Source organism: Mustela nivalis, assembly GCF_964662115.1.
Source record: "Mustela nivalis genome assembly, chromosome: 7".
Classification (NCBI taxonomy): domain Eukaryota; kingdom Metazoa; phylum Chordata; class Mammalia; order Carnivora; family Mustelidae; genus Mustela; species Mustela nivalis.
This window is the reverse complement of record NC_139026.1, coordinates 53,682,561-53,826,739: the sequence shown is the minus strand read 5'-3', so window position 1 is coordinate 53,826,739 and position 144,179 is coordinate 53,682,561. Positions and strand designations below refer to the sequence as shown.

Here is a 144,179-nt window from a genome sequence, read left to right as displayed (position 1 = left end):
ACAAAATTCCAGACTTCCAGAAGGAAAGTAGGTGTTCATCATAAATAGTGTGACAAACAGTTTAGGAATAGTGAACCATTCTTGTCAATAACCGTGGTGGGAACCATCTTGAAATATAGGTTTCTAGATGCCAAAGGCCAACCTTACAAACAGACCTTTCAAAGGATGGTAGTCAGGTCCCCTATGCTAACTCATTTCTGCACATTCTTTTAAGTGTTTTTTTTTTTTTTTCTCCCTTTGCATTCAGCCTAAAAGTTTATAGTAATTCACACATTGGATAGTATTAGAAATTTGGGGATATTTTAAGAGCAATAACAAGTGGAAAATAATGGTGTTAATCTTTTAAACAATAGAAGCTCACAATATCTCTGATTATCACTTACTCTGTTTCTTAGCTCCCTCTTTTTCCTTTACTCTGCAAGGAATCGTTCCTGTGATCGTGGGAATCTTCACCCTGCTGCTCTTGATGTTGTGTGGGTTCTTTGGATATCAGTGTAAGTCTGATTAATTAGGGGAAAACTTTTCTCAGGTTATGTTTCTTTAAATCATCTTCAGATAATAGCTTTTGGTAAACGTTTTGTGGCCTTGAAAAAAGAACGGGCAAAAAATGATAAGAAATTAGGTGTGCCTGGGTGGCTCAGTGAGTTGAGCCTCTGCCTTCGTCTTAGGTCATGATCTCAGGGTCCTGGGATTGGGTCCTGAATTGGGCTTTCTGCTCAGCAGGGAGCCTGCTTCCCTCCATACCCTGCTGCTCTGCCTATGTGAACTCTTTCTCTCTCTCAAATAAATAAGTAAAATCTTTTAAAAAAATGACATGAAATTATCACAACATTTTTAGTATATGGAGGAATTTTACTTTGTAAGCTCTCAGTAACTACAGTATTTTTCTAGGGAAGCAATATTATTACAATTACTGTAGAGATTTTGATAATAACAATTATTATTATTACTATTTGAAAATTACAATTTGCTTAGAAATAAGGTCAATGAATTTACAACTGTATTTATTTAGAACTCAGAAAGTAACTTCTTTTATAACTTGTTTGAATTTTCAGTATCTCCAGCAGCCTAAATTAGATCAATAGAATGTTTTCATTATTACTAAAATTATTCCCAACTGGTGATTTAAAAGTAAATGTTCCTCTTTCATTGATAACACTAGTTTGATACTGAAAACACTATAATTTTGATCAGGGAATGAAATTCTGCACATTAAATCAACACATTAAATCATGACGCCAAAAGGTTTATTCAAAATCATGTTTGCCATTTTTGTCTGTCTCAATTGAATTGGACCATTTTTCTATTAATAGAAACATGTATTCAAACTCATAAGGAAATCATGGTGATATTTTAGATTTAGATGTGGACTTTAGAAATAATAGTGGATAAATGAGAGAGTATTTGGCCAAATAACTTTTTACAACTTTTAAAAACATTTATGGAGACCTTCAGTAGGTAGGAAACTTAAAAAATATATTCTTTATAATTGAATACACTGCTGTTTCATAATTAAGCATGTGGCTTACATATATTGCGAATTCTTGTTCTTAGACTTTCACACTGTTGAGGCATCAGCAACCAAGATGAAGATCTTGAACGAATGGATTGAGTCTTTACAAAACAAAACTGAAAATTTTCTAAAGATCCAAAAAGTTCTTGACCGAAACAAAGGTAATGTGAGAGCTAGAAAAAACTCTCTTTACAGGACGCAAGTTGGTTCTTACTACAGCCCTGAAATGGCTGATTGTGAAACTTAAGAGGAGCTCTCTGACTCAGCAGCATGACAGTTTGGACAGTTTCTTGCTTCTTTTTCCCATCATCCTCTGAAACTGAGTCACACATTTTGAGACAGAGCCTCCTATTTTAATTAGCTTATTCACTCATTTATTCATTCACATTTGTTCAATGCACATTAAATGCCAGCCACCAGGCTGTGATCTGCATGATCCCTGCCCTTAGGAGGCTCAGGAGAAATAGTATAAACTGAAAATAAATCAAAGTGTCTAGGTGTGAAACAGAGGTACATGTAAGATATTTGGGGAGCATGGGGAATGGGAGAACTTAAATATCTGAAAAATCATAGTATTTTCATAGTTTCTAAATGTCTCCTAAGGAGAAAAGTTTGAAATACTGGAGTCATCATAAAGCTTCTTTTATGCTAATTAATTATAATATAAAATAGTCTGTTTACCATAAATAAATATTTTGCAAAAGCTTCGTATTACCATATTTGTTTCCTGCAAAGTATCAAATCTATACTGAATGACTGAATCAATCATTTGAGAGTCCTTTCATGATAGGTTCTGTTAAAGACAGATTTCCTTCTTCTTTTTTCTTATTTTATTGAGATATGCTTTACAATGTAACATTTTGTAAGTTTGAGGTGTGTGGCATGCTGGTTTAATGCATTTATATATTACAGTATGATTGCTACCATCATATATCATGTCACATATTTATCAATTTTTTATTGAGAACAGTTAAGATCTAGTCTCTTAGCAACTTTGAATTTATAATACAACACTGCTGACTATGAACACTATGTTCTGCATTTTAAAAGGCTGGTTTCTAAGCAATCAATTATTTCAGCTAGAGATGAAACTAATTCAGAAGAGAAGGAAACTAAACCAGAATTATTTGTGTATTTGCCACTTGAGAATTTCATTATTATGACGCTTAAGATAGTAAAAACAATAATGTCATATAATGTGTATTTTCATCTATTAAGTCTTACTGTTCTATGCAGAAACCCTAGAGTGGCTCCAGAGCCAGAAGGATTATCTCATTGAGGCTTTACACAAACTAAAGGAAAAACAAGGTAATTTGGGAGAAACCGAGAAAATTCTGAGTAGGTAATTCTTTTTTTTAAAAATAATAATTCTTAATAACAATTTTATATATCTTAAAAGGGAAAGGTCTGAAGAAATAAGGCTTTGTTTGTGGGCTTTGAGGGTCTGTGGACTCTGAGCTATAATTATCTTCTTTCCTAGGAGTCGAGTGTGGACATCTTCTGAAGCACTGGGTTCAGTACAAAGACCACTGCTACCATCAAACCATGGAAATGGTTTCTTGGTTAAACTGTTCTGATCTGTGTGTCTCTTTGAATGCTACATTTTTTAAGACAGAAGGGGGTAGATTGGAGGTGAGATTGTATTTTATTCTTTGATTCTGAGATATGAATATGTGATAGGTACCAGTTAAAGTAACTGTTCACCTGCACCTCTAAAACCAGAGAAAGCAACACCCATGCTTTGTTTTTCACTCATCTTTTCCTGGTATGCTCCACTTCAGAACACCTTTTCTTTCCCAACATACCAGGCATACTTTTCCTGTAGAAACCTTGCATGTGCTGTTCCCTCTGCATGTTCTTCTCTCCTATAACCATGACTAACTACTTCACCTTCTTCAAGTAAGCATTCATTCTGTTTCCATTTTCTCAATGAGACCCACCCTGACAACCCCCATTTAAAACTGCAACTTGTGCATCAGTGCCCACCTTTTCTTCTACCCCTCCACAGAGGCCTTCCTTTGTATGCCTAGTCCTTCTGACCCTGCTCTAATTTTTATTCTTTTCCTTGCCTGATCTTTAATTTCTTTTATTATTTTAGTTGCAGTATAATTAATATACAGTGCTATAGTAGTTTCAGGTGTATGACACAGTGATTCAACAATTCTATATATTGCTCAGTGTACATCATAAGTGCACCTTTTTTTTTCTCAAAATTAACTCATTCTATTTAATTCAGTGACAGAAATAATGACATCATTATGTTTTGATAAGAGTGATATTTAATCCTTACCATCGAATTGACTCATCCCTCCTCCTCCTCAATGGTAACCAACAGTTTGTTCTCCATAGTTAAGAGTAGGTTTTTGGTTTGTCTCTTTTTTTCTCTTTGTTCATTTGTTTTGTTTCTTAACTTCCACATATGTGTGAAATCATATGGTATTTGTCTTTCTTGGACTGGTGTATTTTATTAAGCATTATACCCTGTAGCTCCGTTCATGTTGCAAATGACTAGATTTTATTTTTTTTATGGCTGAGTAAAATTCCACTGGAGATATATATGCCACATCTTCTTTATCCATTTATCTATTGATGGACACCTTGGGCCGCTCCCATATCTTGGCTATTCTAAATAATGTGGCAATAGAAATAGGGATACATATATTTTTTCAAATTAATGTTTCAGTATTCTTTAGGTAAATATCCAGTCGTGCAGTCACTGGGTCATAGGGTAGTTCTATTTTTTACATTTTTTGAGGAACCTCCATACTGGTTTCCACAGGGGATGCACAGTTGGATTCCCACCAACAGTGCAAAACGGTGGTTCGTTTTCTCCACATCCTTACCAACAAGTGTTGATTTTAGCCATTCTCACCAGTGTGAGGTGATACCACATTGTGATTTCTTGCTCTAATTTCTTTGATAGAATGTGTCACCTTCTTACATATCATTTGTGTATATGATGTTTACTTTTATCTGGACCCAATCCCACCAAATTGGGAGTTTTCTCCTTTTTGTTCAATGATATATTTTAATCTAGAAGAATAGTCACAGAGTTTAATAAGTGCTAAAATGAGTTAAAATATTATTTTTAGTGTGCAATGTCCTGCTGATTATACAGTTTTCTATTAGCTATCTTTTCTTTTTCTTCATATTTATTCCTGGTTTGAGAAAAGCACAGACACTACAGAACTAAGTAACTTTTTGATGTTTCCTTTATTAGTGGACTGGACATATATAGACTGCAGTATTTTTATTTTTATGATTCCTTACTTCTTGCCTGACACAAATTACATATTTTCATCTCTGATGTGCTTTTATTATTAATGCTTTTGTATCTGTTGGTTCCATCCAGAATATCATGAAATTAATTACAGTAGATCATACTTGGCTTGGCCTGTCTTACAAGGAGGAGGACAATAAATGGAAGTGGGAGGATGGCTCCTCTCCTTCTCCTGAGCTGTAAGTTTCTAATATATAACCCAATTCTTTATTCCTTTCCTAATGTCTTTTGCTTAAAGAGCTTGAGGAAATAGAGAAGATTACCTGGGACAGAATCTGGACATTTTTATTTCTTGCTTCTGTTATTTCATATTATACTGTCAGCAATTTTATAAATCATAAAGTTATTCAGATATATTTAAATTAGTGTAAATATGCTTCTATTATTAGATGATCTGATTAATTACAATTTTAGATAAGAAATGTCATGTGGGGATGCCTGGGTGACTCAGCTGGTTAAGCATCTGCCTTCAGGTCAAGTCATGATCCCATGGTCCTGGGATCTAGTCCTACATGTGGCTCCTTGCTCAGCGGGGAACCTGCTTTGGCCTCTTCCTGCTGTTCTCCCTGCGTGTGCTCGTTCTCTTATTCTCTCTCTCTCTCTGGCAAAAATATAAAATCTTAAAAAAAAGAAAGGAATGTAATGTAAAGAAGAATATGATTATATATAAACTTTGGGACATCTTTGTTGTTCTTAGAAGTATAAAATTTCACTCTTTGGCTACAGAGTTTGTGTTCTTTTCATGGTTTTAAGTACATATTGGTCAACTGTGATCCAGAAACATTGCATTAGACAATTACGGCAAGTGTGTGGGTGTGTGTGTGTTTCTGTATCTATCTATCTATGTATACATCTGTTTCATCACTGTGTGACAAACTTAGAATTTCAAAGTTTTGATAATTTTGATAGCTGATTATTTTTATTTTGTTCTTTAAGGTTATATTCTTCTGATGTTTAGTGAAACGATTTTTCCTATAACCTATAATAATGTTTTTGACCATTTTATCCTTTTTACTTTTTTATTTTTTGCTATAGCTTCTTATATATTAAGTTTCTAAACACTCTTTTAGACATTCTTACCAGTATTTTCCTTTAGTGATTTGCTGTTTAAGTTTATTTGCTTTTATTAAGTGAGCAAAGAGTTAACGTTCAGGTATACTGAGATTGTCTTTACACATTTAAAATTTGTTTTGACATAAGATGGGGAAAGTTGAAGCATATACATGTGTATTCACGTTAGTTATAATTTTGTCTAACCCCAATATGTATATTTCAATTAGGAAGTCAATTGTTAGAATACTGTTTAAATGATTATTTTTTTTTTTTTTTTTTGAGATGGTAAGTGATATTTTATTTATTTATTTTTTTTTATTTTTTATTTTCAGCATAACAGTATTCATTATTTTTCACCACACCCAGTGCTCCATGCAATTCGTGCCCTTTATAATACCCACCACCTAGTACCCCAACCTCCCACCCCCCACCCCTTCAAAACCCTCAGATTGTTTTTCAGAGTCCATAGTCTCTCATGGTTCACCTCCCCTTCCAATTTCCCCCAACTCCCTTCTCCTCTCTAACTCCCCATGTCCTCCATGCTATTTGTTATGCTCCACAAATAAGTGAAACCATATGATAATTGACTCTCTCTGCTTGACTTATTTCACTCAGCATAATAATCTCTTCCAGTCCCGTCCATGTTGCTACAAAAGTTGGGTATTGGTCCTTTCTTTTTTTTTTTTTTTTTTTTTTTTTTTTTTAATAAACATATATTTTTATCCCCAGGGGTACAGGTCTGTGAATCATTATTTTTAATCACTGAATTTAATGTCATATTTATCATATATTAAAATTTTAATATTTAAATACCCTAACTCATTTCACATGTCATTTAAATATTTCATGGTTTGTGTAAATATTTCAACATGTGAACAACCTTGAATATTTTTCTGGACTTAACCTATACCATTGTGTTAAATTCTGAGTCTGCTTATTTCCATGGTTGATAGTTTTATTTATTACTTTTTCTGGTTTTTTTTTTTTTTTTTACTTTTTCTGGTTTTAATAATGAATTTTATTCTTCTTCCTTTGCCAAATGAAATATCATATTGGCTTTGAAATCACATCCTTTCATTTTAAATTATAGAGAAAGGCAAGATATATCTTTGGCATATTTTCATTATAAGTGCCCAAATAAATTTATCTTACAAGAATATCATTTTCATTTGATGGCTGCATAGTATTCCATTGTGTATATATACCACATCTTCTTGATCCATTCATCTGTTGATGGATGGGTACGAGAAGAATAAATGAAAGAAGATGGGATTGGGAGGGAGACAAACCATAAGTGACTCTTAATCTCACAAAACAAACTGAGGGTTGCTGGGGGGAGGGGGTTTGGGAGAAGGGGGTGGTATTATGGACATTGGGGAGGGTATGTGTTTTGGTGAGTGCTGTGAAGTGTGTAAACCTGGTGATTCACAGACCTGTACCCCTGGGGATAAAAATATATGTTTATAAAAAATAAAAAAATTATATTAAAAAAAAAAGAATATCATTTTCAAATTAACAATTATAAAAGATAAAGGGATTTAATATTTCCATCTCAAAATTCGTTTAAGTATACAATGTTTTTTAAATGGAGGTTATGGTATCATTATATGTTTTCCTTTTTTAAAAAGATTTTATTTATTTATTTTGGGAGAAAGTGAGAGAATGAGAGAGGCAGCATGAATGGGATGGGCAGTGGGAGACAGAAGCAGTGTCCTTAGCAGGAAGCCTGACATGGGGTTCGATCCTGGGACCCTGGGATCATGACCAGAGCCAAAGGCAGACACTCAACCAACTAAGCCACCTAGGTACCCCTTTATCAGGTTTCTTATGTGATCATGGTATATCTCTTCATATAGGGTAATCACATTCCCACAAAAACAGTAAGTTTCATCAATCTTCTAGGGAAGGAAGAATGTCATAAACATTATGACAATAAAAACATTTCTTAATAATTTTAGTAATCAGGGGCGCCTGGGTGGCTCAGTGGGTTAAGCCTCTGACTTCGGCTCAGGTCATGATCTCAGGGTCCTGGGATCAAGCCCCATATTGAGCTCTCTGCTCAGTGGGAAGCCTGCTTCCCCCTCTCTCTCTGCCTACTTGTGATCCTCTTTCTGTCAAATAAAAAAAATAATTTTAGTAATCAGATTCAGGATGACATTAGATGACATGGTTGATCATTTATTTATTAGAATTTTGTAACTTGAATATTCTCTGCTTCAAACCCTGTACAATGTTTGCTACACAGAATACTCAATAAGTATGTGGAATTAATGAATAGAAGAATGTATAAAATATTTTGACAATTTATTTTTCCTATGCAGTTCAGATTTTTTTCTAATTTCTTTGACATTTTGAAAAAGAATGTATTATGCATTTAATAATTGAGTAGATAAGCTTTACTTTTTCCAGGCAATACTAGACAACTAATTTTGCTGTAGAGTTGATGAAAGGTAGTTTTACTGACAGTACCTAAAATGCTCTAGATCTTTAGTCAAGGACTAAATTCAACCAGAGTATTTGATAGCATCTGCTGTATGTCATTTATGTCAGTGATGACTTTGTAAACTGAAGAACTCATCAGAGCACAGGGAAAGGTCCTGACATATTACACAGACACAGATATACACAGACACCAAAACACACATGTGTATGTACGCATATACTAAATTTCATTACTAATATTGAGTATCTAATGTAATGTTTTTATAAGCAAAGTATCCCTCCTTCAACTGCAGCTGTGCATGCATAATTGAATGGCTTCTATTATGCCAATCTGTACTTAAAACATAATTTTATATCCCAGGTCATATGTCCTGTCATGCTATTGCCATAATTTTCCAGCCAGATCATTCTCTTTCTCTCTATACTGGTGTATATTTTCCCACTTGTATATAATTATCACATTTTGTGAAACTTATTTACTGTGTCTATATTCATCTCTTCTATAAATGCATGAGTTCTTTATGCAAAAGAGGGAGAGTGTCTTTACAGCCTTGAGTTCTTGACAGCATTAGGCATAATGAATTTCACATAGTGGTTTTTAAATAATATCATTTAGTATGAACATGGTGAGTATGGCCAATGACTTGTGTTTTTTAATTTCTCAGGGGTTTGCCAGAGCCAAGTCTGGATTTCCAGGGAAAATGTGTATATGTAAATTCACACACTGTTGGTACTGATAACTGCACTAAGTACTCCTCATGCTTGTGTGAGAAGAGTGTCCTCTAAAAATCAGAAGAAGAAAGTTAAGAGAAAAGTTATGAAGCTCACACCTCAATAATATTACAGACTCAAGATCTGCCGGTCTTTATTTTATTGTTTTTTCATGTTATTTGTAACTTTTTTTTTCATGGCAGAAAATGATAAATGACTTTGTGATAGAAGGCAAGATCTTAAGTTGTAGCAGAAATCTCCAAGTAATACAGAAAGTTTAGAAATCCAGAAACTGTTTGATTCTGTGAGAATTATATAAATGAACCAATAAACATATCACTTATTATTACTACTTAATCTTTCTGGGCCTCTTTTATATATATGTATATATATTTTAAAGATTTTATTTATTTATTTGACACAGAGAGAGATCCTAAGAAGGCAGAGGCAGGCAGAAAGAGAGAGAAGGGGAAGAATGTTCCCTGGTGAGCAGAGAGCCCGATGCGGGGCTCAATCCCAGGACCCTGAGATCTTGACCTGAGCTGAAGGCAGTGGCTTAACCCACTGAGAAACCCAGGTGCCCCTGGACCTCTTTTATATTTTAAAGTCTATTCATTTATAGTTATGACCCTATGGAAATAAGCCTTTAGAACAAATACAGTGGGAAATAAAAGTAAATGATTTAACACATAACATACAAGAATGTAAAAAAATACAGGATTATCAACAGTAACAAAATCACACAAAAAAAGAAAAAATAAATCAAATCTCTGAAATCATCTATTTCCAAAGTTGCTCACAGAAGTCTTCCTACCAGATTTTAAATATATCAGTTTCACTTATATCTTTAATTCCTTGCTTCCCCTTTTAGTGGAAAAGGCTACTTTTGAATAGACACTGGATTAGCTCCCCACAACTTCCCCTATTCAAGTTTTATGCCATTAATCTCCCCATACATGCAACCAGTTCCCCTTAGAATACCTAACTTCCAAGACAGAAACTATGCATCTGCACCTATCTGGTTCTACTCATGTCCCCTTCAATTAGCCCCTTATTTAGGCTTCTTTCCAAAGTAAATGTACTTGAGGGAAGAATCTACACAAATTATGTATTTTCTCACTTTCAAATAATTACTCAGAACACTGTTATTTGTATCTTCTTTTTCTCCTCTTTATTGAGACTGTTTTTGTTTAAAATACTAATGGTCTGTTTGGTAGTCATTCATTTGTTCATTCTCTTTGAATTTTTTCATATGTCTTTTTATGTTTTTTTATACATGTTAGGAAGTATGTTAAACTCAAAGATCCAATATATTTCAATGCTTGTGATGTTTGCTCTATCTACAGAATTTTACTGGATTACTTATTTCATTTTTCTTGGCACTTTGTCATCATCATCATTGTTTTTGGATACAGTATTATTTTATTTTGAGCAGTTCTGCTCCATCTTGGTTTTCTTTCTTCCACTCTGCTCCTATAGTTTTAGTCTCCTTTACAGATCTTTTTAAAATTGCTCCCTAGTGTTTTGCAGTTGAAGTTTTCATTAGGGAACAGTCTTTTCATTTAGGATGATGTTCAGTTTATTGACACAGATAAATTAATTGTCGTTTATAAAAAATAAAAAATTATATAAAAAAATTAATTGTCGTTACTATTTTCCTGTCCTTTTACCTGTTCTATAAGTCAGGTTGACTTCATTAATTACAAGTAACAGAAGCAGGATTCAGGGGCATCTGGGTGGCTCAGTGGGTTAAGCTTCTGCCTTCGGCCCAGGTCATGATCTCAGGGTCATAGGATCAAGCCCCTCATCAGGCTCTTTGCTCAGCAGGGATCCTGCTTCTCTCTGCCTGCCTCTCTGCCTACTTGTGACCTCTGTCTGTCAAATAAATAAATAAATAAACCTTAAAAAAAAAAGAAACAGGATTCAATCTAGCTTGAACAAAATGGGAAACCTTTGGAAATGTACTTGGTTCTTATGTCTAATGGAAGAAAAGTTTGAATGAACAAACCATAGGAAGGCAACAATAGAGCTTAGCCACAGGGAAAATAAGCCAGAAACATCAATTTTACCACCCACCAGTGATGTTTTCTCTGCCTTTCTCTTTCCATGTCAGTTTTATTTATTTTTTTCATAATGATGGTAATTCCATGTAATTGGAAACATAGATAACAACCACTCTCAGGCATCTGTCTTATAGCTTTTATGATGAGAAAGTTTCCTATTTAATTTTACTAGAAAAAAAAATGTCACGGTAAGGGTGAGCTAAGCCATCAATATATGGCACCTTAGGTATAGGCTTATGTATGGAAGGGGAAGAAGTTCTCAGAAGAATGTGTATAGTCTGACTGACAATAGCATGAATGCTCCCACAAACATGCACTGATTTTTCCTGTGCAATTAAAAGGTGCCAGAAACCAAATATGTTCCTCAAGAAAGCCTAGAGATTTTAAGAAAAATAAAATAAAATAATAGCAAGCATACATTTAGAATTTACTCTGTCAAGTGCAATTACAAGTGACTTATATATATATATTAACCAAATTTATTCTCAAACAAATAAGGTAGATTGTAATATTTGACAGAAGAAAGAAGTGATTACTTGAAGCTTTCCAAGGTTATAGAACTTGTTCGTGGCAGAGCTGGAATTTGAACTCTGATATCTTAATGTAAAAATTCAGGCCCTGAAACACACTAGCATATGTATTTTCTCATATACCTATTCAAAGAGGCACCTAACATAAACATAATAAACCACTTAATGACAGGTAAGATTATACTAGAAGCCTTGGAAAATAGTGAATAAAAAAATTTAATGACTCCATATTTGATACAAAATAATGGGGAATTCAGAAGACTATACAAGCTTCTACAGTTTTGCAGTAGAATTGCAGTGACACTTAAAGAGCGTATTCTTTGGGGAGTACATGTAAGGGACACAACTCAGATTTAAGGCTGAACCGGGAGAGGAATCCTATGGGATTTCTATAACTATATCTTGATATGTAGCAGAAGCTTCAAATTGTCCTTTGAATACATTGCGAGTCAGTTTCCAAGCAAAATGGTATCTGAGACAAAAGTTATTGAATCAAAAATGCTCTTGTGACCTGAAGTTTATAGGAAAGAAGGACAATATTGGACAGAACGAGCTGCAAGGAACTCACAACCAGCTTAGAACTTCAGCCAACTTCATGGGAATTCCTGAAGCTGGGAAGGTCCATCAGAATAATCCCAAACTGAAGTGAGGGCCAGGCCTTTATCTCTTTTGTATTAACCAGACATGGGATGTAGGTGTCCAGTAGGATGGGTAGTGATCCTGAGTGAATTAGATGTCTTTAGCTGAGGGCAATGCCTCTGGGCTGAGATCTCCGAGCTGTCATGCATCAGCATCCCTGGCATCTGTGGGAACTTATCTTATAGTCCTGTAGGGGGAATCCGGGCACAGCACAGCAGCAGTGATGGAATAAAGAACTTAAACCTGAAGGAGAAAGTGAGAATTGGTCAGAGGTCAATGTGAAGCACAAGACCTTTTCTACAGAGAAAATGGCACAGAGAAAGGTATACTCTGCGACCACTCAACTTCTGACTGAAAGGAGATGAAATAAAGAGAGGTTCTTCTTTACTCATTTGAATCAGTTGTTTAGGATCATGGATTAAGTCCAGTGATATCATTGGACATCTAGTTGGCTGATGGCTCTGCTCAGTGGGGAACACAGGAGAAAGGGTTTCCGGAGGTCCAGAATTGTAAGTTTTAGGTATAATAAGTTTGTTATATCTGTGAAACATCCACTGATCGCATGCTCTAAAACCACAGCCTAGTTGGTTTAATGAGACTAGAATGCTCAGAACCTCCTAGTTTATAAATTTCATTTTAACTTATACATATGCAATTAACAATAGAGCAAACTGTAGGTAAAAAAAAAATTCTCAGAAAATTAGTTCTGCATTTAACCTTTACATTTATTGGTAAAAAATAGATTTTAAAAAATGTTCCCAAATGAAAAACACTTTTGAAAAGTCCTCTCCTTCAAATTCAGAATCACTTTGTCCTTGATGCCTCTCAGCCTGTCACAGAGGACACAGAGAAAGTCAATAAACACACACGCAGCAAATAGTGTGGAAGTAAAAGAACACTCAGTAGTGTAGTTCTTCTTGTGACCTGCCAAAGGGTTTCATTGTTCTACCTGTGACTTGCCAAGGGGTTTCATTGTTCCAGAAATGTCTGTGAAAAATGTAGAAAAAAGAAAGTTGGGGGATTGTGAGGAACTTAAACCGACTCACATACTGTTAGCTGTAAATCAAGACATTTTCTCTTCTGCATTTCATTTCTCCAGTCACAGCCAGTTATATTAAAACTTCTGGTAAAGAGAATTTTAATCGAGGGTTTCCTGAGTGGTGCAGTTAGTTGAGCATTTGACTCCTGATTTCAGCTCAAGTTATGACCTCAGGTTCATGAGGTCCAGCCCTGTGTTGGGCTTCATGCTCAGAGTCTGCTTGGGACTCTGTCCCTCTTGCCTTCTGCCCCTCCCCCAACCCACATGTGCAATATTTCTAAAATAAATAAATAAATCTTTTAAAAAAGAGAAAATTATAATCTATTCCCCTTAGCACAGTAAAAAAAATCCCACATTTAACAACGGTTTACTGAAAACAGGAAACAACAAGTGGAAGAGAGTAGACTCGAACATTTTGTGAGCATAGAAACATTTTGACTATATTTACATAGTTTGCACGTTTGGAAAGGACTGAAAAAAATCATGTTTTAATCAGCTGGAGACCAAAATAAATGCCACTGTAACTGCAATATGTTCCTTTTATTTCTTTATGACAAGATGTCAAGTTCATACCTGGCTATCTACGTTTACAGCTAACAGATAACTATTTTGCTGACATGGTGTAGAGGTATAATACAATTTATATAAAACACAAAAATACAAAGTTAGTAATATATAGCTGATAATCACCTTTTATTAATAAATATTAGTAAAGCAGGATCATGATGGAGAAGGAGATCTAGCACCATATGTGAATGTGTATTGAAATGATGTCAAATGGAGCCAAAGGAGAATGTATTATTACATTGTCCTGTAAAAGAAAAGAATGCAGAAAAATTAATACTTTAGAAACTTTTGAGTATTTCAAGAATAATGAAGTGATAGGTTTAGCTACAGAGATGTTATCATTTGTGATCTTGGTTTTCGTAACTTTAATGGGATAGTAGAAGAACTAAAGTTAGGTCCATCCATGTTTTTGCAAATGGCACGATCTCATCTTTTTAATGCGTGCTATGGGTTGTAAATCAGACTGAAGAAGATAAGTACCATATGATTTCATTCATATGTGGAATCTAAAGAAGAGCAACAACAACAACAAAAAAACCAAAAACCAAAACAAAACAAAAAGCAATGAATAAAAAAAAGCCAGAAACAGACTTGTAAATACGGAGAACAAACTGATGGTTGACAGAGGGAGGGACTATGGAAGGATGAGCAAAATGCAGAAAAGGGAGATACAGGCCTCCAGTTATGGAGTTAATAAGTCATAGGGATGAAGGGCACAGAATAGGGAATAGAGTCAGAGATGTGATATGATACTATCATAACCTGTTTATCATAACACCACGGCTGCTGGCACTACGTGCGGTGAGCATAGCATACTGTATAGACTTGTGGGATCATTCCCTTGTACACCTGGAATGAATGCAGCATTGTGTATCAACTCGACTCAGATATTTTTCCCCTAAACATATTTATTTTTTATTTTTTATTTTTTTATTTATTTTTATTTTTTATAAACATATATTTTTATCCCCAGGGGTACAGGTCTGTGAATCACCAGGTTTACAACATATTTTTGTTACATAAAATATGATGAGTAATACTCTTAGGAAAAGTTAAATAAATACACAGTGATGTGTTATAAGAAATTATGCCACAGTGCCAGTAATTGCATGCTTTTGGTTAAGATTTGCAACATCAACCAAGCTTCCAATTCTTCAATGACTTAATGTGTGAAAAAAGAAAAAAAGGATTCTGCTAATTTAGGTCAAAGAGTCCATCAATGACAGACTATAAAATAACTACATGTGTTGAATTTCTGTCCCAGTACCAACTGGGAAATTGTGTTCCTGCACCTCAGTCCTTAATTTGCAGGCATCTTCAAACTGTTGCCAAGTGATCTGGGCTTTAGTCCGTTTATAGATAGCAAATTATTGCCTAGAAAATATGGCTTTTTTTTTTTTTTTAATGAGAACAAAACCGGTTGCAGTGGTTAATGAAATGGAGAAAGGAAGTTTAGATTTTTTTTTCAAGGTATTTAATTAAGGAGAGGTTGGGCAGTAACTGGAGAAGGTGATGAGCTGAGGGAAGGTTGACTTTTTGGTTACCCAACATCCTCTCTAGTACGCAGATCTTCTAAACCAGTATGGTCACAGTGGTGTCTTTATTTTTCTATCGTGAAGTAGTCACGGACTTAGTTTTAACGCTTTTGCAAAGAGATAATATCACTGATGTGGTAAAGTACGTGAACAAAAGCAGCTATTTTAAGTGGAATTACAGTTGGTATGTCAGTATGACTGAGTAAATGTTTTAACTGAAAAACATTTACAACATTGAGTAGTTTGTTTCCCCTTGGGAATTTAGAGAAAGAAATAGAGTAACAGAAAGGTCACATTAATAAAAAAATTCTGCACTTGTACTTGCTTTGGTTAATTGAAAAATATTAAATGAATGTGTTTGACACCTTGGTTTAACTCAGTGCCTGTAATGATATCTTGTAGATGATTCAAACCGTCTTATTTACTCCTACGTTATTAAGCCAAATATACAGCTCCCATTTCTGCTTCTTGTTTTTCTTTTACAGCAAAGATCATAGCTGCAATACATACAGTAAAATTATTTCTCAATTGTATATGAAAGAGAAGCAAAAAAAATTAAATTTATTATGTGCCAAGAAATTAAGACATAATCAAATTGCCCAAGGGATTTTTTTTTTTTAAGATTTTATTTATTTGTCAGAGAGAGCGAGCACAGGCAGACAGAATGGCAGGCAGAGACAGAGGGAGAAGCAGGTTCCCTGCTGAGCAAGGAGCCTGATGTGAGACTTGATCCCAGGACGCTGGGATCATAACCTGAGCCGAAAGCAGCTGTTTAACCAACTGAGCCACCCAGGCATCCCTCCCAAGGATTTTTTAATACTGGTCTAGTTATATGCAGATAAATTACAGGAAGAATTTTATAACCCATATTATATATTTGGCCTCTGCTTTTAAGCATCTATGAATATATTTAAGTGAATGTTTTATCTTCTCTATGTATTTTAATTATGTAGAAGGTGTTAGGGTCCGTGATCAAAGGAGCGAGACTGATACAAAGTGAAGGTCAAGCAAAGCTTTATTTTGCACCAAGTATCGAGAATCAAACTGACCGGTCAGTGCTGTCTCTTGCAAAGAGGTGACCCCTCCCAGCCTCACAGACTAACTTTTATAGAGGTAGTTTAGCCGGGCTATACACAGGTGGCCCATGAGATTGCAATACACAGAGAAAATGCACAGTCATGCTAGGTCTGCAACACAGAGAAAACTGCTAGGTTACACATGGGTGGCCAATTGAATTTCAAATTACCCGAGTAGATATATGTGCGCTTCACTGATTGGATGTCTTTACCTGACCTGACCTGCCCTTGTATCTAGGCTTTGCAAGTAATTTCCTCTGGGAGACGCAGGGTCAATCTAAGTTCACTGCGTAAACACAAAATGACTCCCTCTGGCTAAGCAGGCCCTTACAGAAGGTAAACTCATGGAAGCTAGAAAATTTTCATTTTAAAATGAAGGACCAAGTCAGCAAGTAGATCTTCTCAGTCTCCATTTTGCTTACCTTCGTTTTATAAGGAAATATGGAGGATGTGTCTGGAAACTGAGGCTATCAGACTGAACTAGCTGATGGTCACAATAAGTAAGAAAACTTCAGAGATCTTCTCAGTTACTTCTGCTTCCTCAGTAATATGGATTGAGGACTCTCAGTCAGGAAGAAGGGAGTGGAAAAAGTCTAGTGCTGAAAGGAGTAAACACACACTTGAAAAACAAACAAACAAACAAACAAACAAACAAAAAATCTCACTTTTATGGACATACAAAATTCTTCAAAAATGGCCAATCTTAGTGTGAAATTGAAGTTAAAATGGTAGCAGTGGGCTCTGTGGAACAGTAAAAGTCTCAGTATTTCAGCATACCATTTGCCAAGGAAAACTCATACCATTCAAACTATTTATCATCTATCTATCAATCATCATCATCTATCTATCATCTATCATCTATCTACTTACCCACCTATCATCCATGTATCTACTTATCTATCATTTATCATGTATTCAGCATTATTATCAGCTAAGGACTCCAAACATGTCTGGCATTAAATGATTAGTAAATGGAGGCTAAAATTAAATTTACTACCTCCTACATTATTATGCTTTCCCTACTATATTCCTTATATTTAACAACTTATTCTAAGGTAAGCATAAGAACTATACTTAATACTTTAACTGCATATAAGTGACAAAAGAATTTGTACCTAGATGATTTCCTCTTTGTTTTGAACAGATTGAAGATGTCTCGATGATGCTGAACTCTTTACTTTTTTAAACAATTATTTTATTTCATTTTTCTAAACCCAGAACATTCATATAAGTTCTGTACTAACAGATAAAAAATAATAAGATACAAGTGAATGTTTCATATGAAAAAGAATTAAATTTCTATTTGCGCTTTCAACTAAGAAAGGAAAATGAAGGGGCGCCTGGGAGGCTCACTGGGTTAAACTTTTGCCTTCTGCTCAGGTCATGATCTCAGGGTCCTGGGATTGAGCCCGGCATCAGACTCTCTGCTCAGTGGGGAGCCTGCTTTCCCCCCAATCTCTCTGCCTGCCTCTCTGCCTACTTGTGATCTCTGTCTGTCAAATAAATAAATAAAGTCTTTAAAAAAAAAAAAAAGGAAAATGAATAGAAACCAAAAATCAAAGCTAGAGAGCCAATGCTGTGATTATTGGTAGATTAAGACTCACATGGGGGCCACTGAATAGTTTTAATAAGCTTTAGTTTAATGAGGTATGGGGATATTTACTTTACTCTTAACTGTTAATGCACTGCATCAAACTGATTGAAATGTTTTTTATCACTCAATAAGTCTTCTGATTATTGCTTATGTACAATCATAGCAGAATGTGAGGCATCATGGAAGCATGCATTGGAAAGTGTTATTTTACATATCATGTAGATGTATGTATGTATGTATGTAAAAATGATTCAGCAACCCAGCTTAATTGGGTTGTTAGAGAACTCTTACTAGACTTTTTTTTATCATGTTACCCCCAAATTAAGAAACCGATAAGGGTTTTATGTAGACAAATCTGCATACTTGGCTTTTGTGACTTAAATATCAATTTAATATAAACTTGTTAAGATTTTTTTTACACATATACAAATTGTTTTATACTAATTATTGCCTTATTCCAAATATTCCATTATTCCAAAGGTTTTGTTTATTTTTATTTATTTTTGTTTATTATTTATTTATTTATTTATATTTTTATTATGCTATGTTGGTCATCATTAGTTTTTGAGCACTGGTTGATATATGCAAACAATGAATCAAGGAGTTTGGTTTAGAGTTCATCTGGAGGAAAGTGAAATAAGTAAAAAGAAATTATAATGATAATAAGAGAAAATTTGTCTGATAGGGTTAAAACATTTTACTGTCATATTTTTAAATGAAACAGATTTATAAAAATATGAATTTTATTGTTCTTATTCAAGTGGCATTTTAAATAATTTAAGGAAGGATAGCTTATTGCATAACAATTGTGTAATTTAGAAAATAATAGGTTTACAAATTTCTTACATACTATATGTCAAAATATATTCAAAAGATGAAGGTAGATTGAGAAATATAAACTGAAAAAATAGTGAAAATGAAGTAACTGAATCAGAATGTGAAGGATTTTTTAAAGCAAAAATTACAGAAAAAATTTTAGGAAATTTGTGATGGCTTGTAATTAAACTGGCAACAATTAATTTTTCAAAAAGGAAGACAAGAATAAATTGAAAAATATATTTATAAGGTGCATATAGTCATGAGTTAATATTCTTAACATCTAAATATGTCTTGTATAGATGTAAAAAAATAAAGATGTCGGTCATGTACTGTTTCCCCTTATCTGTGGGGGGAGAAGTACCAATCTTATATATACTGTTTTTCTTATGTATAATATCTATAATTGAGTTCAAGTTATACATTAGATACAGTAAGAGATTAATAACAATAACTAGTATTAAAATAGAAAAATTATAATATAAAATAATAAAAGTTATGAGAATGTGTCTCAAAATATCTTGTTGTACGGTTCTCATCCTTCTGCTGATTTGAGATGGGAAAATGCCTAGGTGATGAGATGAAGAGAGGTGATTGATGTAGACATTGTGACTCAGTGTTAGGCTACTATTGCCCTTCTGACAATGTCAGAAGGAGGATCGTCTGCTTCTAGATTGCAGTTGACCATGGGTAACTGACACCACAGATGGAGGGACTACTATATATTTTCTGAGGCACTGGGGGAATATTGTGAAGTAACAGACAGTAGCATAGAATTATATTCTAACAATGATAAGAATCTTGATTAGAATCTCACAGTAGTGTAGTTTTTAATCTTTAAACATTTAAAGGACTATATAACAGTAGATATAGAGACTGAAGGACTAAATATTGGATAGGATACTACTTGCTAGAATGACACTTTCTGGTCAAGACTGAAGAAGTGAAAAAACAGAAGGAGATTAATATGTAAATTTAACTAAAACTCTCTGCTTGGTAATATTGAAGGTGTTTTTGCTATTTTGTAAAATGCCGGACAGGGATCAAAGTTTTAGACTTTTTTCTTCCACTGGGCAACAGTGGAGGAATAATACTTGTTTTAATCAGGGTATTTGAATTCAGATGAGATGTGATTCCATCAAATGTGTTAGTAAAAGGGATTCTTTACTACCTCCTAGAATCTATGCTTCCTGTAGTGACTTAGAAAATTACCTGAAGTTGTACATAAAAGCATTGAGTTTGCCTGCTTGTTTGGGTAAAGAGAGATAACATCAATGGTTCTTTTTTTTTTTTTTAAGATTTTATTTTTATTTGAGACAGAGAGAGAGAGAGAGAGAGCACAAGCAGAGGGAGTGGCAGGCAGAGGGAGAAGCAGGCTTCTCACCGGGCAAGTAGCCCGATGTGGGGTTCAATTCCACGACCCTAGGATCATGACCTGAGCCGAAGGCAGGACTGGACTGAACCACCAGGTGCCCAGTGTTTGTTGATAATAAAAATGCATTTCATAATCCAAGTTAGCTTAGTCAGAAAGGAAGCAGGTATATGTGTATTAAGTGGGGACAGTGTTAAGCTATGTTAGACAAAATGACATAAAAAAACAAAAGCAAAACAAAACAAAAATCCTACCTTTTTCTCTCTCCAAAATCCTTTCATTGAAAATGCTGCATTGCATTCCTTTTTTATTTTATTTTATCTATTTATTTACAGACAGAGATCACAAGTAGGCCGAGAGGCGGGGGTGGGCAGTGGGAAGCAGGCTCCTTCCTGAGCAGAGAGCCTGATGTGGGACTAGATCCCAGGATCCCGGGACCATGACCTGAGTCGAAGGCAGAGGCTTTAACCCACTGAGCCACCAGGCGCCCCTGCATTGCATTCTTTTGACAGAAGAGGCCACCCTTGACCTAGGAATCCAACAAAGCACCCACCCCACCACTCCTCTTCATGGAAAATATGTTTAACGTATTTTAAGATATTACAGGAAGAGCATAGAAAATGAGAATCAAAACATTTCAGCTGATGAAAATTCTCTCATAAAAACCAAACAGGAAGCATAAGAAAACTGTAATACAACACTCTAAGCTGATATAAATATCCAAAAACAAAAAATGAACATCTGAACCAAAAACTCACAAGTTTTTGGAGAAAAGCGAAGTAGAAAAAAGTACAATTCTTCCTTCTTCCCGTTTTTACATACTTATTATTGTAGGGAATTTTATCAACTAAATTATTCATAGCAGTTAACTAAGCTTCCAATTAAGTAAATATAATAAAGAATAAAAATAAACACAAAACAATGTAAAATGAAAATGAAAGCAGAAATTGAAAATAAATCAGGAACATAGTAAACCAAAAGCAAGTTTTTAAAAAAGACTAATAATGTTGATAAATCTCTAGGGAGACTGACCAAGGGGGAAAAAGGAAAGAAAATCAGAAATGAAAGAGAAAACATGGCTACGGACACTACAGATTAAAAGGAAATATCTGTCAAAAGATAATCAACCATAAGTCTACTGTTTTTTCTTTTTCCCTGCACTCTATCCTGTTTTATTAACCTCTTATGGCTATCCTTTATGTTAATATCCCATTGTTTTTATGCGATCTGTGCAGACACCTCTTCTTTCATTTTTCATGTTGGTGATTTGTGTTTCCTATTTTTTGTTTGTTTGTTTGTTTGTTTTGGTCAGCCTGACTTGAATTTTATCAGTTTTATTGTTATTTTTAAAGAATCAGCTTTTGGTTTCATTGATTTTTCCCTTTTGCTTCCTGTTTTCCATTTCATTGATTTCTGCTCTAATTTTTATTACTTTCTTTCTTCTATTTGCGTTAAGCTTAAATTGTTCTTCTTTCCTTACTTTCATTACCTAGAAACATGGTTTTGTGATGTATTTATTTTTCTTACATTTATTTTATATTAGAAGTTTTTGAAAATATTTTCTCTTCAGACACCTTTGAGACATTTGTTTTTGTTTTTTTTTAAATTTTTTTTTATTTTATATTTTTTATAAACATATAATATATTTTTATCCCCAGGGGTACAGGTCTGTGAATTGCCAGGTTTACACACTTCACAGCACTCACCAAAGGAGGCATTTGTTTTTATAAGGGTGCTGTTTAAGCTTCAGCAGTTTGAGCATTTCCCAGCTATTCCTTGTTGTTAATTTCTATATTAATGTAATTGTGGTTTATGAGGATACCTTGTATGATTTCTATTCTTTTAAACTTGTTAAGGTATGTTTAATATAGTTGTTCAGATAGTATATATAATTTTAGGGCTATGTCTATATGGTGAAAAGATATTTGATAATTATAAAATGTATTAATATGTCAAAGTTTTACCAAATGTTTGCTAATTAAAAACAGAAACAAAGGAATAAAAAAATTTAAAAAAACCAGAAACAAATAGATCATTTTTGCAGACTCTTTACTTTTAAGTCACACTTGCCATTTTAGTACTTCTTAACTGAATTCACTAATTTGACTGTAATTTAAAATTAGCAGTTTTTAGTTTGAATTGCAGATGGGGTCTACCATGGAGGGGAGTTGTCTATAAAAGCAGAAAAGGTGGAAATTCAACCACTTAAATTTTTCCAGTAGGTTTATTTTAAAAATATTATATTCTAGTTGCTTATATTTTATGTCTTTAATTAACATTTCTCTTTTAAAAATTTTATTTAAATTCCAGTTAGTTAACACACAGTGTTAAGACACACAGTGTAATATTAGTTTCAGGTGTACAATATAGTAATTCAACACTTCCGTACATCAGCTGGTGCTATTTTTCTACATTCACTTCAAAAATTATGACTGCCAGAAAAGAAACATAATAAGAAAAAAAGATACTTAACTTGAGTTATATCCTAAACATTATTTTGTGCTTTTCTACCTGTGATACAGAATTAACAGAAGTTCTAGGAAATAGCATAAATTTCACCCCACTTATTTATTCACTGAACTCACACTGATGGAGTTCACATATGTGACTTGTTACTGTATTAGTCCTACATTGCGAAGATCGGTAAACATAGTCCATCAAGACACTTGTGGTCTATGGGAGAATGAGACACAAACATCATGGTGCAGAGGAGTAAGACAGTGGTTAAAGTGAGCCTAGACTATGCTAGCAGTTTATAAAAGGGCCTCACACCGGCGCCTGGGTGGCTCAGTGGGTTGAAGCCTCTGCCTTCGGCTCAGGTCATGATCCCAGGGTCCTGGGATGGAGCCCCGCATAGGGCTCTCTGCTCAGCGGGGAGCCTGCTTCCTCCTCTATCTCTGCCTGCCTCTCAGCCTACTTGTGATCTCTGTCTGTCAAATAAATAAATAAAATTTAAAAAAAAAAAAGGGCCTCACACCAAAGTAGGCTGTGGAAAGTATTCTGACACTAATTTTCTGTGATAATTTAATTTTTAACCAAATGCAAGGGAGTAAAAAATATTTCAGGCAAGACACAGCATGTTCAGAGGCAACACTGTTTTCTGTATGTGTTTCTCACATGATCTATTAAGTAATAAGAATAAAAAGATAAAATATTTGTTGACTCTCAGGCAATAATGAGGAATTGAAAAGAGGTGGTAGAACTCTACTCAGGAAGCACTTAGAAGTGCAATAAAATTGAATGTGTACAAAAACTGAATATATGGAGAGCAGAAGAGTGAGTGGAACAATCAGTATGAGCTTGAGTTGGTGAGTGTGTGCTGGCATATCTCTGCTCACACCTGTAGATACAGAGCAAGCAGTAACACCGTGGTGGAACCTCAGTGGCTTTCAGGAAACGTGTAGCTCAGCCGATGAGGACAACATTGTTGGAGGTGCTGTTTATTGACTATGTGGCTGAAACGATGTCCTGCACTGCGTGTGAATTGCTTAATGGAAAGGTTTAAAATGAAGCTGTTTCTGTAAATATATCTCTTGACAACAGAAAAACTATGAAGAATAAAATGAGAAAATTTTCTGGGCAATAAAGTAAAATAAGCACAAGTGGAGAAAACGAGATTAATCTAAAGATATTCACAAAGAGAAAGAGGAAGGCTAATCTTCCATACTTATGAACACATAAAATTTGACCATGCCTACATATGCAGAGGGGATCTGGAAGCTTCGGGTTGTGCTGATCCGTTGTTTATTATTATTAATTATAATTAATGAACATGTTTATATTTCCATCATGATATCCCTCATTAACACTCTTATCATGCATCTCTTGAATTGCCTCTGGTGACTTGTAATTTGTATCTTCCTAGCCTTTCTTAAAGGTCAGTTTCATTTCTCTACGACAACCAGTGGTATATGTAAAACTTAAATCAGCCAATATCAGGTGATTTATGCAAACATTGCATAACCATTGCCTGTGGATAATAATGAAGCAGTTTAAAGAGACACTGAATTGAGGGTGCATGCGTGGATGGCTTAGTCAGTTGAGCATCTGACTCAGGTCATTGTCTCAGGGTCATGAGATGGAGCCCAGCATCTGGCATCTGGCTCTGCACTCAGCTGGGGTTCGCCTTGAGAATTCTCTCTCTTCCTCTCCATCTGCTCCTCCTCCAGCTTATGTGCTCTCTAAAATAAATGAATAAATCTTTTTTAAAAAATCTACAGGATTGTTCTTTACCTTGCTATGTTTCTGTCTTCAGTTCTTCTCACTGCCCTCCTAATACTGAATGCTTCCATGACGACCACTTGTTAGGTTTGTGATTTCATGTGATTTTCTTTGTTTTGTCTCCTTTTCCCCTAAGTTATGCCATTAACACTTAATAATTTCTCAGGACTCAAATTTAAGATACTATCTCTTAAAACACAACTGTTCTTAACCTCTATCCTATGACAACCCATGCCAGAATTTGATTTTGTGGTTCTCCTTAAAGGCACACATCCCTATGTCACTGCCCTTACACAATTACTTGTAATTATTTCTATATATTCTTCCAGTAGGCTAGACCACTGTAATCCCAGTGACTGTCTCTCTTTAGTGTACAGCAGAGACCTGGCTACCTTTAAAAATCTTAATAATTATTTGTTTAATGAATTAATTAATACATACCAAACAAGATGCATTTAATTAAGTCTGAGTACTTTTACTTCTTGCATGTCTCACAGATCTGGAGAAAAGCTTTGGTATAAATTATAAGTTGTTACTCATAATTGTGAGATGAATAAGTGAATGATTTAATGAGTAGCTATTTAATAATTCAACCTCTGGCATGATGATATAGTTCAATATTATTTGTATTATAGCCTTCTAAGGGACACTTGTTTTTATCAGAGGAAATCTATAGTTAAATTATTTATTTAAAAAGAATAAAATTGAATGTAATAACTGGGGCTGAGGCCTATAAGAATAATTAGTAGCAAATATCATTAAATACCTATTCATAATGGGCTTATGAACTTTTTCCATGATGACAGAAATGCAATAACGAGGCTATGAGGAAAAGATATATGTAATGTCAAGATTAAGCAATAATTTTAAAGAGCAAAACTTGGGGTGCTCTAAGCTTGCAGTGTTTGTGATTGAGACAGAAACAAGGTAACCACATGGGGGATCAAGCCTCCATTCCCCCAAATCTTGTACAATATGAAAACAATTTTTCAGAGATATTTGAAAATGGAGAATCTGAATGATGTATACTGAGAGGTCCATTTGCCCTTTCAGTCCGTGTGTCCTACATTCTGAAAGTGTGATAAAATAAACTGACTTCAAATAGCCCAGCTGTGAGAATGTCCTGTTCAAACCTTAATGGATGTATTGATGAGAAATCTACTTTTTCCATGCTTGCCTCATTCTGGGCTTTCAAAGGACAATCTGTGAAGGTCACAGGTAATGTGTATTCTTGTCCTGGATTTATGTTAAGTTTCTCCTTTTATATCCCAGCTATTGCAGGCCTGTATGAGAGTAACCTGGCCTCCTCTCAAAAGAGGCATGACTTTCTGGCCGACAAAAGGTCTGTGTCACCACTCTTCCTTTCTACTAGCTACCTCATTTAGTGGGAGATTGCAAATGCTGGATCGTGTGCACCTGAGGTACAACTATATACAATCAAATCACAGAGAACATTGGTGTTTTTATTTTAATAATTCAGGGCAAAAAATATCCATAAAATATAAAATATGTTGGAAGATTTCTTAAAATACTCAAATTATAGTCTGTAGGAAATTAATCAAGTGCACACACACATTGATATTTGGGTTTGTAAGTCAATATAATTTAAAGTGAAACCCACAAAACATTATGACAAGGAACAATTAATTTTGGATTTTGTAATCAGTACAAGGTGTTTTTCATATACTAATATGCTAGGGTACATTTTGCTCCACCTTTATAAATAAATTCTTTAAAAGAAATTTGTTGCATGATAAAGGCCAAACATAATTCCTTATTATATTTACCTAGATTGAATAAAAGCAGGTTGATTTTCAATAAAAATCAAGATACAGTAGCTTCTATAAAATGCTAATTTAAATTTAATTATAGGGACACTTGGGTGGCTCAGTGGTTAAGCATCTGCCTTCATCTCAGCTCATGATCCCAGGGTCCTGGGATCCAGTCCCATATTGGGCTCCTTGCTCAGTGAGGAGTCTGCTTTTCCCTCTGCCTGCTGCTCTCCCTGCTTGTGCTCTCTCTCTCTCTGACAAAATATTTTTATTTATTTTTATTTTTTATTTGACAGACAGAGATCACAAGCAGGCAGAGAGGCAGGCAGAGAGAGAGGAGGAAGCAGGCTCCCCGCTGAGCAGAGAGCCTGATGCGGGGCTGGATCCCAGGACCCTGGGATCATGATTTGAACCGAAGGCAGAGGCTTTAACACACTGAGCCACCCAGGTGTCCCTGACAAATAAAATCTTTTTAAAAAAATAAAAAATAAACTTAATTATAGAAAAGGATTTTTAGTATATTTTTAAAATTTATTTGAGAGAGAGAGAAAGAGAAAGCTGGAGAGGGGAGAGGGAGAGAAAGAGAAAGAATCTTAAGCAGTCTCCACACTCAACACAGAGCCTGGTATAGGGCTCTATCTCAGGACCCAGAGATCATGACCTGGGTCAAAGGCAGAGGCTTAACCTACTGAGTCACCCAGGCACCCCCTTATGATTTTCTTTTTCTTTTCTTTTCTTTTTTTTTTTTTTAGATTTTATTTATTTATTTGACAGAGAGAGATCACAAATAAGCAGAGAAAGAGGGGGAAGCAGGCTCCCTGCTGAGCAGAAAGCCTGATGCGGGGCTCGATCCCAGGACCCTGAGATCATGATCTGAGCCCAAGGCAGAGCCTTAACCCACTGAGCCACCCAGGCACCCCCCTTATGATTTTCTTAATAATATAATTTTTCTCTAGCTACTTAAAGAATATAATATATAATGCATATAACATACAAAATATGTGTTAATCAACTCTTCATGTTATCAGTAAGACTTCTGGTCAACAGTGGGCTATCAACATTTTGTAACCCCTTTAATAAATAAATGTAAGCCACTAAATAAATGTGATGTAATTAGTCACTCCTGAGTACTAACTTCATTCAGGTATTGTTTGTAATTTGTAGTCTTTGACCAACAACTCATGAAACATTATGCCATAGCATATTTTGAAAGATTACAATGGTAGATGCAGGTTTGGGGTCCAAGTTTATGTACTGGATGCCCTATGCATTGGGGTTCTCTTGTATGTAAACTTTCTAAATAATTGTCTCCATGCATCCTGTCTCAGTGTTTTATTTTTCTTTCTGTAGATCATCTCTACAGGAATGATGTTCCTATAGAACAGAATGATGTTCCATCATCTCTAGAAATGCTCACTGATGGGATTCTAGGAATAATCTGCCTTATCTTGATGTCGTTGTGGTAATAATGATAGATGTTATTCTCTGTAAGTAAATTTTTGAAAGATTATAAAGGAACTTTTCATTTTAATGATTTTAAGTGCCTCAAAATATTTCACAATATTACAGAATAAAACTTTCATTTTAATATATTTTTTTAGACTAAATGAGGAATGGTTATTCTGAAATTTTCTAAGGTATAAATAATGGAATGACTATAGAGAAATCATATATATGAGAATAACATACATATATATTCAGATTATATAACTCAAAGACATGCTTTAGGTCACTGGAAGACCTTTTTGAGAAATAAAAATTAATTCCTGAGATGGCTAAAAATGATATTATAGGAGATGGTAAAACTCTCTGGGTTTTTGAAATACTTTTACCCCCAATTTTCATTTCTTTATTTTTCCTTGGTAAAATCTATTTTATTCCAGATTATTCTAATCCAAAATAGTACACAAATTTCAAGCTAAGAAACCAAAATTATTAAGATTTATTGAGATCTATATTAATTTTTATGGGGATTACTTTATTATTATTTTTTTAACTACTGTAATAAGTTCTGGAGCAGAATAATTCCTCCCTGGTAATAAAGATCCATAAAGGTATATAATGATTTTCAAAGTTCTAATATTAATACAGTTTATATTTTATATTTATATTATTTTATTTCTATATTAAATATATATTTATATATTTATATTTATATATTATATTTGTATCCCTCTTAAACTAGGCTAAATGATTTTTTTGAGGAAACACAAAATATAAAATTAGGCAATGAATGTTGATAGTGATTACAGAAAATAATTCCCTCTTATGCAACAATACAAGGAAGTATTCATTTAAAATTATTATATCCATTGTTGTCAATTGGCTCAAGTTTCCTCATTCTGTAATATGATAAAGAAACTTACTATTGTAAAAATGTGGTTCTGTTCAATAACTTTCAGGACATGAAAAGATGGATATTTTTGTGATTGTTTTATATGAACACATAAATTAGGGGATGAGAGGCTGACTCTTCTCTGGAGTGTGTGCGTGTTTTGTTGTATAGGCACTAGCCTATGAGGGTACATAGATAGCTATGTTATGTACATATGTTTATATATTTATAAATTTATAATTTATGATTTATAAATTTATAAAATGTATAAAAATACAATGCTTATAAATATAAATTTTATAAAATTTTTAAAAATGAATTTTATTTTTTTTTAAATTCACACTGTTTGGGGATAATAATTCATAAACATTCTTCAGTGTATCATCGTAGTCATTGTCCAAAGGAGTCGTTGACATATTCCAAGAGTTCCACGCTGAGCCTGGCCCTTCTTCTTGGGGCCTGGAGCATGCGTTCTGTGTGCTGGTGCGAGAGATTCAGCAGCACAAGGTGGGAAAGGTAAGCCCGTCCAATGAGGGTGGGCCAGACCTCATGAGTCGCAGGTGCCTGCTTTCCTGACACCCCTTCCTTGGCCTCTCCGACCTGCTTACTGCCCTTTCTGCCCCAGGAGCACAGGCACAGGGGGTGGAGGTACCAAATGCCAGGAGGAGGCATGAACGGAGGATGGAGGATGGAGGAGGGGAAGGGAGGAAGGAAGCGCCGCTGGAGCCCAGCCAGCCCAGGCTCCCCAGACCACAGACCTCCCAGGATGCTTTGCACACACTGTCCTGAACGGACACCATGAGGACCCTGGCTGTCACTCTCCTCCCAGCCTGGTCTTCGCTCTTTGGGCACAGGCTGAGTCTCAGTAAATGATTTGATGGTCTTGACCCTGGCATCTGGGCGGTTTTGGAAGGCACAGGGAACCCTCAGTTTACTTTGCCTGAAGTCCCCTGTGCAGGGGAACCTGGCAGGGGCTGGGCAGGTAGCCTGGGCGGTGCCACCCTCTTCCTTTCTGGGTGGCTGTCTGGCCCTTCTTGCACAGAGCTCTGGGATCTGCAAGAACAGGCTGACTATTTTTTAACACAGAAACGCTTTATTGAACTTTCAACAGCAAAGAAAGTCTCTGAGTCAAGGGTTTGTGCTTTTCCCCTGGGACAGAGCCCTTTTTCTCCTATCGGGGTGCTGAAATCACAAGGGGGCGTGGGAGCTAGAGACCCCCACCTTGGGAGACTTCTGACTTCACATGACAGCACATTTCCTGAGTTTGGGGTCCCCGAGATGCAGTTGCTGAGGATGGCAGAGTGATGGTCCCAGCCTGCCTGGTCCAAACCTGCCAGCATCCTCAGGCCAGACCTGGGACTGCAGCTTTTGGGGTCCCAAGCAGGCCCCTGTATGTCAGCCTGGCCTTGGCCTCTGCCTCCTTGGTGTCCCTTGGTGCCAGGACACGAACTGCAAGATGCCCAGCACTGGGGAACCTGCCTCCTTGTGTGAGTGAGTGTGGGTCCCACCTGCCTGTGTTGGCTACCCCTTCGCTGGGGTAACCTGTTGCTCCCTGTGCTGCCCTAAGTCAGAGAAGTGGGTGTGTGAGGCATATCTAGGTCCACATACAGCTCTGAGAGTGCATGTCCAGCCTTGGGCCAGAATCCACGACTGGCTAGGGTCATGGGGTAGGGGCTTGGTCTTATCAGTTTTCATTTTTATTGGGCGGGGACTCATGTCATCTCTACCCACCATCCCTGGAGCCCAGGGCCAGGCCATGCCCCTCTGGCTCAGGGACTTGGGCCTTCTGTGGGGTGCTGTCCTGTAGGAAGGCCAATATGCCAGCTTACTAGAGCCTCAGGGCCCCTGTTCTCAGTTTGTGCCTCTCTTCCAGAAGCAGGTGAGCATCTAGCTTCTCTGTGGACATAGAGGTCAGAGGGCTGTGCACATGTGCTGAGCCCTGGGGCAGCTGACTGAGTTCTGCTCCGGCTCTGTCTTGGCTGTGCAGAAAGTGTTGAGGACCCACTCCGTACCCTGAGAGAGGTATGGGCTATGGTGGCCACAGGGCAGAAAGGGCATCCTGGGCCCTACAGCTTCACCTTTAGTGGGCTGGGTGGAGCCCCTCACAGGAATCCAGGTGGGGTTCTGGGGACAGCTCTGTTGTGTGCCCCTAAGGTAGCCCAGGCAGGTGATTAAGGGAAGGGGGACCAAGTGTTCTGGCTTCAAGGTCACATCTGGGAACCACCTGCCTATAACTTCCTAGTTCACTGGCAAGTTGGAGAGGGAATTCCATCACTGTGGGGGAAACCAGGCCAGCAAGGGGTCCTGGGCTGGTGGCAGATAGGCTCGAACCTCAGCCCCTGAGGCGCCCAGACACAGGTGCACAGCTGTGGGCTCTGTGGAGGTTCCCTCCTGAAGCTGCTCCTCGGCCTTGAGGATGACCTGGCTAGGAGGGGGTCCAGGCTGCTCCTGTTGGGTGGCTGGACTGGAGGAGGCCAACCCGTCCACTCTGGGGAGTCTCAATGCTAGGAGAAGGGAGGAGAGGTCTGGGAGCTTGGGACACTTGCTGCAGGCCTGGGAGCATGATGGCGGCAAACTCTTCAGGTTCCACTGGAAAGAGGCAGACTGGGTTAGCATCCCTGGAGGACTGTTTATCTCCAGCTGGCAGGGCGCCAGGGAGTCCTCATGGCTCTCCGCATGGTCACACTGGCCCAACAGTGACAAAAACCCCCCAGGTTGCTGACCACAGCCCCAGCTCAGTGAGCGCCCAGATTCCCGGCCCTGGCCTGGTTTTCCCAAGGTTGGTGCAGAAGAGGAGATAGAAAGAGACGAGGTGGAAGGCCCCAGTGGCTCTGTCCACTGTCCACTGTCCACTGTCCACTGCCCAAGGAGGGTGAATCAGGAGGGGTCTGGACCTTGTGCTCACCTAAGGGGGACAAGGTCGCACTGCATCCTTCGCAGTTCGGCCATGGAGGTCCGAGTGTGCCTGAGTACCCCTTCATCCTCCAGGACCAGGTCTGGGACAATGTGTCCTGCAGAAACTTCTGAAGACCTTTCCGCTTCAGGGCAGCTTCAGAAGATGTTCTGGGCAATAGGTGGGAATCAGATGCAGAGAGGCCCCACGTTTCCACTCCAGGGCACCTCCTGGGGATAGCTTCTGGGGGTCCAGCTGTTCCCAGGAGTTCTGCAGGCAGTGCAGTGGCAGGGGGAGGCCCTATGCCCAATGCTTCTCTGCAGAGGGCTCTGCCCAGCCAACCCTCCCTCCTCTGAGGCATGTGCACTGGTTAGAGCAGTGGGCTGTGGCCCCGCTCCCCACCCTCATGCACACCTGGGCTCCCGTGAGCTCACTTGCTGCTGTGCACCTTGAGGATCGTGAATGCCATAGCTGTGAGCATGTGCTTGCTTTCCAGGATTTAGGCATCCCAGAGGCTTCAGAGGGAGCAAAGAGGCGGTCTCTGGGGACAGCAGGTGTGGGAAGGAACTGCTGGACTCTGTCCATACTTGGTAGTAACATGCTCTGACGGGACCCCAGGCTGGCTGCGGAAAAGGCCAAGGGTTTGTGCACATCCTGGGCTGAGCTGGACTTCTCTGGGAAGCTGAGCCAGACTGCCAGGCCCCCAGAACCTCCTCAAGATGGCCTCTGGGTTTCTCCAGGATGGGTCTGCACTGCAAGCCTCAGCCCTAGTGATCCAGGATCAGGCCTGGCTTCTCTGAAGGGTTGGGCTGAGCTCGGCCCTCACTAGGACCCAGGGGCAGTGAGTGGATCAGGGGACAGATCTCCTTGGGTGGCCTTACCTGGGCAATGAAATGCTGAAGGAACCACTTTATGATATAAATGCCACTGCACATCTGTTCCTGGTCTGGCAAAAGGGCAGAAAGTGTTGAGGACCCACCCAGTGCCCAGAAACCTTGTGCCAGGGACCCAAGGAGCCAAGAGGACATACTTCCCATAGCCCTGTTCCATCCCAAGGGTGCTCCTGGCCCAAGCAAGAGAAGGAATAAGACACCACCCCTTGTCAGCTGTGGAAGGGCTTTGCATGCCCACCCCCCACCCCCACCCCAGGCCATGGGGACAGTGCCTCTGGGGTCCTTCTACTGCCATGTGCTTCCTCAGCTTTGGGAGTGCTTTGCCTGGAATGTGCTTATAATGGCCCCAGAATCTCAGCTGTTCAGGGAGCCCTGGAATGAAGAAGCCTGAGAAGGCCCCAGGCCCCCCAACAATCAAGGCCTTCTCCCCAACCAGGAGGGGGGTGAGTTCTGTCAGGTGCCTGCTTTTTCACGCCCTGACTCCAGTGTGTGCCACGACCTTCTCAAGCCCTGGCTAGGCACAAACTTCCCAGAGAGCAGGACTACCTTCCAGGCCTGGGGCAGGGGGACAGGGGAAGAAGACCTTCTCCTCACAGAGACCCAGCTGGGTTGGTGCCCTGTGCTGAGGACCCAGAACCCTTTTTCCTGCACTGGCCACAGTAGGGGAAAAGGGGTTCCCCAGTACTGGGGGCAGTGAGTGTGATGGGCGTATGGGGGTAGACACGGTCATCTCCTGGGCTTGGGAGTCAGGCTGGGGCACACAGGAGCAGGACATGAGGCTACCTGGGCTTTCTCTGGCTGTGGGCTGGCAGGGTGCCTGAGTGGTCACATAGGTAGCCAGACCAAAGGCTCAAGGACCAGCGGGGATGCAAGAATGGTCTGTAATTGGTGAGGCCAGTGGCCATAGCTACAGGGCCCTGAAAGTGACCTGGGGAGGCAGGCAGGGTGGAGGTCCCCACTGGCCCCACTGCTGGAGCAGCCCTGCAAGGGGCTCTCCTGAGCTCCAAGTCCAGTCAGTGTCCCAACTGGCCTCCTACCACTCATGGCATGGCTTTCATTGGTCACCAGTTGAGCCGGCACCCAGAAGGCATCCTTCTTACTCAAGAACAGCAGCGGCATGGCTGAGATCTGGTTTGTGCCCTGGCAAGAGCCAGACCCGCATGGATGGCTGCCCCTAGGACACCTCTTTGCCCTCCCCCCGCACTTGCATCCAGCTCCCAGAGCTTCCTCATAGTCTGGTCTCACAGAGGGCATCCCCAAAAGGAGAGGAGAGTCGGGTGCAGGGTGACCTAGACAACTTAGGCACCAGCACCATACATCCTCTCTACTGAGCCCTTTGGGAGTAATCCCAGAGTCCCATTTCTCAGATGAGGGGAATGTGGCTTAGTTAGGTGGGCCAGGGTGAAGGGGACCAGCGAAGTCTGGAGACCCCACTATGAGTGCAGCGGAGGGCCTGACTGTGGCCCTGAGGACAGCAGGGCTAAGACACCACCATGGAACCTGTGGAGTATCTGAGCTGGTGCTCCTCGAGAGAACCTTCTGGAATGCGTGGCTGAGTAGGAGTAGGCTCCCTGGGAGCCATATTCTGGTCTGCCACACTCTTAAGCAGTTCAGGGTAAATGGAAACCTTCCTCTTCGCCAGGTTTCTGATTACTGTTAAGGAAACTTCTGGGTCCAGACCCAAGTTTTACCACAACAGCAATACACGCTGGGACACCTTGCAGCCCCAGGATTCAAGGACTCAGCTTCTGTCCCTCCCCAGGAGTGAGGTCTGCACCCAGCCCTCACCTTGGTCCAAGATCTGAGAGTCCGTCTTTTGCCTCTCTGCCACAGTGGGAGCCGGAGTCCTAACTAGTAGGTTAGGTTTGATCACCAAAAGGACAGCTGTGGGGCACCAGCCCTGGCTGCAGGGACACTCACAGTGTGTACAGGGATTAGGCTGAGAGCACGTGGAACAGGGCTTGCTGCACAGGAAGGGGGACAGCAGGGTGTGTTGGTTCGATCTTTTCTGTCCAATCCACACAACGAGGCTGGCCAGGCTAAGAAACCAGCCACGTCATCCCTGCGGATTTCAGGGCACGTCAGTGAGTGATATTTCTTTGGGGTCAGTTCTACACATAGGGAGATGCAGGTATCTCAGACATACAGTGCGATGGGTGTTTATCTCCATTCTGTTTTTTTTTCTGTTTGTCTCCATTCAAACTCACACTGTAGGATGTACAGCTCTTGAGTTTTCACAGGGCATCCAGTCACCCTCCCCCCCAATCTCTGGAGCACCTGAATGTCCCCTGTGTAGCCAGGCATTCCCACTGCACCTGCTCAGCAGCCACCGATGCCTCCCCTCCCCATGGTCTGGCTTGCTCCAGATGTCCTGTGAACTCAACCACACACAAGTCTGGCTCCTTCATCAAGGAAAATGCACCAAGGTGCATCCATGACCTTGAAGCACAGATAGCTAGTTCCTTTGTGCTGAACTGTAGTCCTTTTTACAGATTACAGGTGTTTGCTCATCCAAGAGCATCTTTGTTGTTCCCCAGTTTGAGCCATCATTAATAAAGCAGGGAATGTTCATGCGAGGTTTATGAAGATAAAGTTCTTCAGATCAGCTGGGTCAATATCTATGGATGCTTTGGAGTGTACGATGAGGCTTGGCAACGTAAGAAGTTGCCAAACTGCCTTCCCGCATGGCTGTGTGACTGCACTCCAGCTCCTGCTCCCCACGTGGGTGCCAGCACTGGGTATCTGCAGCCTCTCTGACAGGTGTGTGCTGGTGGGTGCTTGTGGTAGTGTGAAGATCTGGCACGTTTTCACCAGGTGCTCTGTCAGGCATACACACCCTGTGTGAACGCATATCTCTGTGTGTGCGCATCTCCTTTGCTCAAGTGTCTGCTTAGATCTTATGCCCATTTTGTGCCCCATCCTGTGTTAGATAACCAACGTGCTTGTCCTCCGTCTACAAGGGCCCCACATTTAGAGGCACAATTTGAAACCTCTCTCCGGCTCTGTATATTTCATTCTTGCTCTCTGAATGGCGTCTTTTGCAGAGTGCAAGGTTTTGATTTAGATAAACTCCGATTTGTTGATTTCTATTTTGTCTGTCTTCTTCTTATTGATCAGCCTCTTCTTCCCCATCGATGGCCTAGCCTTCTTCTGGCCTTCCAGTTTTCTGTGTCCTGAATAGGTTACGGCGTCCCTACAATGTGGTTAGGGGTTGAACATGGAGTCACATTGGGTTGCAGCTGGGCCAACATCCCCATATGGAACAGCCTGCTTTGGAGGATAGCAACAGATCGTGCTGACTGGAAAATATTTACCCTGTGACCTGTATCGAAAACATCACCTATCCTGTGCCCAGGGGTAAGGCCTACCCCTCACATCAGGTCAGTCTCTGAATGGTGCGTGGCAAGTTGGGTAGTGACTGGGGCTTCAGGACTGCTGGAGGCTGGCCCATCCTGGACCAGTTGTCACAGGTCAGCCATGACCCGCCCACACTCTGAAGGCCAAGATTGTTCTAGGGGCCACCCAGGATCAGGGGTACAAGGCATCTCCCTCAGTGAAGGAGCATGGATTATCATCTTGAAACAGCTATGGGGCAGCCCCATAAGAAACCCTAATCTGAGCAGCTTCTCAGTGCCAGGCTTGGTGGCCCTCCAGGTCAGCATCTCTGATGCCCCAGGCTTTGAAGCACACCACCAGCCACTGCCCTCTTCACACAGACAGAGCCCTATCTCCTGCTGCCGTCCACCTGCACCCCAGCCTGTCTGGACACACTGTATTCCCACCCAGCCAGCTTAGCACTCCACATCGTCAGGTTCTTCACTGGCACCTGGGGACTCAACCTGAAACCTGGACTTCTGATGAGAAAAGAAATTCCAGAGAACCCCAAGGTGGCCATGAACACAGGATGCACGGTAAGGATGTGCACTAAATCCTTGCAGTGTGATGATGGTGCCATGGGCATGTATACAAAGGGGATCCCTGTTTTCTACAGTGCCTTTGGGGACATCTCCAGATAGAGTAGACCCAAGGTCTCGGTTTGTTGTGATGCTCTTGCCACTGGCGACATGTGTGGTAAGCACAGAACCCTGGGCTGGACCCAGTGATGGTATTTGGGGGTTCATCATGCTATTTATCTTTACAAATCATAAAATAAAATGGAAAATAAAATAAAATGGAAAAAAAATAAAATAAAATGAAAAAAAATGAAAAAAAAATAAAAGGAAAATAAAATGGAAAAAGAAATCAGACATAAATAAAAACACCAAGAGTGGGGATCATTTTGACTGTCCGACCAGCATTTGGTCCATGTGTGTTCTTGCCCAGCCCTATCTGTGTTGTTGGCCCAGCTGCCCTTAGTTCCCTCCAACATGGCCCTCACCCTCTAGCCCCCTGGCCACCTCCACAGGACACTTTGGGCCTCAGCTTACAAATCGACACCAGGAGCCCCTTGCCCTGTCACCCTCCCCCTCTCTACAGACCCTGGCATGAGACACGTGGGTCATTCAGAGCCCATTTACTATGCAGTAGTATTTTGTGTGCTGCTCTCAGTTCCCTTCTCTTTAGACACCCTGTGTTCCCCTTTGCGTCTCCTGCCCTTGGGGCCCCCCAGGTCCCTGCTGGGTCAGCAGCCTCACCTGACACACAGTGGTCCCAGAACATGATGTGTTTGCCGAAGGTCTGGTTCAATCCAGGCCGATCTGCATTAGGTCCTGGGAGAAGAGCCTGGCCTCCTCCTTCATTTTCAGTGGGCAGAACTGGGGAGGATGAGCCAGCCTCGGGAGGTACACAGAACCCTAACTGTCACCAACTGCCATCCTCAACAGCGAGTTCTGGCAGCTGCCACCTGAGTGTGTCCTTCGGAGCCTGCTTCCTTCCCTTGTCTCTGAAGCCAGGGGCAGTCACACGTGTCCACCTGCCTGTGATATCTACATCAGGGCTTCTGCTCGGCAGCCCTGGGCAGGGAGAGGACCTCCAAGAATCAGTGTGAGGCTCCTCCCCTCCCCAGCACAGGGGCCGGTCCAGGACTGAGCCCCAGTTTAGACCCTGAGCCTGTCCCCCAGAGAAGCTGCTCCCTGGAATGTGATCCCAGAGTACAGGCCCATGTCAGGGCACTCAGGGAAGCAGAGTGGGTGGCACAGGCCTCTGTTCCTTATATGTGCCTCAGTCCTACAGCCAGGAAGGTGGGTGCGGTAGGGGATAGCCATCCTACCCTTCTCATTCCCTCCGTGAGCTCATTCAGTTTTGCCAAGCAGGAATCTGGCACCAGCCCACCTGGTAGGTCTCTACTGTGGGCTCTGGGGACAGAAGGGCTTCTGGGGGCTCCAGACCCATCCAGGAATCTGGCTCCCATCTCCCTGATGCTAATCCTGCCCTGGAGGAACGCAGAGCTCACAGCCAAGACACCCACACGTTCAAGTCCCTATTCCTGAAGGAAAAAATATCTTTGGGGCTTTGCATAGAGCTGATACATTGGTTTCCCCATTTTAAGTTTCGTTTGGTTGAGAAAACTCTCAACCTCTGCATGGTGTCCTGTACCCAGCCATTTTCCTGTTCCTGTTCTGATTCTCATTCATGGGGGTTTGAATCATGTCCTGAGGTTTCCAAGTGCAGGATCATACCACCTTCAGGGGAAGCTCATTTTTTTGTTTCTTTTCTCCTGTGTCCTTTATTTTTTCATCTGATTTTATTAGCAAATAGTATCCAAACCATTGAGAACCAGGGATAATAGCAAACATCTCTGTTTCTGTCTTCCCTGTTTTAAGGGAAATGGCTTCAGCATTTCATGGTCCCTCATGATATTTGCTGCTTTTCTTACAAAGTTTTTTTAAATTTTTGGTTTCTTTCCACTCTTAACATTACTTAAGATTTTGTTCACAGTTTAGATGAGACTGCTGGCTTTTACTTTTGGCTTTCCGGATTCAGCTGATGTCTTCAAATGGCTTTTCCCTGTGACAGGGTAGTGAGGTATTTCCAACTCACAGGCTGGTTCTGGAGTGTGTGGGATCCAATCACCATGGGTCACCACTTCTAAATGTGGAGCTATGAGCCTCTGGGTAGTGTGAACTGGGCAGTGTGCTTTCCTCTCTGCTGTTCTTAGCTGGGTTTTGAGGGCAGGACCCTTGGGCAGAGACAGAGGGCTGAGTGGTAGCAGCATAGCTGAGCACAGTGTCCTTTCTGGGGGTAGGGAAAGACTTCTGTCTTGTCCCAACAGAGTCTTTTCTTTTTCTTTTTTTAAAATTTAAATTCAATTAATTGGCATATAGTGTATTATTACTTTCATAGGTAGAGGTCAGTGATTTATCAGTCTTATATAACACCCAGTGCTCATTACATCACATGCCCTCCTTAATGTCCATCACCCTGTTACCCCATCCCCCACCCTCTCCCCTCCAGCAACCCTCAGTTTGTTTCCTATAATTAAGAATCTCTTATGGTTTTTCTCCCTCTCTGGTTTTGCCTTATTTTTCCCTCCCTTCCCCTATGCTCTTCTGTTTTGTTTCTTAAATTGCACATAGGTGTGAAATCATATAATTGTCCTTCTCTGATTGACTTATTTTACTTAGCATAAGACACTCTAGTTTCATACACATCATTGCAAATGGTAAGATTTCTATTTTGATGGCTGAGTAATATTCCATTGTATATGTATACCAAACCATCTTTATTCATCTGTTGATGGACATCTGGACTCTTTCCGTATTTGACTATTGTGGACATTGTTGCTATAAACATTGGGGTGCAGGTGCCCCCCTTGGATTTATATCTTTGGGATAAATACCTAGTAATGAAATTGCTGGGTCATGGTATAGCTCTATTTTTAACTTTTTGAGGAACCTCCATACTGTTTTCCACAGTGACTGTACCAGCTTGCATTCCTACCAGCGGTGTAAGAAGGTTCCCCTTTCCCTGCATCCTCACCAACATTTGCTGTTTCCTCTCTTGTTTATTTTAGCCATTCTAACTGGGGTGAGGTGGTAACTCATTGTGGTTTTGATTTGTATATCTGATGCTGAGTAATCTTGAGCCCTTTTGCATGTGTCTTTTGGCCATTTGAATATCTTCTTTGGAGATCATGTCTCTGCTATCACAACGGCGGCTATGATACCAAAATCTCTCTTCTTTCTGGATAGCACCACCGGTAACTTTTCCTCTGGAATGGAAACTGGGATAGGAACATGGGTAGGGATACGCATAATCACAGCCAGCTTGAAGGCCGTAACATTCCAGCACTGGGAAAGATAGCAATTCTTAGTGCAATTCAACGTATCATTCAGCTCGTTAGCATTTGTTACAAGGAAAAGGAACGGTGGCCAGACGCATATGGGAGTGGGCTGATAAGTAATATTATTGGGACAAGACACATTAACTATTGTCTCAAAGGTACTAGAGTCATTTTGTTTATAAGAACAGTTGAGGAATTTGCCACCCTTTAACATGGACACTGCTGAGATATCAGTACATGCTCCTAGCAAGTTACAGACCTGCCATGCATCAAAGGGAGAGGAGGGAATATGAGAGAAGAGTTAGTCACTGGTAAAGGATATGGCCATGCTTTAACCACTGCCCACAGCTCTCTGGCTTGAGTCGGCCGCAGGAGGTGTAGCACCCCCAGAGTTATCATCAGCATCTTCAGCATCATGACTGGTGTCTGGAGGCAAGGCTGCACGCACCAGCCGCTCTGGGATCCAAATTGGAGCCTCCTTTTCCTGTGGAAAAACACATATAGACCCCCTACTCCAGACTAACACTGGATCTGGTCCATTCCACTTTCCTGTGAGGATATCCTTCCAAAGTACTAAAGGCTTACGGGGAGCAGCAGCATCACTTGCATGTCTGTCTGCAGCTGATTTACCCGTTTTGTCCAACGTTAAAAAATTCAAAATAAAGAGAATGGTGTTGAGCTTATCTTTAGGGGAACTGAAGGTGTCCCCTATTCCCCCATTTTGTTTATAAAGCGCATTTTTTATTTTAAGATGCGCGCGCTCCATAACACTCTGTCCTTGTGGGTTATAGGGTATTCCATGTATCAAGTGAATGTCAAGTTGTTGTAGGAAGGCTTTAAAGGGTTGTGAGCTATAGGCTGGACCATTATCTGTCTTTAATGGTGTGGCTTTCCCCATGCCGCAAAAGCCTGTAGGCAATGGGCGATAACATCTCTGGATTTTTCTCCCCGTATGCACTGAGGCGAAAATTATTCCAGAGCAGGTATCTACAGAGACATGAACATATCTTAACTTTCCAAATTCTGAAACATGTGTGACATCCATATGCCATATATGATTAGGTAACAAACCCTTAGGATTAACCCCCAAGGACGGTGCAGGTAGTAAGATCACGCAATTTCTGCAGGAGACTACTATGTCCCGTGCCTGTGCTTTTGTTATGTTAAATTTGAGGTGAAGAGTTAAAGCATGCACATGGAACAGCTTGTGATAATGTCTCGCCTGTTGCACCGGGTCCTCAATGGCAAAGACAAATTCTCCTCTGGTTAAGGAGTCTGCTAACCGATTACCTTTTGCCAGGGATCCTGGTAAGGTTGTATGAGCTCGTATGTGGCCAATATAAAATGGAGCCTTCCTGTCCCAAACTAATGTTTGGATTTCTTGTAATGCCTTAGAGATAGTAGATCTGACATTAATAGAACCCACATTTTCAATGATAGAGACAGCTTGCACCACATATCTACTATCTGATAAAAGGTTGAAGGGTTCTTGATGAAACATTTGAAATGCTTTTATCACTATGAGCAGCTTGGTTTCTTGGGGAGAGGAGCTTTGAAATAGGAAGGTCCAACTCTCTTCTTTGGTAACTATAGCTCCTACAGGTGTCCTGGCTTCTTGCAGTAATAGCAAACTCCAGGAGTACTCCTATGTTTATATTGTTGAGCTCCCTGTAATCCTTGTAAACCTTGAGTGATAGCTGCAGCCGTAACCTGCCCTTGAATAACACTGTCGTTGATATCCCTGCAAACTTTAATATATGTACTCAAGTCTTTGCTTTTCCAAGGTCTGATGGCTTCTTTACACCATTTATTAGCTTGCTCATAAGCCAGCTGTTTTATCAATGGCATGGCTGTCTGTACCTCCCAAATATTCGACCAGCTGTTTGCATCAGCCTCGCTACAAAATCAGCATATGCTTCATTTGGTCCTTGTATTACCTTAGACAGCTGACCCTGTAAATCCCCACTGCCTTGAATTGTCTTCCATGCTTTAGTGGCCGCCACGGCTATTTGCAGATACACCACAAGGTTGTATTGTATTTGGGCCTGCTTTCCCATGTACGGTCCTATTCCCATTAACATTTCTAGGTCCCACTGAGGATTTCCAGCCACTGCATTATGGCAGGCAGTGTCCTCCAAAGAACTAAGGGCTTGGGGGAAGAATCCATACAGGCTGAATGTCTTTCAGCTGCTGCTTGACCGTTTTTATCCTAGCAGTTTTCGTTTTTAACGGCGTGCCATTGGCCTTTAGAAGGTCCTTTAGGGAACCCTCTAACCTCGATTTTGACAGTCCAGATCCCATAATTAGAATCCCAACCTAATGGCTGTTCCGCGTATACTCGCCGCTAAATCCCAGCTCTAAGGCCGCCCCGCTTCTTATTGCGGACTTGTACAAGTTAATCCCGGCTCTAAGGCCACCCCGCTTCTTATTGCGGACTCGCTAAATCCCGGCTCTAAGGCCGCCCGCTTCTTATTGCGGACTTGTACAAGATTCCCACCACTTTGATCGTGGTCCCTTCCCCGCTTACCTGTGGTTTCGATAAGAAAATCCTGGCTCTACGGACGCCCCGCTTCTTGTTGCGGTCTTGTACAAGTTTCCCACCACCTTTGTCATGGTTTTACCCCACTTACCTGCGGACTTCTCCCTTGCAACGTTTTTCTAATTTTACTCCCCGCTTTACCGCGGAATTTCCACTTTTGAACATGGCCTTTACTCCCTGCTTTACCATGGAATTCCGACTTTTTAACGTGGCTAATGTCCCCGCTTACCTGCGGACCTTTACTCCCCGCTTTCCTGCGGATTACCTTGCAAGATTCCTTTATTTAGTTCCCGGGTGCCGGCGCCATTTATCACCCTCGCCCCACAAGGACGACAAGAACACTGGTTCGGATGCATCTTCTCTCTCTTTATTTCCGCAAGTCTACACACTTATATACGCTTACATGACCAATCAGCGAGCAGGGTACAGGAGGGAGCGAATCAGGCTGTGCACCCAAACAAACAACTTCACTAGCAACCAATGCTGTTTACTTCCTCTTTGGGCGTTCTGCTTAGTCTCACGAGGCAATCCTAACCGGGCAACTAGCCAGGCGCCATCTTTTAATGGCGGAGGCCACCCTGGCCAGGGGCCTGCCTCCGACAAGGTGATGCTGGCCTCATAAAATGAGTTTGGAAGTTTTCCTTCCATTTCTATTTTTTGGAACAGTTTCAGGAGAATAGGAATTAGTTCTTCTTTAAATGTTTGGTAGAATTCCCCTGGGAAGCCGTCTGGCCCTGGGCTTTTGTTTGTTTGGAGATTTTTAATGACTGTTTCAAACTCCTTACTGGTTATGGGTCTGTTCAGGCTATTTCTTCCTGGTTCAGTTGTGGTAGTTTATATGTTTCTAGGAATGCATCCAGTTCTTCCAGATTGTCAAATTCGTTGGCGTAGAGTTGCTCATAGTATGTTCTTATAATAGTTTGTATTTCTTTGGTGTCAGTTGTGATCTCTCCTCTTTCATTCATGATTTTATTTATTTGGGTCCTTTCTCTTTTCTTTTTGATAAGTCTGGCCAGGGGTTTATCAATTTTATTAATTCTTTCAAAGAACCAGCTCCTAGTTTCGTTGATTTGTTCTATTGTTTTTTTGGTTTCTATTTCAATGATTTCTGCTCTGATTTTTATGATTTCTCTTCTCCTGCTGGGCTTAGCGTTTCTTTCTTGTTCTTTCTCCAGCTCCTTTAGGTGTAGGGTTAGGTTGTGTATCTGAGACCTTTCTTGTTTCTTGAGAAAGGCTTGTACCGCTATATATTTTCCTCTCAGGACTGCCTTTGTTGTGTCCCACAGATTTTGAACCATTGTATTTTCATTATCATTTGTTTCCATGATTTTTTCAATTCTTCTTTAATTTCCCGGTTGACCCATTCATTCTTTAGAAGGATGCTGTTTAGTCTCCATGTATTTGGGTTCTTTCTAAACTTCCTCTTGTGGTTGAGTTCTAGTTTCAGAGCATTGTGGTCTGAAAATATGCAGGGAATGATCCCAATCTTTGATATCGGTTGAGTACTGATTTAGGACCGAGGATGTGATGTATTCTGGAGAATGTTCCATGTGCACTATAGAATAATGTGTATTCTGTTGCTTTGGGATGAAATGTTCTGAATATATCTGTAATGTCCATCTGGTGCAGTGTGTCATTTAAGGCCTTTATTTCCTTGCTGATCTTTTGCTTGGATGATCTGTCCATTTCAGTGAGGGGAGTGTTAAAGTCCCCTACTATTATTGTATTATTGTTGATGTGTTTCTTTGATTTTGTTATTAATTGGTATATATAGTTGGCTGCTCCCACGTTGGGGGCATAGATATTTAAAATTGTTAGATCTTCTTGTTGGACAGACCCTTTGAGTATGATATAGTGTCCTTCTTCATCTCTTATTATAGTCTTTTGGCTTAAAATCTAATTGATCTGATATAAGGATTGCCACTCCTGCTTTCTTCTGATGTCCATTAGCATGGTAAATTGTTTTCCACCCCCTCACTTTAAATCTGGAGGTGTCTTCGGGCTTGAAATGAGTTTCTTGGAGGCAACATATAGATGGGTTTTGTTTTTTTATCCATTCTGATACCCCGTGTCTTTTGACAGGGGCATTTAGCCCATTAACATTCAGGGTAACTATTGAGAGATATGAATTTAGTGCCATTGTATTGCCTGTAAGGTGACTGTTACTGTATATTGTCCCTGTTCCTTTCTGATCTACCGCTTGTGGGCTCTCTCTTTGCTTAGAGGACCTCTTTCAATATTTCCTGTAGAGATGGTATGGTGTTTGCAAATTCTTTCAGTTTTGTTTGTCCTGGAAGATTTTAATCTTTCCTTCTATTTTCAATGATAGCCTAGCTGGATATAGTATTCTTGGCTGCATGTTTTTCTCGTTTAGTGCTCTGAAAATATCATGCCAGCTCTTTCTGGCCTGCCAGGTCTCTGTGGATAAGTCAGCTGCCAATCTAATATTTTTACCATTGTATGTTACAGACCTCTTTTCACAGGCTGCTTTCAGGATTTCTCTTTGTCACTAAGACTTGTAAATTTTACTATTAGGTGACGGGGTGTGGGCCTATTCTTATTGATTTTGAGGGGCATTCTCTGAACCTCCTGAATTTTGATGCTCGTTCCCTTTGCCGTATTGAGGAGATTGTCCCCAATAATTCTCTCCAGTATACCTTCTGCTCCTCTCTCTCTTTCTTCTTCTTCTGGAATCCCAATTATTCTAATGTTGTTTCATCTTATGGTGTCACTTATCTCTCGAATTCTCCCCTCGTGGTCCAGTAGCTGTTTGTCCCTCTTTTGCTCAGCTTCTTTATTCTCTGTCATTTGGTCTTCTATATCACTAATTCTTTCTTCTGCTTCATTCATCCTAGCAGTGAGAGCCTCCATTTTTGATTGCACCTCATTAATAGCTTTTTTGATTTCAACTTGGTTAGATTTTAGTTCTTTTATTTCTCCAGAAAGGGCTTTTATATCTCCTGAGAGGGTTTCTCTAATATCTTCCATGCCTTTTTTGAGCCCAGCTAGAACCTTGAGAATTGTCCTTCTGAACTCTAGATCTGACATATTACCAATGTCTGTATTGATTAGGTCCCTAGCCTTCGGTACTGCCTCTCGTTCTTTTTTTTGTGGTAAAATTTTCTGCCTTGTATTTTGTCCAGATAAGAGTATATGAAAGAACAAGTAAAATACTAAAAGGGTGGCAACAACCCCAAGAAAATATGCTTTAACCAAATCAGAAGAGATCCCAAATCATGAGAGGGGAGAAAGGGGATAAATAGAGGTTCAAAAAGAAGAAAGAAAGAAAAGAATTAAAAAAAGAAAACGAATAAAGAAAAGTATAAAAAAGAAAAAATATATACTAAACTAGTTAAAAAACGTTAAAAAAGAAAAGGGTTAAAGTTAAAAAAATTTTAGCAGATGAAGAGAAAAAAATGAAAAAGAAAAAAAATTAAATTAACTGCAAGACTAAAAAATCACAGGGAGAAAGCCATGAGTTCCATGCTTTGCTTTCTCCTCCTCTGGAATTCCACTGCTCTCCTTGGTATTAAAACTGCATTCCTTGGTAGGTGAACTTGGTCTTGGCTGGATTTCTTGTTGATCTTCTTGGGGGAGGGGCCTGGTGTAGTGATTCTCAAGTGTCTTTGCCCCTGGCGGAATTGCACCGTCCTTACCAGGGGCCAGGCTGAGTAATCCGCTCAGCTTTGCTTTCAGGAGCTTTTGTTCCCTGAGCGCTTTCCTTAGAGTTCCAGAGGACGGGAATACAAATGGCAGCCTCCTCGTCTCTCGCCCAGAGGAGCCGATAGCCCGGCGCCCCACTCCTCAGTGCGCCCTCAGAGAACAGCGCCCAGTAACTCCTGTATGCCTGACCTCCGGCCACGCTCCGAGCTCACCGAGCCTGCGGCCGGTTCAAGGTAACCCTGAGCTGTAATTTTACTGTCGGCTGTGTCTCTGTAGCCGGCTTTCCCGTTCCAATACCCGCAAGCTCTGCAACACTCAGACACCCCCGATCCTTCTGTGACCCTGCGGGACCTGAAGCCACGCTGACCCCGCGTAGGCTTCGCCCCAGTTTAGCCTCTGGAGCGATGTCCCTCAGTGGAACAGACTTTTTAAAGTCCTGATTTTGTGCTCCGTTGCTCCAAAGCTTGCTGGGACCTGGCCCCTCCCACCGGGGTCTATCTTCCCGTCGCTTTGGATCCACTTCTCCGCCAGTCCTACCTTTCAGAGAGTGGTTGTTTTTCTGTTTCTAGAATTGCTATTCTTCTTCTCTTCGATCTGCCGATGGATTTGCAGGTGTTTGCAATCTTTAGATAAGCTATCTAGCTGATCTCCTGCTAGCTGAAGTAGTCTCAGCCTGCTCCTTCTCCACCATCTTGACTCCTCCCATGGGGTGGAGTCTTAATGGGTTTTTCACATAGAGTACCATGACATCTCTGAAGAGAGAGTGTTTGCTTTCTTCTTTACCAACTTAAAAAAAATTATTTATTTGACAGAGACACAGCAAGAGAGGAACACAAGCAGGGGCAGAGGAAGAGGGAGAAGCAGACAACCTGCTGAGAAGGGATTCCCCATGCGAGCTTGATCCCAGGACACCAGGATCATGATCTGAGACAAAGGAATAGGCCTAATGACTGAGCCACCCAGGCACCCCACTCCTTTAACAGTTTTGATGCCTTTCATTTCTTTTTGCTCTCTGATTGTTGAGGCAAGGACTTCTAGTACTATGTTGAATAGTGGTGAGAGTAGACATCCCTGTCACATTCCTGACCTTAGGGGAAAACTCTAATCTTTTCCCTATTGAGAATACTTGCTGTGGACTTTTTATATATGGCTTTTAAGGCATTGAGGTGTGTTCACTCTATCCCTACAATGTGGAGTGTTTTAATCAAGGTAAGGTACTGAACTTTGTCAAATGGTATTCTTCATCTGCTAGGAGGATTATATGGTTCTTTTTCTTTTTCTTTCTTTCATTTTTTTTTATTAAAGTAGTGTATCACATTGATTTATGGGTGTTGAAACACCCTTGAATCCCAGGAATAAATCCCACTTGGTCATGGTGAATGATGCTTTTAATTTACTATTGGATCTTATTGGCAATTATCTGGTTTTTGTCTGGTTTTGGGTTCAAGGCAATGTTGGACTCATAGAATGAACACTTCCATGTCTATTTTTTGGAACAACTTCAGAAGAATATGTATTAATTCTTCTTTAAATGTTTGGTAGAATTCCCCTGAGAAGCAATATGGTCCTGGACTCTTGTTTACTGGGAGATTTTTTATTACTGCTTCAATTTCCTCACAGGTTATGGGACTGTTCAAGTTTTCTATTTCTTCCCATTTCAGTTTTGGTAGTTTAATATGTTTCTAGGAATGCATCCACTTCTTCCAGATTGCCTGATTTTTTGGCATCTTGTTGCTCATAATATGTTCTTAAAATTGTACTTCTTCAATGTTGGTTGTGATCTCTGCTCTTTCATTCATAATTTTATTTATTTGGGTTCTTTCACTTTTCTTTTTGATATATCTGACTAGGATTAGAAGATTTTGCTATTGTAAATAGAAATACAATTGAAGTTTATATGTTCATTTTATATAGCATGACTTCGCTGATTTTATGTATTAATTCTATCATTTCACATATATATTCTTCTGGATGTTTTATATACACAGCTATTTCACCCATAGGATAATCATACTTTTATTTCTTCTTTCCAGGTGCAATTATATTTTTTTCTTGACTTATTTTCACAGGCCAGCATTTTATTTCCAATTCTGAATAGAAGACAGAGTGAAGATTCTATACACACCCTTCCTTAGTTTAGAGGCAAAGCTTTCAATATTTTTATCTTAATGTATGAAGTTTGTTTTAAGATTTTTTTTCGCTAAAGATTTTATTTATTTATTTTATGGAGAAAGAGAACACAAGCAGGGAAAGCAGCAGAGGGAGAGGGAGAAACAGGCTCCCCTCTGAATAGGGAGCCTGACATGGGGCTTGATCCCAGGATCTTGGGATCATGACCAGAGCAGAAGGCAGATGCTTAACTGACTGAATAACCCTGACGCCTGTTTTAAGGTTTTTTAAAATCATATTTTTCTTATGGTAAAGCAATTGAATAATATTTCTATTTCTCTGATAGATTTTATAATCAGTTACATTTTCCACCAATTGGAATGATAAATGTTTTCTCTGTATGATATTTATAAAGCACATTAAATTTTTATCTCAAATGTTAATCTAGCGTTTCTGAAATAAGACCATAAGGTTCATTCTGTAATGTTCTTTTTAAAAATAAGTGCATATTTTATATTAAATAAGCCACATCTAAACAGAAATGTACTATTTCCAGCTTCAGAGAAAATTATCTAACTACAATTTACCTAAAATAGAAGTCAGTAGCCACAAATTTGAAGATTCTCTGTAGTTTTAAATTTGATAATATATTTCTGATTAACATGTGAGCCAAAGAAGTAACCACAATGAATGTTATCACAATTTTTCTATGTCTTACAAGAATAATATAACAGCAAAAACCTGTCTTGTGAAATATAATAGTGTATATAAGAATTTTTTCTTCACCCATGTTCTCAAAAAGGCTAGACCAATAGCTATGTTTTGTTATCAAGGCTATACTGGGAAGCATTTCTCTTTTTCTATTAGCTGAAAGACTATATCCATTTGGTAAGTCTTCGACTTTCTTTGTGTAAAAGTACTGATATTTTTCATATCTTTTTTGTTTTATTTTGTTGATTGAAGTACAGTTGATATATAACATATTCAATTTCATATGTATGCTCTAGTGATTTAGCAATTCTGTATATTACTCAGTGCTCACCTTGATTGGTATAGTTACTCTCTGTCATCACACAAATTCATTACAATATGACTGACTATGTTCTCTATGCTATACTTTTCACCTCTGTGACTTATTTATTTTGTAACTTAGATTTTGTAACTCTTAATTTCCTTTACCTATTTTGCCCATTACTCTTGCCCTTGCCAGCAACCACCAGTTTGTTATGTGCATTTCTGTTTCTCTTATTTTTTCCTTTGTACATTTGTTTTGTTTTAGATTTCACATTTAAGTAAAATGTATGGTGTTTGTCTTACTCTGACTTATTTCACTTAGCATAATACCCTCTACCTCTATTCATGTTATTATAAATGACAAGATCTCATGTAAATCTCACATCTTTATCTATTCTTGTATTGATAGACATTTATGCTGCTTCCATATCCTGACTATTGTAAATGATGCCACAATAAACATATGGGTGCTTATATTAGGAATTAGTGTTTTCATTTTCTTTGGATAAATACCTAGAAATGGAATTTCTGGATTGTATGGTATTCCTCTTTTTATTTGTTTGTTTCTTTATTTTGGGGGAAATAGTATCCTGTTTTTCATAGTGCTGCAACAATTTGAGTGTTATTATATTTTTAAGTGTCACTATTCACTACTGATGTCATTTTATTTTACAGATTTTTTTTTCCTAGGAAAATTTATGTAACAAACTCAGTTTCTGTAATGCACATTAGGTTTCTTTTTGTTATACTGCATTTTGCTAATTTGTATTCCAGGAATTCTCTATTTAATGGAAATATTTAAAATGCATTCATACTATGATTTTGTTATCTGTTTAACATCTGTGAGAATCATAATGGTATTCCCAAGTTTTATCTAGATATAAAATAATTTTATTAAGTCTTTTTAATGAGAATTCCTTTGTCCCGTTGATCCTCTCTACTGCAGTTTTGTTCATTGTCATGATTTTGTATTATTCATTATTTTCTTTCTTCTACTTCATTTGGATTTAATTTCACCTAATTTTTGCTTTTATGTTTTTAGTTTCTTGTAATATATGCTCAAATTTTGCTCTTTTTAATAAAACATGCAATATTTAAAGCAATTAATATTTCATAACACCAAATTTTGCTGTTATAATTTCCTTATAATTCATATAATATTTGTGAACATTCATTGTTATCATTTGGTTCACATGTTAATTAGAAATATATTACTGATTATGTTTAAATATCCATATTTTCATGTGTCCAATTACCAAGCTTGGCTAGTGGCTACTACAGTGAAACCACAACTATGTATTTTTTGTATTAATATACTTGGAAGTGTTAAGTCTATTATTGGAAAATTTCTATGTGAACTTAAAATTATGAGATATCTATACTACTATATAGTGTATTATGTATGTGCATATATGTATTTGTTAATTGTCTAATTTAAATCTTTCTATAGCCTTACTGTTATATCTGTTTGTTTGAAAAGCAGGGAGATAGAGTTGTTTAAATGACCATTTATGATGGCTTACATCTTTTTTGTTTTTTTCCAAATCTATGTTGAACTTGTACTATTAAGTAAATACAGATTTTATAAAACATTACCAAATGTTTTCATACTTATCTGTCATTATGAAATGTGCTTCATCATTTCCAAAAATGCTCTTGCCTCATATTGTGACAGTGCATTAGCTAGAAGTTTTCTACTGTCTTTATAATTTATTCATCTTTATAGTTTCATCATTCTTTTTGCATTTGTTGGAGGAGTATCTCATTAAAAGAGTAAACAGTTACTTAAATATAATATTATTATTGAAATTAAAATAAAAACTATTCTATTTATATTAATATAATTTTAAATTATTATATGTTTTAAATATATATTTAATCTCTCTATATAAGCATATAGATACAAATAAGTGTTAAGTATAATATATTTATCACTAATTTGGGATAATCACTATCATTTCTTTGAACTCTACTTTTAGTTTTCTTATCTTCCACAGTAAATATTTTAACTTTCCTCTCTAAGAACATGTTAATTTAATATGCCTTAAATATTCTTTTATAATGTCCTATATTTTACAACAAAATGTCTATAAAGAGTGGCTCTTGCTGCTCCCCACTCAGTAGGCAGCTTTGGTTAGGTCTATCACCCCTGCAAATGGCCTCTGCCCACCAAACCTAGTAAATGTTCTCAGTTGGGCACAGTGCTCCAACTGAACTGGCTACCAACCTACCACAACCTGGAGAACTCACCAGAACTGGAGCCCCTTAAAAGCAAGTTCTAGGAACCATTTCCTGTCCACCAGTGTGTCTGCAACATTTGTGGCTAAGTCACACAGGCATCCAGACTGGGGCTTGTCTCATCCAAAAGCTGGCCCTCAGTATCCCTACCCAGTCCTCTCAGTCAGCCATACAAGGGCAAGGCTATTGTCACACACTGAAATAAAGCTCTCAAACACTGATCTGAGTGACATGAAGGGCTGCCCCTGCAAGGGAGAGTAGCAGCAGCTCACTTCTGCATATAGCTTTTATTTTTATTTTTATTTTTATTTTTATTTTTTTATCAGAAAAGCAAGGACAGATAGATCAAAGCATTGGACAGGAGTACAAAAAAGTCAAGCAGAGGCCTGCTCTGTACACTCTCCCCTGTATGCTGGTGGGCAGGGAGGAATTTATAAGGAAGGAGCAGGATGTTTGTGTCAGCAATCATTTGAGGCAAGAAGGGGATTTGAGGGGAATTTGAGGGTTACTTTCTTTAATAGCTCTTAATCTATGCCCTGCCTCAGGGGAAAATTGGATCCTCTTCCTACTGGGCAATCGCATTCAATAGCCCCAAAACAGGAACACTGCTGATGTTTCAGCTGCTTCCACAATCACCCCTTTAGAGTTTACAATATATTTTCTAAGAATAACTCCACATAAGGCCTGCACACCTGTGTGTCCACAAAACCTGCAGCAGGGGTTCACAGTCAGCAAGGATGAAGACCAGCTTTCCACAAGCCTGATAGTAATTGTGGACAAGACATAACAGAAAAGTATATACAGACCTCACAGGACACAACCTTGGAGCACCTAATTTTCATGACCAGGGGGAATTGCACTTCTGTGGCCTACAAAACACCTTTTAATAAGGCCACTCCTTCAATACTAGGAGACTAGCTAGTCTGCTTATACGCAGAGACACACAGAGTCAGGTAAAATGAGGAGAGAGAGGAATATGTTCCAAATGAAAGAACAGGACAGTATCTCAGAAAAAGACAAAAATGAAATGGAGATAAACAATCTACCTGATAAAAAGTTCAAAGTAATGATTAAAGAGATCCTCACCAATCTTAGGAGAAGAAAAGATGAGCACAATGAGAATTTCAGAAAATTTAAAAAAAAAATGGAAAATATAAAAAAAGAATGAGAAGTGAACATTACGATAACTAAAATTTAAAAATACACAAGAAGGAATCAGTAGAAAGTTAGGTGATGCAGAAGAAGAGATTGGCAATATGGAAGATAGAGTATTGGAAATTGTGCAAGCAGAACAACAACAACAAAAGAGTTTAAAAAATGAGGATAGGTTAAAGAAACTCTGAACAACAACAAGCTTATTAACATTTGCATTACAAGAATCGCAGAAGAAGAAAATAGAGTGGAAAACATATTTAAATAAATATCAGAGGAAATGATAACTAATTTGGGAAGGAAAACAGATACCCAGGTTTAGGAAGAACAGACAGCTCCAAACAAGATAAACCCAAAGTGTTCCACAACAAGACACATAATGATTAAAATGGCACAAGTTAAAGATAGAGAATCTTAAAAGCTGAAAGAGAAACTAAGTAGTTATATGTAAGGAAACCCCTATAAAGCTATCAGATGAATTTCAGCAGAAACTTCAAATTTGAAAGAGAGATAAAGAGTTTCAAGGAGAAACAAAAGTTAAAGGAGTTCATGACATCTAAACAGTCCTTAAAAGAATGTTAAAGAAACTTTTTTAAGGAAAATGAAAAAAGTCATAAATAGAAGTGTTAAATTTATAAAAGAAAAAAAAAATCTCACTGGCAAATACCAAACATATATTAAAGGTCATGGATCAACCACTTACAAAGCTAATATGAAGGCAAAAGACCAAAGTAGATATATCAACCTATACATAATTGATTAAATAATACACAATGTAAAAATAAGTAATATATGTGTCCAAAGCATAAAATATGGTGGGGGGTTAGCAAAAATGTAATGCGTGGAGAAGTGTTTGAACCTAAGTGACTACCAACTTAAAATAGACTGTTATATACATAGTGCGTTATCTATGAACCTCATGGGAATCACAAACCAAAAACTTTAATAGACACACAAAAAATAAAGAGAAAGGAGGTGGAACATAACACTAAAGAAAAAAACAAAAAAGGACAGAGAGGAAAATTAAAAAAAAAAAACGTAAAGTAATACACAAAAACTACAAAACAAACAGAAAACAATGAACAAAATGGCAGTAGGTTCATACCTATGAAAAATCACTTTAAATCTAATTGAACTAAAGGCTCTGATCAACTAACTGGATAAAAAATAAAATGCATCTATATGCTGCCTATAAGAGACTCACTTCAGATATAAAGACACGTACTGACTGACAGTCAAGGGGTGGGAAAAGATACTCCATGCACATGGAAATAAAAAAAATAGCTAGGGTAGTGGTATCTATCAAAAAGTGAAATTAAGAAAACAATACCATTTCTAATTGTATCTATAATAAAATACCTAGAAATAAATTTAACCAAGGATGTGAAAATCCTGTATTTGAATTAAGACCTTAAAAAAAGAAATTCAAATAAATAAATGAGAAGATACACTGTGCTTATGGAGAGGCAAAAATTAATATTGTGAATATATCTATGCTACCCAAAACAATCTACCAATTCAATGCAATCCCAATGAAAATACCAATCGGAGTTTTCAAAGAACTACAATAAATTATCTTCAAATTTGTATGGAACTACAAAGGACCCTAATTAACCAAAGCAATCTAGAAAGAAGAACAAAACTAGAAATATCATCTTACATTTGAAACTATACTAAAAAGCTTTAGTAATCAAAATAGTATGGTACTGGCACAACAATACACATATGAATCAATGGAACAGAATGTAAAACCCAGAAATAAACTTGTTGCTTATATGGTAAATTAACACAACAAAGGGGGCAAAAATATATAATGGAGAAAATACAGTCTTCAAAAAATGGTGTTGAAAAAATTGTGCAACTACTTGCAAAAAAAAAAAAAAAAAGAATCTGGACCACTTCTTTACACTATATATAAAAATAAACTCAAAATGAGTTAAAACCCAATGAAAGACCCAAAGCCATAAAACAGCTAAAAGAAAACACAGGAAGTAAACTCTTGGACACAGTTCTTAATTTTACTTTTTTCAATCTTTCTTCTTAGGCAATGCCATCAAAAACAATAAACAGGGACACCTGGATGGCTCAGTTGGTTAAGCGACTGCCTTCGGCTCAGGTCATGAACCCAGCATCCTGGGATGGAGTCACATATCGGGCTCCTTGCTCGCCAGGGAGCCTGCTTCTCCCTCTGCCTCTGCCTGCCACTCTGTCTGCCTGTGCTTGCTCTCACTCCTCTCTCTCTCTCTGACAAATAAATAAATAAATAATTAAAAAAAAAAAAAAAAACAAATAGAACCATATCTCACTAAAAATCTTTCACACAGCAAAGAAAACGATCACCAAAGAGCACAACCTACTGAATGAGAGGTGGTACTTGCAAATGACATGTTGGATTAATATCTAAAATATATAAAGAACAACTCCACATCCAAAAAAATCCATTCAAAAAATGGACAGAGGGCCTAAATGGACATTCTTTCAAAGAAAATATACAGATAGTCAAAAAGACACGAAAGGATGCTCGACATCACTAATCATTAGGGAAATGCAATTCAAAGCCTCAATGAGATATCACCTCAAACTTGTCAAAATGACTAGAATCAAAGACACAGTAACAAGAGTTGACAAGGATGTAGAGAAAAGAGAACCCTCATTGGCTGTTAGTGGGAATGTAAATTGGTGTAGCCATAATGGGAAATATATGGAGGTTCCCCCAAAAGTTTAAAAATTGAAATACTATGAAATCCAGAAATTCCCCTTCTGGATAGTTATCCAAAGAAATGAAAACATTAGTTGAGGAGATGCAGGCACCCTTATGTTTATTGCAGCATTATTTACAATAGCCAGGGTATGGAGGCAAACCAAGCACATATTGATAGATGAAATAAGTATGGATTATATATATGATGGATTATCACACAGCCATTAAAAAGGATTTTTTTGGTCATTTTTGACAACATGGATGGACATAGGGCATTTTATGCTTAATAAGATATGTCAGATAAAGACGACTACTATATGATTTCACTTATATGTTGAATCAGAAAAGCAAAACAAATGAACAAAACAGAAACCAACTCATACATATAGAGACCAAAGTGGTGGTTTTCACAAAGGAAGGGGAAGAGTCATGGGTGTATAAGTGAAAGGTATTAAGTGGCACAAACAGTTAAAAAGAAGTCACAGGAGAAAGGAGGAAGATGGTGGTGGAGTCTGAGGATCCTAGGCTAGTCTTGTCCCAAAACACTCCTAGATAACTCTCAAATCATCCTAAATACCCCAGAAATCAAACTGAAAACTGACAGAACAGACTCCACAGCTGAAGGGAGAGAAGAGGTCACAGCAAAGATAGAAAGTACAGAGACAGGGTTTAGGAGGGCAATGGATTGTGTTTTGGATGGGAGGGAGCTATGGTCATGAAGAAGGGCAAGAGAGAAGAGAACACAGGGGGATACACAAAGAGAACATTTTGCCAAACATCTTGAAAAACAAGAAAGGCTGAATTTCATGAGCTCTTGCAACAAAGTGTTCTCAAGGTCACAGGCTTGGTTGGGATAGAGCCCTGATGGCTGCTCTGCTGCTGGAGAGAAGGCAAGGAATGACACAGAGGCAGATGATGTGGGAATAGCAATCTCAGGAATAACTGGGGCACACAAGGAGGAGATTATTCACTTTTCCCAGAGCACATCCCAGAGAGGCAGCATTTACTGAAGACATCTCTCCAGGAAGAAAGGAAATGACTGGTGACATTTCCCACTCCTGCACCTCAGCATAAACACAGAACCACCTGCAGCAAACAGCATAGAGACAACGCTGGCTGCCTAACTTGCTCACACTAAGTCCCACTCCCCTGTGCTGGACTGGCCTTTCCAGTCCAGTATGTGTCAGTCCCAGAGTGGCAAACCCCTCCCCCGGAAAACCGGCACAAATCCCTGCCCACACCTGATCTCCCAACCAGAGAGTTTTGCACAGCCTCAGTTCTGGTGGAGTTGATGTTTGCTCTCATTTCACAAACAGCCCAGAGCTCCAGGAAGGGAGGGAGGGAAAGAAAGAGGGAGAGAAAGAAAGAAAAACAGAAATAAGAAAGAAAGAAAGAAAGAAAGAAAGAAAGAAAGAAAGAAAGAAAGAAAGAAAAAAAGAAAGAAAGAAAAGAAATAAAGAAAGTGCTAATAATACATTATATATTAATTTAAAAAAATTAATGTGCCCAGAGCACCGTTAAAACTCACCACATTCGGGGTGCCTGGGTGGCTCAGTGGGTTAAGCCGCTGCCTTCGGGTCAGGTCATGATCTCAGTGTCCTGGGATTGAGTCCCACATCCGGCTCTCTGCTCAGTGGGGAGCCTGCTTCCTCCTCTCTCTCCGCCTGCCTCTCTGCCTGCCTCTCTGCCTACTTGTGATCTCTCTCTCTCAAATAAATAAATAAAATCTTTAAAAAAACCCAAAAAACAAAAAACAAAAAACTCACCACATTCCAGCCAGGCACCAAACACTCCCCGCAGCAGGAAAGGAGAGTCTCCACAGACAACTGGCCTGAAAGATAGAGCAGCCAAAATGCAACAATAGAGTATATGGAGCACATACCAGAGACACTCCCTGAAGTGTGAGGTGCTAGGCACTACATAACCTCTTCATAAGGCCATTATTTCAGGAGCAGGAGACATAACTGCTTTTTTTCTTTTTTCTTTTTTTTAATTTATTTATTTTAGAGAGAGCACAAGCAGGAGGGACAGAGTGAGCTTCTGCAAAGTGATACAACCAACAAAACTGAAAGGCAACCTATGGAATGGGAGAAGATATTTGTAAATAACATCTCTGTTAAAAAGACAGTATTTAAGATATATAAAGAACTCAACACCCATAAAAAAAAAATCCAGTCAAAAAATGGGCAGAAAACATGAACAGATATTTCTCCAAAGAAGACATATAAATGGCTAATAGACACACAACACTCCACATTATTCATTTTCAGAGAAATACAAATTAAAACTACAGTAAGATATCATCTTACATCATCAGAATGCCTAAAATGAACAAAATAGGAAATAACAGTTGTTGGTCTGGGTGCAGACTAAGGGGAACCCTTTTGCACTGCTGGTGGGAATGCAAACTGGTGCAGCCACTCTGGAAAACCATATGGAGGTTCCTCAAATAGTTAAAAATAGATCCATCCTATGGCCCAGCAATTGTACTACTAAGTATTTGCCCAAAGGAAACAAAAATACTGATTCAAAGAGATACATGTCTGCCCCCCAACAAGTTTATAACAGTGTTTTCTACAATAGCCAAACTATGGAACAGCCCATGTCCACTGATTGATGAGTGGATAAAAAATATGTTATATATATATATATATATATATATATATATATATATAATCTTGCCATTTGCAAGATGTGAATGGAGCTAGAGAGCTTAGCATCATAATAAGCAAAATAAGTCAGGTTGAGAAGCACAGATACTATATATGATTTCACTCATAGGTGGAATTTAGGAATCAAAACAAAAGAGCAAAGGGGAAAAAATAGGCAAATCAAGAAAGGGACACTTAACTGTGGAAAACAAACTGATAGTAAGGGGATGGGTTAAATAGATGATGGGATTAAGGAGTGAATTTGTGATACTGTTGTATGGAAGTGTTGAATCACTATATTTTACACCTGGAATTAATATTACACTGTATATTAACTATCCAGAAGTTAAATAAGCAATTAAAACTAATAAGCCACAGGGATATTAATTACATCATAGGGAATATAGTCAATAATATTGCATTAAATTAGTGTGGTGAAAAATGGTAATAAGATTTATAATGGTGAATATTTCATAATGTATATGAAGTTTGATTCACTATGTTGTGAATTGATAATATTGTATGTCAATTATGCATCATTAAGAAAATAAAATTGTCAAAAGAAAAAGACAAAAAAAAAAGAAAATAAAATTGTCACTCATTGTTGCAAAGAGAAAAGTACAGATCAATAGAAACATACATGCAAAAAAATTTAAATTGCATTTTAAAAGTACTTTTTCTGGGTTACCTAGGTGGCTTAGTTAGTTGAGCATCTGCCTTTGGTTCAGGTCATGGTCCTGGGGACCTGGGATCAAGCCCTATATTTGGCTCCCTGCTCAGTGGGGGGAGTCTGCTTCTCCCTCTCCTTCCCCCGCCCCATCCCACTACTGCTTGTGCTCTCTCTCTCTCTCACTTACTCTCTCTGTCTCAAGTAAAAATAAATATTAAAAAAAAGAAAGAAACTCTCCAAGTTTTTTGAGTTAAGCGAAATTTCTTAAAAATAACCTTTATCTTAATAACTGAATTCTACTTCTGAAATTAATGGTATACTATATGTTAATTAATTGAATTTAAATAAAATAAAATTTTTAAAATTACCTTTATCTTCCCCTACATATTTAGGCTTCTGTCATTTAGAACAAATATTTCTAGTAAAATAAGACAACTAGTTATCATGGAGGATGAATCAATGAATAATATGAATTATTATTTAATATTTAAATCTCAGCCATGGTGTTATTATTCGGTATTTTTTGATATTTTATCCTTCCCAGAAATGTATTATTTTCAGCAGAAATCTAAATAACATACTTAACAGATAATAAAATAGAATGCAAGTATATGAAAAACTAAGGCAGAAAAATAGAGAAGATAAGTTTGGAAATTGATGTCATTGTGACAGTGACAATAAAGTTGAAAATGTTATAAGTCTTCAGAATTAGTGTCACATATCAGTAAATAACTATTATTGGGATGATGATTTTAGACTACTTTCAGTATAATAGAAATAACATAGCAAGAATGTAAGAAATATGTAATGTTAATTTAGCAACCTTGTCTGAAAGTAGAACTTAAACATCTAAGACATTTCTCACAAGACCTAAGTTCTCAGTGTTTGTGATTCAGATGAAAGAAAGTGAAAAGCCTGGGTGTTCAAGTCTCTGACCCCAGTATCTTCTGGAACATAAAAATTTCTCAGAGACACAATGGCAATTAAATGGCACACTATAAACTGAAAGTGTGTACATTCTAGGGGTGTGTGATAAAATAAACTGTCTTCAAAATAGCCCAAGTGCAAGAATTTCCTGTTCAAATTTTAAGTGACACATTGATGAGAAATCTACTTTTCCCACTATTGCTGCACTCTGAGGTCTCACAGGGCTGACAGTCTATGAAGACCACAGGTATTACCTATTTACAAGAGTAACCTGGTCTCCCAGTGGAAGAGGTAGGACTTTCTGGCCAGCAGAAGGTATGTGTCACTCCTCTGCTGTCTCTCTCCTAGCACCTCACTTAGTGGGAGATTACAATGCTGGATGGGATGGAATTGAGTTACAACTAATACACAATTAAATCACAGAGAACACTGGTATCTTTATTCCATTAATTCAGGATGAAAAACAAGAATAAATGTGAAATACATTAGAAAATTTTTGAAAATATTTATAGTATTGCCTGTGGTGAAGTAATCAAGTGTATTTACACACACACACATAGCTGGGTTTGTAAATCGATATAATGTCAAGTGAAATTCCATAAGCATCATGACAAGAACCAGTTAATTTTGGATTTGTCCTTAGTATAGATATAATTACATGTACGATTTGATATTTAGTCCAGCCTTTAAGAATGGACTCTTAAAAATGAATTCATCAAATCATGAAGATAAAATGTTATTCCTCATACACTTACTTAGGTAAATGAAAGCAGTTAAGTTTTTCATAAAAATCAGGAAAAAGTACCCTCCATAAAATGTAAATTTAAATTTATTTATCAATAGTCAAAAGACTATTTAAAAAACTTGAGCAAAACTAGGCAAAAAAGATTCCATACTGAAAGACATTACTGTCTAATGAGTTATGTTGCATGATCTAACAAATATGAATCAGTAATTATAATGTGGCTGTTGTGTTAAAAATAATTAAAATAACATATGTTATTGAGAGCTTATCAAAGCAACATTGAGTATTAAATGCTTCATGTGCATTATAGTTTACACTTTTTTACTCTAATTTTAGGTTAGTAAACTAGATAGCTAGATGTGAAGTAACTTTTAAAGGCCATACTTTGTAAATCTGAGAGCCAACAGTAATTCCAGCAGTAATTTTAGATCTCACTGGCTTCAAAACTCATTGACTGAATTATTAATTTATATTTATTTGATTTATTACAATTGCTTAGACAACTAAAGTTCCCTCACAACCTTGGACGCCCATGTGATCTTTGTGAAAGGTTGTAACAACAGTGTTCTTCCATAAATGATCTACACTTCTATCATTTTATAGTTTCATATTTTGCCATTAATGCCAATGTCTGGTGTTAAATAAGTAGTTTTAAAGAAACCCTTGTTGGGGACGCCTGGGTGGCTCAGTTGGTTAAGCAGCTGCCTTCGGCTCAGGTCATGATCCCAGTGTCCGGGGATCGAGTCCCACATCGGGCTCCTTGCTCCGCAGGGAGCCTGCTTCTCCCTCTGACTCTGCCTTCCACTCTGTCTGCCTGTGCTCGCTCTCACTCGCTCTCTCTCTGACAAATAAATAAATAAAATCTTAAAAAAAAAAAAAAGAAACCCTTGTTGTTATCTTGTTTTCAATATTGTTCGGGTTTTGGAATAAGTTTAGTATATTGCATAACATTTTGAACATACATAATTTTTAACTTAATTTCTCAGAACTCTACAATTACTCAAAATAAAAGATCACTTGATAATAACACATCATCTTTTAATAAACAAGTGTGTCATCAAATAAAAGTAATTTATTACAGGAAATTCCTAGATGTGCTAAAACTGCTATTCCCCAATCAGAAACCTCAATGTTTAACCATGACCACATTTTTAAATTGTTATAGAAATTGGTGTATCATTTATTTTCTAGTATTTCATATTAATTTTAACCAAGTTATTCTAATAGTGTCAGAACATAACTGTGGAATTTGACTTTACATTAATAAGGACAATACTATCCATGAATTCTTTTCCTTTTCACTAATATTTCACTTTACATTTTTCCAGCCAATACGATTGTGTCAGACATAGACTATCATTGTAAAAACCACTTATTCTATTATGAAATACCTACTTAAAGCTCTAAGGAAATTAGTACCGGATTTTACATTGTCCAACTGCAAATTAGTACTACCACTCATTACACACTCCACCCACTGTGACTGTCCTAGCAATCCTGTCATTACATACACTAAGTCCTTCAGTACAGTCCCACTCAGCCCTGGGCCTGGCACCACGCAGCTGCAGAGATGAATAACCAAGGAGTTACCTGTGCAGAACTTAATCTGGCGAAGAACTCAAAAAGACAGCAAAGGAAACCTAAGAATACTAAAACTTCCATTTCAGTAACTGAGCAGGAAATAATCCATGCAGAAGTAAATCCTCAAAATGCTTCTCAGGGAATTTAAGAGAATGGCAAAAACAACCCCTGCACAGGTAAAACGTTTACGTAAACTCACTTGGGGTGCAGGGTTGTAGAGAATAAGTAGTGAATGATCTCCCATATTTTTCATTTGTAAGGATCAGAGCTTGGCGTTAGTATAGGGTATTGTAATTGGAGTCTGAGGACTCATTTTACTCCACCACTATAATCCGTAGTCTTTGGCTAATAGCTCATGGAGTATTATCTTTACTGAAAATGCAATGGTATATTCTGAGAGATGAGGACAATGGTAGATATGGAGTTGGAGTCCAAGTTTTTATATGCGATTCCCTGTGCATTGTTGGTTTTCTTGTATGTAAATTTCCTAAATGATTATTTCCCTCCATCCTTTTACATTGTTTCCATCTCTGCTCCTAATATTTACTACTATTTCCAGGGAAGCTCATTGCTGGGATCCTGGGAATCACCTCCTTTGTCTTGATGTCAATACTAATAACAATAGTTCTTATTCCCTGTAAGTGTTTGAATGACTCTTTGGGAACTCTTTATTTTAACGATTGTCAGTGTCTCAAAATATCTCATACTATTAAGGGAATAGATCCTTTATTTTAATGCATGTATCTTCTAAATGTGGAATGGTTATTCTATATTTGTCAAAAGTATAAATAATGGAATAATTATAAAGAGTATTACACATATATTCAGTTTCATTACTCAAAGAGATGTTTTATATTGAGAAATATAAGCTAATTATTTTTTTAATTTAAATTCAATTAGCCAACTTATGGTACATCATTAGTTCCAGAGGTAGTGTTTAGTAATTTATCAGTTGTGTATAGCATCCTGTGTTCATCATATCATGTGCTCTCCTTAATGCCCATCACCCAATTCCCCCTTCTGTCCCCACCCACCTCCCCTCCAGCAACCAAGTTCTTAAGATTGGTTAAAATCAATACTGTAAGAGATGGAGATTTGGTTCTTTAGGCTTTTGAAATACTTTCTCCTAAGTCTTCATTGCTTTATTAATATTGCTTGATAAAATAAATTTTATGACAGAATTTTATAATTCTAAACAATACACCAAATTCTCAGTTAAGAAACCCAAATTATTATAGTATATTTATTTTAATATTAAATTTTTATGAGGATTCCTTTAATTTTTTCAACTATTGAAATACTGGAGCAGGACAATTCATCCCTGAAAACAAAGATCCAGAAAGGTGTAAAATGATTTTCAAAGTCCTGATATTATTGTAGTTTCTATTTTATCTCTATCTTTGGGCAATGATGATAGATTTTTGGGGGCCGCAGGGGAAATTAACTACAAAATTGGATAATAAGGTTCAGAAATGATTATAGGACAATATTACTTCTTACGTAATAATATGAAAAAATATCCATTTACAATCCCCATACCCATTGTTCCCAATTACCTCAAACTTCCTCCTTCTATAACAAGAGATGTGTCATTTTACTATTCTGAAATAGTGGTTTTATTCAGTGATCTCAGGACATGTAGAGATTGATATTTTTGTGTTTGCTTTATGTGGGCACATAAATTAGGGAAAAAGCTGACTGTTCTCTGTGAGTGTGTATGAGTATATTTTGTTTTATTTATACCATCCTGTGAGTGTATATAGTTACGTGTATACATATGTGAGTATATAAATTAATTTGAATTTGTCAGTATTCAAAGATCTTTTGGAAAATATCTCATAATTTTTCTTTACCCTATACTGTGGCCATTGTAAAAAAGAGTGGTTTATATATTGCAACAATTGCTATTACATTAGCACTGAAAGAAAACCGTGGAATGAGAGTTTGACAGCCTGTGCTTCTAAGAACTCTACCCTGCTCTCCATAGATGATGAAGAAGAAATGGTAAGATTTCAAATGTTTCCAGATTTTATCCCTTTAATGTACATTCAATATTTTTCAGTCTTGCTTTTTCATAGAAAACCATCTTTCTATAAATGCTGTTTTGCTTGAAATAACTTTCCATTTAATTTCACTATACAACAAGGAAACTAAACATATGATTGTACAAATTGATCACAAAGTAGCTAGAACCACATAATTGCAAATCAGATCATGGGAATAGAAGTTTGGAGCATTTATCAGTCCTGCCAATTTTAATACCATGAAATATCTTCACTTACTTTTGGACTTTATATGAATGGAATCATTCAGTGTACATTTTTATGTATGTCTCCTTTCACTCTCATATATTTGTAATCCTCTGTATTTTCACATTTGTCTATAGTTTGTGAATTTTCACTGCTGTCCAATATGAATATGATATTTTAAATCTATCTTCAGCAATTCATTCCTTTTTAGTGTGTGGGTACTATGAATTATTGTTTTGTGAAAAGACTTTCCTATATTTTTCATGTATTATGTTTATAATGATATATATTTAAATAAATACATATTTATATATAATACATAACTGCATAGTATATAATATATTATACTTAGGCATATTGTATTTATCATAAAAGAATAATGATGCAGAAATATAACATTATAATTACACATAATTATAATACATTTTCTTCTAAGCATTGTAATGAAATTACACAGACATAGATGTGTGTGTTTGTCAATTTATTACATTATTCCAACATTTTTCTATATTATTGTGTAAATACACATTTAATCAAATAGTCCTCTTATCTAAAACTCAGTTGTCTCAGAAAAATTAAAATAAGTTCTGATGGTTATATAACAGTATCATTTTTCTGGGGTATTAATTATTTGACTATTCTCTTCTGTGAGAGCGAGTAGTGCTCAAGTGTGTCTCTTGCTCTTTTCTCCTAGACAGTATCTACTTTTCCCTTTTTAATAGTCTCTGTCATACTTTAGATATGAAGTATCTAAATTATAGATATTAATATTATTAGCATTAATATTTTAGTAATTTAAAGCCTTTCCCCCAACCCAAATTGATTACTTTAGATATGAACTCTTTTTGGAATTCTTAAAATACAAATAGATTTTTGACTCTGTGACTCACATTTTTACTCTCAAATTGGGAGTCTTTTAATGACCAAAATTTATTAATGCTACTGTAGTCCAATTTATTACTTTGGGTATTGGTGATTATTTTAGACCAATTTCAGAAATTAGTCAAAGTTCATGAGTGTAGCTTCCTATATTGCTTTCTAGGATTTACTTTTTAAAAAATTTCTTTATTTTTTAACTTTTACTTAGAGTTTATGGTTCAGTAGAAATTTGTTTTTTGTGATGTTATATTTGTGATACTGTGAGATAGAAGTGAAGGTTATACTTTCCTGTATCATTGTTTAATTGATTGAGTATAATTCATAGCAAAGTAGATCTTTTCTTCACAAACTATTTGTATATATATAGATATATAGGTAAATACATAAGTTCTAATCTGCCTTATAAATGTAATAATTATTATATATTTATATAACTATATAGATTATTATATATACATCAATCACATTCTATACAATCTATAATAACCCACAGCACATTCAGTAAAATGTGAATGTTACCTTCCTCTATGTCCCTTTAATGTGTCCCATTTATACTATAATAGTCTTAAAAATTTCTCTACTTAAACTGAGAATCACATGGGTATTCTAATTTTGTTTCAACTGATAATTTTGCTTTAAATATCAATTTAGAAAACACAAAAGGTGAAATTTTAATCTCATCATTTATAAATGATAAATAGATAAATGACAAATATAAAAGATCACTTATAAATGATAAATCTCATTTATCATTTAGACCTAATGATAGTTTTAGTCTTTTTTTTTTTTTTTACGATTTTATTCATTTGATAGAGAGTGCAAGCAGGGGTAGTGGCAAGCAAAGGGAGAGGAAGAAGCAGGCTCCCCGGAGAGCAGGGGGCCTGATGTGGGCCTCAATCCCAGGACACCAGAATCATGACCTGAGCTGAAGGCAGACAGACACTTAACTAACTGAGCCACCCAGGCACCCCAGTTTTATTCTTTCTTTTGTTATCTCTTTTGTCCTGATGATCCAAGATTCCTTCTTTTATCATAATTTCTGTTTAGATAATTCCTTTTAGCAATTCTTTTAGAGTGGGTCTGATGGTGACACATTTTCTTGGTTTACTTTATTGAAGAATGTCTTGATTTCCCCTGCATTCCTGAGTGATATTTTTGTTGGATTGTCAATGGTTTTTGATTGGAATGATGTATTTGGCATCTAAATTTTTTTGTCTTTCTAGCATTTTTTTTATTATTATTATGCTCAGTTAGCCAACATATGGTACATCATTCATTTTTGATATAGTGTTCAGGGATTCATTAGTTGCATATAACACCCAGTATTCATGTTCCATTACTTAGACAGTAGAGAAAAAAAGTTTTGGGAGTTTTGTCTGTACCCATTGGTGTCTGTGGTTTGCTCACCAGTCTGGAACATGGGAGCGAAAGAGAAATTCCAGGGCTCTTACTGCCATGTCATTTCTTAGGTTTGGAGTTTTGTCAGCTTTCTCACCACCTGTCTGAATGTTCTTATGTTGTATATAAATATCCAGTGGTTTTAGCTCTATTTAGTGGGAAGAATAGGAATAAGTATATTCTGTCTTTCTAAAGAGGAAGTCTTGTATGTAGTGGTTTTATTTGAATTTTCCTATAAGTAATAGTGTTAAGCATAATTTAAAAAATTACATTGAGCATCTTTTCCTTCACTCATTTGGTTTTATAGTTTACAGTTTGGTTTTGTCGGCTTTGGCCAGCAAACCCTGAGGCAGCAAGTGAAAAGATTTCTCCAGAGTAAGGAGTAGGAGAAAGAAGAGGGTCAGGGGACCAGATGCTGTAGTGGCCACACTCTGTCTTCATTTTTATTATGCATGCTATTGTTAACATCAAAGAATCAAGAATAGAAATGAATGTGAAGTCTCAGTAACTAGGGCAGTGACTACTTGGCATCGTGTTATTAGAACTATTTGCACTGTGACGTGCAGGCAGAGTAGGTGACCACTAAGGATTTATGCCTAACTTAAGTGAAACATTTGCCCCCTGGGAGATTGCTTTGAGCCATAACTAGGATCTTGCTATTTTCAGCCCAGAAGCTTCAAAGGAGGCTCAGTTTTTGTGTCATTCCTTCTTTGCTGTTCAACTAGTCTCTCTCAAGGAGAATTGTTTGTTATATATTCACTAGCCAGGTATTGTGAATTCCCACATGTTTATGATCAATTTGGAGCATTTTTGTATTGTAGTGTAGGGTATGTAATTATTAATATTATTTGATACTCAGTTATTACACAATGTTTGTTGGAAGACTCCACTGAATGACTTTACATCACTATTGAAATTTATTCACTATATGCATGTTCTCTTCTAGGATTTTGATGGTTTCCTGTTTCACGTTTAGTTCTTTTATCTATTTTGAATTTATTTTGTGTATGGTGGAAGAAAATGGTCCAGTTTCATTCTTTTGCACATTGCTATTCAGTTTTCCCAACACCATTTGTTGAAGAGACTGTCTCTCCCCGACCCCACTGGATATTCTTTCTTGCTGTGGAAGAGTAGTTAACCATATGATTAAATGTAGGCCCACTTCTAGGTTTTCTATTCTGCTCCATTGATCTGTGTCTGTTTTGGGCTAGTAACATACTTTCCTAATCACAACTGCTTTGTCTTAAAGTCTAGAATTGTGCTGCCTCCAGCTTTGATTTTTTTTTTTTCTTCAAGATTGCTTTGGCTATTCAGGGTCTTTTGTAGTTCCGTACAAATTTTAAGATGATTTGTTCCAGTTCTGTGAAAAATATTCTTGTTATTTTGATAGGGACTGCATTGAATGTGTAGATTGCTTTGTGTAGTTTAGACATTTTAACAATACTTGTTCTTGCAATCCATGATTTCCATTTCTTTTTTTTTTTAAGAATTTATTTATTTATTTATTTATTTATTTTTTTATAGAATATGAGTGGTGCAGTGGGAGCAGAAGGAGAGGGAGAGAGAGAATCTCAAGTAGACTCTGTGCTGAGTGTGGAGCCTGATGTGGGGATTGCTCTTATGACCCTGAGATCATGACCTGAGCCAAAATTAAGAGTCAGCGGCTTAACTAACTGAGTCACCCAGGAGCACCTGTTTTTCCATTTGTTTCATCTTCAAGCTCTTTCATCAGCATTTTATAGTTTTCAAACTGCAGGTCTTTTACCTCTTTGGTTAGGCTTATTCCTAGGTATCTTAAGGGTTTTGGTATAATTGTAATTAGGACTGATTGCTTGATTTCTCCTTCTGCTGCTTCATTATTTTGGTGTGTAGAAATGCAACAGATTTCTGTTCATTGATTTTGCATCTCGTGACTCTACTGTAAATTTATCAGTTCTAGCATTTTTTTTGGTGGAGTCTTTTGGGTTTTCTCTATAGAGTATCATGTCATCTACAAATCGTGAAACTTTGGATTCTTCCTTGCCAATTGGGTGCCTTTTATTTCTTTTTGATGTCTGATTGCTGCAACTAGGGCTTTCAGTACTATTTTGAATAACAGTGTGAGTGGACATCCGTATCTTATTCCTGACCATGGAGGAAATGCTCTCAGTTTTTTCCCCACTGAAGATGATATTAGCTGTGGGTTTTTTGTATATGACCTTTATGATGTTGAATCATGTTCCTTCTATCCAGACTTTGTTGAGGGTGGTTTTTATTATTATTATGAATGAAATGTTTTACTTTGTCAAAGCTTTCTCTGCATCTGTTGAGAGGGTCATATGGTTCTTATCCTTTTTTTTAAATTAATGTGGTTTATCAAGTTGATTGATTTGCAATATTGAACCAGCCTTGCAGCCCAGGAATAAATCCTACTTGACTATGGTGAGTCATTCTTTTAATGTACTGTTGGACTGGATAGGCTAGAATTTTGTTGAGAATTTTTATATCCATGTTCATCAAGGATATTGGTTTGTAGTGCTTTTCTTCAGTGGAGCCCTTATCTGGTTTTGGAATCAGGGTAATGCTGGCCTTATAGAATGAGTTTGGATGTTTTCCTTCCATTTCCATCTTTGTGTGTATTTTGAGAATAATAGGTATCAACTCTTCTTTAAATGTTTGGTGGAATTCCCTGGGAAGCCATCTGGCTCTGGACTTTTGTTTGTTAGGAGATTTTTTGACTATTGATTCAAAATCTTTGCTGGTTATCATTCTGTTTAGGTTTTCAATTTTTTTTTCCTGCTTTAGTTTTGGTAGTTTGTATGTTTCTAGGCATTTATACCTTTCTTCCAGATTGTCCAATTTGTGGTCATACAATTTCTCATAATATTTTCTTACAACTGTTTGTATTTTTGTTATAGTTGTTGTGATCTCTCCTTCTCATTTGTGATTTTATTTATTGGGGTCTTTTCGCTTATCTTTTTGACAAGCCTGGTTAGCAATTTATCAATTTTAGTTTTTTTTTTTTTCTTCAGAGAACCAGCTCCTGGGTTTCTTTTCTTTTCTTTTAAAGATTTTATTTATTTATTTGACAGACAGAGATCACAAGTAGGCAGAGAGGCAGGCAGAGAGAGAGAGGAAGGGAATTCAGGCTCCCTGCCGAGCAGAGAGCCCGATGCAGGGCTCCATCCCAGGACCCTGAGACCATGACCTGAGCCCAAGGCAGAGGCTTAACCCACTGAGCCACCCAGGTGCCCCAGCTCCTGGGTTTCAATGATCTGTTCTACTGCTTCTTCTGTCCTTGTAGTTATTACATCCAGTTGATTTTAACTTTTTAGTTATTGCATTTTTCATTTTTGTCCTTTTTTTTTTTTTTTTTAAGTTCTTGTGTCTCTGTGGCAGGTGTTTTTTGGTGACATCTTTCATGGTTTTCTCAAGCCCAGCAAGTATCCTTATGATTGTTCCTTTAAATTCTACATCAGAATTTGTTTATATATTTTTCGGTTAGACCTCAGCCATGATCTTTTCTTCTTTTTGGGGGGTTGAATTTCTCTGTCTTGGCATTTTGTTTAGGTTTCTGTCTTTTTTTCTGTATTAGAAAATCCTGTTGTGTCCTGCTCCTGACAGCAATGGTTTTATGAAGAAGAGGCCATATAATGTTCAGAGCCTGGCACCCTCAGGACACAAACTACTTGCACTCTGCTCCTTGTTTAGGTTGCTCTATCCCTCCCGCCAGTCATCGGCAGAGTTTCTCCTTGCCTGCAGTGTTTCAGCCTTGCCCAGAGTGTGGCAAGTATTAATGAAGTGTGCATTCATCTGCTTGTTAAATGGGACCTGATGCTTTTTCCAGTAGAACTGAAGGTTTGCAGAACTCAGTAGTCAATAGACATGATGCATGTGTGGATTTGTGCTGATTTTATGGGGTAGAGACCCACTGCTTTGGTCCGTAGGCAAACTTGTCCAAGAAAAGCAGCACCAGCAAGGCACAGCAAGGAGGGATACTTTGCATATGCATGTTAGGTAGTCAGTGTTGTCGCTGTACTATTTACTGAGGTTGGTTTATGCTGAAGGGATAAGGAAGGAAAAGGTGCTAGGTAACTCCTTCATCTTCATGCTTGCTGCTCCCAAAGAAGCCCTCCTGCAATAGTGAACAATTTCCCCTTGTGCATTTCAGGCATTTTTCAGATTGTCTATCTCTGGGTTGCTTGCCTGCCTGGAGTAGCATGGTGCACTTTGGGATCTATCCAAGCCAGACTTTCTGACCTTTAAAACTCCCCAATTTTAGGGACCTAGTTCAGCAGAGACCTGGCTGCTCTTCTGGGGACATTCTTTCCATACTGGGACTGATGCAGGTTTGACCCGTAAGGGCAGTCATGTCTGAATGCAGGGACATGGGATTTGGAGCAGAGCAGGCTAAATGGCCAGTGTCCCTGTTAGCTGTCCTTAGCAGGTGTCTTGGTGCCTCTGCTGAGGTATGGGGTGAAAGAAATGGATCCTGTAATCTCTTTTGTCCCCAGAGATACAATGACACCTCTCACGGATATGCTCCAAGAAGTAGGAACAGTTTCTCCCTATGAAACTTAGGAGATGCTCAGATCATGCCATCTGTCCAGGGTTACTTGCCTGCCTTTTCTCCAGGAGTAGGGCACCCCCCTCTGGTCTTTATCCCAGACAAGACCACTAGCCCTTAAACAGCAGTCTTTGAGCCCCACTGATGGCAAAAACTTGTGAAAATCAACCCTTATTATCTTCCCAGCCAATAGCTTTGGGGAAGTGTTCTCCTTGTGCCATGCCCTGTGCTCTCCTCTTTTTGTTACGTCTCTCCATGACGAGGGCTCCCAGCCCTCTATAGCACCAAAGATCCATTTTCCCCCCAAGCCGATACAATATGATGTATCATATTCACTCCTTCTAGGTGTGAAGCTTATTCTATCAGTAATCAGGTCAATTTCTTGGGTATTCATAATGATTTGATATTTATCGAGCTGTGTTCAAGGGATGAAGCAAGCCCAGGGTCCTCCTATGTTACTCCTCTTACTACCTTAGTTACCCACCCCTCAAGAAGTCATATCATTTTATCTTCTTTACCCTGCTAAGATGATGGATTAATTTTATGGGATTTCAAATGTACAATTATACTTCTTGGAGCATATCCGTGAGAGGTGTCATTGTATCTCTGGGGACAAAAGAGATTACAGGATCCATTTCTTTCACCCCATCCCTCAGCAGAGGCACCGAGACACCTGCTAAGGACAGCTAACAGGGACACTGGCCATTGATTCAATAAATTTACTTATGTCATAGTCCATTATTTTTATAGAATGTTGGAATTTATTTATAATTGACACAGACATAGACACATAGTTTCCTTTTTTAAACATATTTTATCAACCTCTTTTTTTTTTCCTACCCGGCAAAAAATTTTTATTTTTACATTGGCATTATATGTTTCTTTATACATTAACATCTAAATACTCAATAACAGTGCAGAAAGTTTTTTGAATTGCAGATATATTCCTGTTAGAAGATATAAGACATTTCTGATATTTCTATTTCTTTTTGTTTGGGTCTTCACTAGTTGTATCTGGTAGGTTTTTTTTTTCTGTTATGTATATTTTTAAATGCATTTGCATATTTTCATAATATCCTCTTATAGTAATTTTATGAAGTATAAGATGAAAGCACATGCTATTAATGCCAACAGATGGCTGAATGTTCAAGTATCACCACTGCACAGAACGAAAAAAATGAATTGCAAAATGTCCCTTTCATGTTTTTTTCTGCACTAAAGGCACTTTATATACATCGAATCTTATAGTATGTATACTTTATTTTTGGATTTTTCAGAGGAAGCTAAATTCATGTGATTCATCCATATAGTTGCATGAAGTTGTAAATTGCTCATAGCTCCTTGCTGTTCCATTATCTGATTCTACTACAATGTAGAATCCAATCTACTCCAATGATGATACCATTGGATCATTGGTTATTGTTCCATTTGAGGCTGAGTTATTCTACTATACATATTTCAGCAACAACTTTCAACTAAATACATGTTTATCATTTCTTCCTTGTATAATCTCATTTCTTTCTTCTATAACTATCATTTCTACCTGTATAACTGAAGTAAGGTACTCAGATCATTCATTTCTTAAGACTCTATTGCGTATAAGTGACAAAGCTATGAATTATCTCTAAACAGTACCTTAGTTCCACCCTAATTTTTTGGGTATATTCTCAGTTTAATATCATCCAATACAAGGTAATTTATATCATCCAGTACAAGGTATTTTCAACAGTTTCATCTTCAAATTGTAAACTTTTCAGAAGTATATCACTTTCCAAATGTTTTAAAATTTTCCATATTTCTTTCTGTTGTTGATTTCTCATTTATACTTTGTCTTCAGAGAATGTTCTTTGAATTATTTCACTAGTTTAATTTTTTAAAAATATTTATTTATTTATTTCAGAAGGTAGGGTGGGGCAGAGGGAGAGGAAGAGAAAGCCTTAAGCAGACTCTGCACTGGGTGCAGATTCTATGCAGGGTTGATTCTCACAACCCTGAGATCACAACCTGAGCAAAAACCAAGAGGCAGATGCTCAACCGACCTCGCCACCCAGGTGCCCCTCACTTACTTAAATTTTTGATGACATTTTTGACCCAGATGAATACTTTCTACATGTGTCAGTTATGTCAAGTGGATTCCTACTGTTTTTGCTGTCTCCCATAGTCCTCCTGATTTTGTGACTAACATTTAACATTTATCAAGGGAAGGGATTTTAAAGATTTTTATTTATTTATTTGACAGATCACAGGTAGTCAGGGAGGCAGGCAGAGAGAGAGAGAGGGCAGCAGGCTCCCTGCTAAGCAGAAAGCCCGTTGCAGGGCTCAATTACCTGGGATCATGATTTGAGCTGAAGGCAGAGGCCCTAATCCTCTGAGCCACCCAGGTGCTCCAAGGGAAGAGATTTTAAATCTCCAACTATACTCATTGAATTGTTTATTTATCCTTCTAATTCTGTCAATTTCTACTTCATGCTTTTGAAGGTTCTTTTGTTAGGTGAATAATGTATATTTATAATAGTTCTTTTTATCCTTTAACATTTTGAATTAAAAAAATATTCTGATAATACTTCTTGCTTTAACAGCTACTTTGTCTGATATTAGAATAGCCATTTCTTCTCACTTATGGTTATTGTTTTAAGTTTTCCCATCATTTTAATTTCACCTATTTGTGCCTTTAAATCTAAAGCATGTCTACTGGGCGTGTGGGTGGTTCAGTGGGTTAAAGCCTCTGCCTTTGGCTCAGATCATGATCCCAGGGTCCTGGGATCGAACCCCACATTGGGCTCTCTGCTCATCGGGGATCTTGCTTCCTCCTCTCTCTCTGCCTGCCTCTCTGCCTACTTGTGATCTCTCTCTGTCAAATAAATAAATAAAAATCTTAAAAAAAGTGGGTCTACTGGAGATAGCATATAGATGGATCTTATTTTTTAAATTCAGCGTGACAATTTCTAATTGCAATATTTATTTCATTCATATTAATGTAGTTATCTGTACACTTGAATTTAGGTCTATTATTCTGCTCTGTATTCTGTGCATATGTCTTATTTTCTTCTTCCACCTTAATTGACATCTTTTGTATTAAACACATTATTTTAGTGTTTCATTTTAATGCCTCTGTTGATGTCTTAGCTATATTTTTAAATTATTTTCTTAGTCATTCCTGTAAGTATAGTAAATATATCTTCTGTTTGCTTTTATTGATATGTAATTTACACATAACGTTGCATGTATATATTGCAATATGATTACTATGGTAATATTAACGAACACCTTTCTCATGTCACATATTTATCATTTATGTTTTGTGTTGAAAACAGTTAAGATTTATTCTCTTCATGGCTTTGAAGTTTATAATACAGTAATGCTGACTATAATCACTATGTTGTACATAAGCTCAGCAGAACTCACTCATCTTCAAGTTGTGACTGTACACTTAAACAACATCTTCCCAGTTTCCCCACGTGTTAGGCCCAGGTAAACAACACTTGACTGTGTTTTTATCAGTTCAATTTTTTTAGATTCCACATTTAAGTAAGATCACACAGTATTTGTGTATTTCTGTCTGACTTATGTCACTTAATACAATGCCTTCAGGGTCCATCCATTTGTCAGAAATGGCAAGATTTCCTTTTATCTCATGGCTGAGTAAGAGTCGTATATATGTGAGATATATATGTTAATCATACCTTCTTAACCCTTTGTCTGTTGGCAGACCTTAAGTTGTTTCATTTTTTGACTATTGTAAGTAATGTAATGAGCATGGCTGTGCAGATATTTACTTCCGCTACTGACTTCAGTTCCTCTTAATATACACCCAAGAGTGAGATTACTGGATTATACGATAATTCTATTTTTTAAATTTATTTTTATTTATTTTCAGCATAACAGTATTCATTATTTTTGCACCACACCCAGTACTCCATGCAATTGGTGCCCTTTATAATACCCACCACCTGGTCCCCCCCACCTCCCACCCCCCGCCCCTTCAAACCCCTCAGATTGTTTTTCAGAGTCCATAGTCTCTCATGGTTCACCTCCCCTTCCAATTTCCTCCAACTCCCTTCTCCTATCTAACTCCCCATGTCCTCCATGCTATTTGTTATGCTCCACAAATAAGTGAAACCATGTGATAATGACTCTCTCTGCTTGACTTATTTCACTCAGCATTGATAATTCTATTTTTAATATTCTTTGAAAATTAAATGAATTTCCATTGTGGTTGCACCAATGTACATTCCTACCAAAAGTCTTCCTTTTCCTCACATTCTACCAATATTAGTTATCTTTTCTCTTTTTGATAAAAGCCATTCTAACAGATGTGAGGTGATTATCTCATTGCTTTATACTCACTGATTTGCATTTCCCTGATGAATTGTGTGGTTGAGCACCTCTTCATATACCTATTGGCCATTTGTATATCTTCAGAAAAATGTCTACTGAGGTCCTTTGCCCATGTTTAAAATTGGATTATTTTATTTTTTATTATAGTGTTGTATGAGTTCTTTATGTATTTTGGAGCTTAGCCCCTTATCAGATAAATGGTTTGCAATTACATTCTCCTAGTCTATATGTTGTCTTTTCTTTCTTTTTTTTTTTTGACTGTTTCTTTTACTGTGCAGAAACTATTTAATGTAATGTCATATTTTTTGTTTGTGTTTTTTTGTTTTGTTTACATTTTTATTTTATGCTTATGTTTTTGGTGATTTATCCTAGACATCATTGTCTAAACCATTGTCAATGATCTTTTTCCTTTTGCCTATACCAATTATTTTACACTTTCACATATTTTTATGTTATTAATTTGTGTGGGTTTTTGTTGTTGTTGCTGTTTTTGCTTGAAGAAATCCCTTTAGCATTTCTAGTGCTTTCTAGGCTATATCTAGTGCTTATAAATTCCTTAGATGCACAGTTTTAACAGACACCAGTGGAGTCATGCTGCTGCAATCCTGTGATTGACACCCAAGACCAGAGTTGAAATTGATCCACCATCCCCTGAGATGGTGGGAGAGTCTTTATCTCTCTTTTATTTCTGAATGATAGCTTTGGGGAGTAAGACATTTTTGGTTGACAGTTATTCCTTTGATCACTTTGAAAATATCATACCAACTTCTTGGGAAGTGGAAGAGTTAGAAGTTCCTAAGCTCAACTCATCTCATGGGTAAAACTAGTTAACACTCACGTCAGTGTAAATAACCTAGACAATGACCCAAAGACTTGCATAACAGACTGTCCACAGATGAGTTTAGAGAAGAGGCTACATCCAAGAAGGTAGGAAGTCCAAAGATGTAGGCAGGACCTAAGCAGACCTGCAGACTGTTCATGGGAAGAAGCACTGCCGTAGGTATGGAGAGAGAAGAAACAAACCCTCATACAGAGCACCCCAGGTATGGGGAACCCACTCAGGGAAAAAGAATCCCATAACATTGGCTTCAAAAACCAGAAGGGTCTTATTTTTGTGGGGATTAAGAAATGGAACTTTAAAATGAATAATCCTATCTCTAAGAGAGCCTGGGGGCTATAGAAAACTCAGTCTCTACCCCTAGAGACAGCACAACAAACAACATGACTGAGATATACCGTAGAAGCATCAGATTAAAAAAAAACACCTAGGGTATACAAGAAGTTTTATTTACTAATTTCAGAGCATGTGGGGAAGGGCAGGTATCTTCAAAGGGACAAAGGAGATGGTCAGCAGCATTTCCCTGCCCTGATTCTTGGCATAGAGACAAGGAACCAGTGCTGCACCAATGTTCTCCACCTAGCTTGCTAACCCTATACATCACCCTGTATTCCCAACAGTCATGACTCCTCCAGCCAGGTCCCTGTTCCAGGTCTCTTTCCACCTGAGCAAAACTTGTTGACACTGTGTGTTCTGCCCTATGTTCTCCTGGGAACCTACTACCTCCAACATATCCTTGTCCAGAGCTCAGGCAAAGATGTACCACAAGCCTGGGAGTATCCTAGAAGCCCCAACAGGGGCCAGTACCACTCTAAAGGATTTCTGCCCTGGGGAAGAGGAGAAGATAGCCACATACAGTAGTCCAACTGCAGCCCCAGCAGAGAGTTGGGGTAGATACATGTTCTGACTGCTGGCCCTAAACATTAATGAAAGCTTCTATGGGAGAATAGAAAAGCTTCTCTAGGAGAACACAGGGAGAATGCCCTGCTATTTGTATGATACTGCATCATTGGAAATGTCTGGTCTGACTCAACTCAAGTCTAAAGAGGCCCCAAATGGGACCAAACCCATTCCCCAACAGACAATGACCACTGCAGATGACAGGACTCAAGGTAAAAGTTGATCAGCCACAACAGCTTGGTTCATACAACACACACAGGAGACACCCTTGAAATGCCCGGATCCACTGAACAAGGGACATTATATAGCAAGGCACTACAGGAACTCTTCATAAAGATGTTATTTTCAAGAGCAGGAGATATAGCTGACTTTCCTAACACACAGAAACAGACACAGAGTTAGACAGAATATCAGCAAGGAAACAGTGGCTTTGAAAGACACACTGGAATAGATGGTTTTAATAGATATACTCAGAACTTTCCATCCTATTAGAACAGAACACATTCTTTCCAAGTGCACATGGAACGTTATCCAGAATAGGTTAGAAAACAACTCTCAATGCATTAAAAAAGATTGAAGTCATACCAGGGATCATTTTCTGATCACAATACCCTGAAACTAGAAATGAATCACAAGAAAAAATCTGGAATGAACACAAATACATGAAAGTTTAAATTCATGCTACTAAACAATGAATGGGTTAACTGAGAAATCAAGGGGACATTTAAAAAAATACACAGAGACAGGAGGGAGTCAAGATGGCAGAGAAGTAGCAGGCTGAGACTTCTTCAGCTAGTAGGAGATCAGCTAGATAGCTTATCTAAAGATTGCAAACACCTGAAAATCCATTGGCAGAACGAAGAGAAGAAGAACAGCAATTCTGGAAACAGAAAAACAACCACTTTCTGAAAGATAGGACCGGCGAAGTGAATCCAAAGCGACGGAAAGATAGACCCTGGGGGGAGGGGCCGGCTCCCGGCAAGCGGCGGAGCAACCGCGCACAAAATCAGGACTTTTAAAAGTCTGTTCCGCTGAGGGACATCGCTCCAGAGGCTACCCGGAGCAAAGCACACACAGGGTCAGCGTGGCCTCAGGCCCCACAGGGTCACGGAAGGATCGGGGGTGTCTGAATGTCGCAGAGCTTGCGGGTATTGGAACGGGAAAGCCGGCTACAGAGACAGAGCCGACAGTAAGCTCGCAGCTCGGTGTTACCTTGAACCGGTCGCAGGCTCGGTGAGCTCGGAGCGCGGCCGGAGGTCAGGCAGACGGGAGTAACTGGGCGCTGTTCTCTGAGGGCGCACTGAGGAGTGGGGGCCCTGGGCTCTCGGCTCCTCCAGGCCGGAGACCAGGAGACCGCCATTTGTATTCCCGTCCTCCGGAACTCTACGGAAAGCGCTCAGGCAACAAAAGCTTCTGAAATCAAACCCGAGCGGATTACTCACCCCGGCCCAGGAGATCAACAAGATTTCCAGCCGAGACCAAGTTCACCTACCAAGGAGTGCGGTTTCAATACCAAGGAGAGCAGCAGAATTCCAGAGGAGGAGAAAGCCAAGCACGGAACTCATGGCTTTTTCCCTGTGATTTTTTTTAGTCTTGCAGTTAATTTAATTTTTTTTCTTTTTCATTTTTTGTTTTTTTTTTCTCGCCTTCAGGTAAAAATTTTTTTTTAACTGTTACCTTTTTCTTTTTTAACAATTTTTTACTAGTTTATCTAATATATATATTTTTTCTTTTTTATATTTTTCTTAGGTGTTTTCTTTTTTTTAATTCTTTTCTTTTCTTTTCTTTTTCTTTTTTCTTTCTTTCTTCCTTTTTGAACCTCTTTTTATCCCCTTTCTCCCACCTCACGATTTGGGATCTCTTCTAATTTGGTTAAAGCATATTTTCCTGGGGTTGTTGCCACCCTTTTAGTATTTTACTTGCCCCTTCATATACTCTTATCTGGACAAAATGACAAGACGGAAAAATTCAACACAAAAAAAAGAACAAGAGGCAGTACCGAAGGCTAGGGACCTAATCACTACAGACATTGGTAATATGTCAGATCTAGAGTTCAGAATGACAATTCTCAAGGTTCTAGCCGGGCTCGAAAAAGGCATGGAAGATATTAGAGAAACCCTCTGGGAGATATAAAAGCCCTTACTGGAGAAATAAAAGAACTAAAATCTAACCAAGTTGAAATCAAAAAAGCTATTAATGAGGTGCAATCCAAAATGGAGGCTCTCACTGCTAGGATCAATGAGGCAGAAGAAAGAATTAGTGATATAGAAGACCAAATGACAGAGAATAAAGAAGCTGAGCAAAAGAGGGACAAACAGCTACTGGACCACGAGGGGAGAATTCGAGAGATAAGTGACACCATAAGACGAAACAATATTAGAATAATTGGGATTCCAGAAGAAGAAGAAAGAGAGAGGGGAGCAGAAGGTATACTCGAGAGAATTATTGGGGAGAATTTCCCCAATATGGCAAAGGGAACGAGCATCAAAATTCAGGAGGTTCATCGAATGCCCCTCAAAATCAATAAAATAGGCCCACACCCTGTCACCTAATAGTAAAATTTACAAGTCTCAGTGACAAAGAGAAAATCTTTGTCAGGAAAAGAAGTCTGTAACATACAATGGTAAAAATATTAGATTGGCAGCTGACTTATCCACAGAGACCTGGCAGGCCAGAAAGAGCTGGCATGATATTTTCAGAGCACTAAACGAGAAAAACATGCAGCCAAGAATACTATATCCAGCTAGGCTATTATTGAAAATAAAAGGAGAGATTAAAAGCTTCCAGGACAAACAAAACCTGAAAGAATTTCCAAACACCAAACCAGCTCTACAGGAAATATTGAAAGGGGTCCTCTAAGCAAAGAGAGAGCCTACAAGTGGTAGATCAGAAGGAACAGAGACCATATACAGTAACAGTCACCTTACAGGCAATACAATGGCACTAAATTCATATCTCTCAATTGTTACCCTGGATGTTAATGGACTAACAGTAACAGTCACCTTACAGGCAATACAATGGCACTAAATTCATATCTCTCAATTGTTACCCTGGATGTTAATGGACTAAATGCCCCTGTCAAAAGACACAGGGTATCAGAATGGATACAAAAACAAAACCCATCTATATGTTGCCTCCAAGAAACTCATTTTAAGCCCGAAGACACCTCCAGATTTAAAGTGAGGGGGTGGAAAAGAATTTACCATGCTAATGGACATCAGAAGAAAGCAGGAGTGGCAATCCTTATATCAGATCAATTAGATTTTAAGCCAAAGACTATAATAAGAGATGAGGAAGGACACTATATCATACTCAAAGGGTGTGTCCAACAAGAAGATTTAACAATTTTAAATATCTATGCCCCCAACGTGGGAGCAGCCAACTATATAAACCAATTAATAACAAAATCAAAGAAACACATCAACAATAATACAATAATAGTAGGGGACCTTAACACTCCCCTCACTGAAATGGACAGATCATCCAAGCAAAAGATCATCAAGGAAATAAAGGCCTTAAACGACACACTGGACCAGATGGACATCACAGATATATTCAGAACATTTCATCCCAAAGCAACAGAATACACATTCTTCTCTAGTGCACATGGAACATTCTCCAGAATAGATCACATCTTCGGTCCTAAATCAGGACTCAACCGGTATCAAAAGATTGGGATCATTCCCTGCATATTTTCAGACCACAATGCTCTAAAGCTAGAACTCAACCACAAAAGGAAGTTTGAAAAGAACCCAAATACATGGAGACTAAACAGCATCCTTCTAAAGAATGAATGGGTCAACCAAAAATTAAAGAAGAATTGAAAAAAATCATGGAAACAAATGATAATGAAAATACAATGGTACAAAATCTGTGGGACACAACAAAGCAGTCCTGAGAGGAAAATATATAGTGGTACAAGCCTTTCTCAAGAAACAAGAAAGGTCTCAGATACACAACCTAACCCTACACCTAAAGGAGCTGGAGAAAGAACAAGAAAGAAACCGTAAGCCCCACAGGAGAAGAGAAATCATAAAGATCAGAGCAGAAATCAATGAAATAGAAACCAAAAAAACAATAGAATAAATCAATGAAACTAGGAGCTGGTTCTTTGAAAGAATTAATAAAATTGATAAACCCTTGGCCCGATTTATCAAAAAGAAAAGAGAAAGGACCCAAATAAATAAAATCATGAATGAAAGAGGAGAGATCACAACTGACACCAAAGAAATACAAACTATTATAAGAACATACTATGAGCAACTCTATGCCAATAAATTTGACAATCTGGAAGAAATGGATGCATTCCTAGAAACATATAAACTACCACAACTGAACCAGGAAGAAATAGAAAGCCTGAACAGACCCATAACCAGTAAGGAGATTGAAACAGTCATTAAAAATCTCCAAACAAACAAAAGCCCAGGGCCAGACGGCTTCCCAGGGGAATTCTACCAAACATTTAAAGAAGAACTAATTCCTATTCCCCTGAAACTGTTCCAAAAAATAGAAATGGAAGGAAAACTTCCAAACTCATTTTATGAGGCAAGCATCACCTTGGTCCCAAAACCAGACAAGGATCCCATCAAAAAAGAGAGCTGTACACCAATATCCTTGATGAACACAGATGCGAAAATTCTCACCAAAATACTAGCCAATAGGATTCAACAGGACATTAAAAAGATTATTCACCATGACCAAGTGGGATTTATTCCAGGGCTGGAAGGTTGGTTCAACATCCGCAAATCAGTCAATGTGATACAACACATCAATAAAAGAAAGAACAAGAACCATATGATACTCTCAATAGATGCTGAAAAAGCATTTGACAAAGTACAGCATCCCTTCCTGATCAAAACACTTTAATGTGTAGGGATAGAGGGCACATACCTCAATATCATCAAAGCCATCTATGAAAAGCCCACTACAAATATCATTCTCAATGGAGAAAAACTGAAAGCTTTTCCGCTAAAGTCAGGAACATGGCAGGGATGCCCATTATCACTACTGCTATTCAACAATAGTACTAGAGGTCCTAGCCTCAGCAATCAGACAACAAATGGAAATTAAAGGCATCCAAATCGGCAAAGAAGAAGTCAAATTATCACTCTTCGCAGATGATATGATACTATATGTGGAAAACCCAAAAGACTCCACTCCAAAACTGCTAGAACTTATACAGGAATTCAGTAAAGTGTCAGGATATAAAATAAATGCACAGAAATAAGTTGCATTTCTCTACACCAACAGCAAGACAGAAGAAAGAGAAATTAAGGAGTCAATCCCATTTACAATTGCACCCAAAACCATAAGATACCTAGGAATAAACCTAACCAAAGTGACACAGAATCTATACTCAGAAAACTATAAAGTACTCATGAAAGAAATTGAGGAAGACACAAAGAAATGGAAAAATGTTCCATGCTCCTGGATTGGAAGAATAAATATTGTGAAAATGTCTATGCTACCTAAAGCAATCTACACATTTAATGCAATTCCTATCAAAGTACCATCCATCTTTTTCAAAGAAATGGAACAAATAATGCTAAAATTTATATGGAACCAGAAAAGGCCTCGAATAGCCAAAGGGATATTGAAAAAGAAAGCCAACGTTGGTGGCATCACAATTCCGGACTTCAAGCTCTATTACAAAGCTGTCATCATCAAGACAGCATGGTACTGGCACAAAAACAGACCCATAGATCAATGGAACAGAATAGAGGGCCCAGAAATAGACCCTCAACTCTATGGTCAACTAATGTTCGACAAAGCAGGAAAGAATGTCCGATGGAAAAAAGTCAGCCACTTCAATAAATGGTTTTGGGAAAATTGGACAGCCACATGCAGAAAAATGAAATTGGACCATTTCCTTACACCACACATGAAAATAGACTCAAAATGGATGAAGGACCTCAATGTGCGAAAGGAATCCATCAAAATTCTTGAGGAGAACACAGGCAGCAACCTCTTCGACCTCAGCCACAGCAACATCTTCCTAGGAACAACGCAAAAGGCAATGGAAGCAAGGGAAAAAATGAACTATTGGGATTTCATCAAGATCAAAAGCTTTTGCACAGCAAAGGAAACAGTTAACAAAATCAAAAAACAACTGACAGAATGGGAGAAGATATTTGTAAACGACATATCAGATAAAGGACTAGTGTCCAAAATTTATAAAGAACTTAGCAAACTCAACACCCAAAGAACAAATAATCCAATCAGGAAATGGGCAGAGGACATGAACAGACATTTCTGCAAAGAAGACATCCAGATGGCCAACAGACACATGAAAAAGTGCTCCATATCACTCGGCATCAGGGAAATACAAATCAAAACCACAATGCGATATCACCTCACACCAGTCAGAATGGCTAAAATCAACAAGTCAGGAAATGACAGATGCTGGCGAGGATGCGGAGAAAGGGGAACCCTCCTACACTGTTGGTGGGAATGCAAGCTGGTGCAGCCACTCTGGAAAACAGCATGGAGGTTCCTCAAAATGTTGAAAATAGAACTGCCCTATGACCCAACATTTGCACTACGGGGTATTTACCCTAAAGATACACACATAGTGATCTGAAGGGGCACGTGCACCCAAATGTTTATAGCAGCAATGTCCACAATAGCCAAACTATGGAAAGAACCTAGATGTTCATCAACAGATGAATGGATCAAGAAGATGTGGTATATATACACAATGGAATACTATGCAGCCATCAAAAGAAATGAAATGTTGCCATTTGCAACAACATGGATGGAACTAGAGTGTATCATGCTTAGCAAAATAAGTCAAGAAGAGAAAGACAACTATCATATGATCTCCCTGATATGAGGAAGTGGTGATGCAACATGGGGGCTTCAGTGGGTAGGAGAAGAATCAATGAACCAAGATGGGATTGGGAGGGAGACAAACCATAAGTGACTCTTAATCTCACAAAACAAACTGAGGGTTGCTGGGGGGAGGGGGTTTGGGAGAAGGGGGTGGGATTATGGACATTGGGGAGGGTATGTGCTTTGGTGAGTGCTGTGAGGTGTGTAAGCCTGGTGATTCACAGACCTGAACCCCTGGGGATAAAAATATATGTTTATAAAAAATAAAAAATTAAAAAAAAAATAAAAAAATAAGAAAAAAATACACAGAGACAAAGGAAATTCAAAACACATTATTTAAGGGGAAAGTTACAGTAATACAGACCTACTTCAAGAAGCAAAAAAAAAAAAAAACCTTAAATAAAAAACCAAACTTTACACCTAAAGGAGCTAGAAAAAGAACCAACTAAACCAAAAACCAGCAGAAGGGAGGAAATAATAAAGATTAGAGCACATACAAATGATAGAGGTACACCTGGATGGCTCAGTCGGTTGGGCATCCAACTCTTGATTTCAGCTTGGCTCATGATTTTGGGGTTGAAAAATCAAGCCCTGCATTAGGCTCTAGTCACTTAGCATAGAAGTCTGTACTTCTAAAAATGTACTGAAGCCAGCTAGCACTGGTTTCTGAACACCAATTATGCATGTCTTTTTCAACACTGTGTTTATGATCTCACATTGGTGACTTGAAATAAACCATTCATGGTGACTTTGCACCACAAATATCAACAAATGCTAAAAAAAAAAAAAAAAATTAATAGGTGAACCATGAGAGACTATGGACTCTGAAAAGCAATCTGGGGCTTTTGAAGGGTCCGGGGGGGTGGAGGCGGGGGGAGGTCAGGGTACCAAGTGGTGGGTATTCTAGAGGGCACGGATTGCCTGGAGCACTGGGTGGGGTGCAAAAATAATGAATACTGCTATGCTGAAAATAAATAAAAAATAAATTAGTATTGCAAAAAAAAATAATAATGTTTTCATCCCTCCTCCAGTATGCCCAATTACCAGCACAAGGTTGTATCTATATATGGTATAGACCAACAATACAGTGATACAATGATGACTTCAAATAACGTTACTTTTTAAAGAAATAGAGAAACGTACACACACACACACACACACACACACACTCTGTCTTAGACTTACCCACATATTTACTATTTCTATTGACCTTTATTCCTTCCTGTGGATCTATGTTACCATCTAGTGTTACATACTTTTAGCTTGAAAAACATTTTTGAAGAACAGGTCTGCTAAGAAGAAATTCAGTTAGCTTTTATATGTGTTTGTTAGGTCCTTTCTCACCTTCTTTTTTGGCAAGACTGTTTTGCTGAATTTAGAATTCTTGTTTGACAAGTTTCTTTGTTTTGTTTCGCTTTCTTTTAGGGTTACTTTGTTTATATTTTGTTGTTGTTTTGTTTTGTTTCCAGGACTTTGAGCTCCTTGGTTTTGATCTTCCCTGTCTTTTACTCTTTATAGTTTCTGGCGAGATCTCCTCTATTAATCCTATTATTCATTGTAATTAAATGTAATCAGTAGTTTTTTTGTCTATTTTCCAAGATTATCTTTTTTTTTTTTGCTTGCTTTTTTTCTTATTTTTAATCATGCTAAAATAATAGGAAATTTATCATATTACCCATTTATTTAACAAATAAACTTCTTTCTGAGAGCAGTTTTAGGTTCACAGCAAAACTGAGACATGGCATAGAGATTTCCTATATACTCCTATAGTTTACTCGTGCATGGCTTCTCCTATTATCAATAACCCCAACCAGAGTAGTGCATTTGCTACAACTGATGAATGTACATTGACACATATTTATTACTTAAAGAACATAGTTTAAATTAAAATTTACCCTTGATCTTGTACATTTTATGAATTTAGAGATATGTATAAAGACATATTTTTATAGAATGGTTTCACGGGCCTAAAAATCCTCTGTCCTTCCCCTATTAATTCTTCCCTTCCTGCTAAGCCCTGGCAACCACTGACCTTTTTACTGTTTCCATTTCCATAGTTTTATTTTTTCTGGGATGTTGTATAGTCAGAATCACACAACATCTCACGTCTTATCCATTACATTTTATATATATGTTAACATTTTACAGCATGCATCTTAACCAACTTTATTCATAGTCTGGGAGTGCTAACTGTATTCACATTGTTGTCCAACAGACCTCTAGAACTTTTACTTTTTAAAACTGAAACTTTATACTCATTGAACATAATTCCCCTCCTCCACTCTCCCCTCAACCCTTATCAATCATCACTCTATTTTCTATCAGTTTGAATACTTAGATATTTCATACAATATAATAGTACACTCTTTTGTGTATAACAGTTTTTTTTTTTTCACTTAGCATATTTTTCTGGGGTTTCATCCATGTTGTAGATGTGACAGGATTTCCTTACTCTTCAAGGCTGACTAATATTACACTGTTGTATGTAATATAAAATAACTATATTTTCTTAATCCATTTACCCATCAGTGGACATGTGGCCTGCTTCTACCACTTAGCTCTTGTAAATAATGCTGCAATGAGCATGGGTGTACAGATAATTCTTTATGATCTTGCTTTCAATTTTTTAGACATTTTCCTATATGTAAGATTGCTGATTCATATGATAATTCTATTCTTAAATTTTTTTTTTGAAGAAGTTCTATAGTGTTTTCATAATGGCTGACTGATTTACATTCCCAAGAACAGTGCAACCATGTCTACTTCCTCATGGGAGGTTTTGTTTTTTGACAATATCCATCCTGAGGAATATGAGGTGATACCTCATTATGATTTTGATTATCATTTCTCTGATAATTGGTTATATTGAACATCTTTTTATATATTTTTTGACCATTTGTATATTTTTCAATGTCTATTCCTTTTCTTTGCTCATTTTTAATTGGATTATTTGTTTTTTGTTGTTATTAGAGACGTAGAATTCCTTATATTTTTGGATATGAATCTTTGTTTTGATATATAATTTTCAGGCATTTTCCCCCCACTCTATCTTTTCATTCTGTTGATCAGTCCCTTTGATGCCCAGAAATATTTTAATTTTATGTAGTCCATTTGTTTACAAGGGCATTTTCCTTGTGGTCTGTGCTTTTAGTGTCATATCCAAGAAGTCATTGGCAAATACAGTTTTATTTACTTTCCCTCCATGTTTTCTTCAAGGAACTTTATAGTTTTACACCTTGTGTTTAAGTCTTTAGTCCATTTAGAGTTAACTTTAGTATATGGTATAAATGTAAGCATCCAACTTCATTCTTGTGCTTGTGGATAGTAAGTTTTCCAGCACATTTGTGAAAGATACTGTCCTTTTCCTATCAAATGGTCTGGTACCCTCATAAAAAATTATTAGACCATACATACACAGGTTTTTGTCTGGATGTATTTTGAAGTTGTTTCCATAGGGGATTTAGATATGGAAATTTCTATTCCTGCATCTCTTTGATGTTACACCCCCTCCAGTCTGAAAGAGTGTGTAGAGCAGATATGGATTCTGTGGTAAATATTGTGGTCCACCGCTGCTGGATGTGGAAGGCATATCATCTATCCTCTGATTTTCACACTATCTTAAGTCACCTCATAACCTACCCTCTTCCCTCTAGATTATTTCTTTGTGTTTACAAGTCTTCAGTCATGTCAGTATGAAGTTTTGAGATGTGGATTTCTATGTGGTCATTCTGTTATTAGTTTACTCACCTCTGGGGTCTATACATATTTTCTAAATACCATTTAAAAAGTTGTTCATTCATTGTGATTTAAGATTGTTTTCGTCCTTTTCAGTCTCTCTTGTCTTCTCAGATTATACTTAGACCTATGCTGGTTTTCCTGATACTATTGAAATTCTCAGAACCTTGTTAATTTTTTTCTCATTTTCCCCTCTTTCTCTGGGATGAGTAAATTCTGTTACACCATCCTCCATTTCATCATTTTTTTCTACTGCATCTCAAGTTTTCCCTAGAGTAAACTGCATTTTTAATTTCAGGTATGTATTCATAAACTAAGGATTTCTCTGTGGTCTAGTCATATAGTTTTATTTCTCTACTGATATTTCCTACTTGTTATTTGGTGCCATATTATCATTTAATAATTTGATCATAGTTATCTTTATAATTTACATTTATTTATAAATATTACTTTAATATACTTTTTTTCTAGCAAATCTAACATCTTTTCCCAGTAAGAGTTTCTACTAACCTTGTTTTCACTTAGTATATAGACCTATACTTTCTATGCATGTTTTAAACTTTTTGGGTGGACATTTTGAAAATATAGTTTAGTAAACATGCATTGTATTTTATTTTTCTTAGTTTAAAAAAAATTTTTTTTTTTAAATTTTTGGAACTTGCCTAACTTTTACCATAGAATCTTCTCCTCTGAATTGCCTCCTGATATGTCTGCTCAGTTTTCCCACATTGTTTGTTTTTATTTTCTAGCCTATCTTCCCAGGGATTGCCCTTGGTGATTTTGTAGCTTAGATGTCAGTCATTGATTTTTTTTTTTTTAAAGGCTGTATTCAAATACTGCAAATCCATAGGGTTTCTGCTCTCTGCCATGTAATGTGTGTGTATGTGAGTGTGTGGGTGTGTGTGTGTGAGGGGAGTGCCTATAACTTTATTATCATTTCTCAACTCTCCTTCAGCTTTCACTTTTAACTGGATTTATCCGGCTCTCCTCTACATGTGGGCACATTTTTTTTTTTTTTTTTCCATCAGCCAGGAGTGTATAGAGAGCTAATGAGAAGAGAGGTCTTCTGGTATACTTTCACTCTCAATATTGTCCCCTTATATTTTTGGGAGGCCTCCACCTCAGATTAGAGAAAGTGCGAATTTTACTCATACAGTATCAAGCAGATTCCCCACTTGGAGCTGAAAAACAATAGGCAACAGTACCAGTGATTTTTGCAGCCTTTCCCAAATTGTAAATGCTATAGTTCCTCTTGATCACTGAGTGAGGGCAGCAAGCGGGGAGGCATGGTCAGTCCTAGACAAGAAGCATTCCTAGGCAAGAAGATTACAAATATACTTCTTACTTGAATCTGTAGATTTTTCCTCAATAATAAATATTTCATAAATTATTATTAATATTTGGTCAATTACCAGGACTGTAAAATTGTTATTTTTGTCAGACTGTCCTCTGCACTTAGTTTTACTGAGATATTTTCATAATCTCTCCAGTTTATAGCATTATATTATAATTTGAAAGATTCTATAGGGAAGCCCATGTGGTTCACTTAGATAAGTATCTGACCCTTGATTTTGGCTCAGGCCATGATCTCTGGGTCATGAGATCGAACTGGGCTCTGGGCTGAGTATGGAACCTGTTTGAGATTTTCTCTCCCTCTGCTCCCCCTCCTGCTCTCTCCCTCGTTCTCTCTAAAATAATAATGATAATGATGTAAGAAGGAAGTAACTTTATTTGTTGCTACAAAATTCAAATGAGTTTAAGAGCTTTTATTTGACTTCAAATAAAATCTGTTTTTTCATAGTATATGTTGAACTTCTTCATTCATTTTTCATGGATTAGAGTCTCCCAGAGAAGCAATAATTCATGGGTGTTGCCCCAAGGCTTAACTTTCTTTTCCAAACTGTAAGTTTCTTGAAAACTCCTATATTTTATGTCTTAGAAGAATTACTTATAGAAAGAAAAAGATATGTGAATAATATATAAACACAGTGATTTAAGTGCTTCTATAGAAAAATGATATGAAAATATACAGATTTACATATATAACTATTTAGTAAATGAAATGCTTCTTCATTAAAATATTAAATTATATTTTACCAAGGTTAATTAATATTATTTTTATATTTCAGATTGTCAGTAACTTCTGAGAGGGACAACAATTGTACATTTTTACATGTTTGCACAAACAAATTTACTCTTGCATCCTGCTTAGAAAGAAAAACATATATTTGTAAATACCAGGCACTTCAGCTTATCTAAGTTTGGTATATTGCTTTCTCATCATCTGTAAAGAACATATTTCTCTTTTCTTCGAGCCATACAATTATTTACTCAGTTTTTTAAAAGATATTATTTTTTAGAGAAATTTTAGGTTCACAACAAAATAAAGAGGAAGTTACTGATATTTCCTTTATTGCTCCTGTCTGCACATGTAATGGCCTCCCCTGTTATTAGCAACACTCACTGGAAGGGTCCATTTGTTGTTACCAAGGATGAATCTGCAATAATGTATCATTATCACCCAAAGTCCAAACTGTATCTGAGATTTCACTCTTGGTGTGTAGAACTATTTTTCTACCTTTAGTTATGTTAATGTAGAAATGTATATACTCAGGAACATATTATGCATTTCTTAAGCTTTTATGGGTAGTAAAATAGATTATATCTAAGTCATAACATCAAGCACTATTATTTTAAGTCCTCAATAAAGTGATCAATTCCCCTCATATTTCCAAATTAATTGATTTGTTCTAGCCCTTGGTGGGGGGGGGGCTGTAAAATGAGGGTTGAACAACTCAGGGTGGCAAGGTTTTCAGTGTTGAGGAAGGAGACAGAAACCAGGAGGAGTTTGATGAAAAGTAAGGGAAAGCCTTCCGAGAGGAGATGAAAGGAAATTATAAGAATACCTTAGGATAAAAGGAGAGTACCCAAAGGAGGGATCACTAGGAAGCCACCTCTACTCTCTGGAGATGGGATTTAGATGTCACTGAAGACAATGTGGCCACAAATGGCTTCATTGCAGACATGCTCACTGCATTGGCCTGGGACAGAGCAATTCCACAGTCCACACCTGAACTTGACAAGCATGGATCTCAGGCTGTGACTGGCAGGAAGGAAGAATTCCCTATGAAAGCGTAAGCGGTAGAGGCTGGAGGATGGGAAACTTTGACTGGGACCGGACACAAAAACCTGCTGGAGGCTAAATACACATTACTTCCTGCATGCACAGTTTGCAACAAAGCCATAGAGGCCAAACACCCTGAAAACACCATGAAACCAGAAGAGCCCTTTCTGCTCCAGTGTCTCTCCATTGCCTTTTACCAATAAAACTCACCCATGTGAAATGACAAGGGAGAGAAGTGGATAGGATCTAGCTCCACTGTCTGAGAACAGGAGAGTGAGGATTGATTTGGAACTGAGAGTACTAAATTGTTATCATGCAACAACATGATATCATGAGTTATCATGGAACAACCACAGGGTTGCTCTATAAGAGCCATGAGGATCTGCCTCAACTTCCCAGAGAATGGAACCAAAGTGGACCTTCAGGATCTATTTTAGTGCAGCACTGTCAAAGATTAGGTTCATTCTTGGGTAGAGCTTGTTTTTTAATTGAATAATAATGAGTGCCTTTGCTATTTTTTCTTGTCTCTTGTTTTCCTCATTTTAAGATATTTTGGGAGAGATTTTGTTTATTAAATTCCCTCTGTCCTCACTTCTGTCACTCTTTACTACCAAGTTTAGAAATATATTTTGATATGAGAAATAAAATGTTAAATATTGAAGACAAGAAGTATTTAAAGTGTACAGATATTTGTGTGGGTCAAACAGTTAGTTTTATCAGATTTCAGGACAGACTTTAGTAACTTGATAAAGATTAAGATATTTTTCTAGCCTAATTCAATTACCAGAAGGAGAGAGATTAAACTTGATTACTAATTGCAAAGTAAATTCATACTTCATATACATTTATCTCTTTGAACATTGACATATTCTTTATATTCTTTATATTTATTTCCCCTGTTAACACAGAAGATAGATGCATATTCAGAATTAACTTCATATAATATGTAAATGGTAGTTGTAACTTATTGTTAAGACTGTGTTACAAACAACCCAATGTTGCAATGACATTTAAAAAAAGCATTTGTTTCTCACTCAGCATTTGCGGTTTGGCTGGGTTTCAGTTGATGGAGGTTTGGGTTGTATGGACTTGGCTGTAAACCACAGATGCAGCTCAGATCTTTTTTTATATGTTTTATTCTTAGAACAATGGGCTATCTGGTATATGACCTATTTAAGAAGAGATTTGCTGCTCTCCTCGGGGCCAGCAGATATATGCTTCTTAATGCCTTCCCTTGAACTCATAAGGTGTCACTTTCCCACCCACCATATATTGTGAAAACAAGTGACATAGCCAAACCTCTCAATAATAGTCTGCAAAGTTTACTGTTTTCAAAGAGGTCAGTTGGAGGAAGTATAGGTTCACTGAACAATAACCTAATCTACCATAATAGCTACAGGAATATTTTTCTCATCATATTTCATGAGATAGATATCTTTGTACAAAATAAACATGGTGAAATAGAAAAAAAATAGTACTTTCTTAAATTCCCATCTAGATTTTTGTTTCCTCTGTGCCAAAAACTGTTATAAAATAGTTTTGTCTAGTGGTTAACATCATCATGCAGATGTTCACCAGGGTTCTTGATGAACTTACAGTGGGAATAGCAGTATGGTATAAAGTTAAGGACATTGAAAGCCAGGTCACTTCATGTAAATTCTGAATGCACACTATTAATCTGGTGATTCCATTTACATAATTGCTCTGGCTCCTATAAAATACAATGCAAATAGTATCTTACTCATAGAGTTACTTGAAGATTATCTGAAAAACACCTCTTGGCACATAAATGTTCTCTAAATCTCAGTAATTTTTTACTTAAAAACGTCATGCTTCAGTTCCGTCACTTGTGACATGATAACTGTATATGTAGGTCCTCATGGGGCTGATCTGAGAGATAAATAATATATAATATATGCCTAAAGATCCTTAAAATAAAGCCTAACCACATTTAGTTCTTGCTGTGTGATCTCTTCATATTTTATGTTTCCTAATATTAAATAAAGACTGATTTCCAAGAAAATCCAAGCTCTAAAACTATCTTCTTCCTTTCACCCATCCAAATCTCTTTTGTACAATATTTTTAGCTGGGCATCAGAAATATAATCTGATTTAACCGCTTTGGTCATATTTGCATTTTAAAACAGGTCTTTGAGAAATTTAGTACACATCATCTATGGACACTAAACAAGAGTAATTTTTTTCATGACATGCGTTTCCACTTTTTTAAAGATTTTATTTATTTATGGGTGCCTGGGTGGCTCAGTCCTTGAGAATCTGCCTTTAGCTGGGGTCATGATCTCAGGATCCTGAGATGGAGTCCCACATCAGGCTTCCTGGCTGGAAGCCTGCTTCTCCCTCTCCCATTCCCCCTGCTGTGTTCCCTTGCTGTGTCTCTCTCTGTCGAACAGATAAATAAAATCTTTTAAAAATATTTTATTTATTTATTTGAGAGAGAAAGAGCACGAGCAGGGGGGAGGGGCAGAGGTAGAGGGAGAAGCAGGAAGCAGATTCCCTGCTGAACAAGGGAACCCTATGAGGGGCAGGACTCAAGGACCCTGAGATCCTGATTGAGCCCAAGACAGACAGATAACCGACTGAGCAATCCAGATGCCCCTGCATTTCTATTTTTTGAAATCATGCCGCATATACTGTTTTCTCTCTTATTGGTCAAGAATCCCAGGCTCCTCACCCAATATGCTATTTTAGACATATGTAAATGCTATCTCTTTTGGAATTAAAGAAATTTGAAAGGAATTGTCTAGGTGTAACAAGGTATCCTGTTCAGTTCCTAGACTGGGGAACCTACAGAGAAGAAGACACTGAAATGCCCTTTTCAATGTTGGAGCATCCCATCCACATGTGTATCTCTTACCATTGAGAATGGAGAAGAGTTAGAGAGAAAGTGCTTAATATCTTCTGCTGTGGAACACTTCCCAAATTTATCTCAATGTATTTTTTACATATCCAAACACGTGCACAAAAAGGTGCCTAATCTTACATGTACTATGGGGATTATTTGGTAAAGTGAGTATGTATTAAGGGATGCATCTTATGTATAAAGGAATATTATCAGCCATCAGAAAGAATGAATACCTATAATTTGCATCAACATGGATGGAACTGGAGGGGATTATGCTGAGTAAGATAAGGCAAGCAGGGAAGACCATTATCACATGGTTTCACTCATAGGTGAAATGTGAGGAATAAAGCAAAGGACCTTAGAGAAAGGGAGGGAAAACTGAATGGGAAGAAATCAGAGAAGGAGAAAAATCATGACAGACTCTGGATTCCTGGAAACAAACAGAAGGTTACAGAAGGGAGGGGGTGAGGGGATGGGATAACTGAGTGATGGATATTAAGGACATGTGGTGATGAGCACTGGGTATTACACCCAACTAATGAATCGTTGAACACTACACCAAAAACTAATGATGTATGATATGTTGGTTAATTGAGCATAATAATAAAAAAAAGATACGGCAAAATCAGCGGAAAAAAGTATGTATTATATGTATATTAGAGCGCTGCTACAAGAGTGAATTCAGAATAGAAAAGGTCATGGGGAGGTCAGGGTTATAAAGATAAAAATGGTAGTTTTCTCTGTGTCTAAATCTGACATATACATTTGGTATTGAACATAAAGAGCTTGTTATTTGGGATCCAGAGTTAAACACCATGCATTTCAATACTAAATTTAGAGGAAGATGGTGCCCTTTAAAAATTGACTATTGGAACAGAGCAGAAGGTGTATTTATTCTTTGTAGGCCACCAGTTCCAGAGAATGCAGGAAGGACTGATCTGTGTCTGCCTAATCCTGGGTATCAGATTTATTAGTCTGAAACTTTTGTTTTCTGGTAATTAATGAGATAAAGTTGGGGATAAAGCCATAAAAAGTGTTGCTCTGCCTTACATTTCTTGACACTTTTCCCTTAATTACAACCACTGTTTCTTTGTGGCTTCTCCTTGGGCAACAGGTAGAAATTTATCTTGTGTACTGCAAATGCTCTAGTTAGGTAAGAATAATGAAATCTGGGAGGGGAGTAAAAATTTTTAAAGGAAAAACAACGTGATAACATCAAAGTTGTGACACGTGTGTAATTAAAATCTTAGAAGGAGAAGGAAATGTTTGGCAGAAAATTATTAAAGAAATAATGGCTGAAACTATTTCAAATTTGTAGAAAAATGCCAAGTTAAATTCAGGAAGACCAACCAAACCCAAATAAGATAAGTATAAATGTATCTTTAAAGTTTATATCAATAAGTATAAACTAAATCACTAGTGGGTACATTGTAGTCATATTTCTGAATACTAAAGAAAATCTTGAGAGCAATGAGAGAATACAACACTTTGTATGTCTAGAAACTCATTAGAAATAATGAAATTTACAAGATAATAGAATGTTAATCACAACAAAAAATATGCCAAGACAGAACTTGATGTCATTAATAGTCTTCCAGAATGAAGGTAGATTAAGACAAGTTCAAATAACTACTTAGAACGTCCATCATCAACAGTCTTTGCAGAGCAAGAGGTGCTATGGGAAGGGAATTATCTAGACTTAAGAGTAACAGTAATAGATGGAAAACTGGGTATTTGAGAAGGTGAGAAGGGCATGAAAAGTTATAAATATCTGGGTAAATATGAAAGGCAATCTTCCATTAATTTCTTTGCAGTGTGCATGACTATTAAAAGCCAAGTTTGCAACAGTATATTCTAATATTTATAATGTATGTAAGATATAATACCTATGACAACTATACCATAATGGGTAAGGGAGGTGATCAATAACTTGTTTGGTACAAGATTTCTTAAATTTTACAAAATTAATTCTAACTAGACTATGAATACTTAAAAGTGTGTACTGTAATCTTTAGAACAACTACTAAAAATATAATGTAAACAGAAGTAGCCTAAAAGCCAAATATTAATTGAAATAGAATTCTAGTAAATATTCAGATAGTCCCAAAGAAGGCAGGCAAAGAGGATACAAAGACAAAATAAATTAACAGTTATGTAATATAAAAGACTAAAAATAATTAAGAAAATAGTTTTCCTACCCCAAATTCTTACTCTGTTTGTTCTTCACCATAAGTATGTGTTATATGGACTAAGTTAGTATACCTTTGGCAGATTCAGTTTAGGTTGCCTTTCCTTGAAATGGATGCAGTCTTTTCCAGAATAGGAAAAAAAAATGGGTTTTAAAAAATCTTATGTTTCTTATTTTTATAACTCCAAATATATATTAGCATAAAAAAATAAAAACAATAGTCATCCATCTACATAATCATCGCCATTATCTTCCTCATAATAAGAAAACATTTTCCACCAATACAGTTTATAAGGTTAAATTATTTCCCAGAGCTCAAGGATCACTGAAGCCAAAGACAAACTTCTACAGATATTTTGAACCTGAGACACATAGGATTTAGTAGCTATGATCTAAAATTGAAAAGTATGCAAAAAAAGAGAGAAAGAAGAAAAGAAAAAAAGGGGAAAAAAGACATTAAATTCAATATTCTTGAATATTGATTTTATAGTACAAATATTTAGAGTGAATAAAAATACAAGGGATAAAAATGGACACATGAAAAAATAAATTAGTGTCTTAGGGATAGGGTATGGGGAAAACCCAGAGAAATTTGAAAGGGCCAAAAAGAGAACTTCTAGAAATTAGAACAAAAACATTTAGATGAATAATCAATGGAGCGATTAAAGAACAGATTAGTAAAGATTAAGGAGAAAGTAAGTGAACTGAAACAATTGAAGACAAGTGAAAAGGAGGGAGAAACTATAAAAGCTACTCAGGCATAAATGATAACCTTTCCAAGGTGAATCAGAATGATAGGGAAATGCAGATAAGTCATGTTAGAAAAGAGCATATGTGATTGTAGTCAGGATTGGTAGCCCACTGGATCCTCCCATTCAAGAAGCAGAGTTAATCACTATCAGAATAGATACTTTTAATGAACCTTTCCCAACAGCATCATAGTAAAACTCTTTGTAATTCCTTTCATACTTTCCTTTAAATCTATCACAAATCAGAAATTTTCCCCAGCAGCTCATGGAAATCATTTCCTATTTTGTACATCAAATAACTAAATCTCATTTTACTGGAATTAGGAGCAGCATTAGACAGAGTGGATCATTCATTCCTCCCAGAACACTTTTTCATTTGGCATCCAGGGCAATCACTCTTTTTTCAGTCTTGTTTGCTCATCCCACCTCTTTACTTTTATCACTTTACATTTGAGCACAACAGAGCCCTATCCTTGGACTTCCTCTTGTTTATATCTACTTTAATTTCCTGGGTGATAATATCAGTTACTTAGTTTTAAGTCCCACATACAGGCAGAAAAGCCAATTTTATACTTTCTGGCCCAAATCTCACCATTCACCTTTGGAATTTAGTATCTGAGTCCCTCTATTCAACAACTTCCCTTGTGTATTTAATATATAGTTCATACTTGACATTTCCAGTCCTAAAGGACTACTGATCACTTTATCTGACACCTACTTCATGTGTAAACTTTTACAATTCCTTGAATGTATACATTCATTCAATTTGTTTTCAGATACTCAAGGCAAAACACGTTTTATCCTTTTTTTAAGAATTTTTTATTTCTTTTTAGCTTAACAGTATTCATTGTTTTTGCGCCACACCCAGTGCTCCATGCAATATGTGCCCTCTCTAATACCCACCACCTGGTTCCCCAACCTCCCACCCCCCACACCTTCAAAACCCTCAGATTGTTTTTCAGAGTCCATAGTCTCTCATGGTTCACCTCCCCTTCCAATTTCCCTCAACTCCCTCTTCCTCTCCATTTCCCCTTGTCCTTTATGCTATTTGTTATACTCCACAAATAAGTGAAACCATATGATAATTGACTCTCTCTACTTGACTTATTTCACTCAGCATAATCTCTTCCAGTCCCATCCATGTTGCTACAAAAGTTGGGTATTCATCCTTTCTGATGGAGGCATAATACTCCATAGTGTATATGGATCACATCTTCCTTATCCATTTGTCCGTTGAAGGGCATCTTGGTTCTTTCCACAGTTTGGAGACCGTGGCCATTGCACCTATAAACATTGGGGTACATATGGCCCTTCTTTTCACTACATCTGTATCTTTGGGGTAAACACCCAGGAGTGCAATGGCAGGGTCATAGGGAAGTTCTATTTTTAATTTCTTGAGGAATCTCCACACTGTTCTCCAAAGTGGCTGCACCAACTTGCATTCCCACCAACCAACAGTGTAAGAGGGTTCCCTTTTCTCCACACCCCCTCCGACACATGTTGTTTCCTGTCTTGCTAATTTTGGCCATTCTAACTGGTATAAGGTGCTATCTCAATGTAGTTTTAATTTGAATCTCCCTGATGTCTAGTGATGATGAACATTTTTTCATGTGTCTGCTAGCTATTTGTATGTCTTCATTGGAGAAGTGTCTGTCCATATCATCTGCCCATTTTCTGATATGATTGCTTGTTTTGTGTGTGTTGAGTTTGAGGAGTTCATTATAGATCCTGAATATCAACCTTTTGTCTGTACTGTCATTTGCAAATATCTTCTCCCATTCCGTGGGTTGCCTCTTTGTTTTCTTGACTGTTTCCTTTGCTGTGCAGAAGCTTTTGATTTTGATGAAGTCCCAAAAGTTCATCTTCGCTTTTGTTTCCTTTACCTTTGGAGACATATCTTGAAAGAAGTTTTTGTGGCTGATATCGAAGAGATTACTGCCAATGTTCTCCTCCAGGATTCTGATGGATTCCTGTCTCACATTGAGGTATTTTATCCATTTTGAGTTTATCTTTGTGTACAGTGTAAGAGAATGGTCGAGTCTTGAGAAGGTTCCATGTGCACTTGAGAAGAATGAGTATTTTGTTGTTTTAGTGTGGAATGTTCTGTATATATCTATGAGGTCCATCTGGTCCAATGTGTCATTCAATGCTCTTGTTTCTTTATTGATTTTCTGCTTCAATGATCTATTTCTGAGAGAGGCGTGTTAAGATCTCCTACTATTAATGTATTCATATCTCTATGACTCCAGCTTGATTAACAATTCTCTTATGTAATTGGCTGCTCCCATATTGGGGGCATAGATATTTACAATTGTTAGATCATCTTGGTGGGTAGTCCTTTAAGAATTATGTAGTGTCCTTCTGTATCTTTGACTACAGTCTTTAGTTTAAAATCTAATTTATCTGATATGAGAATCGCTACTCCAGCCTTCTTTTGAGGCCCATTGGCATGAAAGATGCTTCTCCATCCATTTACTTTCCATCTGGGTGTATATTTAGGTTCAAAATGGGTCTCTTGTAGACAACATATGGATGGGTCCTGTCGTTTTATCCAATCTGCAACCCTGTGTCATTTTATGGGCGCATTTAGCCCATTCACATTGAGAGTGATTATTGATAGATACTTTTTTATTGACATCGTGTTACCTTTGAAGTCTTTCTTTCTGTAGATTGTCTCTATATTTCTGTTCAACGCTATTCTTAGGATTTTTCCTCTTTTATAGACCCCCCTTAATATTTCCTGCAGTGTCAGCTTGGTGGTTGCACGGTCTTTTAAGCCTTGCTGGTCTTGGAAACTCTTTATCTCTCCATCCATTTTGAATGTCAGTCTTGCTGGATAAAGTATTCTTGGCTGCATGTTCTTCTCATTTAGCGCCCTGAATATATCTTGGCAGCTTTTTATGCCTTGCCAGTCTCTGTGGATAGGTCTGACGTTATTCTGATGGGCTTTCCTCTGTAAGTAAGGAGCCTCTTTGTCCTAGCAGCTTTCAAGAGATTGTTTCTACAATTATGATTCCTCAATTTGACTACGAGGTGCCTTGATGTTTTTTGTATCTATAATCCTGGGTGGAGACTCAGGCTTTTGTTCTCTGGAGGTTTTTATGTTTGTTCACTTTTTTTTTTCTCTCACCTTGACTGCTTTTAATGGTTTTTGTAGGTTTAGAGGAAAGCAAACTGTACCCTGACCTCCCTCTCAGAAAGAAGCTTTAGCCTGATCCCCTGTGGGTGCTGCAGAGCCCATCTAAATTCCCCCTTGGCCACTGGCAGAGCAGGTTCCAAGTCGCAGTCCCTGGGGACGCAGGATCTTCTGCTTGTACCCAAAACCATGGCAGTGGAGGCTGTCTGGGCAGCTCCAGACCGCCAGAGAGAATCCAAGCAGCAATCGCACACTAAGATTTCCCTGCTGGCCCCTGCTGGGAGTGCCTCAAGCGCCAGGCTTGTGCGCACCTCTCTCCAGGGAGGGTGTGGGTAGTGTAATCTCAGGCTCTGAGAGCAGGGCACAGGTCTGAAAGCACCAGGCTGGGCCTTCATGCACCTCTCTCAGGGGAGGGTGAGGTGTGCATGTGTCTCAGGCTCTATATCATGGCTCCGCATTCTGCCATCTGGCGAGGCTCCCAGCGCCTCACAGGAGCCAGACCCCATGCGTTCTTGGGTGTGCTGGGGGCTCAGGGATCAAGACCTGGTTTCTCCGCTGCACTCTCTCTGGCTCAGTGCCAGGGGAGGCTGTCCTGGGTCGGAGACTTAAGCCCCTGTCCCTAGCTGCCCTGATTCCCAAAATCCCCCCCCCCCCGCAATTCTTTGCTCTTTTTGAGTGCTTTCAACCACTCTCCAAGTTAATGCTGGTCCCCAGATGCAGGGCACTCTCATATTAAGGGTATTACTTTCCAATCGGTCACCTCTGGTGGCTCCCTCCCCCTTTTGTTTATCTTCCAATATCAGTCCAATGTTTCCACTCCACTTTACCTGCCCACTGGTGTCTTCTGCCCCTGTAGAGATCCAGATGTGTATAATTCTAATCTCAAGCTGATTTCATGGGTGATCGGAGTTCTTAGGTAGGTAATCAGCTCACTTTAGGATACAGGTTGAAAAGGCATTTCCCCGCCGTCTTGTCTCCCCCAAACACATGTTTTATTCTTGACACCCCTACATTCTCAGACCACATTCTCATGCTAAAGTCCTGTTAACACTGACTTCAAAGTGTGCCAGAGTCCAATCTCTTCTCACTATTGCCACTATCTACTTTGGTCCAAACATCACATCTTTTGCCTGACTTACTTGAGTCTTCCTGTTTTTGTTTTTGTTTTTTTAACCATAATTTCTGTAACTCTTTTTAACTGCCAAATTGATACTATTAAAATAGAGTCAGAGCATATTGCTCATCTGTTGGTACTTCTTGATAAAGAAGGTACAGCCTTACCTACAAAACCTGGGTGATTTGAACACTTTTACATCATGCATATTATTCTTTAACATTACATTCCTCAACATTTTCTCCATTAATTCCCCCAAACTCAACCTACCAAGGAGTCTTTACAATCCATCTCTATGAAAATTCAAACCAAAAATATGTTATATATCTCTTTATGTTCTGTATGTATATCTGTGCTTTTTACATAAAAGGAGCAAGATTTTTTCACTACCACTAGAGAAATACAAACAATTATAAGCTAACATTATGAAAAATTATGCCAACAAATGGGACAACTGGAAAAAATGGATAAATTCTTAGAAACACGAACTCCCAAACCTGAAACAGGAAGAAGTGGAAAAGTTGGGCAGATGGATAATTGGCAAAGAAATTGAATCAGTAATCAAAAGTATCCTAACAAAAAAAAAAAAAAAAAAAAAAAGTTTAGGACCAGACGGCTTCTCAAGGGAATTCCACCAAACATTTAATAAAAAGTTAATACTTATTCTTCTCAAATTATTCCAAAACATAAAAATGGAAGGTAAATTCCCTAACCCATTCACTAAAACCAGCATTTCCTTGGTACCAAAGCCAGACCAAGACTGCACTAAAGAAGAGAACTACACACTAATATCATGGATGAACATGGATGCATGTAAATTAAATCCAACAGTACATTAAAATAACCATTCACCACAATCAAGTGGTATTTATTCCAGGAGTACCAGGGTGGTTCAGTATTTTAAATCTATCAGTGGAATAAACCACATTTAAAAGAGAAAGGATAAGAGCCATATGATCCTCTCAACAGAATCAGAAAAAGCTTTGACCAACATTCAGGATAAAAACCCTCAACAAAGTCAAGAAAGAAGAAACATACCTCAACATAATAAAGGCCATATATAAAAAACCCACAACTAATATCACCCACAATGGGAAAAACTGAGACCTTTTCCACTATGATCAGGAACAAGATAGGGATGTCCACTCTCACTTCTGTTATTCAATATAGTACTATAAGTCCTAGCCTTAATCAGACCAAAAGTAAATAAGTAAATAAATAAATAAATAAAATCACCCAAATCAAGAAGGAAGAATTCAGACTTTCACTATTTGTAGATGATATGATACTCTATAGAGAAAACCCAAAAGATTCCACCAAAAAATATTCTAGAACTAATGCACAAATTCAGTAAAGTTGCATGATACAAAATCAGCATCCAGAAGTCCATTTCATTTACATACCTAAACTAATTCCATTTACAGTTGCACCAAAACAATAAGATATCTATGAATAAATCAAACTAAAGAAGTGAAAGACCAATATTCTGAAAACTGTAAATCACTGATGAAAGAAATTGAGGATGACACAAAGAAATGGAAAAACATTCTATTATCATGAATTGGAAGAAAAAATAGTGTTAAAATTTTGATATTACCCAAAGAAATCTACAGATTTAATGCACTCCCTATCAAAATAACACAGCATTTTTCACAGAGCTAAAATAAAGAATACTAAAATTTGTATGGAACCACAAAGGACCTTGAATAGTCAAAGCAATCTTTAAAAGGAAAAGCAAAGCTGGTGATATTCCTATTCCAGACTTCAAACTATATAACAAAATTTTAGTCCTCAAGAGAATATGGTACTGGCACAAAAACAGACACAGAGATCAATAGAACAGAAAAGAAAACCCAGAATTAACCCCAAACTATATGTCAACTGATCTTCAACAAAGCAGGAAAGAATATCCAATGGAAAAAATATAGTCTCTTCAATAAATGATGTTGGGAAAACTGAACTTCAACATGCAAAAGAATAAAACTGGACCACTTTCTTACGCCATACACAAAAGTAAATTCAAAATGGTTTGAAATACCCAAGTGCAAGAGTAGTAACCATCAAAATCCTAGAGGAAAACACAATGACCTCTTTGATATAGACTGTAACAACTTGTTACTAGATACATCACCTGAGGCAAGGGAAACAAAAGCAAAATAAATGATTGGAACTTGATCAAGATAAAAAGTTTCTGCATAGAGAACAGAATAATCAACAAAACTAAAAGGTAACCTATGGGATGGGAGAAGATATTTGTAAATGAGATATTGGATAAAAGGTTAGTTTCCAAAATGTATAAAGAGCTTATCAAACTGAACCCCCCAAAATAAATAATCCAGTTTATAAATGAATAAATATTTTTCCAAAGAAGATATACAGATGGGCAACCAACACATGAAAAGATCTTCATCATCACTCACCATCAGGAAGATACAAATCAAAGCTATAGTGATATATCCCCTCACACCAATGAGAATGGCTAAAATCAATGAACATAGGAAACAACAGGTGTTTGTGAGGAAGCAAAGAAAGGGAAATGTTTTGCATTGTTGGCAGGAACAACCGCTGGTACAGCCACTATGGAAAACAGTATGGAGTTTCCTCAAAAAGTTAAAAATAGAACTACCCCTGATCCAGCAATTGCACTGATAGGTATTTGCCCAAAGACATGAACCTTATTATTCAAAGGAATACATGCACCCAATGTGCAGCATAGCATCGTTATCAATGATAGCCAAATTATGGAAAGAGTCCAAATGTCATGAACAGATGAATGAATAAAGAAGAGTGTGTACACACACACACACACACACACACACACACTAGCATATTATTCAGCCATCAAAAAGAATAAAATCTTGCCATTTTGCAATGATGTGGATGGAGCTAGAGTGTATTATGTTAAATGAGATCAGTGAGTCAGAGATGTATTCTTTTTTACACATATACTTTATACTTTCCGTACTGATTTCTTATACTCCAACATAGAAATTATATGAATATTCAAAATCAAATTCATATAATATGTAAATGCTAGCTCTATCTAATTGCTAAAGTTGTGCTACAGACACCCAAGAGAGCACTGACATTGAAAACTAAACATTTTTTTAAATGTTTTTAAATTTTTTATTTTTTATAAACATATATTTTTATCCCCAGGGGTACAGGTCTGTGAATCACCAGGTTTACACACTTCACAGCACTCACCAAAGCACATACACTCCCCAATGTCCATAATCCCACCCCCTTCTCCCAAACCCCCTCCCCCCAGCAATCCTCAGTTTGTTTTGTGAGATTAAGAGTCACTTATGGTTTGTCTCCCTCCCAATCCCATCAGATAAAGGACTAATGTCCAGAATCTATAAAGAACTTAGCAAACTCAACACCCAAAGAACAAATAACCCAATCAAGAAATGGGCAGAGGACATGAAAACTAAACATTTATTTCTCATTCATCAGTTCCTGTTTTGGCTGGGTTTTAGCTATTGAGGCTTTGCATGCATGGACTTGGCTCCAGATTACAGTTTCCCCACACATCTTTTTTTATATGTGTTATTCTCTGAAAAGCTGGCTAATCTCTAAATTAAAACTCTTATAGCAGAGATTAGCAGTCAGGAGAAATATGTTTCTTAATGCCTAAACTCTATCACATTTCGCTCACATTATATTGTGAAAACAAGTCACTTGACCAAACTCATTATTAATTGTCTACAAGGTATAGTCTTTTTAAAGTGGCCAGATGGAAGAGATGTAGATTCATTGAGCATTAACCCAATCTACCATAATAGCTGTAGGAATATTTTTCTCATTATATTTCACGAGATAGATAAGTCTGTAGAAGAAAAATATTGGAAATTTGATGTAAAATTTTAGTATATGTGCTGCCGAAGAGAGCACTGATGTAAAATTTAGTAGTTGTTAACTCCCCATCTCAGCAGGAAGGGCTGAGATGTGTCTGACTAACTGATGTAACAAATTTATTAATCTGAAAATTTTCTTTTCTGGTAATTAATGAATGTAAACTCATGGATGAAATACATTATGAACATTTAAAATGTTCTGTTCTGACAAACTTTTAATGAGGCACTTAATTACAATTGGGGTGTGTGTATGTGTGTGTGTGTGTGTGTATGTGTGTGTATTGGCTCCTTCTAAGGCAACATGTAAAAAAATCTGTGTACCCCCCAAATGCTCTGGTTTGTATAAGAATAATAATCCACTCTGAGAAGGATAGAAAATAATTTATAAAAGATAGACCAATGTGATAACCTCAAAATTTATGATACATGTGTTATGAGGATCTTAAAAGAATCAGGGAACATTTGGCAGAAAAATATTTGAAGAAATAATGACTGACACAATTCAGATTTGTTGAAAAACAGCAAGTTAAATTCAGGAAGCCCAGAAAACCCAAGTAAGACAAATAAAAACTAAGTCACAAGTGATTACATTGTAGTTAGGTTTCCAAAAGAAATAAAAAGAAAATATTGAGAGTGTTCAGAGAACAGCTACATTTTATATGCCCAGAAATTCATTAGAAATAATGAAATTGAGAAAATACTAGATTATTCATTTCAAGAAAATGAATATTCTGGTCCACAATTTGATATCATTAAAAGTCTTCCAGAATGAAGGTAAATTAAGACATTTTCCAATAAACTTGGAACATCTATCATCAGCAAGCCTGCACTGCAAGAGGTGCTAAAGGAAGGAAATTCTTTAGGGTTAAAGGTAATAGTACTAGATGCAAAACTGGGTATTTGAGGAGGTCATAAGGGCTTGAAAAGTTATAAATATATTGGTATATATGAAAGAAAAATTTCTGTTAATTTCTTTGCAGTATGCAAGACTATGCAGTATTCAAAGCAAAGTTTGCAACAGTGTCTTCCAGAATTTGTAATATATGTAGGATGTAATACATAGAACTGTCCCATAATAGGTAGGGGAGGTGATCAATATTTCAGAGTGTCATTATTCACTACAGATGCCATCTGAGCTTCTGAGTTGTTTTTGTAGGAAATTTTATACAACAAAGTCAATTTCTTTAATACATGAAGAGGTTTTTCCAGGTTTCTGTTTTTGTACTCCACTATTCGTTGAACCCATCACCTGGTTATATCAAACCCCACCTCCTTCCCCTCTGTTACCCTCAGTTTGCTTCCTAGAGTCCAGGTCTCTCATGGTTTGTCTCTCTCTCTCTCTCTCTCTCTCTCTGATTTCTTCCCAATTTTCCCTTCCTTCCCCTATGGTCCTCTGTGCTATCCCTTATATTCCACATATAAGTGAAACCATATAACAGTCTTTCTCTGCTTACTTAAAAGGTTCTGAACAACTGTTTTCTCATTTTCATTTGTTTCCATGCATTTTTTTCATTTCTTCTTTGATATCCTGGTTGACCCTTCATTGTTAAATATCATGCTTTTTTGGCTTACATGTATTTGTTTTCAATTTTTTTTTTTCTTGCTGACTTCGAGTTTCATAAAATTGTTGTCAGAAAAGGCACATAGCATGAATCCAATGTTTTTGTGTTTATGGTGGCTGGCTTTGTGACTTAATATGTGATTTATTCTGGAGAATATTCCATGTGCACTTGGAAAGAATGTGTATTCTGCTGTTTTAGGATAGAATGTTCTTAATATACCTGTTAAGTCCAACCAATCGAGTGTGTCATTCAAAGTCATTGTTTCCTTGCTTATTTTCTGTTTAGATGATCTGTCCATTGTGTGGTGTTAAATTCCCTTACTATTACTGTGCTATTATCAATGTTTGTTACTAATTGTGTTATATATTTGGGTGTTCCCATGTTATGTGCTAACAATTTACAATTGTTAGATCTGCTTCTTAGATTGGAAGAGCATTATGTAAGGCTCTTCTTTTTCTATTTTTACAGTCCAGGTCCAGGAGGCCCAGAAAACTTCCATCAAGATCAACAAAAGCAAGGCAACACTAAGACATATTGTATTTAATTTAGCAAAATATGATGACAAAAAAAATCTTAAAATGAAAACCAAAAGCAAAAGTAGTCCTTAACTTATACAGAAAGACCCACAAGGCTAGCCAGAGGTGTCTCAACAGAAACTTTGCAAGGCAGATGGGAATTGCATGATATATTCATAGTGTTCAATGGGAAAAAAAATATGCAATTAAGAACACTCTATCCATAAAGGCGATTATTCAAAGTAGAAGAAGACATAAATAATTTTTTCAGACATCCAAAAATTAAAGGTGTTCATAACAACTAAAACAACCTGCAAGAAATATTAAAGGGGACAATTTAAATGTAAAGGAGAGGCCAAAAGTGACATAAGAATGCATAAGAAAAAATTTCCAGAAATGACAAAAAAAGTAATAGAATGGTAATAAACACATATCTATCAATAATTACAGTAAACACTAATGGACTAAATGCTCTAATCACAAGACATAGAGTGTCAGAATGTATTAAAACAAAAACAAAAACAAAATAAACAAAAAATAAGACCCATGTACATGCTGCATACAAGAGATTCATTTTAGACCTGCAGATTGAAATTGAGGAGCTGGGAAAGCAATGATCATACAAGGGACATCAAAAGAAAGTGAGAGTAGCAATATATAGACAAACTAGACTTTAAAACCAAAGGAGCCTACCAAGACAGCATGGTACTGGCATAAAAACAGACACATAGACCAGTGGAACAGAGTAGAGAGCCCAGATATGGACCCTCAACTCTATGGTCAAATAATCTTTGACAAAACAGGAAAAAATATACAGCAGAGAAAAAGTCTCTTCAATAAATGGTGCTGGGAAAACTGGGCAGCTATATATAGAAGAATGAAACTCGACCATTCTCTTACACTGGACACAAAGATAAACTCAAAATGGATAAAAGACTTCAATGTGAGACAGGAATCCATCAGAATCCTGGAGGAGAACATTGGCAGTAATCTCTTCTATATCAGCCACAAAAACTTCTTTCAAGATATGTCTCCAAAGGCAAAGGAAACAAAAGTGAAGATAAACTTTTGGGACTTCATCAAAATCAAAAGCTTCTGCACAACCAAGGAAACAGTCAAGAAAACAAAGAGGCAACCCACGGAATGGGAGAAGATATTTGCAAATGACAGTACAGACAAAAGGTTGATATTCAGGATCTATAATGAACTCATTAAACTCAACACACACAAAACAGGCAATCATATCAAAAAATGGGCAGAAGATATGGACAGACACTTCTCCAATGAAGACATACAAAGAGCTAGCAGACAAATGAAAAAATGTTCATCATCACTAGCCATCAGGGAGATTCAAATTAAAACTACATTGAGATATCACCTTATACCAGTTAGAATGGCCAAAATTAGCAAGACAGGAAACAACATGTGTCGGAGGGGATGTGGAGAAAGGGAACCCTCTTATACTATTGGTGGGAATGCAAGTTGGTGCAGTCTCTTTGGAGATCAGTGTGGAGATTCCTCAAGAAATTAAAAATAGAACTTCCCTATGACCCTGCCATTGCACTCCTGGGTATTTACCCCAAAGATACAGATGTAGTGAAAAGAAGGGCCATCTGTACCCCAATGTTTATAGCAGCAATGGCCACGGTCACCAAACTGTGGAAAGAACCAAGATGCCCTTCAACAGACAAATGGATAAGGAAGATGTGGTCCATATACACTATGGAGTATTATGCCTTCATCAGAAAGGATGAATACCCAACTTTTGTAGCAACATGGATGGGACTGGAAGAGATTATGCTGAGTGAAATAAGTCAAGTAGAGAGAGTCAATTATCATATGGTTTCACTTATTTGTGGAGCATAACAAATAGCATGAGGACATGGGGAGTTAGAGAGGAGAAGGGAGTTGTGGGAAATTGGAAGGGGAGGTGAACCATGAGAGACTATGGACTCTGAAAAATAATCTGAGGGTTTTGAATGAGCGGGGGGTGGGAGGTTGGGTTACCAGGTGATGGGTATTATAGAGGGCATGGAATGCATGGAGCACTGGTTGTGGTGCAAAAATAATGAATACTGTTATGCTGAAAATAAAAAATAAATCATAAAAAAAGAAACTCTTCAGTAAATTGTGTTAAAAAAAAAACAATAAACTGCAGGCAGAGAGGAACAAAATGGTGGAGGGGAAGGAGACTTAAGTTTAGTCTGGTCCCAGAAATTCAGCTAGATAGTTATCAAACCATCCTGAACACTGACAAACTCAACAGATTGAAGGATAGAATAGCAGCAATTCTACAAATGTAAATGCAGCCACTTTCTGGAAGGTAGGATATCCAGAGAAGTGAATCTGAGGCAATATTTGGGAAGATAGACCATAGGGGGAAGGACTAGCTCCTGGCAAGTGAGAGAGCAGTGGAGCACAAAATCAGAACTTTTAGAAGTCAACTCTATGGAGAGACTTCTAGTGGCTAAACAGGGGGTAAAATCGTCACAGGGACATTGTAGTCTCAGGACCCTCAGGGTCACAGAAAGACTGAGGGTGTCTGAGTTTGGCAGAGACCCAGGTATTGGAGCAAGGAAGCTGGTTGCAGAGACAGAGCCAAGGAGGGGTTTTCAGCTCAGGGTTATCTTGAACATGATCTGAGTCATAGTAGGGCCACTACTCTTTGAACAAGGACCCCACAAGTGGCAGATCCAGGGAGACTCACCTTCCTCCTCTGGAAGGAGTGGCATGGGAGCACTGCAGGAATCTGCTGGGTTTGGAGACTCCAAATGGGGCCGTGCACCATAGAGAGAAGTGCTTGGTCACAGGCCACTGAGCACAGAGTGCGGCCACAGACCAGGGTAATGGGAGGGATTGACTGCTTTTCTCTGAGAGCACACTGAGGAGTGGGGCCCTGAGCTCTTGGTTCCTACCAGCTGGAGATTGGGAGGTTGCCATCTTCATTCCTGTCCTCCAAATCTCTACAGAAAGTATTCAGGAATCAAAATCTCCTGAGAGCAAACCTGAGCAGAATGCTTAGCCTGTCCCCTGGCAAGGGTGGTGCAATTCTGCCTGGGGCAAAGACATTTGAGAATCACTGCAACAGGCCCTTCCCCCAGAAGATTAGCAAGAACATGCAGCCAAACCCAAGTTCACCAATCAATGACAACTACGAAACTCCAGAGCTAGGGAAATGGAACACATAGAATTCATGGCTTTTCCCCATGATTTTTAGTCTTTCAATGTTACAATTTTTTTTAATTTTATTTTTTTATTTCCTTATTTTTAAAAATTTTCCTCTTTCCTATTTTAATAAACATCTTATTAATACCTTTTAAAAAATCTATTTTAGTTTTCATTTTTATAGTAATATCCTTTCCCTTTATTGTATTTAACCTCATCTTTTATATACATCTAAGTTTTTATTTCTTCAAAATTTTGGGATACAGTTTCTTCTAACGGATCTAAAATATACTCTAAATCTAGTGTATGACTTCGTTCTATTCTCCCACCTGATCATATTCTCTCTTTCTTTTCAGATTTTTTTTTTCAACCACCTTCTTATTTTATCAATTCCCTTTTTAAAATATTTTTTGAATTTTCATCTTTATAGTCATATTTCATCCCTTCATCATATTTATCCTCAGTTTATATAAATATAAGATTTTTGTTCTTTAAAATTTGGGGAGCCAATTTTTTCAAACAGATCAAAATACACCCCATGAAGTCTATCGGTCTGTTCTATTCACCAGCCTGATTTTATATATATATATATATATATATATATATATATATATATATATATATTTTTTTTTTTTTTTGTTTTGTTTGTTTGTTTGTTTGTTTTGCTGCTGTTGTTGGATTGCTTGCTTATTTCTTTTCACTCTGGTTTTGGATCTTTTCTGATTTGTTCTTTAATGTATAGTTTTTCTGAGGTCATTGTTACCCTTTTAGCATTTGATTCTCTCATTCATTTATTCTTCTCTGGAAAGAATGACAAAGCAGAAAAACTGACCTCAAAAAAGGGGATAAGAGGAACTACAAACTGCTATGGACCAATCACAGGTATTAGGAAGATGTCAGATCTAGAGTTCAGAATGATGATTGTAAAGATACTAGCTGGGCTTGGGGAAAAAAAAAAAAAAACATAGACAATACTAGAGAATACCTTTCTGGATAAATAAACGAACTAAGATCTAACCAAGTTGAAATAAAAAAGCTATTAATGAAGTACAATAAAACATGGAGGCTCTTACTCCTAGGATAAATGAGGCTAAAGAGAGAATTAGTGATATAGAAGACCAAATGAGGGAGGATAAAGAAGGTGAGAAAAAGAGAAATAAGCAACTACTGGGTCACAAGGGGAGAATTAGAGAGATAAGTGATACCATAAGACTAAATAATATTAGAATAATTGGGATCCCAGAAGAAGAAGAAAGAGAGAGAGGGGTGGAAGGTCCATTGGAGCAAATTATAACAGAAAATTTCCCTAATTTGGTGACGGAAACAAGCCTCAAAATCCAGGAGGCACAGAGAACCTCCATCAAAATCAATATAAATAGGTCCACACCCCATCATCTAATAGTAAAATTTACAATTCTTAGTGACAAATAGGAAATCCTGAAAGCAGCTCAGGACAAGAAGTCTATAATGTACAATGGCAGAAATATTAGATTGACAGCAGACCAATCCACAAAGACCTGATAGGTCAGAAAGGATTGGCATGATATATTCAGAGCTCTAAACAAGAAAAATATGTAGTCAAGAATACTACATCCAGCTAGGCTGTCATTGAAAATAAAAAGAGATAGAAAGCTTCCAGGTCAAACAAAAACTAAAAGAATTTGCAAACACCAAACCAGCCCTACAGGAAATATTGAAAGTGGTCGTCTAAGCAAAGTGAGAGCCTAAAAGTAGCAGACCAGAAAGGAACAGAGGAAATATACAGTGATAGTCACCTTACAGGCAATACAAACCTGAATATACATGGGCAAAATGTTCTAATCCAAAGACACAGGGTATCAGAATGCATATTAAAAAAAAAAAAAGACTCATTGATATGCTGCCTACCAAAAACTCATTTTAGACGTACAGTCACCTCCAGATTGAAAGTGAGGGGGTGGAAAACAACTTACCATGCTAGGACATCAAAATAAAGCTTGAGTGGCAATCCTTATATCAGATAAACTGGATTTTAAGCCCAAGACTATCATAAGAGATGAGGAAGGAGACTATATCATACTTAAAGCGTCTGGTGAACCAGAAGATCTAATAATTGTAAATATGTCCTTAACATGGGAACAGCTAATTATATAAACCAATTAATAGCAAAATCAAAGAAAGACATAGACAATAATACAATAATAGTAGGGGACTTTAACAACCCCATCACTGAAATGGACAGATCATCTAAGAAAAGATCAACAAAGAAATAAAGGCATTAAATGACACACTGGACCAGATGGACATCACAGATATATCTAAAACATTCCATCCCAAAGCAACAGAATAGATGTTCTTCTCTACCGCACATGGGCATTCTCCAGAATAGATCACATCCTAGGCGACAAATCAGGTTTCAACTGGAACCAAAAGATTGGGATCACTCCCTGCATATTTTCAGACCACAGTGATTTGAAACTAGAACTTAGCCACAAAAGGAAAGTTGGAAAGAACTCAAATACTTGGAGGAAAAAGAGCATCCTACTAAAGAATGGGTAAACCAGGAAATTAAAGAAGAATTTTAAAAAATTCATTGAAACAAATCAAAATGAAAGCATAACTGTTCAAAATCTTTGGGACACAGCAAAGGTGGTCCTGAGAGGAAATATATAGCAATAAAAGAAGAAAGTTCTCAAGTACACAATCTAAACCTACACCTAAATGAGCTGGAGAAAGAACATCAAAGAAATCTTAAACCTAGCTGGAGAAGAGAAATAATAAAGATCAGAGCAGAAATCAATAAAAAAGAAAACAGAAGAACAGTAGAACAGATCAATTAAACTGGGAGCTGGTTCTTTGAAAGAATTAATAAGACTGACATACCCCTGGTCAGACTTATCAAAACGAAAAGAGAAAGGACCCAAATAAATAAAACCATGAATGAAAGAGGAGAGATCACAACCAACACCAAAGAAATACAATTATAAGAACATATTATGACCACCTACACACCAGCTAATTTGACAATCCGCAAGAAATGGATACATTCCTAGAGACATGTAAACTACCACAACTGAACCAGGAAGAAAACCTGAACAGACCTATAACCACTGGTTAGTAAGGAGATTGATAGAGTCATCAAAAATCACCAACTAAAAAGAGCCTACAGCCAGACGTCTTCCCAGGGGAATTCTACCAAGCATTTAAGGAAGAATTAATATCTATTCTGAAACTGTTCCAAAAAAATAGAAATGGAAGGAAGACTTCCAACTCATTTTATGAGGCCAGCGTTACTGTGATTCCAATACCAGACAAAGACCCAAAAAGAATTACACACTGATATCCTTGATGAACATGGATGCAAAAAATCTCACTGATATACTAGCCAATAAGATCCAACAGTACATTAAAGGGATTATTCACCATGACCAAGTGGGATTTATTCCTGGGGTGCAAGTTTGGTTCAACATCCACAAATCAATCAATGTGATACAATACATTGATAAAAGAAAGAAGAAGAAACATATGATACTCTCAGTAGATGTTGAATAAGCATTTGACAAAGTACAGCATCCTTTCTTGATCAAAAAGTTTCACAGTGTAGTGATAGAGGGTACATACCTCAATATCATCAAAGTCATCTATGAAAAACCCACAATGAATAATATCCTTAATGGGGAAAAACTGAGACCTTCTCTGCTAAGGTCAGAGATACCACAGGGCGGTCCACTATCACCAGTGCTATTCAACATAGTACTGTAAGTCCTAGCCTCAGCAATAAGACAACAAAAGGAAATTAAAGGTACCTAAATTGGCAAAGAAATCAAACTCTCATGCTTTGAAGATGATATGATTCTTTATGTCAAAAACCTAAAGACTCCACTCCAAAATGGCTCAAACTCATACAGGAATTCAGTAAAGTGTCAGGATGTAAAATCCAAGCACAGAAATCAGTTGCATTTCTAAACCCCAAAAGCAAGACAGAAGAAAAAGAAATTAAGGAGTCAATCCCATTTACAATTGCACCCAAAACCATGAGATACTTAGGAATAAATCTAACCAAGGAGGCAAAGAATCTGTACTTGGAAAAATATAAAGAACTCATGAAAGAAATTGAGGAAGACACAAAGAAATAAAAAAAAAAATTCCATGCTCATGGTTTGGAAGAACAAATATTGTGAAAATGTCTATGCTACCTACAGCAATCTATGCATTTAATGCAAGCCCTATCAAAATACCATTGATTTTTTTCAAATAAATGGAACAGATAATCCTAAAATTTATATGGAACCAGAAAAGACCTTGAATAGCCAGAGGAATGTTGAAAAAGAAAACCAAAACTGGCAGCATCACACTTCCAGACTTCAAACTCTATTATAAAGCTGTAATCATCAAGACAGTATAGAATTGGCAAAAAAAACCACAGACACATAGATTAATGGAACAGAAAAGAGAGCCCAGAAATGTACCCTCAACTCTATGGTCAACTAATCTTCAACAAAGCAGGAAAGAATGTCCAATGGAAAAAAGACAGTCTCTTCAACAAATGGTGTTGGGAAAATTGGACAGCCACATGCAGGAAAATGAAACTGGACCATTTCCTTACACCGTACACAAAAATGGACTCAAAATGGATGAAGGACCTCAATGTGAGAAAGAAATCCATCAAAATCCTTTAGGAGAACACAGGCAGCAAGCTCTTCGACCTAAACCACAGCAACTTCTTCCTAGACACACTGCTAAAGGCAAGGGAAGCAAGGATGAAAATGAACTATTGGGACTTCATCAAGATCAAAAGCTTTAGCATAGCAATGTAAACAGTCAACAAAACCAAAAGACAACTGACAGAATGGGAGAAGATATTTGCAAATGACATGTCAGATGAAGGGCTAATGTCTAAAATTCTTAGAGAATTTATCAAACTCAACACCCAAAGAACAAATAATCCAATCAAGAAATGGGCAGAGGGCATGAACAGACATTGGGCAAAGACAACCCAATGGCCAACAGAAACATTGAAACGTACTCAATATCACTCAGCATCAGGGAAATACAAATCAAAACCACAGTGAGACACCACCTCACACTAGTCGGAATGGCTACAATTAACAAGTCAGGAAATGACAGATATTGGCGAGGATGCAGAGAAAGGGGAACCCTCCCACCCTGTTGGTGGGAATGCAAGCTGGTGCAACCACTCTGGAAAATAGCATAGAGGTTCCTCAAAATGTTGAAAATAGAGCTACTCTACAACTCAGCAATTGCACTACTGGGTATTTATCCTAAAGATACAAATGTATTGATTCTAAGGGGCATGTACACCTGAATGTTTATAGCAGCAATGTGCACAATAGCCAAAGTATGGACAGAACCTTGATGTCCGTCAACAGATGAATGGATAAAGAAGAAGTGGTATATCTATACAATGGAATAATATGCAGCCATCAAAAAACGAAATCTTGCCATTTGCTGTGACATGGATAGATGACATGCTAAGTGAAATAAGTCAATCAGAGAAAGACAATTATCATACAATATCTCTAATATGAGGAATTTGAGAGGCAGGGTGGAGCATCATGGGGGGCAGGGATGGAAAAAAGTGAGATGTGGTGTAACTGGGGAGGGAGACAAACTGTAAGACACTCTTAATCTCAGGAAACAAACTGAGGGTTGCTGGTGTGGGGGGAGGGATAAAGTGGCTAGACTATGGATATCAGGGTGGGTATGTGCTATGTTGAGTGCTGTGAAGTGTGTAAACCTGATGATTCAGAGACGTGTACCCCTGAAGCAAATAATACATTATCTATTAATTAAAAAGAACCTTCAAAATAGGGCTTACCTTTATTCTTTTGGATCTTTTTAGGGAAGTGCAACAAAATGAAAAAATAAACAATACATGAAATTAAAATGGTTTTCATAGCCAGGGAAACCATCAACAAATCAAAAAGGTAGCCTACTGAATGGAAGATATATTTGCAAATGATATATCCAACAAGACGTTAGCATTCAAAATACATAAAGAATTCCAACAGCTTAATACTGGACAATTGACAAACAAGTAATTTTAAAAAATTGCACAGACCAGAATAGATATTCTTTCAAAGAAGACACGCAGATGCCCCACCAACACTTGAAAATATCCTCAACATCACTAATCATCAGGAAAATGCAAATCACAAAAACCACAATGAGATCTCACCTCCCACCTGTCAGAATTTAAAAGAGAAGAAATAGCAAATATTGGCGTGGATGTGGAGAAAAGAGAACCTTGTGCACTATTGGTGGGAATTTAAATTCGTGTAGTCACAGTGGCTAACAATATAGAGGTTCTTCAAAAAATTAAAAGCAGAAGTACCATAACATCCAGAAAATCCATTTCAGGGTAACTATTTGAAGAAAATGAAAACATTAACTTGAGGATGTGTATGCACTTTCTGTTTATTGCAGTATTACTTAGAATAGTCAGGATATGGAAGGAACCCATGTGTCCATCTAGAGATGAATGAATACACAAAAGCAACATATATGCAATTGAATATTACTCAGAGATTAAAAAAAGAGCAAAATTTTTGTCATTTTTGACAATACTGATGGACCTACAAGGTTTTATGTAAGTGAAATTAGTCAGACAGACAAAGGCAAATACTGTATGATTTAACTGGTAATGTAGAACTGAAAAATAAACACAGAAAACAGAAACAGGCTCATATATAGACTATAGCTGTGATTTCCATAGGGGAGGGGTTGGAGGAATGGATGAAATAGGTGAAAGGAAGTCATTGGTGTAAATTCCTGGTGTAAAATAAATAAGTCACAGGGATAGAGATTATAGCATAGGAAATATAGTCAATAACATTGTATTAATTTTGTTTGGTGATATATGGTAATGAGCTTTATCACAATGGTCATATCATAAAGTGTATAAATGTTGAATCACTCTGTCTGCCCCTGAAACTACTATAATATTGCATGTCAGCTATATATCATTACAAATACATAAAAATAAAAATTATCACCTAATTCTGCTAAAAAAAACCCCAATATTTAAACCAGTATTATAGACCAATAGAAACAAACATGCAAATATCTTCAAAAATTATTCACAAATTAAATCCAACAATGTAAAAACAGAAAAGAATTCCACTGATGCAAGCTAAGTAATTTAGATTTAATGTTTTATTTCTTTGGATGTTCATGTATCCTCTAATTGTGTTTTAAATGTACTTTCTCCGCTCTCAATTTTGTCAGTTAACTGAAATTCTCAAAATTACATTCATTTCCCCCCTATATAGTTAGACTTAGGCTTTTTTCATTCATAAAATTATTCCTATTAAAATAGAAAAAAAACTTGTTACAATTGGAGGATGAGCAATTATTCAATATTCAAATCTCTGCAATGGTGCTATTGTTCTGTATTGCTCAATATTGTGTCCTTCCCATGGGCATTTAGTTTCCTCTTCTTCAGCAGGAACCTAGATAACTTATTTACAAATAATAAAATGGATTAAAGGCATATTAAAACTAAGGCAAAACATTGAGAAGATAAATTCAGAAACTGATTTTTTGTGGCAGTTAAAATAAAGTTGAAAATGTAGTGACTCTTTGGAATTAGTGTAAAATATTATCAAATACCTGTTAAGGGGATGATGATTTTAGAATATTTACAGTACAATAGAAATGACATAGCGAGGGCACAAGAAAAAGAAATACTTAATGGAAGATTTACCAAACTTGTCTTAAAGTGAAACTTAAACATGTAAGATATTTTTCACAAGGCCCAAGTTCTCAGTATTTGTGATTCAGAGGGAAGCAAGTTAACAGCTTAGGTAGTCAAGTCTCTGACCCTAGTGTCTTCTGGAATATGAAAATTTCTCAGAAGCACTTGCCAATGGACAAAAGAAATGGCACACTACAAAGTGAAAGTGTGTACATTCTAGAGGTGTGTGATAAACAGTCTTCAAAATAGCTCAAGTGTAAGAATTTCCTGTTCAAATTTAAGTGACACATTGATGAGAAATCTACTTTTCCCACTTTGTCTCACTCTGAGCTTTCACAGAGTCAGTCATCTGTGAATACCACAGATATTGTCTGTTTACAAGAGGAATCTGGTCTCTCACTAGAAGAGGCATAACTGTCTGGCCAACAGAAGGGATGTGTCACGTCTCTGCTGTCTCTCTCTTAGCCGCCTCACTTAGTGGGAGATACAGATGCTGGATGGGATACACCTGAGGCATAAAATATTCAGTCAAATCACAGAGAACATTGGTATCTTTATTCTTTTTTTTCTTAAGATTATTTATTTATTTATTTGACAGAGAGAGATCACAAGTAGGCAGAGAGGCAGGCAGAGAGAGAGAGAGGGAAGAAGGCTCCCTGCTGAGCAGAGAGCCCGATGCGGGACTCGATCCCAGGACTCTGAGATCATGACCTCAGCCGAAGGCAGCGGCTTAACCCACTGAGCCACCCAGGCACCCCTGGTATCTTTATTCTAACAGCCCAGGGTAACAGACAAGAATGAATATGAAAAACACTGGAGAATTTCTTAAAATATGCAAATTCTTGTCTATGGAGAATTAATTAGGTACATATACATGCACATAATTGTGCTTGCAAATAAATATAATTTCAAGAGAAATCCCATAAACATCATGAGTAGGAACAGTTAATTTTGGATTTGTCCTCAATATAGATATTATTACTCATATTATTTGCTATTTATTCCAGTCTCTAAAAATAGATTCTTAAAACAGATGAACAAAGGTGAATGGGGAAAAATAAAGAAAACAAACCATAAGACATTCTTTTTTTTTTTTTTTAAAGATTTTATTTATTTATTTGACAGACAGAGATCACAAGCAGGCAGAGAGGCAGGCAGAGAAAGAGAGGAGGAAGCAGGCTCCCTGCCGAGCAGAGAACCCGATGTGGGACTCGATCCCAGGACCCCAAGATCATGACCTGAGCCTGAAGGCAGCGGCTTAACCCACTGAGCCACCCAGGCGCCCCACCATAAGACATTCTTAACTATAGAGAACAAACTGAAGTTTGCTGGAAGGGAGGTGGCCAGGGGATGGGCTAAATGTGTGATGGGTATTAAAGAGGGCATTTGTAGTGATGAGCATTGGGGATTATATGTAAATGATGAATTACTAAATTCTACTCCTGAAACCAGTATCATACTATACATCAACTAACTAGAATTATATAACTATTTGAAAAAATAATTTCTTAAAATAAAGCCTTCAATCATAAAAGTCAAATGTAATTCCTCATATACTTGCTTTGATAAATGAAAGCAGTTCGATCATGAAAAGCAAGATGAGGTACCTTCCGGAAAATGCTTATTTAAACGTAAGTATATGAAAGAATAAATTTTTTTAAAAAGTTGAAAAAAAATTAGCAAAAAAAGATATTTAATACTGAAAGGTATTCTTGTCTAGAGGATTATGTTACATGCTTTAAAGGATATGAATCAGTAATGATACTATAACTATTGTATTAAAAATACTTAAAATAACTAATATAGTATTGAGAGCTTAGAAAAGCTGTATGGAATATTAAGTGTTTTAAATTCATTATATTTTATACATTTCAATTCCCCTTTTAGGTTAGCGTAAACTCGGTAGCTAGACAGGAAGTAACTTCTTAAATGTCATAATTTGTAAATTTGAGAGCCAGGAGTAATTCCAGATTTCACTGACTGCGGAGCTCATTGACTGAATTATGACATTATATTCATTTCATTTATTAGAATTCCTTACACAACTAAACATCCTTACTGCCTTTGACATTCTTAGGTCTTTCTGGAAGTTTGTACCAACAGTGTTCTGTAAATGATCTACACTTTTATCTACCATTGTATGTTTTCACATCCTTACCATTAAATCAGTTGTCAATTTCTGGTGTTAAATCAGCACTTTTTATTTTTTAAGATTTTATTTATTTTTTTGACAGACAGAGCTCACAAGTAGGCAGAGAAGCAGGCAGAGAGAGAGGGAAGAAGCAGGCTTCCTGCTGAGCAGAGAGCCTGATGTGGGGCTTGATCCCAGGACCCTGGGATCATGATCTGAGCCGAAGGCAGAGGCTTAACCCACTGAGCCACCCAGCTGCCCCAAATCAGTACTTTTAAAAATAGTTTTTTGGTTTTCATTATTGTTCAGACTTTATTATGTCATGTAACATTTTTCAACATATAAAATATTTCTCAAAATTTAATGATTTCTCAAAATTCCACAATTACTCAAAGTAAAAGACCACTTTATAACACTACAAAACCCTTTAATAAAGAAATCTAAGTCCCAAATAAAAGTCATTTACTACAGGAAATGGGAATATGGGAATATCCTATGTGTGCTAAAAGTAATAGCTCCTAATCTAGGGGACTCAATTTCTTTTAAATTAATAATGGATTTAAAACTTGTAAAAAAAACTGGTGCAGTATTTTCTTTCTAATGCAGCATTTAAATATTAACCCAGTTATTCTGATAGTGTTGACCTGTTCTGTGGAATCTTTATTAATGAGGACAATATTATTCCTGAATTCTTTTTCTTCTTCACTAACTTGATGCTTTACATGTTTCCAATCAATACTATTGTGTCAAACAGAGAATATCGTTATAAAAACCACTTATTTCATCATGAAGCACTTCTTTAAAGCTCCACAGAAATTAGTACCAGATTTTACATTGTTCAACAGCAGATGAGTACTAGCACTCACCACACACTCCACCCACTGTGACTGTCCCACCCACTGTGCATCAAGTCCTTTAGTACAGTCCCATTCAGCCCTGTGCCTGACATCACACAGCTGCAGAGATGAATAACCAAGGAGTTACCTATGCAGAACTCAGGTTAAGGGTTCAAAAGGACAGCAAGTGAAAGCTAAGGGCACTGAAAGTGTCATTTCGGGAACTGAGCAAGAAATAACGTATGCAGAATTAACTCTTCAAGATGCTTCTCGGGATCTTCAAGGGAATGACAAGAACTACCAATGAAAAGGTAAAACACTTAAGACAGACATAGTGTAACTGTCCTAGAATGTGTGCCTGGGGAGCAGGGGTACAGGGAATGAGTAGGGAATGATCTCCCATATTTTTCATTTGTGTGGATCAGAGCTTGGGGCTGGAATATGGTATTGTAATTGAAATCTGAGGATGAATCTTGTTGAAGTGTGGTAATTCGTGGTCTTTATTCAATCTCATGGAGGTAATATATTTACTGCCAATATAATGGCATATTCTGAGAGAAGAATACAATGATAGATGCAAGTTTGGGGTCCAAATTTTTATATGTGACTCCCTGTGCATTGTTGGTTTTCTTGTACATAAATTTCCTAAATGATTATTGTCATCCATTCTTTCTCAGCATTTTCATTTCTCCTCCAACTATTTACCTTCATGTTCAGGGAAGCTCATTACTGGGATCCTGGGAATCATATGCCTTGTCTTGATGTCCACTGTGGTCACAATAGCCATTATTCATTGTAAGTAAGTGTTTCAAAGACTACAAGGGAATTTTTCACTTTAATGATCATCATTGCCTTGAAATGTTGCACAATATTATGGAATTGTATTACCTATTTTAATGCATGTATGCTCTAGGTGTGGAATGGTTATTCTGAATTTATCAAAAGTAAAAATAACAGAGTAGTTATAAAGAGTATTAAACATATATTCAGATTTTATAATTCCAATGCAAACTATAAGAGAAACCTTACTGAGATATACAAATTAATTCTTGAAATTGGTTAAACCAAATACTGTAAAAGACTATGAGTTTGGTTTTTAAAAAACTTTTGAACTATCTTTGCCTGCGTGTTCATAGTTTTATTCAAATTTTATGGGTAAAATTGATTTATTACAGAGTTTTCTCATTGTAGACAATATATCAAACTTCAAACTCAGAAACTCAAATCACTGTGTTTTATTTAGTGTAATATTACGTTTTCTGAGGATGGCTTTAATTTTTCTAGTTACTGAAGGACAAATACAGAACAAAGCCTCCTTGGAAACAAAGACCCATAAAGATATAACATCATTTTCAAAACTCTGATATTAGGATAATTTATACTTTATCTTTCTTAAGTTAGACAAGGAAAATAGTTGATGTTTTATGGGAAAATGAATTAGAAAATTGCATAATAAGTTTTCAGAAATAATGAATATGGGAGAGTATTACTTTTTATGCAACAGTATGAGGAAATAAATACTCTTTTGTAATCACCAGACTAGAGACAAGGGTGCCTGGGTTGCAGATCATTAAGCATTTACCTTCAGCTCAGGTCATGATCCCTGGGTCCTGGGACTGAGCCCTGGATTGGGCTCTCTGCTCTGCAAGAAGCCTGCTTTCTCCTTCTCCCGTCCCCCCTGCTTCTGTTCCCTCTCTTGCTGTCACTCTCTCTGTCAAATAAGTAATAAAATCTTTAAAAAAACTTATTAAAAAAATAAAATCACCTTACCGGGAGTGCCTAGAAGGCTCAGTCAGTTAAGCGTCTGACTTTGGGTTTGGCTCAGGTTGTGACCTCAATGTCGTGGGATTTTTTTCCCATGTCAGCTCTATGCTCAGCATGGTGTCTGCTTGAGAGTCTCTCCTTTCTCCTTATGCCTCTCCTGTTTGTGCTCTCTCTCTCTGAAATTAATAAATAAATATTAAAATAAAAGTCAAAAATTACCCACCCATTGTTACCAATAGCCTCAAATTTCCACTTGCTATAAAATGATAAGGGATAAATCAATATGCAATTCCAAAAAAGTTGTTTTATTCAGTGACTCATAGGACATGTAGAGATAGACATCTTATATGTTTGCTTTATATGGGCACATAAATTAGGGTGGGGAAAATGTAACTCTTCTGGGAATGTGTGTGTGTTTTATTTTTTCCAGCTTGTGAGGGTAAAGTGATGTGTTGTATACACATTTGTTTATACATATACAAGTTGTAAATTTGCAAGTTTTAGTATTCAGAGCCTTATTGATAAGACCTCATAATCTTTCTCCAGCATGTCATTGTCCAAAAGAGTGGATTACATATTCCAATAGTTGTTATTACATTAGCACTGAAAGAAAATCATGGAATGAGAGTTGGTTGTTCTGTGCTTCTAACAGCTCTAAACTGTTCTACATAGATGATGAAGAGGAAATGGTGAGATTTCAAATGTTTCCTGATTTTATTAAAAGCTTTTCATTAATATTATATTTGTAGGGTTCACTCATATATTTGTACATATTTCTAGTTTATTTATTTTAAGGTCTGTTACTATTCCATAGTTTGAATCTGTGATATTTTATTTATATTTTTATACCTTTAATGACATTTGATAATGTCCATTGCCTGAAGTAGCCTTGCTATTTTTTTTACCATACATTAAGAAAACTAAATATATGATTCTACACATTCATCACAAGATAGAACCACATAATTACAAATCAGATCATGAAATCTCAAGAAGTTTAGACCTCTATTAGTTCTGCCAATTTTAATATTGTGAAATATCTTTGCTTATTTTTGGACTTTGGATCAATGGGATCATGCAGTATGCATTATTATATGTGTCTTCTTTTGTTCTCATGTGATATTTGTAATCCAACTATATTATTGCACTTGTCTATAGTTTGTGTATTTTCACTGCTGCTGTCTTATATGAATAGGATATTTTAAAATCAATTCTCAGAAATTTTATTCCTTTTAAGTATGTAGGTATTATGAATAGTTATTTTATAAAAGGCCTTTTCTATGTCTTTTCCACATATTGTATTTATTATACATAACTACATACTATGTAGTATATTATATATAGTATATTTTACTTGTGGAATGTAAACAATGCATTTGTCAAAATAATAATGTATAAATGTAACATTATAATTATATTTGCATTTGATTATAATATATTTTCTTCTAAGCATTAGTATGAAATTGCATGGTCACAGATATGTGTGACTTTCAATATATTAAATTACCCCTACATTTATCTAGTGTTTTGTGTCAATACACATTGCACAAAAATCCCTTGTTCTAAAACTCAGTAGTCTCAGAAAAATTATTACAACAAGTTCTGGTGGCTATGTGACAATATAATTTTTCTGGGCTGTGAGCCATTAGGATAATCTCTTCAGTGAGCATGAGAAGGGCTTGGGTGTGTCTTTTGCTCATTTCACCCAGACCGATGTTTTCTTTTGTCTTCTAGAATTCCTTTTCTTGTTTTAAATATGAGCTGTTTTTTGAGTTTATGAGATGGAAATAGCTGTGTCTTGCATTTTTATTCAAGTCTTTTAATGATCAGAATTTTACTGTTACCATGGTCCAATATATCATTCTGGTGTTAGTGATTGTTTTGATTCTATTTCAGAAGTTACTCAAAGTCCATGAATATAATTCTTATATTACTTTCTTAGATTTTCTTCTTTCTTTTCTTTTCTTTTCTTTTATCTTTTCTTTTTTTCTCTTTTCTTCTTTCTTTCTTGCTTGCTTTCTTCTTTCTTTCTCTTTCTTTTCTCTCTTTCTAAACTTTAATTAGTGTTTATGATCCGGTAATAATTTATTTTTGGTGATGTCTCATTTGCAATGCTGTAATATAAAAGTGAAGGTTATACTTTTCTACATCATGACCTAATTTATGTAGCATAATTTAAAGCAAAGTAGACCTTTTCTGCATAAATAGCTTATGTATATTCTAATCTGCTTCATGTAAATCATATAGATATTAGATATCTTTACATAGATAATTATAAACACATATATCAGTCTACACAGTCTGTCACAACCCACAGCACTCCGAATAAAGTGTAGAGCCTTACCTTCCTTGATGTCCCTTTACTGTGTCTCATTTCTACTATAATTGTTTTAAATGTTTCTCTAGTTACATTGGGAATCAAATGAATGTTACAGTTTTGCTTCAGCTGATGATTTTGCTTTAAATATCAAGCAATTTAGACAACAGAAGAGGTGAAGCAAAGTTCATTAGACCTAGTGATTATTTTATTCTTTCTTTTGTTGTCTTCTTCTTCCTGATGATTCAAGATTCCTTCTGTTATTTAATTTCTGTTTAGATAATTCCCTTTTGTAGTTCTTTCAGAGTGGGTCTAGAGGTGACACAACTTCTTAGTTTTTCTTTATCTCAGAATATCTTGATTTCTCCTGTATTCCTGGGTGATATTTTTGCTGAATAGTCAATGTTTTTTTTTTTTTTAATTTCTTTTCAGCGTAAGAGTATTCATTGTTTTTACACTACACTCAGTGCTCCATGTAATACGTGCCCTCTCTAATACCTATCACCTTGTTCCCCCCAACCTCCCACCCCCCGCCCCTTCAAGACCCTCAGGTTGTTTTTCAGAGTCCATAGTCTCCCATGGTTCACCGCCCCTTCCAATTTCTTCCAACTCCCTTCTCCTCTCTGTCTCCCCATGTCCTCCATGTTATTTGTTATGCTCCACAAATAAGTGAAACCATATGATAATTGACTCTCTCTGCTTGACTTATTTCACTCAGCATAATCTCTTCCAGTCCCATCCATGTTGCTACAAAAGTTGGGTATTCATCCTTTCTGATGGAGGCATAATACTCTATAGTGTATATGGACCCCATCTTCCTTATCCATTCGTCCATTGAAGGGCCTATTGGTTCTTTCCACAGTTTGGCGACCGTGGCCATTGCTGCTATAAACATTGGGGGTACAGATGGCCCGTCTTTTTACTACATCTGTATCTTTGGGGTAAATACCCAGTAGTGCAATGGCAGGGTCATAGGGAAGCTCTATTTTTAATTTCTTGAGGAATCTCCACACTGTTCTCCAAAGTGGCTGCACCAACTTGCATTCCCACCAACAGTGTAAGAAAGGGTTCCCCTTTCTCCTCTCCATCCTCTCCAACACGTGTTGTTTCCTGTCTTGCTAATTTTGGCCATACTAAGTGGTGTAAGGTGGTATCTCAATGTGGTTTTAATTTGAATCTCCCTGATGGCTAGTGATGATGAACATTTTTTCATGTGTCTGATAGCCATTTGTATGTTGTCATTGGAGAAGTGTCTGTTCATATCTTTTGCCCATTTTTTGATATGGTTTTTTATTGAAATAATGAAGTTAGGTTCTTTTTTGGTGGGGGCTTTCTAGCATGACTCTTTCCCATTATTTTTACTGGACAGAAAAAAGAAAACATTTTCGGACTTTTGTCAGTACCCTTTGGTGTCTGTGGTTTGCTCACCAGGGATATGGGATGGAAAGAGAAATCTAGGGCGCTCACCACTCTGTCATTCCTTGGGGTTGGAGTGCCCAGTTCTGTCAGTTCTCTCACCTCCTGTTTGAAACTGCTGTTGTTTTTTTTTATAAAATGTCCAGGGGGTTTTAGTTGCATTTGGTAGAGGGAATAGGGAACAGTGTTTCCTATTTTGCTGGAACAGGAATTCTGATATGTAGTGGTTTTAATTTGTATCTTCCTAAGATTAATAGTGTTAAGCATCTTTCCCTGTACTCATTTGCCATCAATGTGTGCTTTTTGATGTTAGTAACTTGAAATATTTTGGCTATATTTTTACTTCCTGTTACTGTATTTTGAGAATTCTTTATTATTTTTTTACAATGATTTATAAGTATTTCCTCTCAAGTCTATGACTTGTTTTTCTCTTCTCTTCAAAGAGCAGACATTACCTTAAGGAACTATACTTTATCAATTTGTTCTTTCATGGATTATGTTTTGTTGTTCTTTCCAAGAAATCTCTTCTCAACTTTTGGTCATATGTTTTTTAATACATTTTTTTTCTTTTTCTTACCAATTCAGATGCCTTTTATTTATTTTTCCTTCTTTCTTTTTTTAATTAAATTTTTTTATTTTCAGCATAACAGTATTCATTATTTTTTCACCACACCCAGTGCTCCATGCAATCCATGCCCTCTATAATACCCACCACCTGGTACCCCAAACTCCCAACCCCCTGCCACTTCAAACCCCTCAGATTGTTTTTCAGAGTCCATAGTCTCTCATGATTAATACATCTTATTGAAATTTTATCATTTATATTTATTGATGATCATTTTTTAGCATTTTTGTATGTAGTATAAAGTTTATATTATTAATTTCATTTGATGCTCCATTGTTTCCACACCATTTGTTGTAAGACTCTATTTTTGCCACTGAATGACTGCATCTTTGTTGAAATCTGCATTCCATATATGTTTGGGTATAAACTGCATTTTTTCCCCAGTTTCCTTAATCTTGTATGTATTTTTATGTCAATCCATACTTTAAAACTGTTCTTTTGTAAACAGTGAGTTTATATTAGTTATTTTTCAGAATTCTCCTATCTATTCTCGATCATTACATGGATGTTTCCTTTCTATTTCTATCAGACTAAATTATTTAAAAAATTAAGAGTGAAAATTAGTTTTATCAGTTGCCTTCTTCATCAGAGAAATCACATCATTTGGCCTTCTTTACTCTGCTAATGTGACAGATTAAGTTTATGAAATTTCACATATAAATCCAAAGTGGTATTTCTTCAATAAATCTACTTACATCATAGTCCATTATTTTTATATACTGTCTGAATCAGTTTAGATTGTCATGGACATGTAATTTCCCTTTTCCTTAGTATTCCAAGAAAACATACACACCACATATTTTATTAGACGCAGCCCCCCCCCCTTTTTTTTTTATCCTGTAAGGGTTTCTGTTTGGATTATAATTGACATTTCATTTTTCTTTACTTGTAAGCATCTAGATATTTTATAACTGAGAATGAAAAGCTTTCTGGATTACAGATTAAAATATATTAGAAGTTAGGACACTTCTGATATTTTTATTTCCTTTTGTTTTGGTTTTCACAAGTTGTATTTGCTAGGATGTTTTCAATTTTATGTCTAGTTTTAAACATATTTGCATATCTTCATAGTGTTCTCTTATGGTAGTTTTATTGTGGTATAACGTACATACAGATGGTTGCCAACAGCTGGCTGAGTTTTCAAGTGTGACCATCATATGAATAAGAAAATGTGTAAGCTTGATGATTCACAGACCTGTATCCTTGGGGCAAATAATATATTATATATTAATAAAAAAAAAAGGAAAGGAAGAAAGAAAGGAAGAAAGAAAGAAAGAGAAAGAAAGAAAGTTAATTTCCAAAGGAAATCACTGTAGATTTCATTAGTTCAGGTATAACCTACCTTAAGGCTATAATTAAAAGTAATATTTATTCCAAAACAAAACAAACAACAAAAAGAAAATAAATATTACCAGCACGGCAAAATACCCCTTTCATATTTTCACCTCCATTTACAAACTTTTATATAAATAGAATCATACAGCATGCATATTTTATTTTTGGCATTTTCAGGGGAAGCTAAACGTGCATTTCATCCATATAGTTTGATGAAGTTCTAAATCATCCAAACTCCTTGCTATTTCATTGTCTGATTCTACTACAGTGCATTCATCCATGCTATTGCTAATGCTCTTGGATATTTGGGTATTGATCCACTAGGGGCTGCCATGAGTTATTCTATAATACATACTTCACAATTTTCAGCGTAGTATATGTTTATCATTTCTTTTTTCTCTAACTTTAATAGGCTCTTCTCTGTACAGCATCTTGAGAGGGAAGCTACTCAGATCATGCATTTTATAACACTCTTCCTTTTGGATATAAGTGATAAAACTATAAATTGTCTCCAAACACTACTTTGGTTTCATTTTAAAAGTTTTGATATATTTTCAGTTTAGTATCATCCAGTACAAGGTATTTTCATAGATTTCATCTTTGAACTATAAATTTTTCAGAGACTATCACTTTTCTACATGTTTGGAAATTTTCCGCATTTCTTTCAATTGTCACTTCTAATTCATTCCTTTGTCTTCAGAGAATATACTTTGAAAATTTCCATCCTTTCAATGTTTGTTCCCTATTTATGACCTAGGAGAATAATTTTTATGTATATCAGTTTTGTCAAGCTGGTTCCTACTGTTTCAACAGTCTTCCACAGGGCTTCTGATTTTGTGACTAGCTGGTCTCTCACTTACTGAGTGAAGAGCTTTTATATCTCCAACTGTAATTATTGAATTGTTTATTTATCCTCCCAAATCTTTCAATTTCTATTTCATGTGTTTAAGGCTTCCATTGTTAGCAAATGTTTATAATTATTTTAACTTCTTCTCATATTGACAGCTTTAATGCGTGAAATGTTTCTTTTAATTTCTAATTAAATTTCTTGTTTTAACAGCTATGTTGATATTAGAATAGCCATTTGTCCTCACTTATGGGGTTACTGTTTGTATGATAGATCTTTTGCTGTTGTTTTTCTTTTAGCCTTTTTGCCTTTGAATCTAAAGTGTGTGTGTTATGGAAAGCATAATGACAGACCTTAGTATTCTTTTCTTATTCAGGAAGACAATTTGTATCTTTTGATTGGAATATTTACTGAATTAGCATGAATGTAATTATTGGGATAGTTGGATTTAGGTCTCCCATTTTGCTGTTCATATCATATTTATGTCTTGCTTTCTTCTTCCACCTGATGTATAACCCTTATCTGATATATATACGTAGGAGTGACATCACTGAATAATATGGTATTTTTATTTGTAATTGCTTGAAAAAACGCTGTAATATTTTCCATTGTGGCAGCACCAATTTACATTTCTTCCAAAGGATTTCCTTTTCTTCAGATCTCTCACCATTTCTCTTATAGTTTTAGAAAAAGCAATTCTAACAGGTGAGAGTTGATATTTTATTGTTTTTGATTTGCATTTTCCTGACGATTAGTGATTTTCTTTCTTGTACTTATTAGCCATTTCTATGTCTTCAGAAAAATGTTACTCAGGCCCTGTTCCCATTTTCAGAATCACATTCTTTTCTTTGTTTTTATTGCATTGGTTGAGATATTTATATATTTGGATGTAGGTTCCTTATCTGATATATGGTTTACAATATTTCTCCTGTTCTGTACATTGTTCTTCCATATATTTTTTCAACTTAGTTTTTCAACGTTGTTTCCTTTTCTTTGCTGTGCAAACACTTTGTTAATTTTTCTGCTTTTTCTTTCTCATTCATGACATGAATAAATTCTGTTATTCCTTCCTTGATTTTAAATATTTTTTTTTTCTAGTGTATCTCAAATTTTCTGGAGAGCCAATGAAGTGAATTTTCATTCAGTTGTATAATGATAAACTAAGAAATTCTCTGTGGTTTATTCATATAGTTTTATTTCTCTATTGATATTTCCTATTTGCTATATCCTGCCATTATATATTCATTTAATTATCTGAACTGTTTTCTTTATGATTTCCATATACTTATTTTTATAAGATTTTATTTATTTGCTTCAGAGAGATTGAGAGACAGAGACAGAGAGCACAAGCATGAGAGGGGGAAGAAGGGCACAGGAAGAAATAGACTTGCTGCTGAGCAGGGATCCCAATGTGGGACTTGATCCCAGGACCCTGGGATCATGACCTGAGCCAAAGGCAGAAGTTTAACAAACTGAGCCACCCAGATGTCCCATGTAATTTCCATATGTTTATAAACAGTTCTCTAAAATACTGTCTTATAATTAAAGTAACACCTTATCATAATAGAAGTTTATATTGACCTATGCTTTCCTGTAGTATAGTAGACATTTGCCAGTGACTTTTCATGGTTTTTTTTTTTATAGGTAGATATTTTTGGTAATATAGTTTAAATAATATGTAGTCTGTTTCATATTCTTAGATTTGTATATTTTGTAAGTTGCATACACTTTATTGCAGGATCTTCTTCCCTATTAATCTGCTTGCTGATATTTTTGTTCAGTGTTTCCAAATAGTTATTCTTTATTTTTATTTTTTAGCCTACATTCCTAAGGATTGCTCTTGTGAATTTGTAGCTTAAATGAAACCCACAAGTTTTTTAAAAACTATGTTCAAAAACTACAATTAGTAGGGCTTGTACCCTCTTCCATGGTGTGTGTGTGTGTGTGTGTGTGCATGTGAGAGGGGAGTGCTCACAACTTGAGTATCAGTTCTCAAGTCTCCTTCTGCTTATAATTGTACTGGGTTCATCTTGGTCTCCTCTTCACGTGTGCATATTTTGTTCAATCATCCGAGTGTGTAGAGAGCTCATATCAACTCTTCCATTGTATTCTCACTAAGAGTATCTTCCCATTGTGTTTATGGGATCATGGTGCTTGACAGAGAAACCAAAATCTCTGACTAGTAAACATATGGGTTTTCCTCATTCATTACCAAGCAAAATCATCACTCTGAGCTGATAAATCAATGGGCTCTTTCAGTCCTTTCTCATGCTGATTGAGTCTCCCCTGTGGCACCAGCACCATTGTTTTCTGCAGCTTCTCCAAATTGTGGAACTACAAGCTTCTGGATTACTGAGCTATGGTGGGCAGGTAGGGAAGCATGGGAGCAGTGCTGAGCAGGAAGACTACAGATGTGCTTCTTCTTACCAGAATCTCTAGGAGTTTTTCAATAATAGATATTTCATAAAATATTATTAACTTTTGTTAAATTATCAGAATGCTGAAATTGTTGTCTTTGTAAGATTTCCTCTTCATTTACTCCTACTAAGATATTTTCATAACATGTTCAGTATATAACACTATGTTAAAATGTGAAAGATTCTATAAAGTAAGAAAAAAATAACTGTGGTTGCTATTACAAATTTAAATAAGAGTCAAATTTATTTGACTTCTAAAAAAATTGTTTTCTTATAGTGTTTGTTTGGTCTCCTCATTCGTTCTTCATGGATTAGCAGAGTTTTCCAGAATATCAATATTAATTCATCTCTGTGTCCAAAAGCCTCAGCCTTCTTTCCTAAAGTGTAAGTTTCTTGACAACTTTTGTATTTTATGCCTTATGAGGACAAATCTTACAAAGAATAAATGCAGTATGTGAATAATCCTATAACATAAAAACTGTTTCCACAGAAGAATGAAATGGAAATATTCATATTTAGATGTATAAATATTAGTTTAAATAAACTGTTTATTGTTCAAAATATTGTGATTTATATTTTTAAGAATAATAAGATACAATTTTCTGTATTTCAGGTCATCAGTTTTCTCAGCAAGTGACAAGAATTGTCCATTTTTTAACTTTGACTCAAACATAAGATCTTCTGAAAACTGCTTAGATCTAAAAATATATATTTGTAAGCATTAGGCATTTTAGTTACCTAATTTTGGTATAACGCTATCTCACCACCTATAAAGAAGATATTTCTCATTTCTTCAAAGGGCATATAATTTCCCCAGATATTTTTCAGATACTATTTTTAGAACAATTTTAGTTCATAACATAATTGAGAAGAAGGTACAGAGGTATCCTCCATTGTCCCCGTACACACACATGTGTGGCCTTGCCCGCTATCAGCATCATTCACTAGAATGGTTCGTTTGTTACCAAGAAGGAACCTGCAGTTTGGATCATAATCACGCAAAGCCCAAAGTGAGGTTTGCCCCTTGGTGTCATAGAACTGTTTTTCCATCTTAATTTTATTAATGTGAAAAATATACACTCAGGTACATATTACACATTTCTTAAGCTTTTGTTATTAAATCAGAAATGACAAATTATAATATGAAGCACTGTTATTGTAAAGTCTTCTGTAAGGTCATCAATCCACTCATATTTCCAAATGAATTGATTTTTCTAGCCCTTAAAGGGGCTGCAAATAAAGATTGAACCACCCTGGGTGCCAAGATTATCCACCAGAATTGACTCCGGAATAGAAACCGGAGGAAGACTGATGTAAACAACTATTATCCATTTGTAATGGAAAACCTACTATGAGGAAAAGTTACTAAAGTCAAGAAAATCATAATAAATTTCTTAGGGTTAAAGGAGAGTATCCAAGGGAAAGATCACTGGGAAACCACATCTGCTCTCTGGATTTAGGGGATTTAGATGTCATTGAAGACAATGCGGCCACAGACAGCTTCATGGCAGACATGCTCACTGCATTGCACCTGGGACAGGGCAGCTCCACAGTCCACAGGCTGAACTTAGTGAGGCTGGATCTCAGGCTGTGACTGGCAGGCAGGAAGAACCCTGTTAGGAAGGACAGAGCAGAGGCCAGGAAACTGACTCACACTGACCACAAAACTTGCTGGAGGCTGAATACAAGGACTTCCTGCCTGCGTGCAGCAGGTAACCAAGCCATAGCCGCCAAACACCCTGAAAAGACCATGAAATCAGAAGAGTCCTTGCTGCTGTGTCTCTCCATTGCCTTTATCGACAGAACTCAAACTCATGTGAGCTGACAAGGAAGAGAACTCCATTTTCTGAGAACAGGGCACAGAGGGTGGGAAGATTTAGATCTGAGAGTACCAAATTGTTAACAGACACTCAGGGTGATCATGCAACAACCACAGGATTGCTGTATAAGAGCCATTGCTACCTGCCCCACGTCCTCAGAGAATGGAATAAACAGCTATCTTCTGAACCTCTTTTAGTGCTGCACCATCAAAATTAGGTTCATTTTTTGGTAGAGATTGGTGTCTTCTCAATCATTAATAACCAGTGTCCTTCACCACTTTTTCTTGTGTGCTGTTTTCCTTCTTACCTGGATTTCAGATGTTTTAGAAGACATCTTACTTTATTAAATTTCCCAAGTCCCCACTTCTGTCACCCTTATCCAGGCTAGAAAATATTTTGATGTAAGAAATAAAATGTTAAATTATTAAGAAAAAAAGAATAAAAGTGTAAAGATATTGTTTGAGTCAAACAGCTAGTTAATGCTACAATTCCCAACAAACTTTAGTAATTTGGTAGTGATTCAGATATTTCTACCCTCATTTAATTACAAGAGTGAGATCGATTGAACTTGATTATTGCTTGCAAAAATATTCATACATCATAAACATGTGTCATTTTGAATATACACAATTTCTTTTGCACATATTATTTTTTGAGAGCTATTTATTTATTTAGTGCAGAGAGAGAGAGAGAGAGAGAGAGAGAACAAGCAGGAGAGCAGCAGTCAGAGGGAGAAGCAATCTCCCCACTGAAAAGAGCCAGACTGGAAGGTGCAGCACGCAGTCCCAGGACCCTGGGAATATAACCTCAGCATAATGCAGATGCTTAACTGACTGAGCCACTCAAGCAAACTTACACATATTCTTTACACTCTCTGTACTGATTTCTTATACTCTGATTGAGGAATTATATGAATACTCAAAATCAAACTCATATAATATGTAAATGCTAGCTGTAATGGTTTGCTGACATTGTACTCAAATGACCCAAGATTGCAATGACATTGTAAAATAAACTTATTTCTCATTCACCAGTTTCTGCTTTGGCTGGGTTTTAGTTGATCGAGGCTTGGCATCATGGGCTTGGCTCCAGACTACAACTACAGATTCAGCTCTGATCTTTTGGATGTATTTTATTCTTAGAAAAGCAGCTACCTGATGTATGACATCTTATAGCAGAGGTTAGCTGTTAGGAGATATGTGCTTCTTAATGCCTGGACCCTGAACTTATAAGCTGTCACATTCCCACTCACATTAGATTGTGAAAACAAGTCACATGGCCAAACTTGTCATTGGTTTTCTACAGGGTTTACTCCTTTCAAAGTGCTCTGATGGAAGGAATGTAGTTTTATTGAACAAAAACCTAATTTACCATAATAACTGTAGGATTTTTTTTCTTATTGTATTTCATGAAAGAAACTTGTTTGTAAAAGAAAAATATTGGGAAATAGATTTTTGAAATCAAGTTGTAGTTATTATTCTTTCTCTTACTGGTCAAGAAACCCAGTCTTCTCACCCAATGTGTTTCTTTGGACATATGTAATGGTCTCTTTTGTAATAGAAGACATTTTTAAAGGAATTTTCAAGGTGTTCAAGATAGTCTGTTTGGTTCCTGGATTTGGGGAGCCTACTGGGTCTTAGGGGAAGAAGGCACTGAATGCCCTGTTCCTTCCAGTGTTGAGTATCGCATTGATATATATGTATTTCTTTTTTTTTATAATGGCAAATCAAACAATGTTTATTATTTGAATTATTTTTATTCAACTTAAACTTAAAAGAAAAAAAAATCATTTATTTCTCCTATTCCCCACTCCAACTCCAATCTACTTTCTGTATCCATGAACTTGGGTTTTTTTTTGTTCACTTAGATTTCACTAAAGAGTGATCAAAAGTCTTCAAAAAGTCTTTATCTGTCTTATGTCACGTAGCATAATGCCTTGAGGTTCATATCCATGTTGTTGTAAATGACAAGACTTCATTATTTTTATGGCTGAATAATAGTCTATTGCATATATGTACACCACAATTTTTTTAAATTAATTTTTTTATTTTCAGCATAACAGTATTCATTATTTTTGTACCACACCCAGTGCTCCATGCAATCCGTGCCCTCTCTATTACCCACCAGCTGGTACCCCAATCTCCCACCCCCTGGCACTTCAAAACCTTCAGATTGTTTTTCAGAGTCCATACTCTCTCATGGTTTACCTCCCCTTCCAATTTACCCCAACTCCCTTCTCCTCTCTAACTCCCCATGTCCTCCATGCTATTTGTTATGCTCCACAAATAAGTGAAACCATATGATAATTGACTCTCTCTGCTTGACTTATTTCACTCAGCATAATCTCTTCCAGTCCCGTCCATGTTGCTACAAAAGTTGGGTATCCATCCTTTCTGATGGAGGCATAATACTCCATAGTGTATATGGACCACATCTTCCTTATCCATTCGTCCGTTGAAGGGCATCTTGGTTCTTTCCACAGTTTGGTGACCGTGGCCATTGCTGCTATAAACATTGGGGTACAGGTGGCCCTTCTTTTCACTACATCTGTATCTTTGGGGTAAATACACAGGAGTGCAATGGCACTCCTGTCATAGGGAAGTTCTATTTTTAATTTCTTGAGAAATCTCCACACTGTTCTCCAAAGAGGCTGCACCAACTTGCATTCCCACCAACAGTGTAAGAAGGTTCCCCTTTCTCCACATCACCTCTGACACATGTTGTTTCCCTGTCTTGCTAATTTTGGCCATTCTAACTGGTATAAGGTGATATCTCAATGTAGTTTTAATTTGAATCTCCCTGATGGCTAGTGATGATGAACATTTTTTCATGTGTCTGCTAGCCATTTGTATGTCTTTATTGGAGAAGTGTCTGTCCATATCTTACGCCCATTTTTTGATAAGATTGCCTGTTTTGTGTGTGTTGAGTTTGAGGAGTTCATTATAGATCCTGGATAACAACTTCTTGTCTGTACTGTCATTTGCCAATATCTTCTCCCATTCCGTGGGTTGCCTCTTGGTTTTCTGGACTGTTTCCTTGGCTGTGCAGAAGCTTTTGATTCTGATGAAGTCCCAAAAGTTCATCTTCGCTTTTGTTTCCTTTGCCTTTGGAGACATATCTTGAAAGAAGTTGCTGCGGCTGATATCGAAGAGATTACTGCCTATGCTCTCCTCGAGGATTCTGATGGATTCCTGTCTCACATTGAGGTCTTTTATTCATTTTGAGTTTATCTTTGTGTTTGGTGTATGAGAATGGTCTAGTTTCATTCTTCTACATATAGCTGTCCAGTTTTCCCAGCACCATTTATTGAAGAGACTGTCTTTTTTCCATTGTATATTTTTTCCTGTTTTATCGAAGATTATTTGACCATAGAGTTGAGGGTCCATATCGGTCCCTACTCTGTTCCACTGGTCTATGTGTCTGTTTTTTATGCCAGTACCATGCTGTCTTGGTGATCACAGCTTTGTAGTAAAGCTTGAAATCAGGTAACGTGATGCCCCCAGTTTTATTTTTGTTTTTCAACATTTCCTTAGTGATTCAGGGTCTCTTCTGATTCCATACAAATTTTAGAATTATTTGCTCCAGCTCTTTGAAGAATACAGGTGGAATTTTGATTGGAATAGCATTAAAAGTATAGATTGCTCTAGGTAGTATAGACATTTTAAGAAATTTATTCTTCCAATCCAAGAGCATGGAATGGTCTGCCATCTTTTTGTGTCTTCTTCAATTTCTTTCATGAGTGTTCTGTAGTTCCTCAAGTACAGATCCTTTACCTCTTTGGTTAGGTTTATTTCCAGGTATCTTATGGTTCTTGGTGCTATAGTAAATGGAATCAATTCTCTAATTTCCCTTTCTGTATTTTCAGTATTAGTGTATAAGAAAGCCACTGATTTCTGTACATTGACTTTGTATCCTGCCACGTTGCTGAATTGTTGTATTAGTTCTGGTAATTTGGGGGTGGAGTCTTTTGGGATTTCCATATAAAGAATCATGTCATCTGCAACGAGAGAGAGTTTTACTTCTTCATTGCCAATTTGGATACCTTTTATTTCTCTTTGTTGTCTGATTGCTGTTGCTAGGACTTCTAATACTATGTTGAACAAGAGTGATGAGAGTGGGTACCCTTGTCGTGTTCCTGATCTCAAAGGGAAGGACGCAAGCTTTTTCCCACTGAGGATGATATTTGCTGTGGGTCTTTCATAGATAGATTTGATGAAGTTCAGGAATGTTCCCTCTATCCCTATACTTTGAAGCATTTTAATCAGGAATGGATGCTGGATTTTGTCAAATGCTTTTTCTGCATCAATTGAGAGGACCATGTGGTTCTTCTCTCTTCTCTTATTAATTTGTTCTATCACATTGATTGATTTGCGAATGTTGAACCATTCTTGTAGCCCAGGAATGAATCCCACCTGATCATGGTGGATAATCTTTTTAATGTGCTGTTGGATCCTGTTGGCTAGGATCTTGTTAAGAATCTTAGCATCCATATTCATCAGGGATATTGGTGTGAAATTCTCCTTTTTGGTAGGGTCTTTGCCTGGTTTGGGGATCAGGGTAATGCTGGCTTCATAGAAAGAGTCAGGAAGCTTTCCTTCTGCTTCAATTTTTTGAAACAGCTTCAGGAGAATAGGTGTTATTTCTTCTTTGAAAGTTTGGTAGAATTCCCCAGGGAATTCATCAGGTCCTGGGATCTTGTTTTTTGGGAGGTTTTTGATCACCGCTTCAATCTCGTTACTAGATATTGGTCTATTCAGGTTGTCAATTTCTTCCTCATTCAATTTTGGGAGTTTATAGTTTTCCAGGAATGCATACATTTCATCTAGGTTGCTTAGCTTATTGGCATATATCTGTTAATAATAACTTCTGATGATTGTTTCTACTTCCTTGGTGTTCATTGTGATCTCTCCCTTTTCATTCATAATTTTATGAATATGAGCTTTCTTTCTTTTCTTTTGGATTAGTGTCACCAATGGTTTATTGATCTTATTGATTCTTTCAAAAAAAACAGCTTCTAGTTTCATTGATACGTTCTACTGTATCTCTGGTTTCTACCTCATCAATCTCAGCTCTAATCTTGATTATTTCCCTTTTTATGTGTGGAATTGGTTTGATTTGTTGTTGATTCTCCAGTTCTTTGAGGTGTAGAGACAGCTGCTGTGTTCTGGATTTTTCAATTTTTTTGAGCGAGGCTTGGATGGCTATGTATTCCCCCCTTAGGACCGCCTTTGCTGTATCTCATAGGTTTTGGATTGAAGTGTCTTCATTGTCATTGGTTTCCATGAATTGTTTCAGTTTTTACTTGATCTCCTGATTGATCCAAGTATTCTTAAGCTAGGTGGTCTTTAGCTTCCAGGTGTTTGAGTTTCTTCGGAACTTTTCCTTGTGATTGAGCTCCAGTTTCAAAGCATTGTGATCTGAGAATATGCAGGGAATAATCTCAGTCTTTTGGTATCAGTTGAGTCCTGATTTGTGACCCAGTATGTGGTCTATTCTGGAGAAGGTCCCGTATGCACTTGAGAAGAATGAGTATTCTGTTGTTTTAGGGTGGAATGTTATGTATATATCTATGATGTCCATCTGGTCCAATGTGTCATTCAATGCTCTTGTTTTTTTTATTGATTTTCTGCTTCGATGATCTGTCTATTCCTGAGAGAGGTGTGTTAAGATATCCTACAATTAGTGTATTCATATCAATATGACTCTTTATCTTGATTAACAGTTTTCTTATGTAATTGGCTGCTCCCATATTGGGGGCATAGATATTTACAATTGTTAGATCATCTTGGTGGATAGTCCCTTTAAAAATGATGTAGTGTCCTTCTGTATCTCTGACTACATTCTTTAGTTTAAAATCTAATTTGTCTGATATGAGAATCGCTACCCTAGCTTTCTTTTGAGGCCCATTGGCATGAAAGATGCTTCTCCATCCCTTCACTTTCAGTCTGGGTGTATCTTTAGGTTCAAAATGGGTCTCTTGTAGACAACATATGGATGGGTCCTGTCGTTTTATCCAATCTGCAACCCTGTGCCATTTTATGGGCGCATTTAGGCCAGTCACATTAAGGGTGATTATTGATAGATACGTTTTTATTGACATCGTGTTACCTTTGAAGTCTTTCTTTCTGTAGATTGTCTCTATATTTTTGTTCAATGTTATTCTTGGGCTTTTTCCTCCTTTAAAGAAGCCCCCTTAATATTTCCTGCTGTATCGGCTTGGTGGTTGCATAGTCTTTTAAGACTTTCTGGTCCTGGAAACTCTTTATCTCTCCATCCATTTTGAATGTCAGTCTTGCTGGATAAAGTATTCTTGGCTGCGTGTTCTTCTCCTTTATGCCCTGAATATATCTTGCCAGCCATTTCTGGCTTGCCACGTCTCTGTGGACAGGTCTGACATTATTCTGATAGGCTTTCCTCTGTATGTAAGGATCTTCTTTGTCCTAGCTGCTTTAAAGAGGTTCTGTCTACAATTATAATTCTTCATTCTTACTATTAGGTGTCTCGAGGACTTTCGAGAATCTGAATCTTGGGGGGGGGGGGACCTTTCGGCCTCTAGTACATGAACGCTGGTTCCATTCATGAGATTTGAAAATTTTCATGAAGAACTTCTTCCACTATATCTTCTAGACTACTTTCTTTCTCCTCCCCTTCAGGGATTCCAATAATTCTGATGTTGGAATGTTTCATGGCATCATTTATTTCCTTGATTCTGTTTTTGTGGCTTCTAAACTGTTTGTTCCAGGCTTCCTCCCCATCCTTTCTCTCTATCTGTTTGTCCTCCAGATCACTAATTCTATCTTCTGACTCAGTTACTCTAGCGTTGAGAGAATTTAGATTAGATTGGAACTCATTGAGAGCATTGTGAAGCTCATCTCTGGTAGCTTTCAGCTCTTCCCTAATATTGAAAACATGATCTCTGGTCGTTTTCAGTTCGGCCCTAATCAATTCCGTTTGGTCACCCATGGCTTTCTCCAACCGAGCTATTGCTTGGATAATTGTTAGCCTGAATTCTCTTTCCGACATATTGTCTATGTTGATAGCCATTAGCTCTGTTGCAGAAAGTCCATCCTCTGTATTTTTCTTCTGTTGGGCATTCCCCTCCTAGTCATTTTGGTGAGAGATGACTGAATGGGTGTAGCTGGGTGTATCGACTGTGGTGCAGTCCAGGTGCATCCTGGAATGCTTCTGAGAAATCAGGGTTCCCCACCCAAATGAGAGGGAAAAGAAAAGGAAAATAAAAAAAGAGAGAGGGAGAGAGACAGGAATGAAAGGTGAGATAAAAGAGAAGGTTCAGCCCAAATGGGCCCCAAGGTAAGATTTATGAAGTATACAAACAGACACAGACAAACAAAAAGACTGATAAAAGTATATGACAAGAGAAAAAATATATATATTTGCATATGTATATATGCAAATAAAGGAAGAACCTCATTAAAAAGAACCCTGAGTGTAAGATTTATATACTATCAGGACAAACACAAAAACACAGAAATACTGGTGGAAGAAAGAGATGGGAGAGTGGTTGTAAATTCTCAGTGTGGGTGAGGAAGGTTGTTTTGATTCTTCTTGGATGTACCTTTATATCTTTGTTAAAGAACTCAAATTTCCTAAGATAAGGGGGGATTAGGAATTGGTTTACCTATAGGGGTGGCATTGATTGGGGAAAGGGGATTACCTTGAATTTTAACTCTATATGAATATTAGAAAATAAAAATTAAAAAAGGAATAAACTAGACTAAACTAAACTCAAATTAAAAAAAAAGAAATTTAAAAAATAGAAATGCAAAAGGAAAACACAGGTGTATATATCAAAAAGTTCAGGTTAGAAGGTTATTATGGAATTTGATGTACTGGACATCTCACTGTGACGGTAAATAGGTTAAAAAATTATCTATATATAATAAAAATTAACTATATAAAAAATGAGCCAGAATAGTAGGATCGAATTAAGAATAAAAATTGTCCTATGAAGTAGTGGTGATTGTTCTCTTGTCATCCCTGGTAGCTTCTTTTTTTTTTCCTTTCCTGGTTGGTTTTCTGGGGGAGGGGCCTGCCACATGGGTTTTCAGAAAATGATGTTATCTCAGTTAAGTCCCCCCGCCCCCCTCAAGGGGGTGGGCTCTGAGGAAACTGTTTTTTTCAGGCTTTTGTTCTCTGGAGGTTTTTATATTTGTTCACTTTTGTTTATCTCTCTCGCCTTGACCGCTTTTGATGGTTTTTGTAGGTTTAGAGGAAAGCAAATTGCACCCTGACCTCCCTCTCAGAAAGATGCTTCAGACTGGCTGCAGAGCCCAAATAAATCCCCCCTTGGCCACTGGCAGAGCAGGTTCCCAGCCGCAGTCCCTGGGGACACAGGATTTTTTGCTTGTACCCAAAACCATGGCAGCAGCGGCTGTCTGGGCAGCTCTAGACTGCCATAAGTTCCAAGCAGCAATAGCACACTGAGATTTTCCCGCTGGCCCAGGCTGGGAGTGCCTGGTCTTTCCCGTCTGAGGGCACCCAGCTGGCGCCTGTGTGCACCTCTCTCAGGGCAGGGCATGGGGCATGACTCGGACTCTGATGGCATGGCAGGGCGCTCGCGTGGGGTCTGCAAAAAGGCTGTGCTTCTGTTGGCTGGCGAGGCTCCCAGCCCCTCACAGGAGCCGGGCGCCACGCCCTCTCAGGCACACTGGTGGTTCAGGGACCAAGACCTGGATTCTCTGCCGCACTCTCTCTGGCTATGTGCCAGGGGTGGCTCTCCTGGGCCTGGGGACTTAAGCCCCGACCCTAACACTCCGATTCCCACAATTTCCCCCCAGTGACCCTTTGCTCTTTTTGAGAGCTTTCTACCAGACTCCCGAGTTAATGCTGGTCCCCAGGTGCAGGGCGCTCTAGTATTGGGATATTACTTTCCAACGGGTCGCCTCTGGTGGCTCCCTCCCCCTTTTGTTTATCTTCTGATATCAATCTGACTTTCCCAGTCCGCTTTACCTGCCCACTGGCGTCTTCTGCTCCAGTAGAGATCCAGACGTGTATAATTCTGATCTCAGGCTGATTTCGTGGGTGATCACGGAGTTCTTTGGAAGATAATCAGCTCACTTTAGGGTACAGGTTGAAAGGGCGCCTCCTCCTAATTCCCCGCCATCTTGTCTCTCAGATCCATATGTATTTCTTAGCACTGAGACGAAAGAAAGGAAGCTCTTTAATATTAACATTCTGATTGTGGAACACCTCCCAGTTTTTTCTTTAATATTAGCTCTTTAATATTAACATTCTGATGTGGAACACCTCCCAGTTTTTTCTTAAATTATGTTTTACATCTCCAAATTCTTCTAAAAAAGATGCTTAATGTCTTACATGTACCCATAAGAAGCCATGGGAAGACTTTGGTAGAGTGAACTTAGTGGAGGATCCACCAAATTCATTGGAGATATATAAGCATGGAACACTATTTTAAGGGAGTTATGCAGGTGTAAAGTCAGAGTAGAAAGAGTCATGGAAGGGCTCAGTCAGTTAAGTGACTGAATCTTGATTTCAGGTCGGGTCACTACCTCAAGGTCATGAAATTGAGCCTGTGTCCAGCTCCATACTCAGTGCAGGGTTTGCTTAAGATTCTCTCTCCCTTGCCTTCTGCCCCAACCCCATTTCAAATGAATAAATAAATCTTAAAAAAAAAAAAAAAAGAGAAGACCATATGGTCTTGATGATAATAGCTTCATAATAGAGTTTCAAGTGCAGAATTGTAATGCCTCAGGCTTTTGTTTTCTTTTTCAACATTATTTTGTCTTTTGGGGGGCATTTCTCATTCCATGCAAATTTTAGGATTATTTGTTCTAGCGCTGTGAAAAATGTTGATGGTATTTTGATAGGGCTTGTATCAAAACTATAGATTGCTATTGGTAGCATACACATTTACAAGTATTTTTTGTTCCAGTTCATGAGGATGGATTTTTTTTTTCCATTTCTCTATGTCTTCCTCAATTTCTTTCATAACTGTTCTATAGTTTTAGTTTCTTGTTACCTCTTTGGTTAGGTTTATTCCTCTGTATCTTACGGTTTTGGTGCAATTGTAAATAGGATTGAACCCTTAATTTCTATTTCTTCTGCCTCACTGCTAATATATAGAATGCACCTGACTTCTGTGTATTGATTTTTATCCTGTGCATTTGCTGAATTCCTGCATGAATTCTAGGAATTTTTTTGGTGGAATCTTTGCATTTTCTACATAGACTATTATATCATATATGAAGAATGAAGATCTGAATTCTTCGCTGATTTGTATGTCTTTAAAATCTTTTCATTGTCTGATTGCTGAGGCTAGGACTCTAGTGCTATTGAACAACAGTGGTGAGAGTGGACTCAACTGTTGTGTTTCTGACCTTCTCATACTGCTGGTGAGAATGCAAACTGGTACAGCAACTCTGGTAATCAGTATGGAGGTTCCTCAATCAGTTGAAAATAGAGCTACCCTATTACATAGCAGGTACACTACTTGGTATTTATCCAAAGGTACAAACATTGTGATTCAAGGGGGCATATACACCTCAATATTTGTAGCAGCAATGTCCATAAGAACCAAACTAGGGAAAGAGCCCACATGTGCATCGGCAGATAAATGGATATAGAAGACGTGGTATATATACATTGAAGTATGATCCAGCAACAAAAAAGAATGAAATCTTGCCATTTGCAATGATGTGCATGGAACTAGAGTGTGTTATGCTAAGCAAAATAAGTTAAGTCAGAGAAAGACCAATAATGTATGGTTTCACTCATATGCGGAATTTAATAAACAAAACAGATGAACATGGAGAAGGGTGGAAAAACAACACAAGATGAAAACTGAGATGGAGGCAGATCATAAGAGACTCTTAAATATAGGGAACAGACAGGGTTGCAGGCGGGGAGATGGGTGGGAGGAAGGGACAACTGGGTGATCTGCATTAAGCAGGACATTGAGGTAATGACCATGGGATGTAATATGCAACTGATGAATCACTAAATTCTACCACTGAGACTTAAAAAAAAAAAAACCCTCAGAGAAGTCAGAGATATAAAGATCAGTGTGGCAGTTTTCTGTGTGTCTAACTTTCTAAGACTATCCATTAGGTTTTGAACATTATGGGCTTCTTATTCTAGATTTCAGAGTTAAGGAGACCTCATTTCAGTACTAATTTCAGAGGAAGGTGAGGTTCTTTTATAACTTGCTGTGTTTGCAGCACAGAAGAAAGTGTATTCTTTGCGGGCACGCAGTTCCAAAGAAAATGCGAAAAGGAAAAAGTTGGGTCTGTCCAAATTACTGTACCCAATTGATTAATATGAAATTTTTATTTTCTGAAATTAATGATTGTATTTTGTGAATAAAATAAGGCTTTAACATTTAACATTTAACATTTAATTGTTGCTCTGCAACAATTAAGATTAAGATTACAACCATTAGTTCTTTGCAG

The 144,179-nt window shown here is 37.2% G+C and overlaps 2 protein-coding genes and 1 pseudogene across 3 annotated transcripts in view; 2 read left to right on the top strand and 1 right to left on the bottom strand.

Annotated features, from left to right (window-relative positions):
* Positions 1-9,351, top strand: part of LOC309869079 (NKG2-D type II integral membrane protein-like) — an 11,382-nt gene extending 2,031 nt beyond the window's left edge. The window contains exons 3-8 of the mRNA XM_082739598.1: positions 396-494; positions 1,555-1,674; positions 2,750-2,821; positions 2,994-3,145; positions 4,866-4,972; positions 8,954-9,351. Coding sequence (XP_082595724.1) covers positions 396-494; positions 1,555-1,674; positions 2,750-2,821; positions 2,994-3,145; positions 4,866-4,972; positions 8,954-9,074 — 671 coding nt within the window. The 3' untranslated portion in view covers positions 9,075-9,351. The remainder of the gene's footprint in view (positions 1-395; positions 495-1,554; positions 1,675-2,749; positions 2,822-2,993; positions 3,146-4,865; positions 4,973-8,953) is intronic.
* Positions 9,352-29,694: 20,343 nt separating this feature from the next.
* LOC309870233 (uncharacterized protein) lies at positions 29,695-37,675 on the bottom strand (the record flags this gene model as incomplete). The annotated part of the gene is made up of 6 exons (XM_082742426.1): positions 29,695-31,147; positions 31,464-31,621; positions 31,886-32,074; positions 32,333-32,397; positions 36,979-37,117; positions 37,616-37,675. The coding sequence occupies 5 exons, from the start codon at positions 37,673-37,675 to the stop codon at positions 31,610-31,612; spliced, it is 465 nt and encodes a 154-aa protein (XP_082598552.1). The 3' UTR covers positions 29,695-31,147; positions 31,464-31,609.
* Positions 37,676-61,545: 23,870 nt separating this feature from the next.
* Positions 61,546-132,524, top strand: LOC309870232 (NKG2-A/NKG2-B type II integral membrane protein pseudogene; annotated as a pseudogene). Its single transcript has 3 exons — positions 61,546-61,690; positions 120,927-121,004; positions 132,391-132,524. The product of its transcript is annotated as an NKG2-A/NKG2-B type II integral membrane protein pseudogene (transcript).
* The last annotated feature ends 11,655 nt before the right edge of the window (positions 132,525-144,179 follow it).